Below are 122,589 nucleotides of genomic sequence, written 5' to 3'. Positions count from 1 at the left end.
CTCCTCTTAGATCAACCCTGCACAGGCATAGTGAGGGCAGACTAATTAAGTGCCAGATTTTGGCACTTAAAGGGGTAGAACACTCTGTTACAAGGGAGAAAACAAATATGTAAAACAGTCGTTATGTGGAACAAAGTAATACTGATGAAAATCCAATTCATTTGACTGAAAATCCCGTAACTCAAACTGAATTATGATCATGAAGTCATTCAGATGTGTTTTAAGATGATAAATGGTTATGAATTTGGGTGTTTCCTTTCCAAATACCTGTGACATCTAGTGAAAGCTAAATCCCCTCTCACAGTCAGCACTGTTGCTGGTGTCAGCCTGACCCACATGGCATCACGCTGGTTGGGCAGTGAAACTAGCAAACTTCAGTCTGATTGGGAAATTCTAGAATTTCCTTACTGTGGTTTTCTCCCTTGTGTAGAGGCAGGCTCCCTGTAGCCTCAGGTTTTTAGCTCTTCCCACTTCACTCTGGTCTCAACAGTATCTACCAAGGTCTGATCCAATTCCCATTACAATAGCTGGATTATACTCTTGAACAGCAACAGCTAGATCCATACCTGACACAACTCCTTCAAAGGCAGCATAAGTAGATTTACACCAGGGATAAATTGGTCTCAAGTCTCCAGGTTTGTAGTTTTTCCCTGTGTCATAATGATGCCACAGTATTTCTAGCACCGTGATCCCTAACCCAGTTCTCTCATTTAGCATATTGAGACAGCATGAATATGATCTCATTAAAAGAGCTCCAGCCACCCACATTACATTAATACTGCCAGTTACTGAGAACTTATGTTTTCAATAAAGTGCTTTTCAAAACTTTGGGGGGTTTTCTTTGTGTCATTTTTCAGGTGCATTTCCCGCTCTGTGGAAGTTTATTAGCCCCCTTTTCCCAGGATCAGATTTTGTTACTAGAACAGTCTTGCAAGGTGTTGCATGACCTCAGCTCCCATCAGGCCCTTTGTCCTCTATAAAATGTGTCCAATTTGGAGTTCTAAAGCCCTCAGTTTTCTTTCCAAAGTGCAACATAGAGTTCTTTGACAAGACATGTACAGACTGGTACAATATATTATTCCTATATAGGGGTGGTTTTCAACCTGTGGTCTGCAGACCTCTTGGGGGGGCCACAAACTATGTCTAAGGGGGGGGGGGTCTGTGAAAGGTGGTTGTTACCACAGAACAGCAGTTTTCAACTTTTGGTCCATGGACCCTTGGGGGGCTGCAGAGTATATCTAACATTTCCCAATGGGTCTGCATCTCCATTAGAAAATTTTTAAGGGTCCACAAATGAATAAAAGGTTGAAAAATCACTGCTATACAGTCTCCCTTGGACAGCTTCTTCATACATTTAATTAAAGCATCTTGACTTTTCAGTAGTGTTTGCCCTGCACGAGACACAGCCAGTCAGCACACATCGTTTCCTTAATTTTCTGTGACTTCCTTCAAGTAAAGCCGGATGCTTTTCAGTTGATCACAACCTTCAGGAGATGAATTGGAATAGAAAAGCCCCTGCCAGCGTAATTTGACATTCCTTCAAATAAGGACCTGAGTCAGCTGTGGGAATACTCTGATGAGCTAACTTGTGGGCACTACAGTGGCAATTTGTTTGCATGACATTTGCCCTTGAATGTCGAGTAACATCCTCTACATTGGTCATTCCTTTAACTCCATCACTCCTAAGGCTATAACTAATGACATATCAAACCAAATTAATTCCTTTTGTAAATGGGTGCTACATCATATAAGCAAATGGTCTTGCACCCACTTACAGTATATGGCCAGTTACATTTTTATGAATGAAGAACTCCTATTAAGCTTCAGCAACAGCTTAATCTGTTCCAGGGAGAGGGTCATAGGCCTTGTCTACGCTAACGAGGTAAGAAGATCTAAGTTATGCTAGTAAAGTTATGTAAGATACGTAACTTAGACGACATAGCTTAGACAGACTTACAGCGGTGTCCACACCACACCATGGGAGATGCTCTCCCATCATGATGCCTGTCGCGTCTTCACCAGACCCACTAAATCTATGCCTGCTGCATCGATCGCAGCAGCACCAATATAGCCCACAGTGAAGACAAGCCCATAGAAATAAGAGATGGAAATGACTATTAGTTCATCTGATCTAATGCAAGATTGTTCCCCAAACTACCTTTGTAGAATCAGGGGAAATAAAGGTGATTTCAACACTCTCTCTGGGACGTATTTTTAAACTTGAACTCAACCTAAACTCTAAGTTTGTACTCTCAGATTTTGGGGCACACAATTTTGTACACATTTTTGTAAAACTTGGATCTGCATACAGAGACTGGGTCATTTCAAACCACATCTCAGCTTTGTCACATGCATAAAACTAATGAAGACTTGAACTAAATGCCTGTGGGTCAATCTGCTGCTCTGCACAAATGGAAAGTTTACTTTATTTCCCTATACCTATGATTTCACCTGCAAGAATGTTAATGACAGGATTCATTAGCCAAAGACTCCAGCATATTATCCATAGACAGAAGAGCACCATGGAAAGCCAGCGCCATGCAATTTAACATTAGGCACTTTACTTCAGAAAGAACCTCCATTACATTTTCACTATTGTGCATGGGAATTTTGTCCTTTAGCAGCCCAATAAATAGTTTGGCGAGCAACAACGATGGCACTTCATTTCGGAAATGGCCTTTTGTACTGATTAGAAACTGGTAGGTTCAGTTTTCAGCTGCTGGCCGTGCCTGGCTTTCAGGAACACTAGCTTGGAAATCATCTGTGCCATTTCTGGTGAAGGCATAGCTACTCCTTGAGTTTTCGATTGCGTACATCTCATTTAATTTTCATTTGCTTTGAAATGCATCCAAGAACGATCACTGGGGCTGGGCATCTGTGTTCTGCAGTAATTACAGGCATTTCTTTGTGGTTTGTTTAATGTGAGTCTGACTGAGAAATGGAAAATCTGGATATGGTTTGAGGAGTAGTCCCAACACCAAACACATTAGTATTAATCATTAATATTACTAGGAACTTGATATATCTGCAGATCTGTCTTGTCCTGGCTTAACCACAGAAGTAAATCCTGCCCGGCTAACTGTGGTGTTCTCTTTTTTATTTACATTTGCCAAGAAGTGTTTTTAGGACTAATGCCATGCCAAATTGTCATTCTCCATTCAGCTCTAGATAGTGCTGACTTATCTATGTCACAACTCGCAAAAGAAGGATGCAAAGCAGAATTTCAGAATACGATAGAAAATGCCTCACAGGCAGATATACCCACAAGGAGAATTTCATCACCTTCTCCCGAGCAGGAAGAGAAACCCAGTGTAAAGTCATCACATGCTTTTTTAGTAACCTAGTAATCCCCAACAAAATTAACTCAGCCATTCCCAATCTCTGGTGAAGAGAATGTTGCAAGGGACACAGTCACACACACACACACACACCCCTTTAGGGAATTACTACATAGCCAAACATTTTGGTCACACTTGTATAAAAGCTTACAGAAAACTTTAAAATACATCTTGTTCAAAACCAAGTTTAATCTTTTCTAGGAGATGCCTCCTCTCACAGATCAACTAAGATCGCTATCTATTTAGAATATTAACAACAGCAAGGAAGTTGTTCACAAGGAATATCAGCAAAGAAATGTTATAGCTCGCAAGAGATCTCTCTATAATTACACTATAGTTAAATGAGATGTATATTAAAAAATTGGATACATAAACACTAAACAAGAAAGGAGGAAAGCTACCTGCAGTGCGCATAATGATTTGAAGATTTGTGGTATCAGCCTTAAATCACATTTAATTTTAACCCTTAAGAACAGATTCACAACTCAACTTGAGCATTGAAAAACAGGCAGAGCCTACTGACCAGTTAAGCTGGGTTTAGTTACTTTGCATCTCCAAAGAAGGAGAAAGTATCTGAAGCATACTGGTGAATCTGGCTCTTAGTCTGCAATGGACTTACTGATTTGGGTTGTGTTAATGAGACTGGCCCTATCTAAAGGGGGCTGGGGAAGCCCAGTCATTGGGACCCAATGTCTGTGTTTTAAGGGTTCTTCCTGTGCTCCATCCAGCCTCATTTCCCCTGGCAGTGCTGCCTTGCTATGCACTGGAGTCACTGCAGCTGTGCCACAGGTAGCATTTCAAGCCCAACGCAGCCTGCAACTACAGAATCCAAAGAGCAGAGACAGCTGAGCAAACTAATAATCCATAAATAAGAATTCTCAACACATGGGTCCAACTTCCCTCATGCTACTGACTTATTACAACCCATAGAATTGTTGCTTGCAAATTACTGTAGAGGAAGGGTGGAGACTGGTTATGTTACCTCTGATATCACAATGTCTCACTAAGTGTTTCCTGAGCGGTTGACTTAATAGTGTTTGTGGCATATAATCGTAACTATTAGGTTATTCATCATAATTCTTTTGTCTAACTGCAACCTAATTTATTCAAATATTGTACATGCACAAAATTTCAGTTAATTTTAACTATATGAACAGTTCCAAGAGTCTGTTATTCCATTATTAAGGTCATCTTGGACAAAGAAGACTGATATACATAGTAAATTTCAGGACCCAAGTTTTAGTTAAAGTCATATCAATTCATTGATTTACTTGTAATCCTCAGAAATTTAGTTCTGTACACAAAGCGTGTGTGTGTAAGTTTCAAAAATACTGCCTCTTCCCCACCCTGCTTCAAGTGCAAAATTGAACTTCAGTCTTAACTATGAAGTCGTGACCAGTGCCTCCGTAATACTGAATAAAAAGCACTTGCATCAAATACCCATGTTTAGGGCCCTACCAAATTCACGACCATGAAAAAATGTCATGGACCATGAAATCCAGTCTCCCCCCATGAAATCCAGTCTTGTGTGTTTTAACCCTCTACTACACAGATTTCACGTGGGAGACCAGAGTTTCTCAAATTGGGGGTCCTGACCCAAAAGGGAGTTGCAGGGGTGTCACAAGGTTATTTTAGGGGGGGTCATAGTATTGCCACCCTCACTTCTGCGCTGCCTTCAGAGCTGGGTGGCCAGTGACCAACAGCTGTTGGCCCGGTGCCCAACTCTGAAGGCATCATCCCACCCCTAGCAGCAGCATAGACGTAATGTGGCAATACCATACCATGCCACCCTTACTTCTGCACTCCTGCCTTCAGAGCTGGGTGGCCGGAAAGTGGCAGCTGCTGACTGAGGGCCCAGCTCTGCAGGCAGGAGTGCAGAATTAAGGGCGGCAATACCATACTGTCATAAATATAAAGGGAAGGGTAAACACCTTTAAAATCCCTCCTGGCCAGAGGAAAAACCCTTTCACCTGTAAAGGGGTAAGAAGCTAGGATAACCTCGCTGGCACCTGACCAAAATGACCAATGAGGAGACAAGATACTTTCAAAGCTGGAGGGGGGAGAAACAAGGTGTCTGTGTGATGCTTTTGCCGGGGACAGAACAGGAATGGAGTCTTAGAACTTAGTAAGTAATCTAGCTAGATATGCGTTAGATTATGATTTCTTTAAATGGCTGAGAAAATAAGCTGTGCTGAATAGAATGGATATTCCTGTCTTTGTGTCTCTTTGTAACTTAAGGTTTTGCCTAGAGGGATTCTCTATGTTTTGAATCTAATTACTCTGTAAGGTATTTACCATCCTGATTTTACAGAGGTGATTCTTTTTTACTTTTTCTTCTATTAAAATTCTTATGGTAAGAAACTGAATGCTTCTTTTCATTGTTCTTAAGATCCAAGGGTTTGGGTCTGTGCTCACCTATGCAAATTGGTGAGGATTTTTATCAAACCTTCCCCAGGAAGTGGGGTGCAAGTGTTGGGAGGATTTTGGGGGGAAAGACATTTCCAAACGGGCTCTTTCCTAATAAAATAAACCTGGTTTCAGAGTAACAGCTGTGTTAGTCTGTATTCGCAAAAAGAAAAGGAGTACTTGTGGCACCTTAGAGACTAACCAATGTATTTCAGCATAAGCTTTCGTGAGCTACAGCTCACTTCATCGGATGCATACTGTGGAAAGTACAAAAGATCTTTTTATACACACAAACCATGAAAAAATGGGTGTTTACCACTACAAAAGGTTCTCTCCCCCCACCCCACTCTCCTGCTGGTAATAGCTTATCTAAAGTGATCACTCTCCTTACAATGTGTATGATAATCAAGTTGGGCCATTTCCAGCACAAATCCAGGGTTTAACAAGAACGTCTGAGGTGGGGGGGTAGGAAAAAACAAGGGGAAATAGGTTACCTTGCATAATGACTTAGCCACTTCCAGTCTCTATTCAAGCCTAAGTTAATAGTATCCAATTTGCAAATGAATGTCCTATCTCAGAGCCTCTCCTTCTGCCCCTCCACCCCCAAGAACATGATACAGTTCTGTGGTGACCTAGAATCCTATTTTCGACGTCTCTGACTCAAGGAATATTTCCAACACACCTCTGAACAACATACTAATCCACAGAGACCTCCCTACCAACACTACAAAAAGAAGGATTCTAGGTGGACTCCTCCTGAAGGTCGAGACAGCAGACTGGACTTCTACATAGAGTGCTTCCACCGACGTGCACGGGCTGAAATTGTGGAAAAGCAGCATCACTTGCCCCACAACCTCAGCCGTGCAGAACACAATGCCATCCACAGCCTCAGAAACAACTCTGACGTCATAATCAAAAAGGCTGACAAAGGAGGTGCTGTCGTCATCATGAATAGGTCGGAATATGAACAAGAGGCTGCTCGGCAGCTCTCCAACACCACTTTCTACAAGCCATTACCCTCTGATCCCACTGAGAGTTACCAAAAGAAACTACAGCATTTGCTCAAGAAACTCCCTGAAAAAGCATACAACTCCCCAACCGGCACACCCTCCGGGGACTGGGCATGGCATATCTGGAGCGCCTACCTTAGCATTCCCTGCTGAACAGCTGTTCTGGCCCAGTGGTGTTTCTTGTTATGATTCAGCTGTCCAGCCAGGTCAGAGTCCCACACGTACTGGGGTACCAGTAGTCCTACACAACTGTCAACTTCACATGGGACCTTCAGTCCAAGTCTGTACTCATTAGTTCTTCCCCTCCCCACCACCACTACAATACGGGGGGGGGGGGGGGGTTACAGTAGTCCTTATTCCTTGTCAGCAGGAGTTTCTGCTCCTCCTTCCTCAGCAGTCTGGTAGAGGAACTCAGGCCATCCCTCTCTATTGGGTTTCAGTCCAGAGACCCTTGAATAGGCAGACAAGGCCCAACTGCCCAAGGGCTGCCCCCTTAGACCACTTCCTTGCTCTACCTTAGGCTTTGCCTCAGTCTCTTCATGGGCTCCCAGCATGTCAGTTCTGAAACATACCTTCCTGTAGAGAGGCTCCGTCGCTCAGCTAGCCCGCCCAGCTCTCTGACTCCCCCAGGCTTCTCTCACTAAGCAAGAACCAGCAATCTGCTCTCCTTCCGCAGTAGGGCCTAACTGAGCTAGGCTCAGGCCTTTTCACTCCTTCCTCCAGGCTTAACACCTACTGCAGGCTGATTGCGCCCACATGCCCTCATTAACCCCTTCTGACCCAGTGTGGGGTCGGTACACACCCATCACAGATCCCAGGTCTATCTCAGCAGGGTGTTGTGGGGAGTAATTAGTTAATGACTGTGTAGCTCTATGAAGATGCACAGCACTATTTTATTTTTAATTAGTTTGCAAAGTACTTTGAGCTCCTTTGATGAGAGGCTCTAAACAAACACCATATATAATCAGGTTATGAATTAATCATATGAGAGGGTTGGCTGAGGAGGTAAGGTACAGGGAGACACTCTACTGCCTTTCTCTTAGGCACACAGAACATGTATGGTCAGGTAAGACAAAGAGAAAATAGAACAGCACTCTGAATGATACTTCTAAATTATATTGAAACTGAAAATTTAAACATGCTGTAGCAAGCATATGCCTTGGGCATGCTGAAAACCATGACACAGAGGCTTGTGCTGAAATTCTAGGACCTATCATCATCTGGTGTAAATTATCATAGTTCCACAATGCAACTATGACAATTTATACCACTGTAAGGCCTGTTCTGTTTGTTTGGGGGAAGACTCTAGCCCCGTCTCTTCTCTTCCCCAACCTCCACGTTCCTAGGGCGTACAAGGCCATGCATGCAAAGGGAAGACCAGCTATAGGGAGCCCACACAGCAGTAGGCAGATCCAGTAAGGCCTATTTTTATGAGTAATGGTTGCAGGAGGACAGCATCTATATCTCTTTTAGATTAAGCAGCCATCTACGCCCCATCCTGCTCTCCTTTCAAATCAATGGCAAAACCCCATTTGGCAGGTCTGGGCCTGTAGTTCATAAGTGGGGAATAGGGTTGCCAATATTGGTTGGATGTATTCCTGGAGGTTTTGTCACATGACAATCTTTAATTAAAGATTATTTTTAAATTCCTGGAGACTCCAGAACAATCCTGGAGGGTTGGCAACCCTAATGGGGGGCAAGCTAACCAAACTGCATGAAGGTTTCTGTTTATCAGGATTACACAAGGTCAGAATGATGTGGACTGTACAGTGCGTATTCTCTCTGGGAATTCTGCCCACTTTGATCTACAGCACAGCAAGGCCCAAGTCTTTGTAACAGGGTTTTGTTTGGAGTGTTTTGTTTTAATCAGTCCTCCCCCTACCAATGCAAATTGGCTGAAAAGCAAAAGAAATAGGAAGTAGAAGTGTTTAAAAATCAGCAATAAATGCTGATGTAAAAAAGAAGTGCAGCTATAGGAGCGTGAAGTGTGTCTTTTAATTATAAAATTCAGGTATCTTGAAGTAGGTAAATTTAATCATCTAACTGGCATAGTGCTGCCACACCACGATTTATCCAGTGTTGCTGAGGCTGGTCTGAAGGGAGCTCTATTGAGAGAACAAAGTTAGTTGAATGCCCTGTAGTGGACAAGGTACCTCTTCTTGCACTTGTCTTGTAAACAGGGCATGAGTAAATGTTCTCATGCAGAAATGCTGAACTTTCTCCAGGTTTCAGCCAAATTACAGGCATAGAATCATAAAGGATTTTTGGAAGCGATTCCCCAATCTGCATGGTTTCTCTGTCCCAACGGGCACCTTCTAAAAAAAGTCCTTTCACATATGCCCCATCTTCTGGCATTTCCTCCAAGCTGTGTTCCTGTCTTGTCACCTGGAATGATTAAATAATTGGCTTTGGTCTCCTTTTATATCCAGAATATATTTACTCAGTGAAATCATAATATCTGCGGTGCTCAGATAGCTGATTAAGGGCCTGATCCAAAGCCCAATGAAGTCAATGGGACATTTTCTTTGGCTTCAATGGATTTTGGATCAAGCCCTACCTGCTTCTCTGGTGTCCCCGTCCTGCAGTTCTTAAGGAGACCCAATCTATCTTTTGTTCATATTACTGGCAAATATGCTTAAATAAAATCGTATGTATTACCGAGTTTTCCATCATTTTAGTGGCATTTGTATAGTTGTATGCACAGGGGGTGAACTTCACCTTTGTATAGAGGACCAGCATGAGGCCTGTGCACTAATTAAATGCCACTTAAGCCCTCGAAATAGGACTTAAGTGGTGCATAGGTCTTGTGCTGGCTCTCTGCAGAGGCATGAATTTTACTCAGAGAACTTATGATAAGAATGAATGAATTAAACAAAAAGATGCCTTGGTGATCACACAATTAAGATACCAAAGGAAAACTGCCAAAATATAAAAGAAGAAACTAATGGCACTTAACCCGAACAGGGCCCAGGCTAAATACTCCTGCAACAAAAGCAGGGAGGCAAACAGCAAAAAAACCCAAACAGTACGCTCAATCATGTGCATCCTCTGCTACTAACAGGAGTTCCTTCAAACACTGATGGCTACTTTCCTCAGAGGGAAGTGATTGTAATAAATCCCCATTTTTGCACACAAGATATGTGACCGAGACATCTTCTCATTTGTGTTTCCCTTGGTTTGTTTTCAGAGCACTCACCAAGATAGTTTTTTAAGGCCATTTTTCTAGCATGTGGCAAGTCTCAAACACAGGCTTTGATCGTGCACCATTGCAGTCAAGGGGAGCTCTGGCAACTGACTTCAGTATGAATAGTAGGATCAAAATCATGGAGAATCCACAACAATACTTCTAAAGATAATGTATTTTTCCAGGCCTTAGTATTTCACAGTCTGCTCATTATCGTAGATAAGTATATAATGTTCTTTGGACTCATTATTTTCACCTCTTTCTCTGCAATCCCAATAGCCCTGAATCCCTGACTTAAACTATTACCGGTTTATCGCTCCAAGATCCTGTTTTTTCCATTCAGCATTCATTCTTCTCACTAGTTCTCTAATATTTTTCAAACTAGTGTCTCCTAGCTAAGGGATCAATTAAGTAGAAAAATAGCCTCTGGTGCTTCTGGCCTCTGAAAGCTCTATAGGCACTCTGGTCTCTGCAGCCTCAGAATCTATTTCTGATTGTTCATGAAAAGCGTTCCCTCTTTGACAAGGACCCAGTTCCACTGTAGCATTCCACATCAGTTCCCGACTCCCCAGACAACAGTCTCCCACTCCAGCCAGTATGGTCACAGAGTAGATGCTGACGGCAGTAAGAATGGGACCCTCAGGCTGTAAGCTCACCAGGGCTGAGATGTTGGGCCAGGAGCAGCGGCACAGGAGCTAGCAAACAGAACTGGAAATGGGAGTTTGAATAGGTGTTTGTAAGAGGAGTTTGGGGAAGGGAGGGGTGTTGTGTTCTGTTTTTTGTTTTTTTTTGTGGTTTTTTTTTCTTTTTCTTGAAAGGAGCTTAGGCAGGAAGGCTATGACAGCTACTGAGGCAGCAGTAGTAGTGACCCAAGGAATGGAAGGGACAGTGAAGGTGACTGGATGTGGAAGCTGCAGGATGTACATTATCCTGGAGTGGGTACCTGAAAAGTGTTTTGTTTGAATGAAGTGCCAAAGCTGATGGAAGAGACAATCCAAGGTTTGGAGATGCAGGTAAACACTATGGTTGAGTTTAAAAGGGGGATTTGAGCAGATGATGGAGGGAAGGCGAGAAGAGGCTCAAGGGAAAACTCAAGACTCGCAGACAAGTTATTTAAGCGTCAATGTTGATACAAGAAAAAAATGGATATAAACTGGCCATCAACTAGTTTAGGCTTGAAATTAGACGAAGGTTTCTAACCATCAGAGGAATGAAGTTCTGGAACAGTCTTTCAAGGGGAGCAAAAAACCTAACTGGCTTCAAGACTGAGCTTGATAAATTTATGGAGGGGATGGTATGATGAGATTGCCACAATGATATGTGGCCCATCTGCAACTGCTAGTAGCAAAAATCCCCAACGGCTGGGGATGGAGCACTAGATGGGGAGGGTTCTCTGAATTATAACAGAGAATTCTTTCCTAGGTGGTCTTGCCGACGTTCTCAGGGTTCAACCGATCGCCATACTTGGGGTTGGAATTTTCCCCCAGGTCAGATTGGCTGAGACTCTAGGGTTTTTTTGCCATCCTCTAAAGCATGAGTTACATGTGACTTGCTGGTTTAAACTAGAATAAATGGTGGATTCTCTGTAACTTGAAGACTTTATATCATGATTTGAGGACTTCAGTAACTCAGACAGAGGTTATCGGTCTAATGCAGGATGGGGAGGGTGAGGTTGTGACCTGCAATGTGCAGGCAGTCAGACTAGATGATCACAATGGGCCCTTCTGGCCTTAAAGTCTATGAGTCTATGGGATTCCAATTTCTGTTACACTGGTGTAAATCTAAAGTGACTTAGGTTCACACTGACACCCTAACATGTCCCCATTGTCTTGTCTGTAAAGTGTTAGCTTGTTTTTGTTCGTTTCGCATAACACATGTAAATGGTTTGTATAAATGAAATTCCTCCACATATTTTTACCTCAAATTCAAATCCAATATGATCAATTGGGATGGTATATTTTCTAGCATAGTTCTGTGAAACACCTGTTAAGAAGGACTGAGTAAAGTAGAATCCCGATATCCAAAATACGTTGGGAGGCCCTTCGCTGATCCACTCCTAAATATGAAAATATATATATATATGTAGATATATTTATTAGCAAAACCCAAAACATTTATTTCTTTAGATTGTAAAAACTTTTCAACCCTATCTTGGTGCTGAACACAATGTAAAACATTTCTCCCTACTGAAAAGTTTAAAGTAAAAAGCTGAAAATTGTACATTGTCACTACAGAGTAACGGCCAGATTGTGAAGTCCTTATTCACACTTTTGAGCAGTTACTCGCATGGATAATTTCAAGAGGATTGCTCATGAGTAACTGCTTGTGAATGTGTGTAAGAAGTTCACAAACTGGCTCTATCTGGGAATTATTAAGTAACCCAAACTGAAGTAAATCCTCTCATTCAGCTTTCACACATTGGTCCCTGAGATGGATCCACACCAGTTTTAGTATACCTGGAAGAAGGCCAAACGTGTAAGAAGATCAGACACGTAGCTGCCCAGGGGTTTCAGCGATGGATAGGATTTGGCTGCCCACATTGGTGGTACTTTGCCTCCGAGCATGCTGTTGAAAACATCCTCGAGTTCAGACGACATCAACACTTGACCTTTGATAGCTTTGCCTAAATTGACAAGACTGCTCCGAACAACTTCTGTAAGCCTGCAGATAAAGGGGAGATTGCCATTTCATTACTCACTAAACCTCTGGTCCAAAGCCAACTGAATTCTATGCACTGACTGCCATTGACTGAAAGCGCTGGAGAGTATTGAGAAATTTCTCACTGTATATGTAAATACCAAAACTATACTTTGGCTATTAACTTCTAGGAAAAACTTACAATAGACCAGGGAAATTAATTAACCATAGCTTTAAACTTTAGATATGAGTTGAAATATTGTCATATGCTGGGAATATAGGGGACTGAATGACTCAGAGGATTCGTAATAAGATATGTAGTCTTTCACTTCATCATCACTCGTTCACATCTGGTCCACGTTAGCAGTGACTAAAAGGTAACTGTTACTATCAGATAACTGACCATCAGGAAGTCGTTTGCTGCAGCTTTCAAATATTTTGAATCTGCTCTCAAACAGCTTTTGTAAAAGAAGTTTATTATAAAATGCTTGCAATTGTCTAAAGCTTGTGACCTGGTGCTGATCATGAACACAAACATTTTAGCACCTTTCAGTTTTTGTAAAGTCAAAGAAAACAGGCGGCCCCACCTGTTGAATCTGATAAGTTCTTGCCTAAGAACTGTATTCATGGACTCCTCATAAAGCACTGGGTATTTCTTCATTACTGCTTCCAGGTTAAAGTCATTTGGTAATTTGGACAGGATGTCCCGTGCCAAATCTTCAACAGTTTCCTGAAATCAAGAATGTGCAGAGAATGAGGAAGTTTTTCAAATGGCTTTTTTTTTGTTATTGTTGCTTTTTACAAAACAGATTTCCTCAAATATTGCTGTTTCATATGCTTTTGCTTCACTGAATATTTGTATAGCTATTTATAGATAATATACAAAGGCCCTGTTCCCCACATTATTGGGGAGCTCTGAGCAGGCCTTTCAATTTGGTCTCTTTGAGAGGGAGACCACTTTCTTTTCTTAGTGAGCCCTTTACCCATAAAGGTGATTGAATCCACAAGGAGTCACTCAAACCCACTCCTGGCCCAGTAGTCAGAGGTGGAAGTGGCTGACTCCTCTAAGCCATAAGGAATGATGCACTAAGAATGCCTCCCTAAGATGCTTCCTTGACAGGGGATTGTTTGGATCCCCAATCCCCATTACCTGTGGGGACTTGCCACCTCCACCCACTTGTCTAGGCAGAGTCAAAAGCACTCCACTGAAAAGCTGGTTGGTCTCCTGATTATCTTTAGTGATGTCTGCATTCTCATGAAGCCCAAACACTTCTGGATGTGTTGTAATTGGTAAGCTTCTTAAGTAGTCAATGTAAGACTGCAAGGAAAACATGTAGTTACCAAAAATGTGTATTTAATAACATTTTTTATCAATCGGTAAGTACAGCCCAGCTTTAATGGAACATAATGAGAATGTAATACACAGTCGGTCATGTTCAAACACATGAATTCCCAACTAAAAAAATCATTGCTTTGCATAATCCAAGCAGACAAATACAAAAGCTTTGAATATTTCAGAAACTAATTTAGGACCTGATCTTGCAGTCCTCATGTAAGTATTGAGTTTATCTAATTTTCTATACTAGCTAATGAACTCCCCAGCCTTACTCAGATTACGCTGTTGAGATCAGGAGCCAAGTGCAATATTTTAAAATGTCGAAAGAGCTAGACCTGGGCAAACCATGCTGTCGTGATAAAAAGGGCCTGCGGGAGGTGTAGAGTCCCCCTGCATAGTGTCTCTGCAGCCTGACCCTTCCCAGCTTTGCAGCACCACAATGGCCCTGAAATAGAAAACCTGCACAGATGTGGCATCATTTTCATTTATAGGAAACAGAACACTGTAAGATCATCACATCTCTCATCAAGTTGCATCAGAACATTAAGTGCCAGTTCAAAACTGGTGAGTCTGTATTCTGTGCATATAAAGATACATTCTGACACTCTTTATGATCTAACATTTTTTTGTTTCCTGTACACAATAATACACAGCAGTGTACTCTGAGATTTTTATTCTTAAAAGTTCACATATAAACTCAATGACTTATTAGAAGGAATTTCTGTCCTTTATTTCCCTACCTGGTATGGTCCATGTGGTGGTATATAGTAGTCATCCTCAGGTGAAAGTTTATACTTCTCCTGTTCTATATCTTTATTATAGACTATGGAAAGAAGTGACAGGAGAAGACGCCTGTCTTTGTCATCTGTTACTCTCCCACCATAGTTACATTCCCCTGGGAAATTAAACAGAAAACAGGGCTGAAAGAATGCATGGTTATTTATAAAGATGTAATAAAAATGGCTTACATTAAAGAATTTCTCTGGTAAGCTGAAAACCATGACAGGAACTATCTAACCCAGTGTTGCTCATGCTGTGATCTCTTGACCATAAATGGTGTGGGGGACACTTCCAGCTGGTCTGGGAAACTCCTTCTCTCACAATGATGAATCATGTCATGCTTCAAGCAGTGATACTTCCTGCTAACTGAACCCCGTCTTTGGGGCTCGTTTGGCCTTTCCATTTTCCAGAGGCTTTATCTGTCCAGCTAAACTCCAAAACTAAGCACTTCTCTACCTGTATAATTGCTTCCTGTCTTTGGTATAAACTCAACCCTGACTATATGTCTGCGCGATGACAAAACTGTAGAGACATAAACAAGCAAGAAGAAGAACCACTCTGCAGAAGGACCTGGAGAGATTAGAACAGTGGGAGCTGCAGGCAATGAAGAGAGATTTGGTCCTAAGAGAACAGAAACTTTTATACCAGGGAAGAGGAAATAACAGCTTAGGTACAAAGTGGGGGGACATAGCCCAGCAGTCACACCTGTTACATTAAATAAGTTTATTTTCATATCTTCTTTCCATAATACTATCCCAATATTACTTTTCATGTAACTAAATTCTCTATTCACTACAAAGAAGCATGAAATCATGTTTTGGAGGTTGGGAGGGGAGGTGTCCATGAGCAGGCCTTTAGCTGAAGAATGAGCAATGTCTAGGTGACTGTGACTACCAGGAAATATATCAACTATTTACAAGGCACAGGGCAATCCACAATACCTTACAAGTGAGGCGGATTATCACACTCCCTGGCAAATCTCCAGCACTGAATATGTCATGCTCTGATGTATTGCTCAGCCAAGGTGATAGAGATGCCATTGATGCTTTTGTTTGACAAGTATTAAACAAAGCCCAGGAGTTTTTCTGGACCACGAGTAACCTTTCTAGCTATGCAAAGTACAACAATGATCTAGTTATTCAAATCTTATGCCTGGGGGTATATACCTCTTGCCTGGGGATGGAGGGGGGCAAGAAAGAATAACTACGTGGAATCTATCCCATGTATCATGGACCGTCATTGTATTTATGATGTTATCATTCATCACCTGAAGTTATTTTTATCAAATACCCACCAGTACATTACAGAGTGCCACTTCTATACCTGTTAGATAGGTCAGAGCTTCAAATGGGATTTCTTCATACTCATTCAGAAACATCTGGATCTGTCGCATACTGATTCTAAGATCAGATTCATTGAATTCATATGGAATATTCCAACCTGTTCAATTAAAAAAAGACACCTGATTCAGCGGTATATTGTCCTGATAACTGTGCTTAGAAAGTAATGACATTGGTATGAAGTTGTTATTACAGAGTAACAGCCTCCTGCCACTAGATCACCACTCAGTGAAGTTTAGGCATTTGCCTGAGTGTTTACTACCCAACTTGGAGATAGCTATCCTTAACAATATTCTATCCCAGTGCAACATTATATACTTACTTACTGCATTCCAAATAATTAAAGATGTGCCTATAGGTCCTGACATTTTGACACTGCTCACAACTGAAAAGCTGTATTCTAATAGATGTAGGAAACAACTGTACAGTGCTTTAGCTGATCTGAAATCAGTTAGATAGCAAGACCATAGGAATTCTGACTGATTTCAGTGTTTTAACCTTTGTGACTGACTGAACTTAGACTGTTTATCAATAAACAAATAGCCTCCTTCTACCAATCTAACTGCTGTGCATTTAAATAGGTACAGTGGTTGCTACTAAAAAGATAATGTTTAACAAGAATTACTACTTATCACATAGTGGTATCAAAGATATGGAAGTTATTTTATATCCTAAGTACAGGGAAATGGTAACATGTAAGGTTAACTCTTGGCAGATGTTGTCTTTTTAATGGTGATCATTGTGTCATGTATTTTGAATAATTCTGATCTGAATAAAACATAGTCCATATGTTACTATATATCAAACCAAACATGCAAAACTGTACCCGCTTAGTCATCTAGGATAGGTATCTTTCTCTGACAGAAAAGTCAAATATTTGTCTTTTATCATCAGCTGCATGATAAGGTAGGTGAGTAGATTGTATGTATAGAATGATTAATTTTTATGACAAGTTAGCAATGCTGTGTTAAGCATACAATGTGCATGCCAAGTTCAGACTTGGTGTAAATGGGCAGAACTCCATGTAAGTCAATGGAGTATATGACATCTGAGTTTGTCCCTAAATATTTTTAAAACAACTTTTAATTCCACACAGTATTTGCTGGTCATGTAGGACTTATTCACAAAAAAATGAAAAACAAATCAAATTCTTATGTATGTTATGTGCTTGGGAATTTTCTTTGTATGGCCAATTAGCTGCAGCTAAATAAATTCAAATGCTACACTAAATGAACATGTGCACTAGTTTTGCTCGATAAAAAAAAATATGAGTAAAATTCAATTTCTATTAATAAAAAAGGTAAATAATTTAAAATGAAAACTTGAATAGGAGTTGTTTTTGACAAACAGATAAACAACTGTTTTATGCAGAAATGTAATAAAATAATAATTAATAACAACACAGCAATTTATGACAACATAAATACATTCTAGGTTTACTTTGCAAGCTCCCAGTGACTTCAATAGCAGTTTTGTCTCAATAAGAACCTCAGGAGTCAAACCTGTGTGTATTTATAAAGCCCAAAACCTCAAAATAGCTTTTCAATGTTGCTTCACTATATTCTGTGCAATGCTGACACACACAAAAATTCACAGCCATCATCAGATAACATGAGCACCCTCTTCTCACAATGCTGGAGGTAATGCTTCTGGCTGGCGTTCTGGAGGCAAGAGTGAAGTAACATATTGCAAAACTGCTAATGCTTTTTAGGAGATCTGCAAAATGATCCAAATCTTACCCAATGGGCCAAAATTTTTCCTTTCTTGAACCAGGGCATGGAAAAAGCAAAGTCCAAAAAGCAATTTTTGCCACATTTCTTGTTTTTGGCAACTGGTAAAGAATGCAGGATCAGACACTGGGTCATTGAGGTACGATCGTAGGAGATTTGCTCTAACCCCTTTAGGAGGTTCATTGGTCATTTTGATGCCATTCTGGAGAATACTGACAGGAAACTTTTCTGATGGATAACTGGTTAACCATAATCTGAACAGGGTAAAGACAGAAACATATTTGATTAAATATCCTCAGTCTTGAACTGCATCAGTTTTAAACTTTATTAATATGAGTCAGTTGCAATCTAAATATATTTTTAGAAACAGATGTGGATTAGATAAATTGAATATCTACATAGAAAAGATGGTGTCTCGATTTACATATTGCTATTTTCTCAATGATACTTAATTATTCCAATGTGATAATTATTCATGTAACCTTTTTATTCCGTTTTACTAGCAGTCCTAATTTATATTGGAAGTAATCCCACAGAAAATGGAAGAATATTAAAGCTTCTACCTGAATTTTTCATGGGTATTCTCAGGCACTATCATTTCTTCACAGATTTTCTCCAAAGCAGGCATCCAGCTGGTTGCAAGATGGCAGTTTTGTAACACTACCCAAGTTCCATCAATGATAGCCTGACATATCATTTTTGCTGCTATTGGACCCTGGCCCTGGCCAAGTGAAATAGTCTGAATGCTTGTACCTCCCATGCCAAGATCATCAGCAAACTTTAACAAACCTATTATAGAAAATACAATGCACACAAAATCTTTTAGCAAATAGATCCATGTTGCATATGTCATTTTTATAATGAGAAACACCATTAAAGGTACAAATGTTAATCTGCATTCTAATCAGGGCTGGCTCCAGCCTTTTTGCCGCCCCAAGCAGCAGAAGAAAAACCCCAACTTGCCGCCGAACACGGAGGCGGAGTGGTGGTGCGGCCGCCGAATTGCCACCGGCGACTGAAGAGTCACGTCCTCGCCGCCAAATTGCCGCCGAGCGTGAAACGCATTGTAACGGAGCGGATGCCGAATTCCCGCCGCCACCGCCGAGGGCAGATTGCTGCCCCAGAGCCTGATGTCCTGCCACCCCTTTATATTTGCAGCCCCAGGCACCTGCTTGGTTCGCTGATGCCTTGAGCCGGCCTTGATTCTAATAAATTAAAAAAAAAAGAAAGCTAAAAGTAGTTTCAGGTGGTATATGAGACTGAGTCTCCAGGCAGTTGCTGTTTTTTAGATGTAAATTACTCCCAATTTAAAGAGTGGTGTAAAAGGGCCTTAGCATAAATGAGACTCTGGCCTGAAATCTAAATCTTGTTAAACCCCTGAAGATCCAACAGAAATTTATTCATTTCATCACCATTATAATTTTCCCCCACAGTTTCTCCCCCTATTTTGGTATGTTTTTACAAGATAAAGGACGTGTGGAAGGGTAAGAATGTTTGAAATATGAAGCTACTACTACTACAATTAATTTATTGTACTATAAAAGGACTGTTTAAATGAAGGAGCCCACATTTTATCATGCAAAGATTTCAGTTTAAAATCTTTTTTTTAACCTCACCTGCCATAGGATCAGCACCTGGTGATAATACAAAAATCAAAGGTGCACAGCAATTGGAATCATTGTAACTTCCCACAAGGTCAAAAGTGGGTGGTTCTATATAGGTTCTTCCCATATTTTCTGTGATGAAATCCTGCATTGCTGGAATGATTTTATCAGGTCTTAAACACCTTAGAATGATCATACGATCTAGCCCTACTAAAGTCTTCCATACATCGGGAAATACCTCTTCCTGGGGCTTTGCAGAGTCATAAATCATTTTCCACTTTGAAACATTCTCCCTTACATGATCCATCAGTCCATGAAGGTTTTTTAGACTAGATGCACGTACTATCTCAGCCCATGATTTGTCAGTCAACCACTCTGGGGCTGGGTTGAGGTAAGGGTTATCAAGAGCAACACCCCCTGTCAATAGGAACCGCCAAACCTCATCATCTATTTTATCTTCTCCTTTCATTATTCCTATAGTCAGGAGGAGGGAGAATAGTAGTTTATCCTTCTCAAACAGTGAACGGCAGACATTATTGTAGATGCTTACTGTGAAATGTTCAATTATATTCTCAATTCTCTCCTTTAGATCATCACTCTTTTTGCTATTCGCAATGGATTGAATGTACAAGTTAATGAACCAAATTAATGAATACTGGTACATAGGTTCAATGTTTGCCAGATCAGAAATGCAGAAGAAGAGAGTTGCTGAATGAACAGCTACTGGTTTGTAACCCATTCGAGTAGCATCTATCTGCATTTCAGTTACAGAGGCAATTTCCTGCTTTTCTGAGATTTCTTCAGATAGCTCTTTGGATGAAGACAAAACCTTAATTGCTGTTTCATCTTCTAAGATGTTTCCTTCTGATTTGGAAAGAACCTCAAGGATTTTATCTTCTATCTCCTTCAGCTGTTTCTTATTGGCTGCACTTTCTATGATCAGTTTATTTTTCTTTTCTTCCAGCTCAGGCTTTTCCTTTGCAGCTACAATTCCAAGAAGTTGGTCCTGAAGACCTAGTGGTGTAATCATGAAGTTGAGTAGACAAACTTTCACAGCCACTTCAGGAAAATAATGAGGATTCCTTAAGCGAGTTGTCATATAAAACTTGAAGTCTCTTGAGTATTCAATTATATTTTCACCTAACCTCATGTATTCCACACCCTGTTGCTTGAATGTTAGCTTTAGCAATATAGGCTCTATGAAAGCATCTAGTTCTTCACCAATATTTTCAAGCAAGACTGGTGTTCCAAACTGGATAGCATTTTCCAGTGTCCTCACATAGTTCGTATCAGAGAGTTTCATAACTGAAAGCTTGTTAGCTTTCTCCATATTTTTTATCCACTTGTTGGCTTGCCTTTGAGGATCAATCATTAAAGCCCATCTTCTTGAGTTAGAAACAATTACACCATTATCAATCGAAAATGAATCAACTGGCAATCCAGCAATCTGCCAGGCACGGATTTTGACAGGATCCCCTAAAGTATTACTGAGACTAAAATCATTGGAGCATGGTATGTGCTTCTCCCTGCATAGAACCTGCCATTGCTTTTGGCATTCAAGGCGATAGTCTACGGTAAAGGCTCCCAAATAAGCCACTGTTCCTGAAGATAACAAAACATCACCAGTAAGATCTGTGTATCGGATTCCCAACAATCGTGCAGCTTCTGTCCACCTATCTTTCTCACCTCCAAGTCCACTAATCAGCTTTTCAGCCCTTACCAACTTTTGTGAACAGATTTCAATGTTGTTTTCTAATTCTTTCTTCCGGTTATTCATGGTTTCAAACTCATCATTCAAAGCTTGGAGACGGTCCATTACATCCTTAAGTTCTGCACGCTTTGTATTTAGCTTTTTCATTTGAATTTCAAGTAAACCTTCCGCCTCCTTAAGACGCTCACGTTTTGGAGCAACCACTTTAGCTACACGGTCATACACCTCCATGGCTCTAACCCATTTGCATAAGCCTTCACAGGCTGATGACACATTTTTTATGACAGCTGGCTGAAAATCTGGATGCTGAGTAAACCTCTCTCTGATCCTCTTCATTACAGCAGGAGGAATATTATCCTTGTCGTATGTCTTTAAGCTTTCAAGGAATTTCAGATCTCCTAGAAGCTTTCTAGAGATTCCCCAATAGTCTTCTATCATTTTACCTGTATTGCACATAAATCAAATCAGGCTTAAATCATAGGTATTCAAAATTAAAATACTTTAAACAAAGATATGAAAAAACTAATACTAATTATCTTTAGGTTTGTGCCATACAGCTGCAGTTAACAAATTTTAGAAAAATGCTTACATATAAAAATTCAAACAAGGACACAGCATCATTAATCTGTGTCGAACTGAAATTTAGTATGCATGTACATTAACAATACAATAATTTTAATTTTAATCTGCCAAAAGCAAAGGGGAGAGAGAAACAAATGGTTATAAACATTTTTTGTGGTTGACTTTTATTAAATACATCCTATTCTGAGGATTTCCTTCCTAATTTACATAATAAAAGCAACATTTATAACTATTAATTCCTAATTATTAAGGGATAAATTGTGGGTGCACTAGGTAGGCGAGAAGGTGGTAAAAGGCATCTCTTCCCCTCTTCCATCCAGTATATTTATGTGTGACCCAATACTAATCCTATTAATCCCCATGTGCAAAAGGCTGACTAGCATGGCTAGTGATGCTCCACAGGTCCACGGGGAGTGGTTATCTAGGAGTATGGCACAGTCTGGATTCTGACCTCCCCTACATGCTTGGTAGTGTTTGGCAGGTGGTGCTGGAGGGGAGCATGCAGGTGTAAGGTACAATAGTGCAGCATGCTGCACCAGAGCTCTCTGAGGCATCCCTCCTGCATCTGCAAATCTTAGCTCGGTGTGAATGTAAAGCAGAATAGGTGACCGTGTCTTAGCTTGGACACAGATGACACAAACAGTCCCTAAGCTTTCACAATGATATTATTACCGCTGCCACTTGGATCAGGTTTTCTCTCTGGTTTCATTCCTTTCATTACACAGATACTCTCCATAACGAGCTTGACAGGGCCTGGTGGATTCTGCATGGCTTTGACAAGCGAGATGTCTGAGGGGTTCAGGGTATCAAGAGCAGAGAGTGCAGCCTCTAGAGCTGGCATGGCCTCTGCAAGATCCCCTTCACACTCTTCCTGCAAATACATTGAAAGAATTCTTTAATCCTTTGAGTTGCACAGTCTGCTGTAAACTGACTGACATGAGCTGAGAGATGCGAATGTGGCATTAGTGAACCATTTGCAGTTATAATTAACTAGGAACAATGTACATAGCAGTACATTTCAAGCAGAGATAACTATTTTAATAATCTATCCTGACAGTTTAGTGTATTACTCTCTACACAGTCATTTTAACTGCATCTCACCACCATGTTCCTTTTTACAGTTGAAGGCCCAAGGGATATCTCCATTTCACCATTTAAACATCTTCAAAATACTTCTGCTGACTTGTTGCAGGTGCTGAGAAATGGGGGCGGGGCGGGGGGTAAGAGTAACAGATCCATGGGACTTCAGAAGAGTGCTGAGCAGTTCATTGCTTTTACCATGTGCATGTTACTATTGCAGCAGAATGCAGCATATAGCAATAACTTCAGAGATAATCCCAGGTACCAGCAGTTGTATATGTTTTGCGTTTCTGCAACAGTTGAGACAGTGCTGGAGATTCTCACAATCTCTCATGGAGGTCTTTGTGCCACCGACATCTGGTCATGGAGATATTCCCTTTGAGGATGTTTGCTCGTGGCCCATGACTGAGCCTCCTGGGTTACTATCACAATATAAATAATAATAATATTTTCATTCCCCATTAGTATGTATACAGGGTTCTGGATTAATGACTTGCAACTCCTGGCCTATATACAAGAACGTCACACACAAACCGCTGCAGGACAAACAGTTTCCAACAGCATGGTGGGATACTATGTTGGGACACCTCATCGACTAGTATCCAAGACTTAATCTTATCCTTGTAAAGCACACATCTCACTTTTCTCCTACATTCATTAGAGTGAATAGAACATTAGGCTTGCTGGGCAACACTGTAACAAGACCACATTTTTTGTGGGCCTGTCTGCTACACCAAGGGTATGTCTATACCGCAATTAAAAAGCCACGTCTGGCCCAAGCTGACTCGGGATTGTTGCGCTTGGGCTAAGAGACTGTTTAATTGCAGTGTAGATGTTCGTGCTCAGGCTGGAGCCTGGGCTCTATGATCCTGTGAGGTCAGAAAGTCCCAGAGTTCAGGTTGCAGCCCAATCCCAAATATCTACACCACAATTAAACTGCCTCATATTGCAAGCCATGTGAGCCTGAGTCAGTGGGCATGGGCCAGCTGCAGGTGTCTAATTGCAGTGTAGACATAGTGAAGAGACTAAGGGTGAAATTCTAGGGTCTGCAGAAGGCCCCAATGCTTTGGAGCTACTGCAGTCCCAGTGCATGGGAAATGGAGGTCTGAGAAGCTACTCCTGCATGCTGTAGAACTCAGGAACACTAGCACAGAGTGGGGAGTGGGGCTATGGATTGGCTGACAGAGTGACATGGCATAGTAATGTGTCCACAAACTACAAACATCATAAGACCATAAACCCCACATAAAGTGGTGGGCCTGGCATACCATAACCTGCTGCTCCAGCTTAGAGGCTATGGCTCCTGTCTGCAGATAGCAGCCTCAGAGTAACTGCACTATAAGCTCTGGGGAGGAGATTTCTTCCTCCCCCACAAACCTCTATATAAAACCTGTTTACTGGGGCTTATTCCACATAAATAACAATCCCAGAAAGATACCCCCTCCCCGCCCATGTAATTAGGTCCATCTCTTTCTTTACTCAGCTGCATAAGGGGACTAACTTTCTCTTTCAGGAAGATCTGAGATGCACCTTGCATTACGTGTGCAAGATGCACGTTGAAGTCAGGACTGGAAAAAGGAATTCTGGGAGCACTGTAGAATTATTATCTGGCCATCGCTAAATACAGCCAGAATAACATTTGTTAACATTATTAACATCTCAATCATTATCTCTTGTGTTTTTGTTTTTTTAATTGCATTGTTAGGAACTTGGGCCTCACCTGTAAAGTACTGTGCATCTATCTCCTCAACCCCCATTTACTTTGACTGGAGACAGATGCAGTATCTCACAGGGACAGGCCCTTGTAAATTACCTTAATAGCTTGGGAAACAGCTGCAGCATCATTCGCCTCCTTTTCATCTGCAGATACTAGCTCCTTCTTTGCATCTACTTCGATCGTTTCTTTTTCTATCTGGATCATCATTTTCTCTGTTTCTGCAGAGGTTTGAATTAGTTCAGGCTGAAGGGCAGTCAGCTCCTTCTGCATTTCTGCAACCTAGTGATGATATTCCGTGAGAGAAATCCTGGTAATTTGCATGTGTATTTCCTGTCTCAGTGTGATAGGTAGAAAATGGTAAAGATGTTACGACACATAGTGCAATTTAAAAAAGGACTCTCAGCATACAAATCACATTTTAAAAAGTAGCCTTCTTGCCTATTTTACTGAGATCTCCTCCTGTTAAAACTGAAGCAGATTTTTAAAATCTAATGTGTTTTTCATATTTGTAATATCTTTACTTTTTGCAATTCACTCAGCCTGGACACTGAAAATAAACTGATCAGTTTTGCTTTCCTTATAGTCAGCTAGTGGACCCCAATGCTCCCCTCCATTTACATGCATGGATGAGAATGAAATCCAGCATAAACCAGGCAAGGGATACAGAAGTTGGAATAGCAGCAGATTCTTGGGGTGCTCTCCTCCACTAGGGAAGTGCACAGAAGTAGGAAGCCCCTTTGTTTTGCCAGGGTCTGTTCCAGGAGCAGCAGGGAGAAGAGCTGGGAAGCTGTCGAGTTGGGGGCTTGGTGGATTTCCTAGTGCAAATCTCCTCAAAAGGTAATGCTCATTCATGCAACAGTAACTCCCTTCCTGCATCTTCTTCCCCTTTTGAAAGGAGGAATAGGCACAGGCATGCACAGCCAATGTCACGAAAGCTCTTGAAGAAACTATGCTGCCAAAGATTCTTCAACTGGGGCTCTGAGAAAACTATAATGTTTAGGGTTACCATATTTGAACATTCAAAAAAGAGGGCGCTCCATGGGGGGGAGGGTATTTGCTCGCGCCCCTCCTGCCCCGGCCCAACTCTACCCCTTCCCCAAAGTCCCCACTCCAATTCCGCCCCCTCCCTGCCCCGTTGGACCCCTTCCCCAAATCCCTGCCCTGGCCCCGCCTCCTCCCCTGGGTGCACCGTGTTCCCCCCCTCTCCTCTCCCTCCCAGCCACGCGAAACAGCTGTTTTGCAGCGCAAGCATTGGGAGCTAGGGGGAAAAAGCGGGCACTCTCTTGAGTGATCAACATTCACTTTCTTTCTCGAATGATCAACATTCACTCTCTTTCTTGAATGATCAACTCTTCTTTGGGGAAAAATAATAATGGCAAAATCCTGGATGTTTTTAGATGTTTAAAAATTCCTCCTGGACAGCGATTTAAGAACCAAAAAGCCGGACATGTCTGGGAAAATACGGACGTATGGTAACCCTAATAATGTTACTTGAACTTAACCAAACATGTTAGAAAAACTTTGCTAAGTAGCATTGACTCCATTCAATCTTACATTAGGAGATCTACTCTGAAGTTACATGCCACAGTTTCTTAAAATAGCTAAGCAAGAATCTCAGATTTGCTGGTGGCTTTTAAGAAGAAAATTATAAACACAACAGTGAACAGAGAATTAAGCTTGCAACTCTTATTAGCGTTAGCAGAAGCTATGTGCTAAATTAACCATATGTCATGTTAAAAAGTATTCTTCAAGTTTTCAGTCTAAACTTACTTGTGAAGATGCAAATTCAAGTTTTTGCAGACCCACAAGATAACGATTTCTCATCATGTCAACTTCTTGCCTCTTGCTATTTAGTAGAGCCTTAAAGGTGAGAATCAGTTCCAGATAAGATGTTGGTGTTACATAGTTGTGTCTTCGCAGTGTGCTGTAATAGCTGACAGAGAGATCTCTCACACTTTCTTGGAAATATTTGCACATTGACACAACCCTATGGAAAATCTTACATGTTAATATGAATGAAAATGTCTCTTTATATTAATCCTGGCAATTTTGTGTCCTACCAACTGTTTGTTTATTTCTATTAGCATCTAAAACAATGGAGTCAAAGTCTGCTCTTGGTTACTCCAATGTAAATCCAAAATAACTACACAGAAGTCAATGAAATTATATTGGTGTTACTGAGAGCAAAATTTAGCACATTATTTAAAATATACGGAGCTAAATTCTCTTCTCAGAGAGGATTTTCAGAGGTACTGAATATACGTAGTTCACACTAAAGTCAAAGGGAGCTTCAGGTATTGAGCACCAATAAAAATTGGGCCATAAACCCACACAGACCCAAACTGACTATTGTCCTAGGGTGGCTCCCAACTGGGGTACCCACCAGCATCAGGCAGTGGCATCATTGATGTGCTTGCCTCAGTTTCCCCTTCAGTAGTTCCCAGAAATAGTCTAAACAGTCTTTCTGAATATAAATAGCACTTGCAGGGTTAATTTGTTACCAAATAAACCCCTGTGTGTATAAACCATAACAAACCGAGTCCCCAACAGTCTATCAGCGTCCCACCTCATCTCAGTGTCTCCCATCATGCTTACTGCTCAGGTATTGCTCTGGCATCTCTAAGCACATATCACCCCAGCCCTCAGCCCTGTCTGGCCCCAGCTCTCTGGCTCAACAATGTCTGCTGGCTTCCAGGCAATTCCTCCCTCTGCAGATTTTCTAATTTTCCCAGGGGTGCTCGACCCCTGCTTGCCCCAGGCCCCACGCCCACTCCACCCTTTCCCCCAAGCCCCACCACTGTCTCTTCCCACCCTCGTCCCAACCCCGCCCTGCCTCTTCCCACCCTGTTCTTCCCCCTCCCGCAAGCACAGCCTGCCCTCGCTCCGCCCCTCCCCCCAGCTCCTCCTGCATGCCACTGAACAGCTGATCTGCAGTGGGCAGGAGGCACTGGGAGGGAGCGGGGCCCGCTGGCGGGCAGGAGGTACTGGGAGAGGAGTGGGAGGAGCTGATCGGCAGGGCTACGGGTGGGTGCTGAGCACCCACTATTTTTTTCCCATGGGTGCTCCAGCCCTGGGACCCCTCAGGCAGCTCTCACCTGCCCTTTTCCTGACTGAATCCATCTGCACTCTAAGGCAGTTCTGACTCACTAGGTCTATCTCTCCTTGGCTCTTGAGCCCAGGTGTCCCCTTTTAAGCCCCATCTAGGGGTGAACTGACCAGTCTTACAGGGCCAATGTCACCCTGTGAAAACATCAATGGAGTTGCACTCTTGTAACTAAGGGTATGTTGACACTTTGAGCTGAAGCTGATAACCACATCTTCAGCTGAAGTATCACACAGCTGTGATGTTATCCTAATACGATGCTTCAGCTGGAGATGTGGTTATCAGCTTCAGAACTCTCTTGACAAATAAACACATACGCTTTTCGAATTTCATCTTCGAGTTCTACATCCTCCAAAAACTTGTTTGCAACCATTTCCAAAGCATCAGTGGGCCAGGTCTGGAACCAGTCAATGGTGCAGCAGTTTATCAATGAAGGGAACATTCGTAGTCGATTCCGGAATGCATCTCCAATTGGACTCATTGCTGGAAAGAATTCATATTGTTCTTAAATCCACCAACAGTTAAGAGGCAGAAAGATTTACAATAAGACATTGTGTGTTATATACAGACCTAAGACAATGTGTAAATTTTTCTTCACTCTTTCAATAAAGAAGTTGTACATAGCAAGTGGAGTAGCCTCAATTTTCCTGCCTTCCGTCCTCGCTGCAGCCTGCATTTTCTCAACAATGTCAGCCTTCTCATCCGCTGCGAAGATATTAGGCACATCACCTGTATTTAAAAGCATGTTAACATCCTCCACAAATGATTCGTCCTTTATTTGATTGTCACAGAACAAAAAAGACACATTTTTGTTACTGACGCCAGTCTGCATCATGATTCGTTTCACATCCTCCTTCCATTCGTTGTTGCCATAGGACTTTGTGATTTCAATCTGAGAAAGCTCAAAAGCATTCATGAAGGTGGCCAGCTTGGTAGCACTTTGCCGCCCACTCCCACCAATTCCCACCAAAAGCAAATGACCATTGTCCTGTTTCAGTACTCTGCATATCCTTGAGATATGCTCAATGGCAAACTTAAACATGACCAAGGACATTGGTGCCTTGCTGATAGTGTTGTACTCGTCAAGGTAATATTCCATCACGGTTGTCAGTTGCTTTAAGTCTGTGATTTCATCATAGGTTTTTACATCACTGTCTGGTTTAAAGTAGTCTCCAAAGAAGAGGCTGCGGATATTATTATCGGTGATCTTGCCAGTAGGCGACAGATGACTCAGTACCTATGCAAAAGACAAGATTCAGCTGATAATTCAGATTCTGTTTTTTCTCTAAAGAAATACTCATCCATATCCACATAGTAGTAGGTCCTACTGCTGTGGAAATGCTATCTTCCAGCTGTTCCAATGTATTATTTTAGACCAAAAAAACCAAAACAATGTATGCTGAAATGGTGTTTTTCAGATATGCATACCTCAAAATATGGGTATTCTGATTTCACTGTCTAGTATATGGCCAAGTTTCCAAAAAGCCTAATAATACACCCACAGCATGTATGGAACCTTCCAAATACGCATAAATCAAATAAAAGCATGGCTAACTACCTCAGCCCCAATCCTGCCAGTTACTCATTCCAAGTGACCTCCTGCCCCTGGAGAGAGCCCCACTGAAGTCAGGAGTCCACCTGCAAAGAGTAATTTGCAGGATGAGACCCCTAACTTGCATTTGCAAATGCACAATATACAAATAGATGCACCCGCAAATATTGTGGGTGCACCAATGGAGATGGTTCAAATTTTTTTCTAATATTGCTACAGTATATCTGAAATGTTGAATTGGTTTTGTAAATCTGTCAGTCCCATCTACCTGTCCAAACCATTCTCAGTGTATAAGCCAGCGTACCTTATCAACGCTCTGCTTGAAGTTATTTGATGTTGTTTCTTTTACCATATTAAAGAACATCTCCCTGTCGTCACTGTCAATTAAGCGGTCATAGAAAACTCGATAAACTTCATGGATCCAAAGTCTGATCAGCTTATCCCCATCCTGTAAAAGCAGATATAAATGAACAGATCAATATTTAAAGGGCAGGACTTGTTTCATAACAAAGGAGTCAGATCTCCATTTGAGGCCTGATCCACCTCTCACTGAAGTCAATGGGAATCTTTGAGTTGTGAGAGTGCAAGCAAATGGGTCAGCTGGCTTCCTCAATACATAATGACTGTGTCATATCTTTCCTGCCAATACAGTCTTGACCTCTGCTCATAAAGCACTTAACTATTGTTACATCAAGGGTGTTTATCTTTGGGGCACTTTATGATGATTTTTCATATTCTAGAATAATATCAGTGGCAATGAACAAAGGACATGTGACTCATGACATGGGTGCTTAGGAGCAATCCTTCCATATAGCGATAAACAATGGGGGTGAAATCCAGGTCCCACTGAAGGCAGCTTCATCCTGAGTACACTCTCATCTCAAGGAATAAGGATTAACATGCATAACTCCCACCCCTGTAATAACATTAACAAAGGTCCCCATCCCTTAAACACCCCTCCTGCCCCAATAGGCTTGCCCCTTGCATGCCCACTATATCAAAGCTGGCACAGAGATCCTCAGAGGACAGCCTGCAGCTGCCTTCCTCATTTTCTGCACCAGAAGAATTCTCCCCTGGATAAATCAAGGGTTTTTATGGCCACTTTATGCCACTCCAGCCCTTTTATCCAGTGTAAAAGGATGACAATGTTCCCCAACTTGCTTAATAGCTTTGTTTGGCTTTTTTATATTACATAGAAACTTCCATCATCAGTTAATAGCAAGATACATTTTTGGGGGCCAAGCCATTCAACCCCTTTGTGGCATCGGTTCCCTCATCTGTAAAATGGGAATAATAATCCTTTTCTCCCTTCTCCTTTTGTCTTGTCTATTTAGGTAGCAAGTTCAGGGGCAGGAACTGTCTCCTACTATGAATATTACAGGGCCTAACACCTCAGGGCCCTGATCTAGCAGTTACTGTAATACAAGCAAATAAATAAATAATAATAATAATAACAATATCTGAATATGTTTTTCTTCATCAAGAGGGAGGAGGAAAATGCATAGCAAAATATTCAGGCCCAATCCTGCTCTCAGTTAAATGCATGCAAACCCATTAAAATTACAGTGCATGTTAGTGAAGAGAATTTAGCTTTAATACTTTATTTTTTTAACTATCGTTTTTATGAACACAGTTAAACAGCAGCCTACTTGTAAATGGGTGTGTGGACACAGCAGCACTCCTCTAACAACACGGGAGAAATCACGAAGATTAAAGACGTAATGGGATTTTGAAGGCGTTGGAAGAAAATTCTCGACAGCCATTTTATAAATAGTCATTGTAGCTTGGATCATCATCTTGCCAAGCCTTAAAAAATAAATAAATAAAAAGAAGAGAAAGGTGAATTTAATTGTGAGGCACGCAAATGAAAGATTTGAGACAATATGTTCTCTGTAAAATAGTCTCGGGAAACATATCACCATTACCTTGTAAATACAGCTTCAAATCCTTTGCTGAAATGCCAGTCAACAATTGAAGAGAAAATCTTGGTTAAAATGTCATCATCAAAAGCGTTGATGGAAATAATATTCAAGTGTCGTGTGAAACGCCCTGTAATACACAGTGAATGACACAGTCATGTCCAGCACTGCACAACACTCTTTCCACCTTAAACCTATCATTTGTCTAGCAGTGACCATCTTATTAGCAATACAATCAAGCTGTACAATTTGGATCTGGATCTGGTTCCAGGGTTTTCTTTCAGGCACATTTCTACACCTTAATAAAATGACACTATCACTAGATGAGACTGATATGAGATTATAAACTGGGTTATATTTTGCTTCAGTACTGTGCATAGCTCTTAAAAGAATGTCAGTGTTTAACATGAAGGGCCTGCTTCTCATTTAAACTAAGGCTGCTTTTATACTGCTGTCAATCTGGGCTCAGATCGGACTGCATGTAGCAGCACAGCGTACTGATACATCTCTCAAGCAGCGATATTGATCTCCTGAATCAAAGCTTTCATAAAAACAAAACAATACGAAAAAGTAATGCCTTACCTACACTTAAAAGTTTTGCTGCTTTTAAGTATACCAGTACAATGAATGCAGGCCCATCCACCCCAGTGTAGACGCAGTTATATCTGTATAGAAGTGCTTATATTAGTACAACTTATTCCGGTTCTGCAAAGTGAAATAAACTGTAGCAGCATAGAGTACCTTATACCAGTATAACTGCGTTTTCACTAGGGCTTTCAGCAGCGTACTAAAGTCAACAAAAAATTACACTCCTACTGGTGAAACTTTTCACGTGTAGACCAGTCCTCAAACTCTCAGGCCTTGTCTTCTCTAAGAAAAAGGCTGTGACAATCAGGATCCAGACACCACAAGGGGAGACCAAAAGGCTTAAACCCACCAAATGAGATACGTATACAGACCATGGTTATCATAGGTGCTGACTCCGTGGGTGCTCCAGCCCTGGAGCACCCACGGAGAAAAATTAGTGGGTGCTCAGCACACACCAGCAGCAAAGCTCCACCCTCTCTCCCTTGCCCCCCAGTATCTCTCCCCCACTGGTGGCCCCGCTGATCACTCCTCCCCTTCCCTCCCAGTGCCTCCTGCCTGACACAAACAGCTGTTTCGCGGTGTGCAGGTCGGCTCCGGGAGGGAGTGGGAGGAACAGGGATGGGGCACACTCGGGGGAGGGGACAGAAAGAGGCGGGGAAGAGGCAGGGCAGGGACTTGGGGAAGGGGTAGAGTGGGGGCGGGGCCTGGGGCGGATGGGGGCGGCGGGAATCGAGCACCCACCAGGTAGAGGGGAAGTTAGCACCTATGATGGTTATGAATTTATGAATTTATGTAACTGTGCTCATAAACTGTGGTGCAATTTCAGCTCTATCTCCCAGTAGGGCAGGGAGCAGTCAGGCAGGTAGAGACACCTCCCGAACCGGTTGTTTACACAAAACTGGCTTCAAGTAACTCCATTGTCCAGTCCAGGAAAAGAAAATGGTGGACTGTTGGGGTTAATGGAAGGATATGGATGCAACTCTACATAAAAAAGAACATTCCGGCTCCAAACATCAAGTCAGGAAGGCGTATCCCCATTCCGAATTACCATGACTCACCATGGACTGAGGGGGGGGGAGGAAAAAGCCCTTTTCAAAGCAGGCTTGGAACTGAGGGATTTCCTCCCACCTATGGCTAGGGGGTACATTGTTTTAAGGCATTGTTGGGGGAGGGATAGCTCAGTGGCTTGAGCATTGGCTTGCTAAACCCAGGGTTGTGAGTTCAATCCTTGAGGGGGGCCATTTAGGGATCTGGGGCAAAAATTGGGGATTGGTCCTGCTTTGAGCAAGGGGTTGGACTAGATGACCTCCTGAGGTCCCTTCCAATCCTGATATTCTATGATTCTATACCTTGGGGGAGCACCCTGTAAACGCCATGTTCCTCTATGAATAGGTGACTCTTATTAAAAAAGGAATTTTATCTAACAGGAAAGTGCAAAGCCAGAGGCTGTGTCTCTGTTTGGTTTCTGTGTCACTCGTATATGTTTCCTTTCCCCTTACTATTCCATCTTGGAATCTGCAGTTTTTCTATTAAATACACTTTTTGTATATTTTAATCCCAAACAGCTCTCTGGTGTACAAACTCTGTGGAGTGTGTATGCCAAAGTGAGTTGATAACTTGAGGTGGGGGGGAGGGCTAATTTCATGCCTTGAAGTTCAGAGTTGAGGAACCAGAGGGGAACGGTCAGAGTGTCTGCTAATTAAGAACTCAGGGAGGACGTATCTGGGGAGACTCAGGACTTGGAAGGGAAGATGTCACCCGTAAAGAGTAACTGGGTTGGTCAGAGCCGGGATGAGACCTTGTGCTTGTGGGATCTGAACCATAGCCGCACAGAACCAAGACCAGGCAAGGTTACAGGGAAGATGGTGACAGAACCCCTTGCTGGTCTGGGTGGACCCCAAAACATCACAAAGGCATGTTCTTACCTCATGGTAACTAAGGGTATATGTAGCCAAACAGCCAGCCCCCTCCCCCTCAGACCAGCATTGCTGGAAACACAGGAGGAAGCAGGAACAGGGCACTTAACATATATTCCAGCACAGCCTTTGAAGCTGTGAAAGCACAGGTGTGCTGCTACAATGTGCCTCTGGGAGCAGATACAAGGATTAAGCTCACAGCAGGCAGAGGCCCTGTGACAGACATGGCTCTTAGCCCCAACTAAATAGCGTGATGCACACACACCAACATCCTAGGTGGGAAAATATTTACCCTGATAAAAGAAATGCCCAGTAGTCGAAACTTATTGTTTCTCTCCTTTGCAAGTGTAAACTACTCTTGCGAAAGCTGGCGTCACCCAGACAGACCAGCCTCAATTTGGCATAAGAAAGGAGAAAGAGAATAAAGGAGTACAGAGGTATAAGTAGGGGACCTACAGCACCATGATTTTTGAGTGCTTTTCACTATCTATCTGCTGGTCAGATAAGTGACAGCCTCCCAAGGCTTCTGCAGCTAAGAGGGTCCCTACGCCTTGTCCCTTATTCGTCTTTCCGCGGAATTGAGTGACCGATCCTGGCTTGGCACCGCTGGAATCGAGAGATGCAAGGAGGGTAAGAAGCACCCACACCTGATCTCCTATCTTTAGTGTACACATATTTTGAAATAGAGCTCTATATTTTGTTTTCTTTCTTTGGGATTGTGGCTTCAGTTTTGTAACTTGTTTGTGTGTGTAACATCTCTACATTTAAATAAGTAGGCACTAGCAATTTTGTAACCACATGATTAGAATCTAGCTTAATAAATTTTGGTAACCATTTATGCATAAGCCTGACTTGTTTTCTCTGGTTTACTGTAAAGCAGCCAACACAATTAAAGAACCTCAGCTGTTTTGGCTCTAAAGCCTGGCCATTAGGTGAGAGTACTAAGAGCCTAGCGTTGAGTTGTGCCGCCTCCACGGGGCAAACTCTTGGGGCACCTGTCAGTCAATCCTGGCTGCCCGCTGCGAAGGAGCTCTGAGCTCTAGCAGTTAAAGTCACGGGTGTGGAGAGGCTCTTAGTGCTGCCATTGGGGCACCTGTCAGTCAGTATTGACTGCCCGCTGCGAAGGAGCTCTGAGCTCTAGCAGTTAAAGTCACGGGTGGTTAGGACCTTGGGGCATCCGTCAGCCTAGCCCGGGCTGCCCGCCGCGAAGGGACAGTGCGTCCTAGCGGTTAAAGTCATGGATGGTATAAACGGGCATAGCTGGCACCTCACCAAACATCCTTGGCCGTCGGCTAACAGAAATTGGCGTCACGAACAGGATTGTGATATAGGCTGCACTACAGTAACACAATGAAACCAGTCATGATAAACACCACAGAATTCCCTGAGCTAGAGAAAAGTTTGACCCAAGAAGGATGGGGAAATCCCCTGTGGAGCAAAGAACTGCTGGAGAAATATTGGGGAAAACCAGCAGAGATCTGGCAGCATTTCTGTAACTGGAGAACTGCCTGCAAGATGAAGAAAGGGAAAGGAAAAGGTGCTTGTATATGGCTGCTTACTAACATTTGGCAAGCTGCCTGTAAGGATTATCATAGTCTGTCAATAGAATTTAATAGGCTGCAACAGGAAAGGGACACACTGCGCCAGGAATGCCAGAATTTAGATACCAGAGTAAGAACACTGAATAGGGATATGGAACATCTTCAGAAAAGATTACTTCCCTTAATTGAGAAAGAAGGGATAGAACGAAGGGAAAAGCTGGAGACTAAAACACGCAGTATCAACCGGGCTAAAGTTGAGACTGCTCTCTGGCTAGACCCTGAGGAATGGGATGGAGACATTTGGGATTCAGCAGATGAGTCCCCCTCCTCTGAGGAGGAAGGTCCCTCTGTAAAATTAAGACCAGCTATCACACATCACAAATCAGAAGAACATGAGGAAAATTTGAGTGGGGCAGAGCTGGATGAAGAAGGGGATGACAATTATCCATCCACCTCTTCAAAAACAAAGAAGGGAGGTAAAAAGGGAAAAGGGAGTAAAGCTCCAACACACTTTACCAAAATTACCACCCGCCAATATACTCCCATGGAGTTAAAAACAATCCAGGGAGATTTTGCTAAAAAGCCTGAGGAAGGTATAATAGAGTGGCTGGTCCGCCTCTGGGACACTGGGGGTGGATATATACGCCTGACAGCCCAAGAAACTGAGCGCCTTAACTTAGGTGCAGGAATATTCCTGGAACACTCAGAGGGGAACACCCCTAAAACACTTTGGTCTCTGGCTTGTCAATGGGCAAGAGGAATTTACCCAGCAGACCGAGATGAACCCACAGTAATGCACTGGACCAACATAGATGAGGTAAAAACAGCTCTATTATCTGTGGCTGTCATTAGCATGCTTGGCCAAAACCCTCAAGAGTTAGCCTATGAAAGCCCATGGGAGGATCAGGTAGATGTAGATGATCTCAGACCCCTGCTTAAGGGAGTTCCGAGTAACCACAGGGCTATGGCACTGTCCCTTAGATCAGAAGCTGCAGCACATAACAGTATCTTTCGGGCACTGCTAAACCTTCTGGTGTCATACTTTAGAGAATTCGGAGACATCAGAGCACTGACAGGCAAAGCTAAGATGCGTTCCCTTCAGGGAAACAAGGGGGCACCATCTAAAGGACATAAAAACAAGCGAGAGCCAACCCAGGAGGAAAAGGAGCTTAGAGCCAAGTTGTGGAGACAATGTCTGGCTTTAGGTTATCCCAGAGATGTGATAAATGGACTGCCCACAGAGCGGCTAAAATTATTCACCACCTTTAAAAGAGCTGACTGGGAGACAACTAATGCTACTCCCAGTGCACCTCTGCAGCTCTCTCCTCTTTCCCCACCTGCAGACACCCGGTATACTCCATTGCTGCAGCAACTACAAGAGTTACCAGAGCAGGGAAACTAGCTTGCGGGGGTCAATCTCCTCTCCTAATAAACCAGCTTAAATCCAAAGAGGAGAAAACAACAGCAAAAGACCCCCGGATACATGTAACTGTAAATGACAAACACATTATTCCTTTCTTAATGGACACAGGGGCTCAAAGGTCCATGATTAAGCGAGAAAGTTTTCAGGGCTCGCCACCTACTGGCGGAAAACAGGTACTTGTTACAGGGGTAAATGGCAGTACCATAACTTACCCATTAGTTAAGATAAAACTGGATATCCCCTTGCAACCCCACCATCAGCCCCGAAAATATGAGGTGATTTTGGGCAATGCCAACATACTGGGCATGGACGTTTTAAGAGGAAAGAAGGGAAGGATTAATGGGGAAAGATGGGCTTTTGGAGTCAGTTCTGTTCCTCATGCCACCCACCTGGAAGAGGAAAGCCCTCCCCACTATTCTGTAAACTTACTTAGCAGCGCGCCTGCTCTCCCGCCCTCAACAGTAACAAACACAAAGCAGTATAATGCCCCAGCTGAGGCCATAAGCCCTGTTACTGACCTGATCAAAGATTTGGAACAGCGAGGAATTTTAATTCGTACCCACTCTCGCTTTAATTCTCCTGTGTGGCCCATCAAGAAACCAAATGGCAAATGGAGACTCACTATAGACTATAGGAAGTTAAACAGTAACACTGGACCATTAACTGCAGCAGTCCCTAGCATAACAGATATTGTAAACACCATACAAACCTGGGATAAACCCTGGCTAGCAGTATTAGATGTAAAGGACATGTTCTTCATGGTCCCTTTGCAACCAGCTGACCAGGAAAGATTTGCTTTTACTTGGAAAGGTGTACAATACACTTTTACCCGAATGCCACAAGGGTTTAAACACTCACCCACTATTTGCCATGGGGCACTGGCAAAGGTCCTAGATGACCTTATCCTGCCACCCAATGTACAAACTGTGCAATACATTGATGACATCTTAATAGGTGGGAAAACCTCAGAAGAGGTACAGGAGGCTATGAATCAAATCAAAGGAGCACTAGAAGCCCTTAATTTAGAGTTACCAGCTGAGAAATGCCAAGGTCCCTCCCAAGAGATAAAATTCTTAGGTACTGTATGGATGGGGAGGTAGGAGGTCTGTGCCTAATGACACTGTGCAAGAGCTAAATCAGGCACCCTCCCCTGAAAGTAAAGATCAATTGAGACAGATTTTGGGAACCCTCGGGTTTTGGAGAAAACATGTACCTGGCTTTGCCATTATAGCCAGACCATTGTACAATTTGTTAAAGAAAAGTGCTGCCTGGGAATGGGCTCCTGCCCATGAGGAAGCTCTCAGGCAACTGGTAGGGGAGATACACACCTATCAGGCTCTGGGTCCCATACATCCTGAAGCCCCATTCCATTTGTACCTAACTGTGGGAGCCACTGGAATGTCTTATGCTCTCTGGCAAGAAAGTGACACTGCTCCCAGACGACCAATTCAGTTTGGTTCCAAGTCATGGCAAGGGTCACAGGCTAACTACACGCCTTATGAGAAGGTGCTTCTGGCAGCTTACACAGCCTTGAGAGAAACTGAGGAATTAACTCAGGATAAGGACATCACAATTCACACTCCTCTTCCAATCATTAAACCTATATTGGAAGGGAAAGAGTTACCACCTGGTGTAGCACAAAAGATGACTATCCAAAGATGGGCACTTTACATACACCACAGGGTAGGGAGTGCAGACACTGCACAAAACCCCACTATGATTCAGGAATCCCTATGGAAAGTAGGAATGCCTGATGAATACCGCCTGCCTCCACAGCAGTCTCCCATTAAGGATGCTGCCCCATTTGATCCTTCTAAGCCTGAGGGAGTATGGTTCACTGATGGCAGTGCCAGGCTGGTCAAAGGAAAATGGAAGGGAAAAGCTGCAGCAGTGCCTGCAGACACCTCTGCAGCACCCCTAACTGCTGAAATTGATGGGTCAGCACAACTTGCAGAATTGGCTGCAATTAAACTGGCCTGTGAAGCAGGAGCCACCGCAGTATATACGGACTCCTATGCGGTATGGGCAGGTGCCACTCAGTGGATCACTAACTGGAAAAATAACCACTGGGAAATAGGAGGTAAACCAGTCTGGGGACTGGAATACTGGAAGTGGTTATATCAGCATGCCCTGCAACAACCCCTGTCTATAGGACATGTCTCAGCTCATCAGAGGAATAATACCCCAGCTGCACAGTTAAACAATTTAGCTGATGCAGCTGCCCAGCTCTTTACCACACAAGTAGAATGGGAACGCTTATATTCATGGTTACATGATAATTTAGGACACACAGGAAGTGATGAGTTAGTGCGGCAAGCACATATCAGGGGGTGGCCTATCACCCACAGACAGGCTAGAGACCTGGTACAAGCCTGCGCTATTTGTGCTGAGACTAGAAAACATATAGCAGAAGGACAAAGGTTTGCCAGGCTAAGAGATGGAAAAACACTATGGGCAACCTGGCAGGTCGACTATGTCGGACCACTGCCCACTACAAGGCAGAGGTGGAAATACATCTTGACTGGGGTAGAAATTGTTTCAGGGATTGGTTTTGCATATCCAACCCGATTGGCAACAGGGTTGTCCACAGTTATGGGACTAAACCGCTTAACAGCAATTGTCCCAATGCCTCAAGAAATCCAATCAGATAATGGTTCGCATTTTAAGAATAAACTTGTAAGGGAATGGATCCTTAACCATGGAGTCCAATGGACCTTCCACCTTCCATATCGACCTCAATCTAATGGCATGGTCGAGCGCTGGAATGGGTTTCTAAAGAATCACTTGAAGCCTACTGATGGCACATGGGGAGACAGACTGGACGAAGTGGTGCAGAGATTAAACAACAGACAGACTCCTACAGGAAGTCCAATCAGCAGGGGATTCTTCCCTACAGGGAAAGCTATCTCCCCTGCCAGAACACCACTGCACAGTTCCAAGTATGCTCCCGGAGATACTGTTGTGATTAAACACCCAGCCCTGGGAACCTTTACCTGCATTTTGCACGCCTATAAAGAGAAAGGTGTATGGAGTGCCTTAAATGCTGATAAAAGGCTAATAACCATTACAGAGGCTTGGATCGCATCCAAGACCGGCTGACCATGTGATTTATTGCAGGAATGGTCCCATGGTTCCGAGCAACCTGCCAGCTAAACTGTCAGCAAAATGGATCATGCAGCAGACCTGTTTGATCACTAGAGACTACTATGGACTGTTGATATATTTGCCATTACTTATAATAGCAGGTGTAATTTTTGCTTTTGGTTTTAAAATAAGTTTTTTTAGCTACAACACGACCCACCAGAGATATGTTCCTGCAAGCCCTCATGATCCTTCTGTTGGCTCCAGTCACCTTGGCAATACCAGAACATCCTCTTCGGGGAGCAATCCAAACCATCGCCTCAGCTGCTGGTGCTACAAATTGCTGGATGTGCACCTTGCTAGATTCAACCAATGGACTGGGAATTGAATTTGTACCACTACATGCAGTGGCTGAGAATGGACAAACCTCATGGATGCAATGGTTAGCTCAACACTTGGGATTCTCCCTCTCCCCGTTTTTACATTCGGTTGTGAATACTGTTTTAACCATTTTAATTATTGTAATTGTTTTTTGTGTAACTTTATGTATTATGAAGCGTTTGATTCACACTGCTCTTTCCTCCACGCAAATCAGATACCTAGAGCTAAAAAGGGATCCTAACCAATTCCGCGAACCCTCATCCTCTAATTTGGTTGTTGGGTATTTCTAGATTTCCTCAAGGAGGGCAAGAGGTGCTGGCATCACCGCCACCTTGCAATCTGGGATGTAGTGTGGTGCATCAGGGGGTGGAATGTAGCCAGACAGCCAGCCCCCCCCCCCCCCCCCTCAGACCAGCATTGCTGGAAACACAGGAGGAAGCAGGAACAGGGCACTTAACATATATTCCAGCACAGCCTTTGAAGCTGTGAAAGCACAGGTGTGCTGCTACAATGTGCCTCTGGGAGCAGATACAAGGATTAAGCTCACAGCAGGCAGAGGCCCTGTGACAGACATGGCTCTTAGCCCCAACTAAATAGCGTGATGCACACACACCAACATCCTAGGTGGGAAAATATTTACCCTGATAAAAGAAATGCCCAGTAGTCGAAACTTATTGTTTCTCTCCTTTGCAAGTGTAAACTACTCTTGCGAAAGCTGGCGTCACCCAGACAGACCAGCCTCAATTTGGCATAAGAAAGGAGAAAGAGAATAAAGGAGTACAGAGGTATAAGTAGGGGACCTACAGCACCATGATTTTTGAGTGCTTTTCACTATCTATCTGCTGGTCAGATAAGTGACAGCCTCCCAAGGCTTCTGCAGCTAAGAGGGTCCCTACGCCTTGTCCCTTATTCGTCTTTCCGCGGAATTGAGTGACCGATCCTGGCTTGGCACCGCTGGAATCGAGAGATGCAAGGAGGGTAAGAAGCACCCACACCTGATCTCCTATCTTTAGTGTACAAATATTTTGAAATAGAGCTCTATATTTTGTTTTCTTTCTTTGGGATTGTGGCTTCAGTTTTGTAACTTGTTTGTGTGTGTAACATCTCTACATTTAAATAAGTAGGCACTAGCAATTTTGTAACCACATGATTAGAATCTAGCTTAATAAATTTTTGGTAACCATTTATGCATAAGCCTGACTTGTTTTCTCTGGTTTACTGTAAAGCAGCCAACACAATTAAAGAACCTCAGCCGTTTTGGCTCTAAAGCCTGGCCATTAGGTGAGAGTACTAAGAGCCTAGCGTTGAGTTGTGCCGCCTCCACGGGGCAAACTCTTGGGGCACCTGTCAGTCAATCCTGGCTGCCCGCTGCGAAGGAGCTCTGAGCTCTAGCAGTTAAAGTCACGGGTGTGGAGAGGCTCTTAGTGTTGCCATTGGGGCACCTGTCAGTCAGTATTGACTGCCCGCTGCGAAGGAGCTCTGAGCTCTAGCAGTTAAAGTCACGGGTGGTTAGGACCTTGGGGCATCCGTCAGCCTAGCCCGGGCTGCCTGCCGCGAAGGGACAGTGCGTCCTAGCGGTTAAAGTCACGGATGGTATAAACGGGCATAGCTGGCACCTCACCAAACATCCTTGGCCGTCGGCTAACAGTATACCTACACTTTGATCTGGGGACGTGATTCCCACCTCGAGTAAACATACTTGCGCTAGCTCTGATAGAGTTAGTGTGCTAAAAATAGAAGTATAGCAGTAGGAGTGGCGGTAGGGACTAGCTTCCCTCAGTGCACACCCAACATCTCTAATGGGCACACACTCAAAGCGGTTAGCCCTGTCACTGCTTGCACTGTCATGGCTACATTCTATTTCTAGTGGACTAGCTCAGTGAGGGGCTAGCACAAGTATGTCTACCCGAGCTGGGAATCATACCCCCAACTTGAACTGTGGACATACTCTGAGATGAGCTAAAATTCTGGAGAATGCAAGACAATCTGTAGTTTTCACACAAGTTAGCAAGTTAAGATAAACCTTAGATTCACCCTAGTTTTTACCTTGACTTGCTAACGTGCAAAAACTACATACTGCCTTGTCTACACTAGGATTTTACTGTGTTAGTCAGCATGTGTTATCTAACGTGATAAGAACATACCTGTTCCTAAGTGTTTGGTATTATTTTCAGCCTTTGCATCTTCTGTTGATTATTAAACCCACCCTGAGGAAACGGACGTGGACTTAAACTTGAGTCATCATCAATCATCACCACCATCATCATCATCACTCTTCCCATACCATCAGGTGAGGCAGAAGTCAATCAACGCCAGTCATCCTTATCCTGGGCACATTTTTACAGATACTTTATATTCAGATGTAATAATAAATGTGAGTATGTGGGCTTTATTTGGAATGACCCAGCTGGTGAATCTGCCCACTGGCTTACAATCTGTATACAAACCCAGCACTTGCCTACACAAAGATTTAGTCTGTGAAAAGCTAAAATGTGAATCTACCCCATGCTAGCCTGCCAAAGACTAACCATGTAGACAGTTCATTAATATGCTTTGATCTAATCCCATTTCAAAGAGGACTAGATCAAAGCACATTGACAAACTGTTAATGTACATCATCAGTGCAGGGTAGATTCACACCCCAGCTTGCCACAAACTAATTATTCATATAGACAGGCTCATAGTCTTCTATTTGAATAACATTAGGCAAGCCAGGCTTCCCTCTATAACCTCAGTCAACTAGACAATGCATTGTCACAGTGATGTATTTCTGTCTTTTATTTATTTATATATTATATTATATTATATTTCCTACCTGTAATATCATTCCTTCCTCCACCAGGAGGGCCCATTGCTGAAACAAGTAAGACATCTACGATATCAAGCCTGGATGTATCCTTCTTGTCATACCAGTGACCATGATCAATCCACTGTCTAAGAAGCTCAATAGGTGGCTGGGCTCCGTACACCTCCTTCGCAGGCATGTTTAGGTCATCTAGAAAGAATGTTCATGTCTTAAGAAACAAATCAAAGCACAGATACCTATTGTTTCTCTAAACAAGGAAAAGGTTACCTTTCGTTGTTATTATTTCTCTTTGATGCAACAACTGCATCTAATGTAATTATACCTGCAGGGATAATTTTTTTTAAGTTAAAGATATTGTTTTAATTTAGTTTGGCTGATGGGCTGTTTTTTTTGTTTTTTGTTTTGTGTTTATTTAAGATCACAAATTGCAACATAAGGTACCAAACTACACAGACCTAAAGTAAGTGAGTGAACCATCTTAAAGACAAGCACCACTTCAATGCAGTGGCGCTGGACTACTTTTTACACTGGGGGGTGCTGAAAGCCAGAGGTCCCCAAACTTTTCACCTCACACCCTCCCTGTCTGTGCTCCCTCTCCCCAGAGCTGGGGCCAGGAACGGGGTATGGCTCCAGGAGGTGTGTGGGGGGAGGGGGCTGAGGCTGGAACCACAGCTGTGGGAGGGAGCAGAGTCCAGGGTGTGGGGCCAGCAGCCAGGTCCCTGCATGCAAGACCAGGAGCAGAGCCCTGGACGCGGAACCTGCATCTGGGACCCCGGGTGCGGGACCAGGAGCGGATTCCTGGGCACGGGTCCAGCAGCATCGGGACCCTGGGTGCAGGGCCAGCAGCTGGGACCTCATGCAAAATGTGGGGGTGCTGCAGCACCCCCCACACCCTTAGTTCCCATGCCTGTGCTTCAATGTATATAAATTTTCCAGCAGGGGACAGTCCTAATCCTTTCACAGATGCCTTAAACAAAAAACAAAAAAACCCAGCAAGTAGTGCGGAATTGTGTAAGTATCAGAACAATGAAGCACTTAGTTCTCCTGAAGTCTGAATTTACATGAAGAAATAAGAACACACAAGTTATCTTACCTACAAATATTACATTTTTTTTCCCCACGGGAGGTCCAAATAGTCCTTTTCTTCTTCTGTCCAGCTTTGACATAATAATATCCTGGGTTTGGTTAGCTGAAGTTCTTGCAGAGAAGTTGATGCAGTTAGGGATGTATTTAAGCTTTGGAAGTTGCAGCAGAAAGCTGTTGGTAATAGCGGATTTTCCTGTGCCAGTGGGGCCCACAAACAGCAAGGGGATGTTATGTTCCACATATGTTTTTAGAAAAAAATTTTGCCTGGCTGTTTCCATTGTTGGAATTATAAGCTCGGACACCTATTATATGGAAAAGTAAAATACCGTGTGGAAAACAAATATCTAACACTGTAATCAATACTGAGGTTTGAAATCAACTTACTGCAGTGAGTTTATTGCCCAAAAAAGGAGTTTTTAAAAATTACTTCTACATGTAAATAAAGGTTATTACAAGTTTCTTGTAGAGAGTGTAAATGGTAAGTAAGGAGCTGCTTTTGTTCTGTGTTTGTACAGCACCTAGCACAATGGATCCTGCTCCATGACTAGGACTCCTAAGCACTGTGACAATTCAAAGCAAAAATGGGAACATTGGATAATTCCTAATTTGGGGCTCAATTCTGCCCTTTACTGTGCAAAGGGAAGGGGTAAAATGTCACAGGGAGTCTCTTCTCCTCCCACGTCAGAGGGGCAGCTATGCACTGTGTACTTAAAATGTTATTTTTAAATGATGAAATAAAGATTTGTTCTTCTTCTTTCCACTTATGTCACGTAGATGCTAGCTGTACTGATATCTAGCATGTCAATGAGGAATAGTGGTAATGAGGCAATGGGTAACAACATTTTGAACTTCTTAAAGTGCTCTACAACTATTAATGAATTTAACCCCACATCACACCTGCAAGGCAGGTGTAACAGTGTGGCTCACCCCGTAAGGGCTGGAGGGCTGGGGTTAGCCAACCCTGATTATACGAGTCACTCTATAAAGAGCAGCAGGAGGCTGCAGTGAAAGAGGAAATGCCCAGGAATTAGAGACTGCTAGGAGAGTGAGCAGGTTCTAGCAGAGAGGACTGAGACTCTAACCAGGCAGGGCCTGGGAGTGGCCTGCCAAAGCAGAAAAGATGCCAGGCAGGAAGGCCTAGGAGGAGGAAGAGAACCTTTGCCTTGTGTGGGCTTTTGGATGGAAAGAGGGGAAAGTGAGGCAGACTGCCTGTAGTATGACCTTAGGCCATGAGGGGGATGTGGGAGGCAGCCAGCCCTGTTATAATTGGGAAGTATCATTAGCCCCACTTTGCAGAAGGGGAAACCAAGGCACAGAGAGATTAAGTTCAAAGCTTGCCATCAAAATGGGGATGCCTCTGTTCTGGCTAAGTGACTTGCCCAAGGTCATACGAGTATTCTGTAGCAAAGCCAGGAATTGAGTCCAGATCTTTCACCACAAGATCATCCTTATGCTCCATATGTACCTTTTGTACTGAGATTTAAATATAGGTCTGACATCAGAACCACGGTTTAAGCGGGGGAGAGCCCATACAGCATAAGACATTGCACAGTAAACAGAAAGAAGTCACATATAAATTAATCAGAGCTACCAAATGTAACTGACTTGTAGCTCTGTCATTTCACAACACTGTTTTCATCACTGAGTTCTTTTCTATAATGAAAAAAAATTAATGTTGACCTTTGCACCAGCAGGGATATTTTGCTCCTCCCTAGTGATGTAATCAGTCCATATGTTCCATTGCCCACTGGCTTGCTTGTGAAAATAGAAGTCATACACACTCCCTGTTAAACAAAACACAGAATATAGGAAAACTGACTGAATAGACAATCAAAATAATGTCATGTCACTTTAGCATCTAAAGTATTTCCCCCTAGTCTTTTCTAGTACAAGGGTAGAAATGATCAAATGAAAGAATTTTCCTGATTTGTCAGTTCTTCACATGGCCTGTGTGGCGATGAATGCCTCCTAAATAACACTGAATATCCTCCTCTCCCATTGAACCTCACTGTCAGGAAGTTACTACCTGCAACAGATTTCACTGTTTAGGTCAATCTGGGCACATGCTCCTCTTGTTTAGAGCAACAAAAAAGAGCTCCCCACTGTGCATCCCTCAGGCCTGGCTGCAGGATCTCTGCAGCAAAGGACAAGTGCCAGACACCCCAGTCTGCCCGGTAGTGCCAGACAGGATTTGGCAGGGTTTGTAAAGCAAGACTAAGGGATACAAATACAGTTGCATAGAAACACCTTTTTCTGGAAAGATATTGTTTTTGGTGAGCTTCACGCTTTTGGGGCGCGGGTTCTCATCATCCATTCCCATTAGCAAGTTGCGGAAAAACAGATCAAATTTCTTTCTGCTGTCTGCACTGATGGTCCCACCAATTGTCCAAACCAATGCGAAAAGGAAAAGCCCTTGTAGCCATAAGATGATCTGCTGACTAGACATGGTTTCACCTTCTTCTTCACCCGATTTCCTTATTTCATCTAAAAATACATTCAAATCTTGGTTAAATTATCAAAAATTGCAATTCAAAATCTGCTTTCATAAAAAAAAAAAAAAATCATTCTAAGCCAGATCCTCAGCACTGGCTTCAATGGAGCTACGTCAATTTTCACCAGGTGAGACTCTGGCCCTGTTTTGATGGTGCAATATATTGTTTTCAATTAAAAATGAATGAGTGGGAAATATTTAAAGGAGTTCTAAATATTTCATTAGGATGCTAGTAAACAGCAGGCTAAACATCTGGGGCCATGCCCACAGGGCCTTACTCAGGCCTGTAAAGTACTTTGAGATCCTGAGATGAGAGGTGCTATACAAGGCGCAAAGGACTGTTGTTATTACTAGGTCAGTGAAAAAGATCTATGGCCTATGATCCAAACCCCAGAGCACTTGCTTCATTCTAAATGAAGTCTTCTAGCATTCATTTGTCTCTAGTGGCCTGGATTTTCTATTGTTATGACATATCAGGAGAAAAATAAGAGGCTGAAGCATTAAAAAATACTGACCGAGCAGACAGGTATAGAGTTTCATCATGCTATAGGCCAGATGGATAGCAGATGTCTGTACTATGATTTTGCAATGAAGGCGAACAAATTCCAAGCAAGGCTGGACTAGCCACATAAACATGTCATCAATCTGCAAGCGGAACAGGAAACAGTTTTAAAACAGTGTAAGAGTTGCATTATTTTCCTTACTTACAAAGTCCTGTATCAAAGGTTTATTTGACTTAGCTGTTCAATAAAAGTGGATCCTTAAGGCACCAATAATTCTGCCTGGTGGAGGGGGAGATTGGGGAGTGGCCTTGACAAGGTACTATGGGAGTTGCCACAGAGCCATGGAACCTGCCTGACAGTGGAAAGAAGCTGCTTCTGCCACAGGAAAATAAATGGTTTGGAATAGGAAGTTTGTTCTCCTCTTATTAATCCAGACAGCAGAAGGACCTTTACATCTTGGGGAGCTGTTACTCCACCCAGGCACAGGGACTAAATATGGGAAGACTGCATTTCACTGAGGTTTACAGGATAATCTGAGAGAGTAAATCCAAGGTCTAGTAAACAGACAGCAGAAAGAAGAAAGACCAGGGTTCCATCAGACCATTAAGGGCACTGAGGTTAGTGCATAGCCACCTCATTCCATTGTGAAATGCCTTCAAGAGCTCCCCAGTATGTAGGGAGAGTGTGATCACTGCCGTAAATGAAGCATCATCGCTTTCCCTCTACGGCAAGCCAGTTCTGCTGACTTATGCAGCGCAGGGTGCAGGAAGTCATGGCCCAACCTCTCCTCTGCTTCTATCCTGGCCTTTATTTCAGATAGTTTATAAAGGGAGAGAGATTGCTTCTTAACCAACAGCAGGCAGCATTCCCCCATCCCTAAGCATTTTTCTGAATTTGGTCCCAACTCCTGTTTGTTCTTCCTATGAACAGTGAAGAAGGGGGCTGGCAGATCACAGAAATCTATGGCTTCATCCAGCTCTAGGCCTAACACAGAAAAGTTTGTTTTGGCCTTTTAATGCCTGATCCTCCTCCCACTGAACTCTATGTTTAATGCTTAGATAATCTTCAGACTTAATGCATAGATAACCTTCAGAACCTATTCCTGCAAACCCTCAGTCTAATTTGTAAGTGCACGACATGAACATGAGCACCACTGATTCATCTGAGTTGTCTTACTCAGTAAGAACTACTCTAGTGAGTAAAGGGTTTGCAAAAGCAGACCCTAAAAGTGATAAGAATGTTATTAATATATGCGTTTCTCATGCTAGGATCTGATTGCCCCAAACAGGTGAAGGTGCATTTTTAATGCATATTTCCCGCCCCTCTTCCCCTGGACCTGGCTCACATAATCTCCACCTATCATGCACTAGGACTCTGTTAGTGAAGTCTCACACATCACTAAACCCCATGTAATACTGGATATAATTTTCAAATGTGCCTGAAAGACTTAGGAGCCCCTTTAGATTCAGGGTATGTCTTCATTGCGATCAGAGGTGTGACTGCAGCACATGTAGACATACCCAAACTAGCTTTGTTCTATGGCAGCGAAGCCATGGCAGTACAGGTGGCAGCATAGAATGTACACGCCCATCTGGGATGCTAGGCATGTACTTGGCCAGCTAGGCTGTGCTGCCTCCCATGCTAACTATACCATGGTATAGTTATTCAAGCTAGCTAGAGCAAAGCTAGTGTGGTTATGTCTACATGTGCTGCAGTCTGATTGCAATGTAGACATACCCTTTGTGTCCTGATTCATTGAGGCGCTTTTGAAAAGATTACCCAATGTGCCTACCTGGAAGCCCATAGGACATACTAGGATGCAGTGGGCAGATTACCTTTAAAGTAAAAGTTATAAGGGTGATACATAAAAAAAAGGCTCGCACCAGTTCTCTGTGCTCCTGTTGCAGATTTGGGGGCAGTGTGTCCATGTAGGAATCCTTCAGAGGCTTCCAACCTAGTTGATTAGGATCCATATAGATCATGCCACACCTGGAAAAATAAGTAGTTATAGTGCAGTAAGGTATCTGAAATGCACCAGGTACATTGCCTGAGGTAGTTCAGACTTTGGGTGGGTTACTGTTACCTGCTGACAGTTGCTGGAGATGCCTCCTCCAAGTCAGCTGGCTCGAAGATTAAACTCATTTTGGAACTCATCTGAATTATTTCCCCGCTCATTAAACACAGCTGGAAAGCAAACATGGCATAAACGTGGTTTAATCGTATCATAGCTGAACATTCACTTATAGCAGTGCTTGTCATAAAATCACTGAACAGCCATCCCATTTAGTGTCAGTTCTTATTCATTCATTCATTCATGTTCCCATAGTGTGTGATATTTATAGAATTCTGTCTTAGAGAGTTCTCCATTTGTTATTTCCAAGTCTTGCAGACTTGGGAGAAAAAAAGAGAAAACGAAGCATTAGCCAGCTCTTTATATATTCCACAATAAAAAGCAATCCTTTTCTTTTGGCAGTTTAAGATAATTATTATTTTGTGAATAAACAAATCTCCAGTTAAAATTTCCAGTTAGAAAGATGAATTCATGTATTTCAATTTACTTAAAAGGGTCAGATCACTAACTGCAATAACCAACCAACCGCAATTAATTATGTGCATTCACACGCTAAAGTAACAGGCAAAAATGATGGCTACCTTTTTATTATCATCTAGCACAGTGTTCATGTTCTCTATCCAAACTGCATCCACTGGTCCATCAAATATAATCCACTTCCTGTCATCTGTGGTTGAAGATGCTTGTTGTCTGAAGGTGTTTGCAAGGACTCCATCTGTCCACTCATGGCTCACAGGGTCAAAACACCCATACAGCTGTCCCATTGTAATAGCTTTGGGATTAATAATTCTGTACTCAACAGCAAACTCATCCATGGAATTTGCTAGGTAGGAATTAAAAATAAATTATATTGATTAGCTAGATCAGTGGTTCCCAAACTTGTTTCGCTGCTTGTTCAGGGAAAGCCCCCGGCGGGCCAGACCAGTTTGTTTACCTGCCGCGTCTGCAGGTCTGGCCAATCGTGGCTCCCAGTGGCCGCGGTTTGCTGCTCCAGGCCAATGGGAGCTGCTGGAAGCAACGCGGGCCGAGGGATGTACTGACCGCCACTTCCAGCAGCACCCATTGGCCTGGCGCAGCGAACCGCGGCCACTGAGAGCCGCGATCGGCCGAACCTGTGGACGGGGCAGGTAAACAAACTGGCCCAGCCCGCCAGGGGCTTTCCCTGCACAAGCAGCGGAACAAGTTTGGGAACCACTGAGCTAGATAGAAGGCAAAAGTTCTTTAAAAATATTTTTCACTAATGAAGTTTAGAGGTGAAACATTCCTGATAGAATCCCAGTGTAGCCACCCAATAGACCTTACATGTGGAAGCTACCTAGCAGTAAGTAATGACCTCCTTTACTTACACATAGAGTTTATTGCTGCACAAGGCAGGTCCAGAGAGTTGTGTGCAAAAGCACAAGGTAAAAAATGAGGAACAGGACAGAAGCACAATGGAAACTGATTGTGCATTCATGAGAGAGCTTCACAGAATCTCTCCCAGGGAATAGATTTGTTGGTGCCATTTTTGCTCAGTCACTTTCCAGAGAAGTACCATACATGAAGAGATTTGTTTGATGTGACTATTGATGCTACTTTTGCATGACTACTGTGCACAAATATACTTGCTTAACAAAATGTGTAATTTACTTTTTTGCGTATTCATGTGATCCGTTTAAAAGAAGAATATTTCTGACAACAGAGGTTTTCCAATCTTAGTCCTGCATATCCAAATTCTCTTCTATTCTGCAACCCATTAACAGCAGAATTAGCAACCTGAATTTATCTTTGTACAGAAAGTTCATTGGTCATAGAATTAATTTTTTATGAGAAGTCTTTGGCAGGCTTTTTATTTTTACCTGTGTACAAATCACCAAGGGCTGCGGCTAGCACTTTGTAAGCACAGGTCTTTCCACCCAAAGCATCTCCAACAATCATATATCCATGGCGCACCATCATCATTTCATAAATCTGTATTGGTGACATGAGTTTAATACTTAAATATATTAAAGAACTGAATGTAACATGTGTGAAACTACATGTCTCTCTTGCACTCCTACATTGTGTGAAAGAGCAGATCAGCCAATCTAGACACAAACACTGACATTACTGCCCTTAAGAATCCCAAGGCCAAATTCAGAGGTGAGTCTAAGACAGCATAATTTACACTTTCTGCCTCCTCAGAGTGTAAATTACACCAACTCAGGCCTTGTTTTCATTAGAAATTTGCACTGGTTTAATTAAATTTGTTTTTAAACAGATTTAAATTAGTGCAAATCCCTTGTAGACATTCTTATTTCAGTTTAAGAGTACCTTTTTTCAGTTCAGCTTAATCCAATTCTGAACTGACCCAACCTACACCAAAATAAGTCTGGTTTAAACCAGAACAAGAGCATCCTCTTAACTGTTTGTACCTGTTTAACTAACTTGGTTTCAAAGCAGGAAAAGCAACTAATAAAAGGGTGCAAGTTAAAGCAGTGGGAAAAATAAAGGCACAACACATGTGAGTGCTGGTAATAACAATACCGAGATCTCAAAACACTTTACAAAGACAGCCAGTATCATTATTACCATTTTACAGATGGGGAAACTGAGGCATAGAGCGATAAACTGACTTGCTCATGGTCACCCAACAGGCCAGTAGTACAGCCAGGAACAGAACATAGGTCTTATGAGTCTTAGTCCCCTGCTCTCAGTGCTAAGGCACATTGCCTCCCTTAGTAAGACTGAACTTCATTTGCTGACTCCAGTCCTATGACCTGAGACATGGGTACAAATATGAGTACTCTTGCCACATGGAAGGGGACAATATCTACTGACCAACTTGTACTTACTCTTATAGAGGGTGGAATTTTTTTCTGGCATATGAATGTCTGTACCTTTTGTGGTTTTCACTTTGTATAGATAAGCTTTCTGTAATGCTCTGCTAGCTACTAATTTAGGCCCTGATTCAGCCAGATACTTCAATAGTTTATACATAAATTATCTTTTTTCAGATGTGATGAATATTTTTTTTAAATACCTGAATAATTTTTCCAATAAACCAAGGAACTGGTTGAAGATTCATTTTTTTAATATTGTCACTCAGTGCCTGCACAAACAGCTCATAGTCTGGTTTAGGAAGAACCACTCCAGGAAACAGGTCAGATATGATACCCTGTTAATGAAAAAAACAGGATACTATTAAAAGCAGACTAACAAAAGCAGAACTTCTAAGTGTTAAGAAATACATAGAAAATGGTAGGAAATAGGACTTTAAGGGGGAATGTATTCAGCTGGACTGAGTCCTAATTTACAGGCACTAATTCGGCCCCCATTTTTGGACCTGCAAAATTTACTGCAGGTGCAAAGCTCAGTAGTTGTGCCTTTAATTGACTCACTTGTACTCACAATCAGATAGAGGTGAAAGCACTCTGTTTTGCACTCACAAATGAATGAATGTCACAAATGATACAGGCATGAATTGCTCTTGCAAAATGAAGGTGAAACTGCTGAAAATCTGCCTTTAAATACGGGGGGGATAGCTCAGTGGTTTGAGCATTGGCCTGCTAAACCCAGGGTTGTGAGTTCAATCCTTGAGGGGGCCGTTTAGGGATCTGGAGCAAAAATTGGGGATTGGTCCTGCTTCAAGCAGGGGGTTGGACTAGATGACCTCCTGAGGTCCCTTCCAACCCTAACCTATGAATCTTGGGGGAGGGGAGAGATTAAATGACTAATGGGGAGATATGTGTTCTCTTATTTCACAGCAGTGACTTTTTTCAAAAGTCCAGATCTTAGGTCTTTATAATTAATACGGATGGCTTTGAAGCCTGATACATTGATTTTCCTCCTTCTATGGAAGCATAACATTAGCAATAACATCATGGTTTTCATGGTTTTCACTCTGACTTCCAAACAAAGTATTTTCTATTGCTTGCAGTTTAACTTTCCCCACCTCCTTCACATTACAAAGCTAAGTCCTGGCCTACACTTAAAAGTTAGGTCGATGTAGCTACATTGGTCAGTGGTGTGAAAAAGCCATACCCCTGAGTGCCACAGCCATGCTGACTTAACCCCCAGCGTAGATGCAACTATATCTACGGAAGAATGCTTCCGTCGACATAGCTACTGTACCTAAGGAAGGTGGTGTTCCTACAGCGATGAAAAAAACCGTTCCATTGGTGTAGACTGTGTCTACACTATAGGGTTATGCTGACATAGCTACAGAAACGTAGCAATGCCAATATAGTCTCCGTAGTGTAGACACATCCTTATATACAAAATTAGCAAAGAATGGTTTTCATTGGCATGAGTAAATGGAGTTACAAGAGATCATGTCAATGGCATGTAACATATCACAAGGTAACTCAAAAGGTAACTCCTATCATTGCTATAAGTTCATTTTTCAAAACAATACTAAGAGTCAAATTGTGCCCACAATTCAATTGGTGTAACCCCGCTGACTTCAGTAGTAATGATGAAAGAATTTGGGCAAAACTGTTTTAAATTAAAGCAATGATCTGTTTTCTTAGTTTATCATGGCAGTCCCATCTATATGTCTGTCCATCTGTCTAGATTCTTATAACCTAGTATTTGAATGCATCTACCTGTTATCTTACCTGAAAGAGAGGAACATCCTGTGCCAAGAATTTGGCTAAGTTAACATCCAGCAAAGCTCGAAGTAACAACACACTTTCATTTTCTTCTGGGTACTTTAGTTTTAAGTTCCCTGCTGCTGTCAGGACAGATTTAACAGCACGCATTCCATAGTCATAGTGATGCTGAGATGATAACTGCTCAGAGCAAAGACGGTACGTGGCAACAATTTTCTGGGCAAGACTGTGGATGTTAAAATATGGTGTGTGAAATGCAAATATAATGCCAAGTATTTGCCCAGATCTTTGAAGTAAATGGAGTGATGTCAGTTTACACCTGAGGACATGCCCCAAAATGTATAGAAATCTAAATGATAGATTTCTCCATTGTTTTGGGTTTTGTAAAACAGTAACAGCTACAATGCTGTTTCCCTGTTCATGTGCCTCAAACATACATAAAACTTCATTCACACAGAGTGACAATTCACCTCTGTGCCAAGTTCCAGAAGAAGGTCTATGCCAGAGGTGGTCAAACCTTTTGGCCCTGGGGCCACATTGGATACAGAAATTGTACCCCACCCCAGAGCTCCCCCTGCTCCTTGCCCCCTGACCATGCCGCCCTGGAGCACCAGGTCTGGCGGTGCTATGGAGCTGTAGCCACGCTGCCTAGGCACCGGGGGAACTGTGACCATGAGGGAAGTAGGGAGGGAGGGCAACAGAAGGGGAGAGGCCAGGGCAGAGGCTAGCCTCCACCCCTCTTACTTGCTGCTGGGGAGTTGGGCGGGCTCCTCCAGAAGCCTGTCCTGCCCCTACTCCCTGGCAGGAGCTCAGGGGCCAGAGGGAATGGCCAAGGGCCGTAGTTTGCCCCCGCTGGTCTATGCACTACTTATGGAGGCTTAAGTAAGCCTTAAGTATAGTGTCACCTTGTGCTGGCCCTCCACCTAGGGGTACATTTCACCTATGGTAGCCAAGGTACATATCAAAGATTTGCAACATGTAATAGTTAACTTCTTGTGTGGTTCTGTTGTTTTACAAACTTGAATCGACGTTGCATGGTTAATATCCTGCAGGTCCTTTGAGATGGATTATCAGGAAATACCCATTAAGGAGTTCGTTTTCAAAGCAATGCATACGGATTTAATCATGTGATTTTAATTGAGCAGAACAGTTGCCTGGATAAATATTTACACAACACTTGGAAAATTTAGTCCAAATTATGAGTAGAAACAACATCACACACACATACTCCCCATCCTCCGTCCCACACCCAGAGTGGTTAGCCTCCTGAGGAATTTCAGAGCCAGCTGTAAGTAGAAAATTGAGTATGACTCACCTTCTAGAGTCAAGAAATCCCATTGAATAAAGTGAAATTTCACCAATCAAAGCATAATCTGGAACCATCATGGCAACTGTTCGGAATAATGCCTATGGAAGAAAAAATTAACAGCTAAAAAAACACAGACCCAAGAATAGAGAATAAAGCAATAACTTGAATTAGTTTTACAGGTGTAGTGTTCCTCTGTAAATTCACAGACTTTTGTCTTCCATGCATATGGCTTTAGGAATCAAATTGAGGTCGGGGGAGTCCATTATTATCGTTATTCTTGATTATTTGTATTATGGTATTGCCAAGAGGCTTCAACCAAGATCAGGTCTCCATTTTGCTAGGCACCATACAGACACAACAAGTGACATTCACTACTCTGAAAATTTCACGATCTAAATAGATAAGACAAAGGAAGTATTATTACCCCATTTTACATATGGGCAAACTGACACATGGAGAGATTGTATGCTGTGTAGTTGTATTGTGAGATTATATTACTTGACCAAGGTCACGCAGGGCATCTATGGCAAAGCTGGGAATTGAACTCAGATCCTCTGAGTCCCAGTCCAGTGCCACAACTATTTTCCTTACTGATACAGGAACATTTGTTATACTTTGAGGCTGAGATTTGCAAAGCTGTTTAGGAGATTTTAATTACAATTAATTTTAATGGGAATTGGGCATCCAAATCCCGCAGGTAGTCTGAAGACTGCAACCTGAATTGTCATTGTACTCCACAATAAAAGGTTTTAAGCAGGCAGTTTATCTGTGACAGGTGGAATATGACCCGCAGTGGATTCTCCAGTTTTAACTAAATATTTCAAATATTAAAATGAACTTCACAACTTTTTTATTCCCAAAACCCAAATCAAAAGCTCCTGTAACCTCTGCCATCATTTGCACCTATAACAGACCTTTGCTGTTCATGTATTAGAGATGCCTGTGACAATAGGCTGTGGGTATAATAGCCCAGGGAAGGCTTAGCCTTCCCTGCCACTGCCCCGCTGCTCGACACCTGGGCTGCGGTGGCTGCGAGGCCCCCACTGCCTGCTGCTGCTGCCTTCCTGCCTATCTCCTCTACCCCACCCTGCCTCCAAAGGTCCCTGCTGCTTGCCGTGTCCCTCCTCCTCGGGGATGGGGGAGTGAGGAGGGATGCGCAGAGCTAGCGGCAGGTGAGGGAGCAAGGAGGCTCGGCTGGGCACTGGGGCCGATGGCTGGACCTTCAGGGGCGGGAGGGTCCGGCACTTGGGGGCCAGTGGCTCAGCCAGAGGAGGGCCTTCACGGGTTGGGGGGCTGGCGGCTTGACTGGGGGGGTAGTTCGGGGGGCGGTGGCTCGGCCTGGCGCTGGGGCTGGCCCGGAGCCTGGGGGGGCCAGTGGCTTGAACCAGCACTGGCCGGGGTGGGGGGCGGTGACTCGGCTGGGGGACCCATCAGGGGAAGCGGGGGCTGGAGTTTCAGCCTGGCGCTGCGGCCGGCCCAGCCCTCGGGGGGGGCTAGCAGCTCAGCCTGGCACTTGCGGGGGAGGGGGCATTTGGTTTGGGGGGGCCGGCAGCTCGGCCCGGTGTGGCTGGGGTGGGTGGGCTGGGCCTCCTCTGGTCGAGGGGGGCCCCACAAGGCTTCTCCTGTTACGGGGGGAGGGGTTTGGGGCTCTGGCGTGTGGAAGGGGTGGGGCCGGTGGGCTAGCCTCCCCAAAGCTGGGGTTCACCCATCACCCATGCCTGCGACACATATTGGGAACAATATGCAGTATCTTTGGGGACTATATTGTATTAAGTTTATTAATGCTTTATGTATCGTTGTAGGCCAGGGACTGTGTGCAACTCCAAGGAGGGAGAATTACTAGGGGGTGTTTACTATAGTCCCTAGTTTAGGCAGTCCCAGAGGAGAGGCAAGGAACTGAGAAAGAACTTGGGATATAAAAGGCTGAGTTTAAAGACTCAGGGTCTTTCTTTTGATTCAGCAAACAGACAGGACCATGGATCCTAGGGAGCCCCCAACACTTGCTGAAGTGTTGGAAGGCTTTTGGCTTAGCAGCGCTCCATAGGACTGGTGGGCGATGTTTGGTGTGTTTAGCAAGCATGGAAGACCTTTTATTGTTTTTTATATGTTTCCTCTGTATGCACTTTATCCTGAATAATGCACTCTGCTGAGAAAAAACTGTGTGGTGACGTGTTACTGCTGGCATACATTGTTCATAGCTCTTGGAGAGAAAGCAAAGCACGGGTGCTGGCCTTTAGACAGACTAGCTTGCTGGGGATATCACAGTGAATTCTAGGGAGCTACAACCTAAAAGGAGACGGGAGTAGCACACAGGTCCCTACCCAGAGAGAGGTGAAGACCAGAGGCGTTAAACCTCAGAGGCATTCCTGAAGTGGACCATGGACGGGGGTTAAAGGTGTGGTTACCCCGAAACTGTGACAATGCCATCACATATTACAAGAGAAGCACAGACCCCTAAACTCTGGTCTTGGCTGATAAAAGCAAAAGGAAATTACCTTCAATTTAAACACAAATGCAATGATTTGTAATGTGTAAGTGTATAGATGTGGGACCAAATTCTGCACTGACCTACACCCTGTGCAATACTATTGATTTCAACAGGATTACTGGAATAGTAAATCAGCACAGAATAAGGCCCATATTATTTTAATGATTAAGGATCTTAAACAGTGTTATTTATTGAAGTCAATTAGATTCCATGTGGGAGTACCTATACAGTGGATGAACTTAATATATTTTTTCCATTTTGATATATTCTAGCAGTTTCACAGAGATTCTCTTTACACACAATGGGGATTGTCACTGGAGCCGACAGAAATTATCAGAACAGCAACAATGCCCCTGGTTTGCCCAAGAATAGCTGTTTATACTAAGTGTGAGTCTCTAAAGCCTGATCTTGCAAACGCTGATTAATATGAGCATTCCTTACTCATATCAGTACTCCCATTGACTACCACAAGACTACTCACAAGAGTAGGGATTTAAAGGACAGGACCTGATTCCAGGCTCACTTATGCCAGTGTAATTCAGGAGTAACTTAATGGACGTCAATAGCATTGACTAGTGTAAAACTGCTGTAAATGTTTTTTACACAATCAAATTCAGGCCTATTGTCTATTCATTTTGTGCTAAACACTAAACACATGATTAAAGCTTAATCACTAATGAACCAGAACGAGAACACCTAAATGGAATTATGCCCTTATATTACATGGCTGCTTTTGTACTATTCATACTACATTAGAATCAAAACTGTAAATTGTGTTTCATTCCTACTAGAAATCAGAACTCCAGAGTTACCTTTAGATTATCAGGAAGTTCTGCCCGTCCAGCATACCCAGGATTCATAGTGATGAAGACAGCGCAGGTTGGATTAAGAGAGATCTCTGTGCCTTCAAAGAGGAATGTTTTCAGATTTCGCACAACAGCCTGCTGTATACTGAGTATCTGTTGTGCAACTACAGACAACACTTCAACCTAATAATAAAGAAACAGATTAGAAAACATCCCATACATGGAGCCAATATAAAAGAAGCATTTCTGGCTGAAAGAAGGTTTTTTTAAAAATATAGCTTAATGGCTTTATGTTGAAGTCCTAGAGATGGAAATTGTCTTGAAGAACCAGGATAAAAGAATTTTAGAAAATTAAAATGCTGGCTTTCAACTTCGCTGGGGTACAGGCTAACAAAACCTAATGTAATGGAACAATGAATGTGATAGAATACACTATAAAGAATATACAGAATACTATAATATACAGAACAGACAGATTATGGATGGAATTTTCAAAAGTATTTAGCATTAGCCTAATTTTGCTTCCAGTGAAGTCAGTGGTGAAAGTCACAGGAGAGTTAGGCCAATGGCAAGTGCATTTAAAAATCCCATGTATTGGAAGAAGAGAAGCTACAGAGAGACTATGTGTCAATAGCTCTTAAAACTAAAAATGTAGGACCCAGATTTTCACAGCTAATAATACCTCGTTTTATCCAGTATCAGTAGATGTAAAAGTGCTTTACAAGGAGGTGAGTATCATTATCCCCATTTTACAGATGCGAAAACTGAGGCACAGAGCGATGAAGTGACTTGCCCAAGGTCACCCAACAGGCTAGTGGCAGAGCCAGGGTTTGAACCCATTCCAGAGCTCCAATGCTCTATCTACCCAGACCACACTGCCCCTGTCAAAATTTGTGCATGCATTATGGCAGCTGTGTATTTGGCAGCTGTGCATGTAATTATGAAAACCTGGGCCTAGGTTACAAGGTGTGCTAAAAGTAAGAAATTAATGGTAATACATATTCATATCTACTTTTAAAGCTATTCTTTGCATTTTAACAACATTTTTGTTGTTTTAAATACTTTGATTAAAAAGTTACCTCAATTCTGTTGAACTCATCAAAGCAGGCCCAAGCTCCAGATTGTGCCAGTCCCTTAAAGAATTTACCCATGGCTTTGTAATCAAGACCATCGGAGCAATTAAAGACAACACACTATATTAAAAAAAACAACAACAACAACCCACAACAGCATTCAGTGTTAAAATTTGTTACAAAAATGTTGGCATCTATAAACAGAAGGGGATTATTATTGCCATGGTAACTGGTAATTTAAAAGACTATATATACCTAAATATCTAGTTAATGGATCTAGTCATGATTTTAACATGTTGGTAGTGAAGTACCTGTTGAGTATTTACTCACTACAAGGATTCAGATTAGTTTTATGTGACATAACACACTACTGTATATTGGATGTGTGGAGACATCTCAAAGATTTTGCAAGCCTAGGAAATACAAAACAATACTTGTTTATCACTTGGCTTAGGTGAAAAAGTATATTAACTTAAATTAAACATCACAATTCAGTATTTTTCTAAGCAGCTTGTCAAAAAAGAAAATCTCTGGGAAAGGAATAGTTCCTAAAAAGCAAATCCTGTTTCCTTCTTCTGGATGTGTAAGTTTCCAAACACAACTAAAATATCATGTTTCTACTATACAGTTGAGATCCATACAAAGAGAACCTGCCCCCACACTGAGTCATTGACCAAGCTCTGTGAAAGCTTCCTACACAGGAACATGGAAAGGGGATTTTAGGTGGGCCAGAATGCAGCATGGCAGTCAGCAGTGGGGCAGGCCTATTAATTACTCCGGTACCCTGAAGGAGCAGCTGCAGTTTAGGTACATACTGGCTACTGCAGACTGGAGCTGGGGATTCCATTACTCATCCCCATACCTACTGGAAACATTTCATGGAATGCGCACAGCGTGTTCACTCAGGCTGTGTGCTTTTTGCCAGGATTTTGTCCTAATTATGAGCTTTTCATTAGCAATCTCCATGAATGGATAATAGGTTAAGGGCACCAACACTTTTGTGAGAAAGAACTCCAGAGAAGACCTGCATCTCCAAACACAAAACAATGTGATGTAACAATGCACTGCAACATTTCATTAATTTTGGTACCTGCTTAGCCAGTGCTTTTGCTAAATCTTTTGTTGTTTCGGTTTTGCCAGTCCCCGCAGGTCCTTCTGGAGCACCACCAAGATTTAGTTTCAAAGCCCCCATTAATGTTCTACATAACAAAAAAGAAATAACATATGAATCATAGGCCAGCTCCTCAGCAGCTGTAAGTTAGCACAGACCCATAGGCAGAGCAATGATTTACACTTGCTAAGAGATCTGGCCCTGCGTTGTTATCAGGAATTCATTTTTTAATTGGTTGGCCATCTCCAGCCATCAAACTGGCATCTCCTCAGCATGGACTCCTAGAGTTGGAAGCCATTTCAAATATCCAGAATAAAGGCCCAAATTCAGACATGGTGTAAGTAGGTGCAATATCATTTACTTCATTGTCTGACCTTGGTTTACTATATGTGCTTGTTGTACCTGAGCACATGCATTCAGCACCTATGTCCTCATGTGCGGGGTTCAAGTGTCATGAACAAGTCAGGTCAGTTATAAGCATAAGCCCAAGGCAGAACAGTTAGTAGATGCTACACCTTTTGATAGATAGGCTGGAACCGTATCTATTCAGAGCCATGATGTCAAGTGCAGCAGCTAGAAAACTGGAGTTGGCTTGATGGGAACCTTGATAAAGAAAATTAATCTTGGAAGTGCTTAAAGAGGATGGAGATTGTTCCTAAAAACCTGAGAATCACCTATCTTCCTTCTATGGGGAATAGCTTGGCAGTCTTCATACGAACATGTTGCTGCCCCTTAAAGAGTAGGTCCATCAAGCACCTTATCTTAAAAGTTATGAATCCATGAAGGCCCCCTGAAGTCTTCTCTACACTAGGAAAACAACATGTTGTGAACTGTGTTTTTTTAAATGTTGCTAAGCATGGTTTGTCCTGTTCCATACTTGCAACTAAATAGTGTTCGGCACCAGTCCAGACATACCCAGTCAGCCATGGGTAATTTCCCTCATGTCAGCCGGGCCTATGAGTGACACATGCAGCCATGTTTATAGCTACTACATCAGCCACATGGGTCTATTCTGCTCTGCCACAAGACCCATAGACTTTAAGGTCAGAAGGGACCATCATGATCATCTAGTCTGACCTCCTGCACTTACAGGACACACAACCTCACCCACCCACTCTTGAAATAGACTCCTAACCTCTGGCTGAGTTACTGAAGTCCTCAAGTCATGGTTTAAAGACTTCAAGTTACAGAGAATTCACCATTTTCACTAGTTTAAACCTGCAAGGGACCCATGACCTATACTACAGAGGAAGGCAAAAAACCCCCAGGGTCTCAGCCAATCTGACCCGGGGAAAATTCCTTCCCGACCCCAAATATGGTGATCAGTTAGACCCAGAGCATGTGGGCAAGACCCACTGGGCAGATACCTGGGAAAGAATTCTCTGTGGTAACTCAAAGCCTTCCCCATCTAGTGTCCCATCTCCAACAGTTGGGGATATTTGCTATTGTCAGTCACAGATGGGCCACATGCCATCGTAGGCATTCCCATCATGTCATCAACTTATCAAGCTCAGTCTTGAAGCTAGTTAGGTTTTTTGCCCCCACTGCTCCCTTTGGAAGGCTGTTCCAGAACTTTCTGATGGTTAGAAACATTCACCTAATTTCGTGCCTAAACTAGTTGATGGCCAGTTTATAACCATTTGTTCTTGTGTCCCCATTGGCACTTAACTTAAATAACTCCTCTCTCTCCCTGGTGTTCACCCTTCTGATGTATTTATAGAGAGCAATCATATCTCCCCTTAACCTTTGTTTGGTTAGGCTAAACAAGCCAAGCTCTTTGAGTCTCTTCTCATAAGGTAAGTTTTCCATTCCTCGGATCATCCTATTAGCCCTTCTCTGCACCTGTTCCAGTTTGAATTCAACTTTCTTAAACATGGGAGATGAGAATTGCACACAGTATGCCTGATGAGGTTTCACCCGTGCCTTGTATAATGGTACTAATACTTCCCTGTCCCTACTGGAAATACCTCACCTGATGCATCCTAGGTCTGCATTAGCCTTTTTCATAGCCACACGACACTGATGGCTCATAGTCTTGTGATCAACCAATATATGCAGGTCTTTCTCCTCCTCTATCTCTTCCAACTGATAAATCCACATTTTATAGCAAAAATTCTTGTTGTTAGTCCCTAAATGCATGACCTTGCACTTTGCACTACTAAATTGCATCCTATTTCTATTACTCCAGTTTTCAAGGTCCTCCAGATCTTCCTTGTACAATATTCCTGTCCTCCTTCATATTGACAATACCTCACAACTTTATATCATTTGCAAATTTCATTAGCACATTCCAACTTTTTGTGCCAAGGTCATGAATAAAAATGTTAAATCCCTGAGGAACTCCATTAATAACTCCCCTCCAGCCTGACAGTTCACCTTTCAGTATGAACCATTGTAGTCTCCCCTTTAACCAAATCCTTATCCACCTTTCAAATCTCATCTTAATCCCCGTTTTCTCCAATTTAAATAATAATTTCCCATGTGGAACTGTATCAAATGCTTTACTGAAATCCAGGTAGATTAGATCTACTGCATTTCCTTTGTCTAATACAGTGGTTCCCAAACTTGTTCAGCCACTTGTGCAGGGAAAGCCCCTGGCAGGCTGGGCCGGTTTGTTTGCCTGCCGCGTCCGCAAGTTTGGCCGATCGCGGCTCCCACTGGCCCCGGTTTGCTGCTCCAGGCCAATGGGAGCTGCTGGAAGCGGCGCGGGCCGAAGGACATACTGGCCACCGCTTCCAGCAGCTCCCATTGGCCTGGAGCAGCGAACCACGGACAGTGAGAGCCGCTATCGGCCAAACCTGAAGATGCGGCAGGTAAACAATCTGGTCCGGCCCGCCAGGGGCTTTCCCTGCACATGCGGCGGAACAAGTTTGGGAACCACTGGTCTAAAAAATCAGTTAGCTTCTCAAAGAAGGGGATCAGGTTGGTCTGGCACGATCTACCTTTTGTAAAACCATGTGGTATTTTATCCCAATTACCATTCACCTCTATGTCCTTAACTACTTTCTCTTTCAAAATTTGTTCCAAGACCTTGCAAACAATTGAGGTGAAACTAACAGGCCTGTACTTCCCTGGATCACTTTCCCCCCTTTTTTTAAAAAATAGGAACTATATTAGCAATAGGTTTCAGAGTAACAGCCGTGTTAGTCTGTATTCGCAAAAAGAAAAGGAGTACTTGTGGCACCTTAGAGACTAACCAATTTATTTGAGCATAAGCTTTCGTGAGCTACAGCTCACTTCATCGGATGCATACTGTGGAAAGTGTAGAAGATCTTTTTATATACACACAAAGCATGAAAAAATACCTCCTCCCACCCCACTCTCCTGCTGGTAATAGCTTATCTAAAGTGATCACTCTCCTTACAATGTGTATGATAATCAAGTTGGGCCATTTCCAGCACAAATCCAGGTTTTCTCATTAGCAATAGGAACTAAATTAAACAGGAACTAAATACGCAACCCCTGAGTTTACAGATTCATTAAAAATCCTTGCTATTGTGCTTGCATTTTCATGTGCCAGTTCCATTAATACTCTTGGATGGAGATTATCTGGGCCCCCGGATTTAGTCTCATTAAGATGTTTGAGTTTGACTTCCACTTCAGATGAGGTAAATTCAAACTTCATATCCTCTACCCCTAAGCTGATCTACACTTAAAAATTAGAGGGATCTAGCTATATCACTCAGGGCTGTGGAAGATTACATGCCCTGAGCTCTGTAGTAAGGTCGACCTAACTCCTGGTGTAGACTCTGGCCTCTCAGAGCGGTGGATTAACTACATGAATGGGAAAACCCCTTCCAACACTACAGAAAATGTCCACACTGTGGCACTACACCCAAACATAAAAAACAGGGAAGGGGAAAAGAAAACTAATGACTAAGGCTCTTTTCATTAGCCACTGTTACAATATGTATTAAATACAAGCCAGCTGGAAAGTGAATGCTACAGTCATAGAGAATATGAATTTTACCTATAGCATCGATCAGTCAGTGGAGTTATAACCAGACGTAGAGAATTGCCAAGGTACTCATAGCCATATTTGGCTTCTGTCGTAATCATTCGCACCATTACATCTCCTTCTTCCCAGTAGTATCTCAACTGAGAAATCCACTGGAAATCATTCTGATCTGTGATTTTGTCCTCAACCAATTTTGCAACCACATCACGAGCTGCAGGAACAGAAATAGCTCATAAAATACCTAATAAACAGTAAGCTAACATTTACAGCTATACCTCAGCTTTCATTTTTTGAAAGAAAACTGCATCCATTTTGCTTAATGAACCATCTTAATTCAATTGGGCAAAATTCTAGACCCCAGTGCCCAGCATGAGTAGCCAGGCCAGGTGCTGGGGAGCTGTGCAGGGGTGGAGGAGTACAATCACTCTATAAAGGCCATTTAAGACCAGTGTCTGAAGAAACCTATATAGGACACTTACATCTTCCATACCCAGAAAATATGCAAGGATCTGTGCAGTGACAGGTCTCTTTCACCCCTCCCCCAGTTCACCCATGCCTTTCTGCCCCCTGTAAATCAGAATGCTTGCTCACAGCACAGGGCTCTGTACCTGCTGATGTACACCTGTACCTGTACCTGATGTACACCTGCTCCACAGCTCCCCATTCTCCAGCCCCCATTCTTTGCTCAACAGAATGCCACTGTGGCCCTCTATGGGCCACAAAGGAGGAGGCTAGATTTGCCCCTGGATAGAAAGCTCTTCACTTGTTGGCATGTTATCCACAAATTCAGAGTCAACTATATTTGAAAATAAAGGATCTTGTAAACGCCACTCAATCTGCACTTGGAACTCCTACTGGCATCACATATTATTGCATATATACTATCATTAGGTTTCCTTACATTTCTGGGTCTCTGCTAGCAACTATACTGCTGAAAAGCAAAATTGTGTGTCACACAGGCTACTTGCAGAGCAATGTCAGGAACTGTAAACTGGTTTTTATCTAGGTTTGCCTAGGGTTAACAATCAGAAGCACTATTTTTTAATGACAGAATCTTAGAAATGTACAACTGGAAGGGACATTGAGAGGTCAGTTAGTCCAGCCCCTTGCATTAAGGCTGGACTAAATAAACCTAGACTATCCCTGACAGGTGTTTGTCTAATCTGTTTTTAGAAACCTCCAGTGATGGGGATTCCACAACCTCCTTTGGAAGCCTATTCCACTGCTTAATTATCCATATAGTTAGAAATTTTTTCCTAACCTAAATTTCCCTTGCTGCATATTACTCTGACTACTTCCTGTCCTACCTTCAGTGGAATGGAGAAAAATTGATCACCATCCTCTTTATAACAGCCCTTAACATATTAGAAGACTGTTATGAGTTCCCTCCTCAGTCTTCTTTTCCCAAGACTAAAGATACCCAGTTTTTTTTAACCTTCCCTTATAAGTCAGGTTTTCTAAACCTTTATTCATTTTTGTTGATCTCCTCTAGACTCTCTCCAATTTGTCCATAACTTTCTAAAAGTGGGGCACCCAAAACTGGACATAATACTCCAGCTGAGGCCTTACCAGTGCCAAGCAAAGCAGGACAATTACCTCCTGTGACTTACATTTTACACTCCTGTTAATACACCCCAGAATGACACTCACCGTTTTTACAACTGCATCACATTGTTGACTCAGCTTTAATTTGTGATCCACTATAACCCTGATCCTTTACTGCAGTATTACTGCCTAGCCAGTTATCCCCTATTTTGTAATTGTTCATTTAATTTTTGCTTCCTAGGTGTTTTTTCTGAATTTCATCTTGTTAATTTTGGATCGATTCTCCAATTTGCCAAGGTCATTTTGAAGTCTAATCCTGTCTTCCAAAGGGATTGCAGCTCCTCCTAGATTGGTGTCATCCACAAATTTTATAAGCATACTCTCCTCTCCATTATCCAAGTCATTAATAAAAATATTAAATAGTACCAGACCCAGGACTGACCCCTGCGGAACTCCATTAGATACATCTCTCCATACATCCCCCCAGGTTGACAGAAAACCATTGATAACTACCCTTTGAATATGCTCTTTCAACCAGTTGTATACTCACTTTATAGTAATTTCATCTAGACCACGTTTCCCTAGTTTGCTTCTGAAAATGTCATGTGGACCTGTGTCAAAGGCCTTACTAAAATCAAGATATTTTATATCTACAGCTTTCCTTGCTATCCAGTAGGCTAGTAACCCTGTCAAAGAAGGAAATTAGGTTGCTTTGGGATGATTTGTTCTTGATAAATCCATGCTGGCTATTCCTTCTAAACCTATAATCCTCTCAGTGCTTGCAAATTGATTGTTTAATAATTTGTTCCAGTATCTGTCCAGATATTGACAGATAGACGGGTCTATAATTCCCTGGGTCCTCTTTATTCCCCTTTTTAAAGACAGGTACTATGTGTGCCCTTCACTAGTCCTCTGGGACCTCACTCATTCTCTGAGTTCTCAAAAATAATTGCTCACAGTTCCAAGATTGCCTCAGTTAGTTTCTTATGTGACCAAGTGTGAATTTCATCAGGCCGTGTCAACTTGAATACATCTAAATTATCTAAATACTCTTTAATCTGGACTTTCCCTATTTTGGCTTGTGTTCCTTCCCCCTTGTTGTTATATTAATTGTTATGCATCTAGCCATAATTAACCATTTTAGTGAGACTGAAGCAAAATAGGCATTAAACGCCTCCCCCTTCTTGATGTTGTCTGTTATTAGTTCTCCTTCCTCCACTAAGTAGAGAACCTATGCTTTCTCTCATCTTTCTCTTGATCCTAATGTATTTATAGAACCTCTTCTTATTCTCTTTTATGTCCCTTGCTAGATGTAATTCATTTGGTGCCTCAGCTTTCTGATTTTGTCCCTACATGCTTGTGTTATTCTGTGATGAAATCAGGTGGGCATGAGTGTTGTAAAGCCTCACCAAAAGCAGTGGCCGAGGTTACATTCAAGATGGTAGGGTCAAAATCCTGACTAAAGGCTGATTCCTGCTGTGACCTATAAGCCAGGCAAGTCCGGAATTTTGTCCTAAAAGTATGGAGATGTTATAAACTGGCAGAGTTCCATTAACTTTGGTGTTTAAATAGTAATTTAAAGAATCTGATTCTTGTTGCTCTCCATTTCCTTGTATGTTGTAATAACACAATAAACAAGTTTAGTAGGTCAAAGTTACATAGAGCTGAGTAATTGAAGAGAACTTCAGCAGAAGTTGCAAGCATCCAAGAATAAAGGTGCTTAGTTTTTTCCAACACAATGTAGTCTTAACATTATTTGTTAATTTAAAAAGGGAAGTGATTGCTCTTTTCCTGAAGGAGATGGTCTAGCAACATAAATAGAAATTTAATGGGGTTAAAAGAATATTTTTATGGAAGGACATGTAGCACAGAATTAGGCTTTTTCAGTTACAGTTGTAATATCACATTTAGCAATACTATATTTCTCAACAGCTGTGCTGCATTTCTTTCTTGGAATCCAGTTCAAATTTATCCTTGGTTAAACAGAAAAAAGAAGGATTAGTACCAGTGTTTAGGCCAGAATCTCAAAATGGAAAAAAAAAAACCCATAAAAAACTGGACAGGCACCATACTGTAGAGTTGACTGAACAGTGAAATAGCAACTGATGATTAACAGCTAACCCAAACCACACCTTACTGTTGAACCATGCATGTCATCACCAGGGATCCTAGTCTTCTGTGATTAAAAAACCCAAAATTCTCCAACAAAAAAACATAAAAATCCAAGTTTTTCCATAAATAAAATGAAACGCTGAACTTTAGTTTCCCTAGCAGCCACAATATAAAACTAAAGATTCTCTGTAAAAATGCAAAATCCACATTTTTCCATGGCAAATGGATTTCTAGGATCCCTGGTTATCACTATAATACTTGTTTATACATCTCTATCAATGTATTTGTAACTGTAACATTTCACTGGGACCAGCCTTACCCTTTCAGGGTCCCCTGGGCCAGAGCTCTACTTAGTACAGAAGTGAGGCTAGGAGCCATCAGGGAGCCAGTTGCAGCTCCCTTATTCTGCTCTACCTAAGGAGATGCTCTGACGTATGCTGGTGAAGGATGGGTGTAGCAGAGTTCTACTCCAGCATACCCTCTCCCAGTCCCCACAGTGCCACCTCCTTTTCCCTACACCAGAGGTAGGAGGGCAACTAGTACAGAAGGCAGCTATGCTGCTCCTGCCAGTTTGACACCCGTGGAGAATTCCCACATGCAAAGGGAATTCTCAACGGGCCACCTCCGGACAGAATACAACCACTCTGCCCCACTTGAGTAGTGCACGGTAGCACACTGGACTGGAAAATCCAGCCCACTGTTCCCCCTGAAGCTGAGTTGCCTCCCCCATCAGTTCTGCTGTTGGAAGGGGAAGGGAGATTGGTATAAGAGACAGGGACACCATTTAGCGGGGGCAGGGAAGGGCTCTAGCCCCCCGCCCCAAGTTTCGTAGGGGAGGCCTACTCACCCTAGCCCCAGACAGAGCTCTTAACTGCAACAGCTTGAGTGTGATATGTGATGAGTTCGGAAGCTGGGAGCAGCATAGCCTTTGGGGCAGGGAGTTTGTTTATAAACAGAGGCAAGGTCAGGGGTTCTCAAACTGGTGGTTGAGACCCCACAGGGGGTCGCGAGGTTATTACATGGGGGGTCGTGAGGTGTCAGCCTTCACCCTAAAGCCCGCTTTGCATCCAGCATTTATAATGGTGTTAAATATATAAAAATGTGTTTTTAATTTATATGGGGGGGGTCACACTCAGAAATTTGCTACGTGAAAGGGGTCACCAGTACAAAAGTTTGAGAACTATTGGGCAAGGTGACTAAGATAACAAAAGGCTTATCATTAAAGTAAATTAAGGATCATTAGATGATCCTGAAAGCACTGCCAGGCACTTCAGTTAAAAGACAGGACACAAAGGGTAGAAATAAAAGGTGAGAATGGAGAGAGGTAAATAGTGGTTTCCCTCAGGGGTCTGTACTGGGACCAGTCCTATTCAACATATTCATATATGATCTGGAAAAAGGGGTACTCAGTGATGTGGTAAAATTTGCAGATAATACAAAATTACTCAAGTTAGTTAAGTCCAAAGCAGACTGTGAAGAATTACAAAGAGATCTCACAAAACTGGGTGAGTGGGCAACAAAATGGCAGAAGAAATTTAATGTTGATAAATGCAAAGTAATGCACTTGGCAAAATATAATCCAACTACACATATAAATGATGGGGTCTAAATTAGCTGAACCCATCAGTAAAGAGATCTTGGAGTCATTGTGGATAGTTCTCTGAAAACATCTGCTCAATGTGCAATTGCAATTTAAAAAATCTAACAAAATATTGGAAATCATTAGGAAAGGGACAGATAGTAAGAAAAAAATATCATGTTAGCTCTATATAAATCCACGGTACACCAACATATTGAATAGAGTGTGAAGATTTGGTCACCCCATCTCAAAAAAGATATATTGGATTTGGAAACTGTACAGAGAAGGGCAACATAAATGATTAGGGGTATAGAAACACCTTCTGTATGAGGAGAGACTAAAAAGACTGGGACTTTTCAGCTTGGAAAAGAGATGACTAAACGGCAGGGCCGGCTCCAGCGTTTTTGCTGCCCCAAGCGGCAAAAAAAACCCACAAAACTTGCCGCGGAACAGGGAGATGGAATCCTGCCCGCCGAACATGGAGGCGGAGTGATGGTGCAGCTGCCGAATTGTTGCCGGCGACCGAAGAAGAGTCGCGTTCCCACCGCTGAATTGCCGCCAAGCGCGAGGCCCTATTGCCGCCCCAGAGCCCCGAATCGCCGCAATGTGACAGAGCGGCCGCCAAATTCCCACCACCGCCGAGGGCCTATTGCCGCCCCAGAGCCCGACATCCTGCCGCCCTTCACATTTGTCGCCTTAGGCACCTCCTTGGTTCGCTGGTGCCTGGAGCCAGCCCTACTAAGGGGTGATAGAGGGCTATAAAATCATGAATGGTGTGGAAAAATTGAATAGGGAAATGTTATTTACTCCTTCACATAACGCAAGAACCAGGGGTCACCAAAGAAAATTAATAGGCAGCAGATTTAAAACAAGCAAAAAAAAGTATTTCTTCACAGTCAACATGTGGAACTCTTTGCCAGGGGATGTTGTGAAGGCCAAAACTATAACAGGGTTCCAATAAGATCTAGATAAGTTCATGGAGGATAGGTCCAGCAATGACTATTAGCCAGGGTGGGTAGGGATCCAACACCATGTTCTGCATGTCCCTCGCCTCTGTTTTCCAGAAGCTGGGAGCGGGCAACAGGGCAACTAGATAATTACCTGTTCTGTTCATTCCCCCCGGGGCACCTGGCATTGACCACTGTTGGAAGACAGGATACTGGGCTAGATGGACCATTGGTCTTACCCAGTATGACCATTTTGATGTTCTTATATAGAACCCAGATGTATCTGCTCACTGCTGTTTCCCACTAGACCTCACTCTCCTCCCAGAACTGGGATAGAACCCAGCCGTCCTGATGGGGTCTCTCTCTCTACAGAGTTAGTAATAAAGTAAGAATATACATTAACATTCTAAACCTAACCAGTGTCCCTTAGGTGACTTGCCACAAGATGTCAGCACATGTTATTAGAGCTGAGTGGGTCTAATATTTATTTAATTTTCTTTCTCTTATAAAGGAATTAGATACAGGGCTCCTCTCAGCTAATTGCTAAATTATCTGCCAAAAAAACTAGAGTTTTCAAGTGTCTAAGTAGCCCCAGGAATCATGGTTAAAGTTGCGCCCTCCCCCCTAAACCTGAAATGGCGCCCCAGCTAAGAGGCATTGAAATTAGGCATCCCACAAAGTTTGCTCTGAATTGCTCAGGCTACATGCTCAAATCATTAGTTATCTTGCTCATGCCTAAAGCCGGCATTTACAACTAGCTTTTGTCTCATGTGAATTAGCAACTGAAAATAATTAATATAATCCTTTAACTAATTCTCCAGGGCGTAACTTTAGCTTGGGGAAGCACCCCAGCTACCTGTTGCAGATAATTTGCTTCAGTTAATGGTAGCAGTTCTGCCTGGAATGTAAGGAGAGAAGTAATAATCACGCATTTACCATGCACATCAATGACAGTGAGAGCCCCAAGAGTCAGACGGGCACCAGTGGACAGCTTTCCTCTCACTAACTGAACAATTTCTCCAATTTGTTGGTTGCTCTTCTCCAAGAATTCCTGTTACGGAACGAAATGTGAGTATTAATGGTAAGCTGTAGCAAATAGCTCCTAAACTCCCAGAACAGTCATTAGAACAAACTCTTTCAACCAAATGAGGCAGTTCAGTAATGGCACTATGCAAACATTTAAGAGTCTCCTTCATATACTGCCATTTTATTTCATCATAACTACTCAGAAGGGTTTTGTAGTCTGAAATGGAAGCCATTTATTTCTCCCTAAATCAAATGCCAAGTCTCTGTACCAGGAGATATGCATGCTCTCTCTATTGTCTAAAGCTGGATGAAATTTCTTGTAATAAAAAGGTTTCAGAGGGTTAGCCATGTTAGTCTGTATCAGTAAAAACAACAAGGAGTCCTAACAAATTTATTTGGGCATAAGCTTTCGTGGGCTATAACCCACTTCAAGGACTCCTCGTTGTTTTTACTTGTAATAAATAGTTATTCAGCAAATGTAATATTTTCCTGAATTTACTCTTTATTTCAAATTATTTTGCCCAACAGTTTCTACTAATAATTTTGGTCCATGGATCACTGATGATATTTTTTTTGCAAGCATTTTAAATTCAGCCTGTTTTGACTGGGCATATGGGTTCAGATCCTCAGCTGCAGTAAATCAGCATAGCTTAATTGAAGCCAAGGTAGTTTCTGTGTCTTGAGTGGATGAGTACAAGCATCAGAATCTGGTCTCTGCTGCAGTAACTATTTAAAAATTTTCTGTTTTCATGAAAATCCCTACCAGTAGACTCATTTGCTAGAGTAGCTCCAGAACGTGATCAAAGAAGGGGCATACAGTTGAAGCAAATTTCTTTAAAATTTCATGTAAATAATCACAGGAAAAAAAGGTTGCAGTATTCATCCAACTCTACTAGGGTCCAATCAAAAGTCCATTGAAGTCAACAGGAGGTCTTTCCGTTATTTAGTGTACTTTGGGTCAGTCCCGAATGGGGTAATACATAAGACCATGGTGATGATGGATGAATTGAAAATACTTATGGGAAGAATAACATTCAACTACCAAACCTAGCTGATGCACCTTTATCCTACCGAGAAGCTAGCAGCCACAAAAGCTGTGTAATCACCTGATCCTGCAAACAGCTACTCATGTGTGTAGTTCTCACATGACTAGGCACGTAAACATACTAGGGGATAAGCATACATAGAGGAGTAACTATTTATAAGTTCTGGTCATAGTTTGCAACTTTTGTTTGATTCTTCTGTTCACACTTGCAAAGCTCTATGAATAAGAGTCTGCAACTTGCTTCAATGGAGTTACTTCTGATTTGCACCAGTATAAATGAAATCAAAATCAGTGTCCATAATGATAGAGAAATAGCTGCTGCTGAGACATAAGACAAATATACAGCATGACTGAATGCAAAGTAAAAAGAGAAAACAAAGCAGACAAACAACAAAAGTGAATAAGAAAAGTGGAAATTGCCAAGCGCTCTGAGTTAAAGGATATTCTGCCACGATTTAACTTAAGTAGAAAAGTCAGAATTTATGCTTTCAAAAATGCAGTCACTTTGTTAGAGTTCTTCTTAATATCATAATTTAATCTTTGATTAATTGAAAGAATTTACAAGAAAACCTTACAAGTAAAGTTCCTGATCGCATAGCTTCGGACACTTCCTTTGTCCAGTAGATGGATGAAACACAAATAACCACCTGTCCAGGCCACTGAAGTACCCACTTATTTCGGGGAACCTTTTAAAAAAAAATAATCACACTTGAGATAGAGAAAATGATGTGTATGCACTAGGCTTTGTCAATAACAAAATCTATTTTCCCTAATGCTTTTAAATCTGATTTATAAAATAAATGGCACTCAACACTGAGAACTTCATTAATTTTCCTTCAAGGAAATTAGATATGGGACTTTTAATGGATGCTGCTGAATTGGCACAACAGGATTCTACTTAGTTTAAAACCTAACATGGTGGTAAAGGAGAGTTTGAGCCCTGTACATGTGCAGGTTACTTTATGTTAATTACTTTATGCTGTAACTTATTGATACAGAAGCAAGAGATGAATAATTACTTGAACATATCCTCCAATGCCATCTTGAATAACTTGTCTTATGCTGGCCAGCATCATTTCCTCTACTTGCAAAAGCCATTTCTCTACCATGCCCTTAAAACAAGAACAAGAGAGGAGAGTGAAAATACACCAAATAAAATTTGTGATTAAATGGCATTTAAAGAGCAAATTTCACACTGGAGTAAACCTTCGAATATATTAGGCTTAAAGCATAAAGGCTGACTCATGCCTTTTTCTGCTCTGGTGGTAAGGAAGAAAACGGGTGGACAGCCTCCAAATAGAGGCACAAGCACTGGTGTACACAATGAAGGCATGCCTGCAGCAAAACAGTGCATACAGAAAAATAAGCCATGTGAACTGCCTGAGCCGTGCATCTGAAGGGGCAGCGTGGTGTCCATACATCCAGGTAGTGTAAATGCAGCTCTGGGAGGTAAATGCAACATGGCCATAACACCAGTGAACACATTGCTCCTGAAAGATGTGGTTAAAAGGTTGCTAAATAGAATATCCCCTATCTTTCACCCTGTACTTTTTACCCCTGTTCATGACTGCTACGTAGCAATTCAGCTCCATACAATTTAGTGGGGCATGGCCAAGGAGAGGCAGAGGAATCAGCCACTCATTATGGCAAGTTTCTACAAAACATACAGGTTCACAAATGGTAAGGCCAGAAGAGACCTTTAGATCATCTAGTCCTACCTCCTGGATAACACAGGTCAGGGAATTTCATCCATCTAATTCATTTTATAACAGCGTGCCTTATTACATAGTTTATAGTGCAAGTTACTGTTGGTCTTAGCAACAACAGTAACTCCTCTCAGTCTGTCACCTCCCTGCATCCCCAAAGGGGCTGTGGCCACACTGGGATTGAGGATAGTCGCTAATGACAAGGCAGCTGTTTGAGCCATGCTGCTATTGTTGTGGGGCAGGAACAGCGATGATGAGGGATAGTCTGAGATTCACAAGGCCTTCCCTGTGTTTTCATGCCATTCTCCACGCTGGCCACGCCTCCCTCCTGTGTCACACAGCCTTTGGCCACCCCTAGCCCCCCAGGGACAATGCAGCACAGCAGCAGTGTTCTCTGTACTCTGGCCTCATGTGTGCCTTCTTGCCAGGAGGAAGGCAGAGTGTTTCTTCAACTTGTTACATGCTGCTACCTCCACTGTGCCACCTTTTGACCATAAGGCTAGGCTGCAATCCTATACTGGTACCTTTAATATTTTCATTCATTCCTTGTTTCCATTGTGATGTGGTATCTTAGTTATGTTCTAAGTGCCAATTTTTAAAGGTATTTAGATGCCTGAAGTTGCAGATAGGCACCTACAGAATTTTCAACTCCGCCCAAGTGCCTAACTCCTTTTTAAAACTCCCAGCAGGCACCTATCTGCATTTTTAGACAACTAAATGCCTTTAAAAATCGGGTCTTGGTATTTTAAAGCTCATTTCCCCAAAAGCACAACCTTTACCGCCAACTATTCATGTAATGTCATAACAGGAAAAAAATTACTTTTGCTTTCACTGGGTAGATTTTCTGTATGAAAGGAACCATTTCTTTCTCTGAACTGATCATTCCTGTGATTTCGAGATCTTCTGTAAACTCTAATGTAGAGATTCCCTCAAAACATTTCTTTAAATGTGGCTGTACTCGAAGGGGATCTTTGGTTTCTGATAAAATCTCAAGCAGCTCATCATTAGACAGGAAAAAGAACCTATTGAAAAGAAAATGCACATGCACTTTTCAGACATGAAACCATCATCTGAGAAGCTGGATTTGATCTAACTCTTAAAGTAAGAAAGACTTATCACAAAAGGGAAGTTACCTGCTCTGATTTGGGGAATGCACTATTCTCAAGAACTTCTGGGTTCATGTGAGTCTTTGATATTTGGACTTATGGAGCAGATTTAAAAGTTATAAAACTATTACACCTTTTTACATGCCAGTTGTCACATTCATCCCCTTATGCAAAACAGAGGGGAGAAAGAAATCTAATCAGGTTTGGGGGACAGCCATGCACACTGTAAAGTTAGCCACACAGCCTGTTCTCCACCATCACCTAGTCATCTTTAGACCCTCTGGGACAATTACATGGGACTTCACCTCTGTGCAGCTGAGTAGGGCATGCCCGATAGAATGATGGCGGGGGGGTTGCAATCAACTGCTGAAGATGGCATGTTCTCCTGAAAATACACTGTAATTGATGTATTTTCCACTGCAGGTTCCTGCTGTACTAAGACACCTTGGCCTCCCCACCCACTCAAATCTTGGGCCAAGCATAGCTCAGCTGGAACAGGGAATCTGGGCTACATGTCTAGAAAGGGAAATAGGTTGTCATTTTTTGCTGCACAGAACTGTGTTCTGTGACAACTACAAGTCACGCAACTCAATAAAAATTATTTCAAAGAGAGCATTAGAATCTCTTTATGGTTCTTGCTGCTCTAAGTTGAACCTGTTAATCGATTTACCGTGAGAAAAATAATCTTTTCTTCTCCAAATAAGTATTCAGCCCCTTCTGGATATCATCTAAGAGAACATTTGCTTCTTGAAGCCTCTCCAACATCCTGGATTGCTCAGTTGCTACAAGTACCCTGGTGTCTTTCACCTTTATAAAAAGAAACACAGTGTAGAAACAGCTAAAAAGTTCACATTTGGTTTGTCAGTTTGTTTCATTTTATTTTTATTTGGTGATAACGAAGGCTACAGAATATGTTACAGAGCATGGAAACTGCTTTGGTTGTTGAATGTCTTCAAATGAGGAAAATATATATGCAGTATTTGACAGTTATTGCTGTTTAAGACCACTGCTTTGTCGAGATTAAACAATACCAACAATATTGTAACCTGTGAAAAATTTATAGGATCACATCCACAGGTATTACTATCTTTTCAAACATATACTGATTTGGAGAGCAAATCACTATTTGTATGGACATTCAGCTATGTCTTGGGCTTTCAGCAGTCACAGATTCATAGACATTAAGTTCAGAAGAGACCATCATGACCATCTAGTCTGACCTCCTGCACATTGCAAGCCACAGAACCCCACCCACTCCTGAAATAGACCCCTAACCTCCAGCTGAGTTACTGAAGTCCTCAAATCATGGATTAAAGACTTAAAGTTACAGAAAATTTACCATTTACAGTATAAGTGACACGTGCCCCACGCTGCAGAGGAAGGCGAAAAATTCCCAGCTGATGGGCCACATGCTATCATAGGCAGTCCCATCATACCATCCCCTCCATAAACTTATCAAGATCAGTCTTGAAGCCAGTTAGGTTTTTTTGCCTGCACTGTTTACCTTGTTTCAGAACTTCACTCCTCTGATGGTTAGAAACCTTTGTCTAATTTCAAGCCTAATGATGGCCAGTTTATAGTAATTTGTTCATTCACAAATAGGAGTGCAAGTCCTATGAAATGCACCTTTAGCACCCTACGTTTATCCTCTTCTGTGCTTGTCCTCAGAGTTGTGTTTGCTCTCTGCTATTACTCCTTTTAATGTGAAAGGATCAGCGGTAATTTATTATGTGGTGTCTAGATTCTACAGAAATCTCAAAAGGGTAGGTAATCTTACCTACCATTTTTGCTAAAAGACTAGGCATTAACAGTGTTTTGGGCTCTGTGTTCCATGTTCCAGTGACTGAAATCTGAATCTCTGACTCTGGATAAGCAGACAAATTATCTTACTTAAAACTAATTTGATGAAATATAAACAAACATAAATTGCACTTTATTAAATGCAAATACTTACTGTTTGTGTCATGATGTCTTTCCAGCAAGCGTCTACTATTCCAAACTTTCTGCCCTCTTCTGGCATTTGAGCTATAATGTCTTCTGAACTAAAAATTGGTTCCAGGTAAAGCCATGTTGCCTGGCATTTTAACCAGCTATCTAAAATATCTTGCATTGAAACAAGCTTCTCTTCCCATGCCTGTAAACAGAACATTTAACATGTATGGTCTGCAAACAATTGTTTTAAATTGTACATTGAGTAGCAGAATAAACAGAGGGTAAAATATCGGATTATTTTAATGCAATATTTTCTCTGTTACAGTTCTTCATTATCAGTATATATGAGATTGAACACAAACCAACTTAAGAACTTTTCCTGTAATATTATACTCTTGCATGAAAGAACTACTTACAAAAAAAAAATCATGGGCTGGCTGATCATGCATCTTTCACTCATGTGTTTATTCCTTACTCACATGAGCAGTCCCATTGGCACTACTTGTGTGAAGAAGGACTACTCATGTAAGTAAGGTCACAAGATTGGACTTTTTGTCTGTTTGACTGTAAGTTAGTTCATTTCAGGAGATAAACACCACCGTTTCAAACCTCTGGATGAAAGTATTGTTCTTCGTCATGAGTGACTGCCTCTAGACGTGCTCAGAGATACTCTCTATAAATGGATTCTTTTTCGTTTGTACAACATACCTCTATTTTTACCCTTACTAGGCAGCCAAGTTAAAGTTCAGTTAACTCCTTTAAGTAACAAATACGTACATTTACAAAAAGAACTCAACAGCCACATCAAAGGAGGCATATGAGTTTTCCAGGGCAATCTTTAGAATACTGTATTTCCAATAAAAGATGGTCCAGTAATAGATACTACTTCACCCATACTTGTCTCTCTCATACCCTGGGACCAGCATGGCTATGATAACATCGCAAACTATAATGAAATTGTAATTTAAGGACTAATATCCCTTTGATTGCTGCAAAAATAATCAGTCTCTTGTATCAGATAAAACCCCCTGAAATAATTTTGACAATGAAATGACACAAGCCATGTGGGCAGAGTAGCACATTATTTTACACACTCAAAATGAGTCTTTATGAAAACCAATGACGTAGTTTAAAAAGAATGGAGAAACACAGAGATCTTCTGAATTTTGCTCCACACCCACAATAAATATCTGAATATTCATTAACTTTGACCCAGTATTACACTGCTGACAGCCAAATTGTTCACTGAAGTCAATGGGTGCATTGCCTGTGGCTACGTCCACACTAGAAACTTCAAAGCGCTGCCGCGGGAGAGCTCCTGCAGCAGTGCTTTGAAGTGTGAGTGTGGTCACACGTGAGTGCTGGGAGAGAGGTCTCCCAGCGCTCAGAGTCTGTCCACACTAGCGCTTTAAAGCGCTCACATTTCCTTTAAAGTGCTCAAATTCACCCCCCGAGCCAGCAAGTTAAAGCTTTATAAAATGTAAAAAGAAAAGGAGTACTTGTGGCACCTTAGCGCCGCAACCTGAAGCAAATACTCACCAACAACCACATACCACACAACAGAACCACTAACCCAGGAACTTATCCTTGCAACAAAGCCCGTTGCCAATTGTGCCCACATATCTATTCAGGGGACACCATCACAGGGCCTAATAACATCAGCCACACTATCAGAGGCTCGTTCACCTGCACATCCACCAATGTGATATATGCCATCATGTGCCAGCAATGCCCCTCTGCCATATACATTGGTCAAACTGGACAGTCTCTACGTAAAAGAATAAATGGACACATATCAGATGTCAAGAATTATAACATTCATAAACCAGTCGGAGAACACTTCAATCTCTCTGGTCACGCAATCACAGACATGAAGGTCGCTATCTTAAAACAAAAAAACTTCAAATCCAGACTCCAGCGAGAAACTGCTGAATTGGAATTCATTTGCAAATTGGATACTATTAATTTAGGCTTAAATAGAGACTGGGAGTGGCTAAGTCATTATGCAAGGTAGCCTGTTTCCTCTTGTTTTTTCCTACCCCCCCCCCCCAGATGTTCTGGTTTAACTTGGATTTAAACTTGAAGAGTGGTCAGTTTGGATGAGCTATTACCAGCAGGAGAGTGAGTTTGTGTGTGTATGGGGGTGGGGGGGATGTGAGAAAACCTGGATTTGTGCAGGAAATAGCCCAACTTGATTGTCATGCACATTGTGTAAAGAGTTGTCACTTTGGATGGGCTATCACCAGCAGGAGAGTGAATTTGTGTGTGGGGGGGTGGAGGGTGAGAAAACCTGGATTTGTGCTGGAAATGGCCCACCTGATGATCACTTTAGATAAGCTATTACCAGCAGGACAGTGGGGTGGGAGTAGGTATTGTTTCATATTCTCTGTGTATATATAAAGCCTGCTGCAGTTTCCACGATATGCATCTGAGGAAGTGAGCTGTAGCTCATGAAAGCTTATGCTCTAATAAATTGGTTAGTCTCTAAGGTGCCACAAGTACTCCTTTTCTTTTTGCGAATACAGACTAACACGGCTGTTACTCTGAAACCTATAAAATGTAAGTGTAGACAAGCCCTCAGTAAGAAGAGGAGGACTGGGCCCTCTTTCCTTGCCAAACCCTCTCACAGATCCCTTTGTAAAGGGTATGCCAGGAATGTATTAATGGAAGAGGTGTGGCCAGATTGTATTGTGTTTCAGCAATCTCCAGCTGCCATACAGCCCCTTGGGGACTGTTACAGGTAGCTATAAATTAAAGTAGCATTTGCTCCCTCTGCCCTCAGCTCTTGCTAGGATCACGGCCAATGTCCTAAGGAATGGATGGAATTAAAGGTTTAGAAGTGTTGACAAGTCATGAGAATTAGGTTAGAACAGCCTTCAAATTACCATCAAATATTGATGGGAAAAGTCTGTTTTCTGTGGAAGCTTCCTTTAGGGAAATCATTATATTTAACTCCTCTTTTCATCAATGAATTACTTGTAGGAGGGATTTGTTTCATCAGCTTACCATAAAATCATATCTGTATGGAGTGGTGGACCAACAGGTAGAATAACTTTGAAAATCTTATGGTAATGCCAAAAGATTACAAATATATTATTTCTCACAAATGACAGAGCTGCATCTCATTACACAATTTAGCAGAATTTGTTTAAAGCAACTGACCTATTCCTAAAATATAAAACAACTCAAAAAACATGCATATAGTGACTGGCTTGTTATTACTGTTTCCTTCAGCATATTGGCAAGCTTTGCATATGCTTCTTTGGAAACCAGTAGCTCATCGTTCTTTGAAAATACAGTATGAATATTTGAGTTCTTTAGAAACAGCTCAAGCTTATATTTTAACATCTTCTCATGCCAAAATACCACAAACCACTTGAGAAAAGCATATTATGAGAGACGTATTAACTCAGTCAAACCAGCTTCTCCTTACCCGGCATTCAGTTTCTATCGGTTTGATGAATGGAGAGCCACACATAGTCTGCGTTTTAACTATGTGATCATCAAGCAAAAGTTGGACATCATCAACTGCTGACAGGATACTCGTATTCTGTAAATATATCAGACTTTGTTAAGGCAAATGACAGTTGTTCTGATTCATTGATCTTAAAACTATTTTACTCCCAAAAATTTAGCCTGTAATTCCCCGTCTTTGTAAGGTGTGGATGGAAGCAAATGAGCACCTGTAACATACCAGAAGAGATGGACTGTATCTCTGCTGTATGCCCCTATTTCCAAAATGTCCACAGAGACGCTACCTTAGTTGGGAAAGAAGGATGGTCCAGTGGTTGGGGTGCTAGCCTGGGACTCAAAGAGAGTCGGATTCAGTTCCCTGCTCTACCACAGACTTCCTTTGCATCCTTGAGCAAGTCACTTAATCTCTCTTTGCCTAAGTTCCCCATCTGTAAAATAGGGATAACACCACTTCCCTACCTCCTAAGGATGCTGTGAGGATAAATATGTCAAAGATTATGAAATGCTCAGATACTATGACATTGGAAGCCATATAAGTACCTAAAATAGATAGTTTGGTAACTTCACATGGTCTGTTGGGCCTGATTCTCCTCCTCTCAGTTAGTTATACCACTGTAAATCAGGAATAATTCCACTATTTTGCTGAATCAGTGTGAGGCAGACTCAGACCCATTCTACTTAACAACACATTTGTTAGTTTGATGTATACTCACAGTGTCCCTGTACTTCACAAAACTGAAGCTTATGTTGGTCCATTCCGATTTCATTTTGTCCATGGATTTCTCTAATGAATATTCTTTACTGGCTGCTGCTCCAATAGGCTCCAGTCTAGATTAAAATGAAATTTGGTTTAGCTACATTGCAAAAAACCCTCAACACTCTAAAGAGAAAAAGGAAAAGATTGTGAATAAATAAATATCATTTAGAGCACTGATACTCAGACTGAAACTCATGAGCCACAAGTGGCTCATTAATGTGTCTCCTGTGGCTCTTTGCAGCACATGATATTAAAACACTTTGTCATTTAATTATTAACTAATCTGAGTTATTAACCAATCAGGATGCTTTTACTATGTTATTAAACAATTGTAGTTGATAAAATAATACTTGGTCAATCATTTTGCTGTGAATGAAACAATGAATTCACACTACTGTGGCTCTTTGGGGTAATACTGATCGCTAACTTGACTCCTGAACCACTGAGGTCTGAGTTTCAGAGTAAGATGAAGATCTGTAAAGCAGCAGTGGCTTCTGTTTTTTTGTATGGCTCTGAAACCTGGGCCACCACAGAGATGCAAATGCACCGGATGGATGCTTTCGAGATGAAAGAGCAATGACGTATTGAAGGCATATGATGGTTTCATCGCATTACGAATGAGGATGTCAGGCACCGGACCAACCAGCCTCTAGTGTCTTCCCAAGTGACTCAATATTGGCTCAGATAGCTTGGCTATCTGCTCCATATGCCATATGTGTTTGATCCAACACAAGCTGGAGGGGAAGACATTGTGGACGGCTTTGCCAAAATGCTGGAGGGATGTCATGGCTTCTGATGTCACCTGCCTCAGCCTTAACATAGAGCAGGAAACTGGGCTCTCTGGAAACTGGGGCTACAAAGTGTGTACTCTACACTCCACAAGCAGGAGAATGAATGAATGAATGAGAGTAATCTTCCAATGCAGGAAGGAAAAAGGCAATTAGGTGAGAAAACATGTGAGAAAAATTACAGACTTGCACATACCATTGAAGTGTCCATGTATTACAGCCCAGTATTTGCATACAAAAGTGGTCAGTTAAATGCATGTTTCACATATATTTCTTAATTCATAATAAAAAAAAATATTTATTATGGTAGTGCCTAAAGACCAGGATCCCATTGTGCTAGGTGCTATACAAACACAGAAGAAAAACACAGCCCATGCCCAAAAGAGCCTACAATCTAAGTTAAGTTAAGCATATACCCAATTTTGGTAACTAGAAAACAGGCCAATAATTCCTGAAAGATGGACACTGGGTATCGAGGTACCTGACTTCAGAGATACAGAATGTAATAAAAATAGTACCAAAAATATGTTTTAAAACTGTCTAAAATAGTTTTACTGTAACATATGTGGCAAAGACAAATACATGACAGTGTGGTGAATGTTTTATTGTCTCTTCTTAGGAATTACCTGCATAATTCACTGATAACCTAGACATTTTCTGGCCATTCCAGAATCACCGCTCCATCTGCTATTCCCCCACAGTGCATATGCATATATTTCAAGGATTTTTTTTTATATTTTCAAACTAATCAAGTTATTGCTGATAATCACTATGATATAATGCTGCTGCTTGGTTGTAAATTAAAGCTTTGTAGAGATTTGAGGGGGGGAGGATTGTGAATTGAATTTAAGTAATTTAGAAACACAAGTCCCATTGTTTTTCAGTGGGGCTTGTGCTCTTTAGGCTCTTTTGAAAATGCCATCCTTAGTAGATAAAGTTCAGCAGTGAAAATTTGAAAGGCCTTAAAAACTCTAAAAATAATAAAATAAAATAATAATAATAATAATAATAATAATAACAATCCAATAAGCCTCAATACACTAGAATTTGATATCTGATTATGAAAGCATATAAAATATACTAATTGATTTTAAGGAATTAGATTTAGTATATATTTCTTACTTTTCAATATACTTTGATAATCCATATTCCAACATGTTTAGAAGGCAAGTACTTTCATCAGGTCTTATTTCATATCCTACTATTTCACTGATCTGAAAATAAGTGAAAAAATAAGCACAATCATCACATAAATTTGTAAGCAGCGTTTATCAAGTAGCTAGTAAGATATAAAAGTTAAAGAAAAACCAACATAATTTCCCCCAGTTCTGTAGTTTTACCCGCAGGCCAAACTCCCACTTTGTCATAGGGAGTTTTGCCTGCACCTTTAAGGATTTCAATATTGGACCATCATGTGGTAAATTTTGAGTGGATTTCCTTATCGTGGTAGAATGTTTTCATTGTTTAAAATGTATTTCTGTGGCACCTGCTCCCAATGTCTGTCCTTCATTCCGCGATTGCAGGCAATAGACAGGATGGGAAGATGCTGCTTAAACTTGTCAAGTTTAAATTTCACATTTTCTGCTAAGCGTCTAGGTCCAGGCAGGTCTGCAAAAGTCTTAGTTAGTTTATACATTGTCCTCCACATATTTCCAATTTCCTCAGTAATTTCTTCAGAATTCAAGTCCTGGAGAGATCCTGCATGTATAATTAGAAAAGGCCAGCAAGAAGATCTCAGCAAGTTATCACTAAAAAGATTCATTTATAGGTATTTGTTACCATTCTCCTTTAAGGAAAATGTGCGAACAAGATAAATTCCCAAATCTACCTTAAAATAACCCCAGGTCCAAGCCCACAATTATACTTAGCACTTATATACAGTGCTTTACCTCTTCAAAATGTTTTACACACAGCCACTAATTAATCTTTGCAACAGCTGCACCAACTCAGTAAGTAAGTAATAGCATTCTCATTTTATAGATAGGGACACGGAGATGCAGAGCAATTAAATGACTTGCCCTAGACCAGTGGTTCTCAAACTTTTTTTTCCCACGGACCACTTGAAAATTGCTGAGGGTCTGTCTTGGTGGACCACTTAATGACCTTTCCAGATGTTTCTACTGTTAGCTAACTATTGTAAAGCACCTTGGATAAAAGCGCTATATAAAAAAAGACTTAAACATTTTTTGTTCTACAAATAAAAGCACACAACTCATATTTTAATATCAGTAGCCTTACCTTTCTAATGCGATGGATGTGCCCTCTCTCCCCCACAGCGGCAGCTCCAGAGCTGGGGTTGGGAAGGAGCAGGGGTCTCTCCCTCTCCCCACAGCCGCAGCAGAAGCCACAGAGCTGAGGCTGGGAAGGAGGGCCATCTTTCCCCGGCAGCCACAGCCCTGGAGCTGGGGAAAATCGCCTCTTTCTCTGGCCACCGCAGCCCTGCACATCCCAAATTCTCCCCACCCCCTCTTTTCACCCCACTGCTCCCTCCCACCTACTCCCTATTCCCCCCCCAAGACCACAACCTCACATGACATGTGCATCTTTTCCAGGGTCAAGGCACCTAATCAGTGGAGCCCACTAATTAGGTGGGTGGCCCTTCATTCTCTTGTGTGCAGCTACCCAGGCGTGCATCTTAAAGGGAACTATCCGTGGACTACCTGAATGGAGCTTCCGGACCACTGGTGGTCCGTGGACCACAGTTTGAGAACCTCTGCCCTAGACCACACAGCAAATCAGTATGACAAACAGATTCAATATCAGGAACTTAGGGCTTTGGTCCCAGTTGCTTCTCAAAAGATCGCTGGCTATAATTCTACAGAATTCTACAGAAGTTCAGCCAACTCAAACTTGGTAAATTTCATCATATAAACTTTTTGTGAGAAATATTTCATCCAGCTCTTGTCCTCACCATTCATCCATTCCTCAGACTTAGTATGGAAATTGTAAGCTGTTACCCAAAGTTGCTCAAAGGGTTGTTTATTTACAATTATAGTTTGTAGTAGAGGAAACTGGCTCTTCTCCCGCTCAAGTAACTCCTCTTCTTTATTAATAGCCTTTAAGAAAAAAAATATTTCCATTAAGAAGTCCAATTATTATGTAAGAATCCTATTATGAAACATTGGGTAACATTTTTAATTGGGCTTAAGAGTCAGATATTTAAAGGTATTTAGACACCTAAAGGGAGTTAGGCACCAAGGGACTTTTGAAAATCCCATTAGGCACCTATCAGCCTCTTTAGGTGCCTAAATACCTTTGAAAAATCTGACCCTAATGACTTTAAATCTCATTTTAAAAAATGTCATAGACTTTTAGGAGCCCAAATATCATTGACATTCAATGAGACACAGGAGCCTAACTCCCATTTTCAGAAGTGACATGCATACTTAGGATCCTATGTCACTTAAGTATATTGGTAAATTTTATCCATTATGATTATTATTTTCATTAATTTGCATTACAATAGCACTCAAAGTCTCCAAGCAAGACCAGGTGGTAGGTGCTGTACATGTACACAGTAAGAGACCATAAACTTGCCCCAAAGAGCTTACAATCAACATAAAAAAGAGAGAGAAAGGCTGGCAGAAAATAAGTACTGTTATCCCCATTTCATAGATGGGGAGCTGAAGCACAAGGAGATTAAATGACTTACCCAAGGTCACATAGAAAGTCTGTGGCAGAGCAGGAAACTGAACCTAGAACTTTTGAGTCCCAGCCCTGTGCTTTAGAGGCCATGTTCAGAGATAAGAGCCATCTCTGTACATGTTTCTCCCTCTATTCTTAGACATTGAGGAAGCCCTGCCTCCACATGGACCCAGATTTGTCAGCAGAGAGGATGATGCAGGTATAGAAAAATTTTAAAATTCAAATTTTTGAGAAAAAAACCCACAAGAAATGAATTTCTAATTAAATTTTTTGTCAAGAGTATCCAGTTTTTCAAACCAACTCTAATAAACAGCAATAGTAATGGAAATGGCAGGATATTGCCAATAGATGTCTGAGAACTTGGGGAAATTATTCAAAGCCAACTCCAAGATATGTGCCTATGACCATGAAAAAACAGGATATGAACCTAAGCATCTATCTTACCTAACACACATTACAAACAAACTTTTCACTTAAGCTAGGTGATAATTACTTGCCTCAAATTCCACTAGTGCATTATCCAGATTCTTATCCAGCTCATTAAATTTCTCAACATTATTCTTCATTTCTTCGATGGTCATGACATCCCGTTTCTTGTAACTTTCTACTTCTTTGAAATAACTTTCAAGTAATGCCTCAAACTGGGCACACCTAATTAGAGTCAAAGATAGCTCAGTAATATTACATTTTTCAGGCTTTTGGTTATTTTTTAAATTACAAAGGGCATCATCAAGTGAAATCTAACCTCAAAATTTAGGATTTGTAAGTAAAGATGCCCCTGCAAACATATACTAATTAATTAATCCTTACAACAGCCCTATGAGGTTCCCATTTCACAGATGAGGAAACTGAGACACAAAGGTTAATTAATTTGCCTATATCCATGCAGTAAATTAGTGCTAGAGACAGGATTAGAACTCAGGACTCATTTTAAAATTTAGTCCCATGCTCAGTCGACTAGTCCTTGCTGCCTTTTACTAACCACATATAGATGTATGAAAGGTACAAACAACAAGGAGAGAACATAACATTTTTATCATAGTATATGGGGGTGTAATTAGGAATAATGGGATGAAATTATGAAAATCATAGCATCATCCTTCCTTCCATCCATTAGACTTATTCCGGGACAGGGAAAAAATCTAGCCCATCCTGCTTAGTGATATTTTTCTGAAACATGGTTTAAAACCCCACAGTACTAGAAGACAGATTTTCCACCCACGAGCAGTTCCATTGACTTGACAGTACCTCCCTTTTTGTTGGTCCCAAGCCTTTTCATTTCTCTTGCTTAATTAAGTTTAAACTCCTAGTTCAAGGGAATGTCCTATTTTAATAGCATACCTTTTAACCAGAGAAACCTCTGCATGATCTCTCCTGCTAAACAACTGGGCTCTGCTATTTTCAAAGATTATCTCAATCTGTTCCGGCCAGTGAAAAACAGTACTATTCAGCTTTATGTCCTCAGCTACAATTAAAAAAAACATTTTGGAAATTATCCTTCGAGCAGTGTACCAAGTAGTCATTATGAAGAGTAAGCAGAACTGTTCAGACTACATTTAGGAAAAAGTGACACATCTTTAAAAAAGTGGCATCCATTTTTTTGTGAGTGGAATGTTGCAAGCACAAATAATCTGGGGTGTCATTTAGCATTTCAAATTGTTTTCACTTGTAATTTTGTGGGAGTAAAACTGCAGACCAAGTTGGTCTCAAAATCAGACCTAGCATGATCCTCATGTAAAATTATTATAGTTGGTTGGCAAACTGTGAGTCTGTTTCTACCTTCATTTATGCCAGTGCTACCCCAATTTGCTCTTCTACATTTCAAAAGAGACGGATGATTTGAAAAGGATAAAATTCAAATACGGCAAAACAAAAACAAAGCCAGTATCATGAAAACGTGAGCTGGTGCTACTCAGTTTTTATTCAACCCTCCACTGGAAAATTTTCCTGAGTAAGGATTATGTTAAAGATAAGTAAGGACCTCAGATATGGCCTATTAAAAGATGTGGCCTGGGAAGTTCAAGGGTACTTAAATAGATACCTTCAAACAGCCCAGATGTGGATTTGGCTGTTTAACTTTGTTTCCTTAAATAGTTTAGTGGTAGGACAAAATACTGACATCAGCTCAGAAATATTGCATTATCTGCATGAAACCTTGACTACGTGGGAGAAACTGACCAGCATAGCTATTCCAAATAACAGTTCTGCTATAGCTATTTGGTATAATTTAGCTAAGTGGAATAAACTAAATCAGAGAAAGATATTCTTATCCCAGAATAAGAGTGTCCTAAATGTCCAGGCATAGACAAGCCCTTAGATGAGCACTGATTTTCATTTCTAAACTATTTTTAGTTACCCTCAAAACCCTTGCAGCAATTTATTAAACTGACAGAAATATCTTTAATAAATAACCAGGCTACTTGATTTTGCCAATACAGTGGTGAAGAATGTTAGTTGAATCATTGCACATATTATAAAAATTCTCTGAAAGAGTTCTCAGTTCATAGATCTCTCAGCGAGAGATCATAGAGAAGGAAGAATGTGTGGGCAGAGGAGGGGAGAGGGGAATCTTCCTGCATTTACACATCTTTTCCCTCTAGAGAATCCTTTTGTCTTGCCATTTGCCTTTTTTGGAACCTTTCAGTAGCAATATACATATATACATATATATTTGTGTGTGTATACAGACACATACATATACACATTTTTGCCAGGGACACTTTTATATACCATATTTTTAAACATACAAGGCAGATCAGCATAGTCCATCAAGAATTCCAGCCTGTAGGCTGCTTCAGAGATCTCACGTCTCAGCTTAAAAACAGTAACTTCACTGGCTTTTTTTAAGTATGCTGTAAGCTCTACCAGCTCTTCAGTGTTCAAAGGCACCTCACTGACTTTGTCTGCAATTATGTTGTATTGATTGCAAATACTACAACAAAAAAGAAAGCAGACACATAATTATGATTATTATTAATGAAGAGTGGTGCAGGATCTCATTAATGCAGATTGCATGTCAAAGGATACTAATGCCCCTTTACAAACAAGATATTCTCATTAATACACATAACAGACATGCATTAATTAAGGGCATTCCAACATCCTACCACTCTTTCAAGGACTGATAAATCCGTACAGTAGAATGCTTGTTAAATTGGCATTAATTGGCATTAACACACTATGTTAACTGCTCCCTCCCACACAATTAGAATGTTCTGTTTCAAGAGCTGAACTCTTACATACAGAGGCATCCTTAAGTGCAGAAATCAGAAGCTCACTTATTCTCCTGACATCTACAGAACTAAGCATCCTGCATGAAATTTAGGCAAAAAGATAAGATTTACCCAGAGATCCTCAAACTACCACCCAAAAAATGAACATGGACAAAAATGGGAAACATACAGAAGCAAAAAAGACACCCATTACATATCATTTCCCAACAATGTGTTTTCTTGTTTCAGGTTTGGACTAAGCACTTTTGTTATCCATACATGCACAGTACTCAAGACACTTCAAGTTCAACCCAATTCCAAGAGTAACCATCCATATTTACTCACAAGAAAAGGGATTTCTTTCAAGTGAAGCACAATTATACCAAAAAAAGAAAAGGAGGACTTGTGGCACCTTAGATACTAAAAAATTTATTTGAGAACTACAGCTCACTTCATTGGATGCATGCAGTAGATTAAAGCTAAATTCATAGTAAAGTAAACTTTTTACTGGCTAAAACTAGAGTTCAGGGCCCAGGTCTTTCTTGCAAAAGACATCTCGATATGCAGAACAGGGAACTGTGGTCCTTACCCTGCTTTATTTGGGCATTAGTTCTTGCAGGGGAAATATAGAACCCTTAACTTAACTTCTAGCAAGTCAGTAAAAAAGGAAATAATTGTCAAATATTTTCATTGTGACTTTCAGATCTATCCAGGTAGAACCTAACTCAGGAACTTTTTTTTAAAAAAATATTTATTTAAAGAACATTTCAGGTCAACTTTACATGCACAACATGGAGTCCTTGCAAACCAGTGAAATGCTGTGTTAATTTACAGAAGCCTGTAGATATACCTGTAAAAATCCAGCAGATGAATAAAATTTATCTCAGGAATCTACACAGGCACTGATATACCGCATCAATGCACAAATCTAGTGATAGCCATGCATTCTCACATATATGTACCTCTTATTTAACTCCCTGTTTTCATCCACTTCAAATTGAATCAGCTTATTTTTAAGATTTTGGGCCCGATTGCAAAGCTCCTCATTCAGATTTAAAGCATCCAGACAGAACATGGCGAGAGGGACGGTGACATGCATGGAGGCTATTTCTTTTTTCAGTTTTGTTAAATTGTCAATCTTCTACAACAGGGAAAAGAATAATCCTATTAGTTTCCTTAGACTCTACAGATAGGAAATGCTACATGAGGGCAAAGAATTATCTGTCAGCCACCAGGTGGATAATATATTTTAAACAGAAATAACAATCCATGTTTACCCATTTAGGGCTCAAATCACTCCCAACCCCAGAACCCAGCGGGAGGTCCCCAATAATGAAAAGTCCACATGGGTGTCATGGCACAAGTTACCTGCAAAAACTGCACTCAGCCAGGGCTCCAGCCCAGCAGGAGCAGCATAGAAAGCGTGTGGGCTTGGCTAAGGAGAGGGGAGCAGAGGGACAAAGAGAGGATGTGCTGATCCAGTACACATTCTGGACAGCCTCCGCTAGTAGGACTCTGCATGGAACATAGCTTTGCCCTCCCCAGCATAACCTGGCACAGCTGCCCTAGAGGCAAGGGTGGATGTAAATTGTCCCCACTCCTCTGTACCTACAAGGGTGTATCAAGCCCTTAGACTAGAAAGCATGGGGTGGAAAACTTGTTGTGATCTGTGTCTGTGAACTGCCATGTAAATGTTGACTGTTGTATGAGTGATTAGTAATAATAATACTATTAGATGTTACCTTAGTGAAATCATCTAGAGAATGGCTTTCCTTCAAAAAATCAGTAATGTCTTGTTCTGCATTGTTGTTCAAAAGATCACTGTATTTCTTGTACACATTTAAGTACCTTAAACACAGAAGATTGTAAATCAAACACAAGATCCCCAAATTAGGCTTCATGGCAATGGGAAGTAAACATGCAAAAATGACACTGATGCTGCCTTAACATGCTGGTGGATCTAGATAAGCATCAAAGTTAAAAGCAAAAACTTACTTCTGTGGACCAACCATGTTGCTATCAAATATCCTGGCAGTTTTGTTCACATATTCTGAAACCAAAGATTCATCCACTTTCACTGTACGAAGAGTGGCGTCATCTTTTTTTAATTCTGGAAAGAGTTGCATTTCTACCTAGAAGGAACCCCACAACACAAATACAGCATACTACAGGAAAAGCAAGGGCATTTCACACCATGGCTAGAAGTGCAGAATTCTACCTATCTAGTGATCTGGCAGAAACAGCATCCTGCACTACACTGGCCCTGCTTCAGCAAAGCAATTAAACACGCACTTTAGGAATATGCTTTGATGCTTTGCTGAAACAGGACCATAGTCAGGAGTAAGCTCAGAATAAGTGGGCCACTGGACTTCAAATATCACAAATTTAGGCACTTGAGCAGGCATTCAGTGGCATCCAGTATGTTTTTAGGCATTGGCATTTACATTCCTAAATACTGATTTGAGCACTCAAATGCAAGATTCTGATGCTCTGTTAGAGCCTGTGTTTAAAAATTGGGCCGACTTTATGAACATTTTACTTAGGAACATTAAAGAATCCCAGAGGACACTTTTATATAATAGAATGGAATAAATGGGAAAACATAATCAGAACATTTGCACTTTTCCAATTGTCATGAAAAACAAAGTGTTCCCACTTAGAATAGTTGTAGAAAAATCTGTTATTGTAAGAAAATTAGCAGAGAGCAGAGGTAATAATTATTTGTACTGTTGGAATAGCTTTCACTTGACAACACATATTCCTTGTTTCTGAACAGTATGTGAGATCACACCAAAGCAATAAAGCAGCTTGGATGTGAGCAGGAATCCTTTCTATGTTCTCTACTATAATCACTAAAGCTTAGCCAGCTACCCATACGTAACTCTGTTTGTCTTCTGTATCGGAGTTTTTATACCACACTCATCACTTTATTAGCTGAAGGTTGACTTATAGGTTTCATTCTGCATGCAGCATTCTCTGCACAATACAGCCCATCTCCCTTCTTTTACCCTATACCTTCAGAAGTCCCTCCGAACTCCGCAGGATCTCCATGAAACAGTAGTAGATTAAATTCCAACAATCTTTCCAAAGTGGCTGAAACACAATTTTGGGTTCCTCCACATTGAGTTTCATTATTAGTATTTGAGGGACAAAGAACTGCATTTCTTGATATGGTTCTCCAAAGTCATTCCCATCCTCAAGGGAAAAAAGCACAAAAACAATAAATGCTGAACTAATTAAGTATAACATGCACAACTCAAAAGTCATTCAAAAATGACTTAAAATCCCATACATAAACTGAGATCTTTTTAATACACTGCACCACCAGTATCTTCATCCTGATCTAGAGCCTGATCTCTCAAGGTACTGACCCGCACAGTCCTCACTGATTCAATGGAAGTAGAGCCCTGATCACCTCACAGAATCAAACCCCTAATGAGTGATGATCATTTTTAATTATTTAGCTTTTAATTATTTTGTTTGCATCCCAATTGTTTGCACAGCACCTGGCACAATGTCTGGGGGCCTCATCTAGGAGCTACTGCAGTACAAATCATAAATCATCGTCATCCAAATGCAAACCTTAGTACAAGGCGGGTGCAGCTCCACACTTTGTCAATATGCTTCTGTGGCTGTTTGCCATAATCCAGCCAAATCTGTGCTATTTACAAATATTTTACGTAGCTGATTATAGCAGATCCTGGGTGATACTTAACTACTGACACAACCATGTTACTGAAGGGAAGAAATGATAGGCACTCATATGCTGGAGTCATAGCACCACATATATTAATAAGTAGTTATTGCCTGTACACACATATGATTTTATGGGACAGAATCAGCAAAGCACTGAAGCACTTTTGACTTCAATTGGACTACTTACATGTTTAAAGTCAAACATGTGCTAAAGTACTTTGCTAGATCAGAGCCTATCTAAACAGCAAAACTACAGCAATGCACATCAATAGCTGAAAACTTTTAGAACTTGCTAATTATGGTCCTGATCCTGCAAACTCTTACACAAGTGAATTGTTCTTGATCACACAAGAAGTCCTACTGAATACCAGCATGGCTTTACAGAATCAGGCCATAAGTTTGGAAGGCAGGAGGAATCCTGGGCATTTACCCCTGAAAAGGTATTTGATTTGAGGAATGTATAGATTCCTATTTCTACATCACAATGAAAAGAAACAACAGCAACCCATTTCATTCCATATACCTTGTATATCATAAAAAATGCCAGGAGGTCTTCCAAAGAGTTAATAACCATCTCGCGTAGCTGTAATGACATGAGATTTGCAACAGAAGCAAAATACTCTTCAATTTGCTTAGGGGAATCATAGTCACTCTGGGGTGCCAAATGAAGCCACATCTCCTTCTGATCAATAAAGAGGGATGCACAAGTTGGGATCCACCTACAATAAAACAAAAAGCACAGAACATTTAAAAACCCTATAGACTTAATGTGCTGTATGTAATGAAACCTGCACTAAGCAGTCACCCAAGGAACCAGCAAAACTCAGCTGTCTAGAAGAGACTGGTCTTTAATTGAAGGTCAAACAAAGCTGGACCAAAAACCTTGAAGATATTGATTGCTTGAGTTGGGGATGCCTACTTTGGTGGCGGTGTGTGTGTGTGGGGGGGGGGGTGTTCCACAGTGCTAGTCTATCAACACAAAACCAGATAAGTAGAGTTTGGTCTAGCATGACAATTTTCAGTGTGATACAGTTTTCAATCCCCTCAGCTGGATTTTTATAAATATGATATTATTTTTAGAGTTAAATTTTAGAATTTAAACTCATAAAAACCACAATGGCAAATTCATGGCAGCCCTGTGTGAAATGGCTTTTGACACCAATTCCACTGGCCTATGCTTGGAGCCTCAGTGGAGGTGGGGGAGCTGATACAGGTGTCTGTGACATGACACATCCCAAGGGATGGGAGGACTTTTTGGGGCGACTGCAGTGGAATAGGAACAGAGGAGTCAGTCTGAAAGGGAGATGAATAGGGAGCTAAGGAATGAAAGAGACAGAACCAAGGGGAAGGAAGACAGATAGAAAGGGAAGAGAATGTGAGAAAGAAGAGGCAGGATAAGGCTCTGTCTTCAGCTGAATTTGCTCCAGTGTTTGACAAGAGGTATCAAGACTCAGGTCCCTCTACCTCTTCCCTTGGGTCTTGATTCAAATTTCAGGGGCTTGCACATGAAGTTAAAGTTAGGCACCCGCTCAAGTGCTGTGCTGGATCTGGAGCTTTACCAGTGCTGAACATGGTGGTCCTGTGGGCGTGGTCCGGGTCATCCAAGTTTAACACTTGTTTTTAATAAGCTGCCCAGACCCTCTATGATTTTTAATAATTTAAAATGAATTTAAAAACCTCAAACACTGGAGGCTCTGGGACCTGTGGAGTACCACGTCGATGAGCCTGAGCTGCTCAATATCTTTCCTGTGAACTTTTTGAAAAGTACAGGACTCAAGCAGGATTTGTAGAGAACTGAAGATAGAAATAAGCAGTTTTCAAATAAAGACATTTCTATCCTATTCACATCTAGCTCTGCGTTCAAACTCCTCTTTAAGCAGAATTAAACCAAACATCCATTCTTGCTTTCAGTCCAAGCCCTGCTGATTTCAAATGCTTCACATAGGGGAGGCCAAATGGCTTAGGCTAATGCTACCAGTTTCAGAAAAAAGTTCTGAAGCTCAGAGGAGACATCTGAAGATCCCAAGGCCTCCAAGATTTATTTCTTTAATTCATTCTGAATGGATTGAAGTAAATAAGATTATTAGCCTGCTTTTAAAAAAAACAGCACATTCCTAGATGAAAAGCTCTAGAAAAGACTGATGTAGCCAACAAATCCTGTGAGGATGGATGCCCCACATTCCTAAAGCTTGGAAACTTTCATCAGTCAGATGGTGTCCTTTCTCTAGGTTAGTTTGTGAAAGCTTACAGTACTACAGGTTTAAAACATAACAGGCTTAGGAAGAGAACCTTGCCACACAATCAATGTCACTTGCCTGAAAGATAAATGCCTTGGCTCTGTCTCAACATTTTCCATATAGCAAATGCCACAGGACGTAGGGCCTGATCCAAAACCCGCTGAAGCCCATGGGAGGAATTCCACTGATGACACAGGCTTTGGATCAGACCTTTAGGGACTAACTGTGAACCACTGAAGTCAATGGGAATTAAGCCATTCATTGATGCATTTCACTGAGATCAGGATTGGGCCATTATGTAGCAACTGGGGATCATTATTCTGCAACTAAATTCTGTATCATGGACTTTGCATCTGAAATCTGGTCCCTCTGAAGCCAATGGGGGCAGGATTTCAACTGTCTTAAAAATTAAATATTTTATATATTATACTCTGATAACAGCACATGAGTTTTACAAGAAAAAATTCTGCAGTGCTCCCTCCTTGACTACACAGTTTGGCCTATCAAGTTTAGCTTAGGATGATCAACCAGAACAGCAACAGTTTGTAAACACTGCTAATATCAAAACTAATACAAATATGATAATGTACAAGGCTTCATTCTGGATTTTAGGGTCAATTTTTCAAATGTGGGCACAGTTGCAAGTATGCACGCACAGAATCATAGAATATCAGGGTTGGAAGGGACCTCAGGAGGTCACCTAGTCCAACCCCCCCGCTCAAAGCAGGATCAATCCTCAAATAAATCATCTCAGCCAGGGCTTTTTCAAGCCTGACCTTAAAAACCTCTAATGAAGGAGATTCCACCACCTCCCTAGGTAACCCATTCCAGTGCTTCACCACCCTCCTAGTGAAAAAGTTGTTCCTAATATCCAATCTAAACCTCCCCCACTGAAACTTGAGAACTCCTTGTTCTGTCATCTGCTACCACTGAGAACAGTCAAGATCCATCCTCTTTGGAACCCCCTTTCAGGTAGTTGAAAGCAGCTATCAAATCCCCCCTCATTCTTCTCTTCTGCAGACTAAATAATCCCAGTTCCTTCAGCCTCTCCTCAAAAGTTATGTGCTCCAGCCCCCTAATCATTTTTGTTGCCCTCTGCTGGACTCCTTCCAATTTTTCCACATCCTTCTTGTACTGTGGGGCCCAAAACTGGACACAGTACTCCAGATGAGGCATCACCAATGCCGAATAGAGGGGAATGATCACATCCCTCGATCTGCTGGCAATGCTCCTACTTATACAGCCCAAAATGCTGTTAGCCTTCTTGGCAACAAGGGCACACTGTTGACTCATATCCAGCTTCTCATTCACGGTAACCCCTAGGTCCTTTTCTGCAGAACTGCTGCCGAGCCATTCGGTCCCTAGTCTGTAGCGGTGCATGGGATTCTTCCGTCCTAAGTGCAGGACTCTGCACTTGTCCTTGTTGAACCTCATCAGACTTCTTTTGGCCCAATCCTTTAAATTGTCTAGGTCCCTCTGTATCCTACCCCTACCCTCCAGTGTATTTACCACTCCTCCCTGTTTAGTGTCATCTGCAAACCTGATGAGGGTACAATCCACGCCATCCTCCAGATCATTAATAAAGATATTGAACAAAACCGGCCCCAGGACCAACCCTCAGGGCACTCCACTTGATACCGGCTGCCAACTAGACATGGAGCCATTGATCATTGAGCATACCTTTTGGATAAGTAAAAACCCAGTAAATTGTGCATCGAACTATTCTTTTGTGCATGCAGCTAGTGATAATAATATAATAATATTATTATTGATAATATAATAATATAATCTGCCACATAATGCAGTCCTTACTCTAGCAAAATTACCATAGTTTTCCTGGGGTGTTTCATTAAAAAAAAAATCACAATTTTGTTTTCATGAAGACAGAAGGATATGGGTCAGCGGTAATACTTAGCACTTATATAATTGCACATGCAAACATTGAGTTTTGTAGGAACAAATGAAGATGCACATTTTTGTGCGTTCCCCCACTGCAGTTACCTGTACATATCCACTCTAAGACTATTCTATTCATCTAGTGTTCTTATATACAGTACTGACTTGTTCTGAAGAATGTCATGTGCTTCCATACAATGTCTTCGAACTAAATCTTCAAATTCACTGGGCAGCAGTGGCAGGTCACCTGACAGCATTTCTTTTGTACGAACAAACCTTAGGTCACTAAACCTTTGGAAAATAAAACATAACTCAGATAGCTGTGATTAATTTAATTGAAAGTAAAATTAATGGGATATAATCAGGAGGCTCTTATGAGGAGTTAAAAACGTGAATACTCTTTTTCACTGATACAACTTGTTTCTTTCATAAGTTGCCCTACATGTTTCTGATTCATTTTTACTATCAGCAAACTTTCAGGGCTGAGTGAATTTCATTTTGTATTTGCCTTTTTCATATCACAATAGCTTTTTCCTAAAACGATTTGGTTCATTTCTTTGTCAGATTCATTATTCCACTCAGCCAAAGATGAACATGCAGAGTGACAGAGTTTCTTCTCTTACTATGCTCACTAACAGAAGTAGATATAAGTGTTCATATTGGCTAAACTGCAGGAAGAAAAATTCAAAATCTGGTCAGCTTTTACACACTGAGGTTCAGTGCCTAATATGATACATGTCCCAGCTTGCAATGTTCAGTAAGTCACAAATTAACAGGTTAGATTCCTGACCACAGAATGCAATGTTACTTAAATACAAATAACAAAGCTGAAATAGCGTACAAATCTGACATAACCCCACACGGGCGCCCATGATTTTCAAAAGTGGCTAGTGATTTTGCATCACCAACCTGAGACATCTTAAAGGGGTCTGATTTTCAGAAGAGCAGAGTGCCCACTCTCTGCAAATCAGGCCCTGTTCAGGTGTCAAGTTGAGAACCCAAAATGGAAGCACCAAAAATCAGTAGACACTTGAAAATCTTGACTAGGAGTTCTAAGTTGAGGGTGGAGTGTTTTACCATAGGGACTGATCGAGCTAGCATGCTAAAAAGAGAAGTGTAGTTGCAGCAACCCCAGCAGCACGAAGGATTAACCATCCAAGCATGTACCTTGGGTCTCAAATGGTGTCCTACTATGAGAAGAAACAATAAGTTTCTTGCTGATTCAGTGTTTCTTGCTTTTAATGTAATGTCTTGTGTCCAGATGACACAGCAATGCAAGAACTAAAAAATCATTAAAATAAATCATGATACAAATAATTACTCTAACCAATAGACAGTAAGCAAGACATCTTACTCGGTAAACCAGAGGTGTTGTAATATAAGCATCATTGGATTCACTATGAACAGATGGTTTTCGTTCCAGCTTTTTATTTCTTGGTAAATGCTATGCCATGGGACTGGTGCACGAATCACTCTCTGAGGAAAAGCACGTGGGATATTTCCAATAAAGAGTCTTTCTCTCTCAGCTGGATCCATCAAGATGTAATCAACTACAACAAATCATATAAATGATTATAAGACTGAATGCATTGCTAAAAACCACACATATACATTACTGCACACTGGTGCCAGACCAAACATCTGTCATTACACAATATAATTTTGTTACTCTTACGTGTATTTAAAATTAAATTAACATAACACGGTAATAAAATTTTATCTGAGACCATTATTAACTAACTATGTCAGCAAACTAAGAGAAGAGCGATGGTCCTCTGGTGGGTAAGGCCCTAGGCCTGGGACTCAGATGATCTGGATTCTGTTCTTAGCTCTTCCACAGACTACCTCTTGACAGTTTGTGAATCCATCTCCACAGGCATCCTTCTGGGATGTGCTTTGTAAGGGGGCACCGTGGTCTGTGTACATTGTGCATTCCGTACCTACTAAAGAGGGGTGATAGGCCTTGAGGGCCTACACAATAGCCAGACACTCCAGTTCCACAGCTGAATACTTGGTTTCCCGCTCATTTATCTTGCGACCTCTACAGGCCACCAGTCTACACCTACCAAACTTGTCAATTTGTTCACAAGCAAGTCCAACAGCAACCTTTGAGGCATCACAGGATACTGTGAATGGATGAGATGGATCTGGGAATTTAAGCACAGCATGGATTAGAAGTCCTTCCTTCAGTGACTCAAAGACTTATTGGCATTCCTCCATCCAGAAAAAGTTGTTGTCACATAGCTGATGTAATGCTGCTGCCTGAGCTGTGAATTTTTTTACAAATCTCCCGTAGAATCTGCAGAGGCCTACAAACTGCTGTATCTCCTCCAGGTTTGCAGGAACTTTCCAGTCCTTTATAAGGTTCAGTTTCTGAGGTTGGGGCTCCAACCCATTCTCACTGACTACATGTCCTAGGAAGGTGATGTGATTCCTTGCAAACTGATATTTATTTCCCACACGTTTAAATCCTGACTCCTTAAAAAGCTTGAGAATCCTTTCCACTCCTCCCAGATGTTCATCCCATGTTTTATGGAAACAAATGAAGTCATCTAAATATTGAGGATGTGTTCAGTTCTCAGAATGTGGGTTAGTTGATTTAATACCCTTTGACACATCCCTGGTGCATTCAGGATCCTGAAAAGCACTTTGAGGAATTGAAACAGCATCTTTTTCACAGCAACCTCATATACCAAGAGAATCTGACATGGGGGCTGCCTCACAGAAGATCTCCTTGGCTTAAACACAATCTGATATTGCCCGCAATAGTATCTCCCAAGTTCTTCATTATTCCTAGAGAACCACTAGCATATCATCAGATCAGCTGTTCTAATCAGTTTCTTTCATTCCCTTCCACAGCTGCTTCTGTCAAGACAACGCCTAGCTCTTTGCCTGACTGGGCTACTTCACAGGTCTTGATCTCTGTCCCTGTGAGAGGCTTTGAGACACCAGCTACGTCACTGTCTTCATCAACTTCTTTTTCACTAGCTGCACTTCCTGGTCAGTCAGATTAATTGCTCTTGGTGCTCTTGCATTTGGTGCAGCTGGAAACCAAAGTCTGCTAAACAACAATCATGACTGGCAATGGGTAGCTTCAAACGCTCCTACACTGAAGCAGTGGGTATTATTGCATGATGACCTGACTTCACCACAACTCTGTTTGGCGTCTCTGTCCTGTGACTATAGGCATGGTAGAGACATCTCTAAGGCCTCAAGAGTTGCTCCACATTCAGCAGGGACATCTGAATATTGTCCAGGGACAAGTGTGTTCTATTAACACCCCAAAAGTTCCCATGATGCCCTCAGGTTAAATCTACTCCCAATATAACAGTCCTAGAAATACTGGTGACCACAACAAAAGTCTACTTAGTATGCAGACCCAAGTTCAGCGTGAGCTGGGTTTCTCCTGTTTGCAGTGGCTGGTGATTAACAGACACCAATTCAACTCCTGAAATATAAATTTTCTTCCATTTCAGCACCGGCTGTTCACCACGGATCAGATTTATTACAGACCCTGAGTCCAACAGCATTGTGATTTTCCAGCCGGTGATGTCTCCAGATATATAGTAACAGGTATCTGGGCAACTCTTCAGATGGACCATTCTAATAGTTGCTGGTCCTACTGCATCCTTAACTTTTTGTTTCCCTTCTTGTGGCTTCCCTCTGCTTAGGCAATTCCATCTCCTGTGGCCTTTGCTTTCACAATGCCTGCAAATGTCACCTGGCCTGAAACCAGTTGGGAAACAGTCTGTCTCTTCTGACCCATGGGACACCTGTGAATAGCTTGCATTTGGATGTCCTCCAATTTTTTAGCCATTTAGCTATCAATCATTTCTTGAAGTGCTGCATCTAGTATAAAGATGTCCCCACTAGGCTGGAAATTAACATCTGATACCTTCAAGGAAACACCAATTGCAAGGAAACACCAATTTCTTCTTCCAGATTTTGAACTCTGTATATAATCTGGTCCATAGGTTTATCCAGTATGTTATCCTCCTTCACTGACAGGTTATGAAATTTCCCTGTTCAACCATTTATAAACTGACTTTTCACATATGATCCTCCCATAGCTTGCCACTGGGCATATGCCCTTCTGCAATGCCAGTTCCAGATGAGGTGCAGTAGGTTCCACTTCACTCGAGCCATCTCCCAGATGCAGAAAAAGCCCTATCAAACAGTCTTCTTAGTGCACACATATAACTATGTAGGGGTTCCCCTTCCAGCGTCCTCCTGGTTTGCCATTCCTTGCTATATTTCAAAAAAGGGCCAATCCCCCTTCGCAGTGGTTGTATAACTGATTGTATGAATGTCTATAAGATCTGCACTGGAAAGCTGCCAAAGTATTTTACCAGCACCACCATCCAAAAACACTGCTAGGTACTATGCTGCTCCCTCCTCAGTCCACTCATTCACAGAGAGCGACATCTCAAAGTCTGTCAAGTACTCACAGATTCCAGTCTGCTCTGCATGATCAGTAAATTTCTTCTTTTGCCATCTTGAAGCCACCATTTGTAATACTTGCTTAGAGAATCAGAGATTTATTGAGACAATGCAAGTACCAACTCCAGTCACACAGACAGGACTGAACTTCGTGCTAACCCCCTCACCTCCGGCCAGATCAACAACATCATAATATACACAACGACACTAAGATACAGTGCCCATCGGCTGTTGAAATGGAGTCTACACTAATCGTTACAGATCACTGAATCCTCCTGCAATCCAGCATCGAAGTCTGATTATCACATCAATTTTAGACTTCAGTGGAGTTACTTCTGAGGTTATGTCAACAGTTAAACAGTTACAATGGCGCAGCTGCAATGCTGAAGCTGTGCTGCTGTAGCACTTCGGTGCAGACACTCACCACAGCCATGGGAGGGGTTCCCCTGTCACTGTAGTGAATCCACCTCCCTAAGAGGCAGTCGCTAGATCGACAGGAGAACTGGGTTAGGTCAGCTGAACTACGTTGCTCAATGGTGTGGATTCTTCACACCCCTGAGTGCCATAGCAGAGTCAACTTCACTTTTTAGTATAGACCTGGCTTGATTTACAACCATATAAATTTACAACTCGGTTCAAAAGCTTTCAAATTAGATCTTCATTCTCCCAGTTCCCCTGAACAGGGAGCAGTTTGGCTGCACTCTGTAACTCAAGCTGCATCTATACTACCACTTATGTCGGTATAACTTATGTTGCTCAGAGGTGTGAATAAGCCACTCCGCTGAGTGACATAAGTTACACTGACCTAAGCATCGATGTGGACAGCGCTATGATGGCGGGAGAGCTTCTCCCATAGACATCGCTGGTGCCACTCATTGGGAGTGAATTACTGAAGTTGATGGGAGAGCTCTCTCCCATCATCTTAGAGTGGCTACAATAGAGAACTTACAGAGCTGCACCAATGCAGCCGTGCCACTGTAAGCTCTCTAATGTAGCCATAGCCTCAAATACTTTCTTTCAGTTCCCCTACTGCAGCCCTTGGCATCCATGTCCTGAGGCTCAGATAAATCAAAGTGATTAAGTTGCCCCATTTCCCCTTTTAAAATGGATTTTCTCCCTAGAAAGACATCTTTCAATTACTAGGTGCTCCATACTGGGGAACACCCATCATGCCAATATTCCAAACTGCGGAGTCATTTCTGCTGCACCATATGCAGACCAGCTATGCCGCTCGCACTGCTTGATCTATTAGTTAGTAAAGCAGGTTCTCACAGCTCTTCCGTGAGGGAGCAAAGAAAGGGATAAGTACTTATTTCGATTTATCTAAGTTCTGAGTGCACATGACAATCTGGTTTCGATTCCTACACAGATATAAGGGGCAACCTCCTTCCCAACCAGCCTCTTAGTAGCTCATAAGAAGGTGTGTGCATGCCTATCTCATAAAAGGTATTTCAGCCCTGGCACAACACCAGCATTTCTGTGCCAGAACTAGATCTGTGACAGGGGAGCAAATGCTCTACTGTCAGTTCGGCTCCCAGACCTGTTTGAAGGGAGTAAGCGACTGGGTCAGTACCTTTAGGAGTACAGAAAACGTGTGAAGTCTTGTCCACATGGGAGATTTTTCCAGTTATACTGGTTTAATTGTACCAGTATCCTCTTATTCTGGAATAAGACTGACTTTTTTTTTTTTTGGTTTAGCTTTAACCACCACCAAAGTCATATAAACTAAACCAGAGAAAGGCATTGTTATTCCTGAATAAATTTGTCCACTCCAGGAGTTATACTGGTAAAACTATAGTGGTTTAAAGTTGTATTGCTATAATATTCTCATCTGACAAGCCCTTAAATTGGGATATGCTGGCCATCATAGAGATCGGAAAAGAAACATAAGTAAACATGGTACTTTAGTGACATATATATCTGAAAGATGGGAAGGTCTCTGTCCTGGAGAACTTACAATGTAACTTATTCAAATAACATAGCAATTAACATTAGCAAAATATAGAATGTAAGGAAAGCCCAAGTGGAAATTCCAGTTGAATATTTTGAACTGATCCCCACTCATCAGCTACATTTGGAAAAGAGCAAGAAGGCTGTTGGTTCCTGGGGCTACCAACCAAAGTCCAGCTAGAGAATTATAATGAATCTACTGGGAAAAAAAGAAGAGAAGGGAAGAGAAAGCTACTCTTGAGAGGTCATTGTTTTATCAGAATCATTTCCCTCATACTCAATCTCCTGTAACTGAACATTAGTGAATTTCAATACTTCTGATCTTCTGTATTAGCTCTTTCATTTTCTTATCCTATTTGTTGAACATGCCCAAACATAAAAGCACCTTAACCCTATAATTATTTCCTATTTCAGTTCCATATGTTCCATTCTCATTAATCCTGTAATGATTTAAATGAAAACCTTTAACTCATGACATTTATGGATCCTGGTGTAACAGCACTGGAATTCAGTGGAGCCATGTAAGAGATGAATTTGTCTCAATGAATGATATTGTCAGGTTATGCAGAACTATGCTTTCCTAATATGATTTGAGCCTGCATTAGGAATGGGAAACTACATGTGAAGGGTATGCCCAGAGACTACTTGGCTACCGAATTTGACTCTATACTAATTGAAGTCTTATGATGCTTAGTAAATAAGGATACTTGATGAAACTAGAGTTAAATTTTCATGGATTGTATCTTCACGGAAATCTAGAGTGATTCCACAGACCTCACAGGAGTAAGCCATGTGGAGCTGAGAGAAAAATGAGGCCCTTTTTTTTTGGACTGCAAAATCACTGCATCTGCCAAAACTACTGAGAGGTTTGCCCCCTTACCAATGTTTTTCATGAGACTGATGTGGTAGTCATCCTGAATCTCTTCTGTTAAACTATGAAGCACTTTCTCCAGATTTGGGTTGGTAAGAAAATGATTTGGAATATGCTTTAAAATCATGTCTTTCATTTCTTTACTCTGGGGTACCAGCATGTCTTTCCGTATTCCATTATGTATGTAATAACAATATCTCTGTAAAAATAAAAATATCCTTATTATATTGACTTTTAAGACAGACTACTGACTATGATGAAATACTTTCCAGGTTTGTTTGTTTTTTAATCTCCTCAACCTTTTTTGCAAGGGTAGGGCACTTGGACTATCATGTGCCTTAGTTATTTCAAACTTGAGTTCCTTTTAAACCAGTACAAATTTCTGATGTAATTTTTTAAAGTAGTTCCATCTGCTTAGATATATTGCCCTGGGCTGGACCAACTAAAATTTAGTAAAATGCTGCTATCTGAAGTGCGAGCCAACAATATGAGAGGTTATGGATTTGGTTAGATGCACTTAGATGCAACCCACTGGCTTGGAGAACACAGATTGAGGTGTGAAAAACTATTCAAAGAAAAAGGAAACAATTGGGAAGGACATGGAGGCAGATTTAGGGTTAAAGAAACATTTAAACACGGTTTGTGGTATATAGTTTTTATACATGCTTTGTCTGGTACATAGAAATTTTCTTCTTTTCCCAATTTAAGCCCAATTTAAGTGGGCATAACTGTACATATTCATACTCCTGATTATGATTATCATCACTTTTCTCAATTTAAAAAAGTTAATACCTCTGTATCGCTTTCCGAAGGTGACTGTTCTTGCTTATGTATCTCCTCCTCATGTTGAAGCATGACAACAAACTGTTCTTCTGGAGTCAATGGTTGGGTGTCTGAATAATGTATGATGCCTAATTCTGGACTATGTCTATCTGAATATAATGAATGTGAATCTAAACTGTACAGTTGGGTTGGTGTGGTTCTGAAACAAAAGGGCACCAGTTTAGTATACTTACAACCAGAGATGCATTCTCACAACATTCTGGCCAAATTCATGCCCTGTTTTAAAGTGGCATTATGCTGAGGATGAACATGGCCTTTTCTACAGTACTTCAACTATTCATGAAGATGTAGTACAGCCATACACCAAATTGCTTCATTGTAAACAATATACATGCTGCCTTATTCCCTAACATTGTAATATGAAAACTAGCCAATATATTACAGATATGGGCAATATATCTTACAGTATATATACACAAACCCCCAGTCTGAACTAGTCCAAATTTGGTAACCTTCTGGGGATGCTGCAAAAGACAACTGTTTGATAGGGCATTCAGAGAGGGATGGCTGATTATTTTAATGCTGCAGACTTTTAAATTGCATTGTTAATATGTGGTGGGGCACCTAGTGTCTTGGCTAGGCATCTTTTTAGTTATTTTTATATCAAAATAAACAAAACATAAAAATATGTACGGATAATTGTAATGACAAAAGTGGGTAATGTTATTATAGGCAAACTGGTAGCACCTATTATTAAGTTTGACTGACATTTTACATCAGATCCATTTTCAGCTGCGTATAATTTTGCCAAACTTTAACCATTTAGGCTGAAATTTTCCATGCCAGGTGTCTACCTGAGGTTGAATACCTATGGATAATTACAGTCAAAGTGGTTCAGCCATTTCCAAGAATGAGACTAGAGAAAAATATGTTCTGTGGGTTTTTTAACTCATGTTACAATCTGGCAATCTTTTCTTTGAGCAGCTCTAGTGTCCCATGCGTGGGGCAGGGGTTTGAAATGTGGTACAGGGTGGCCTTTGTGTCAGAAATGTCCCCTTTTTGCTGTCCCCATTAAAATCTGCCTAAATTTAGCCAAGTTATAAGCCACTCAAAAATTGCAGTTCACACATCCGCAGTAGACTTCTTAGATTTTAGAAGATAACTTCCCCAAAGACTCCATCCGCCTTGGGCATGTTCCAGCTGGGGGCTGAGTAGAACTTTCCTTGCAATTGCAGCTCTGGGCTCCTGATGGCCATGATGGTCCAGGCACCTGAACTGAGAACAGGGAGTCTATCTCTCTTTTCTCTCAATGACCTCCCCAACCTCCACACACACTTGCAGGAGCCTGTACTGAATGCAGAGGGAAGATCTGTGGGGGGAGGGGAGAGAGACGATGGATAGAGTAGACTGGGTATAGGGGTCCCAGATGAGGAAGACTGAGACTTGGCCTGGAGGCTAGCAGCAGGGGAGTGGAGAGGAAAACTGGAACTGAATGGGCAAGAAGACTGGGACAAGGAGCCAGGGAAGGAGATTGTGATTGGGAGTCTGTAGGGACAGGGAACATAGGCAAAGGGTGGGGAGAAACGGGAACCAACTGGAGCCCAGGACATGGGAGACAGATCAGATGGGGAGTCAGGGGAAGGTGGGAACAGGTAATGTCTGGGCATAGAGATGAATTGGGAGAAAAGAAACCAGTATTTTCCCACTATCCAAAAGTACTGTATCTCTAAAAAAACTGATAGTGTAATTAAAGCATATTTCTAGTTGTCTTGTGACCTCTGCCTGTGAATATATCATCTATCTATGCACACCCCAGGGAAATGATTAATTATCACAATTCATTAAATGTGCCATCTTATATGCTAGAAGTGAAATTCATCCCTCTGCAGAGGACCAGCAAAAAGTGCCACTTAAGCTTTCTGCTGGCCCTCTCTGCTCAGGCAGGAATTTCACAAACAGATTTTATAAAAAACATAAAAGTTTATTATAACTACATTCAAACTAAGAGAAAAATTAAAGCACCAGGATACCGTAAGTATGTCAAACTGCAGAGCTCTAATTCTGAGACTGATTTCACCACTCCATGTCTTTATGATCAACTATGGTACATTACCTATCAGATTCACATTTACTTATTTGTGTAAGTTTGAGCCTCTTCTCAGAAGGTGCAAATTCTTTTGAAGCTATAAGTATCAGTCAAGAAAATAATTTGTAATAAGGTTATTTCAAGTTATTGCAAAGCAGAGATACATATATTAACTACAACAGACAATGAAATAACAGAAAAATATAATCTGCACATAGAGGGCTAGGGTCCTGATTCAGCAACTTCCTTAAACACATGCTGAAGTACCTTGCTGAACTGAGGTTTAGGAAAGCATTCAGCGTGTGCTTAACCTTAGGCATGTGCTTAAGTTCCATTGACGTGAATGTTTAAGTGTTTTCCTCAATAGGAATGCTTTCGTGAAATAGGACCTATATTTCTAACTTTTACATATAGGTAGTGCAATGTAATACCTAAAGGTAGTGCGATAAAATATGAAGTTCTACCAAATTCACTATATATGACTAATTTATGGACAAGAGGCTGTTATGAGAGGCTATTCAGACATATAAATAATCAATCACCATATAATGCCTTTTCTTCAAGGAAACATACCCTGATTATGACAGCCTTCCATTTCACATACTTTTATTCATTTGAGATGCATGTGAATTCAAGAAAACAGGTGAAGAAACAATGGTAAGAGGCTTAGTGAACCAAAACAGAGCCTACTTAAGTAGTGTGCAAGAGAAAAAGTGGATACTGAAACTCTTTTGTCAAATTCCCAAACATTTGCCAAGATGAAAAGAAAGGAAGCAACGGGCCTGGATTAACAGACAACAGCTTTAGACAAATAAAGTACCGTAAGTAATGGGAAGTTAGCATACTACATTATAGCAATCTCTCACCAATAGCAGTGGTTTATGATGAGATGCCAGAATCCTCAGAAGAAAGTTCACAAATTAAAAAGTGGATTTTAAATTGTTGTGACCTTGTGTTTGCATACCATAGAAGGCTCTTCACTCGGAAGGAGATCTTAGGTGAATAAAAGGATTCTGTTGCCCCTGCACATTATGAAAGAATCAGTCTGCTGTTGTTACTGACTACTGTTGATGACTTGCTGGAAAATAAGAATTCTGGTCTGTGAAAAATTTTGAAGTTTTGAAATTTGGTTTCAGTCCACACTGAAATGAAAACAAGACATTCAGAATTTTTTGTGATAAAACATTATACCACCCTGCCTCAGAATAACCAATAGCCTGGTGATTAGGATACAGGACATAGAGGTTCAAGGCCCAGTCTCTGAACGTGAGATCTCTGGCATCCGAGATAAGTGCCCTAACCATGGAGCCATTAGCTAATCTGGCATGGGTCTCTTTCTTGCTCAAGTTCTATGAGCTAAACCTCTGGTCATTTTATATCCAACTTCACCCAAGAAAGATTAATAGAAGAGAAGGTCAGGATTACAGTGACTGCAGATTTGTACTGCTAATTAAATATGCAGAGATCAAATGAACCATTAGACAACGTGCTAATATATGCAAGTATGGATACGTGGTGAGACTGCCCTCTGCTTCACTGAACCCAACGTTGCTCTCGCCATTGCAGGGGGAACCATTTTATGCAGATCTTTCAGTTTTAGATCACGTGCAGTAAGTGTGTAGTTATTAGCTATGGAATCACTCGGGCTTCGGTAATAACGCTGTTCTTTAAATGGAACGGCCAAAGTCCATGACACTCTTTGCATCAAAGGAGGATAATAGCTGTTCTTAAGGACAAGCTGAAATTGAAAAATAGTAATATCATTAAGTCATTGGGCTATCTAAGTAGTGTCTTCCTGTAGCTAGCACAAGAATAAGTGCTATTTCTTAGCCTGAAGTCAGCCTAAAACTCTTGGCTCTACCACATCACCGACACCAGTTCACATTTGCACTGACTGCTATTTTAAAAAATCGGTATGTTTATATAACGCTCATGAAAAGTTCCAGATTGACAAGCCTGAAGAATGAAGGTATAGACAAGCAACAGTGCAGGCAGCAGCACTACAAGCTTCTCCACACTGCCCTGCCAGTGAGCCTCATCCTTGAGCAGCAAAAAACAAGGGCACATCACTCTCCACAACCACATGATCCTCGGTCAGTCTGCTGAACCAGCCACCCAGGGAGTTGGTCAGTGTCAGTTCCAGTGGTGTTTCCTGTGATGTGGAAGTTTTGTCGCTGAGAAACACTAAACAAATTTCATGCAGGCCACTGAACTGCCGTCAACTTTTGGTAGTTACCATCCTAAGCTGTAGTAACCACCGCCGTAGAGGTGAAAGTGGGTGAGCAAACCACTGAACCATTTGGTCCCTCCTTTTAAAACAGTCGGATTCAATTGTATCCTGGTGCAACTTCAGTGGACTTAGTGAAATGAACCTATTTTGATTTTGATTTTTTACAACATGCTGAAGATCATATGCAATACACAAATGAGCAGTAAACTAAAAACAAATCGTTTATTTTTAAAGTCAACATTCATATCAGACGATTGGTCAATTTTTTTTGATGGAATAATTTTCCATTTGAAAATGTAGTTGTCAAAATCAAAGCGTTTTCCATGAATATACAAAATATCAATGAAAATATCAATGCAAACATGTTGAAACTATTCAAAAGGGAGAATTTTGTTTCTACTTTATCATTTTGTTTCATTCCGACTTTGTTTCATTTCAACCTTTAATTTTTTGAATTTTAACTTTTATTTTAATATCTATAATCTTTAATATTATATACTAATGTTTTGCATTATCAAAAATGTTTCAAGAAGGCTCTTTTGATATATCTGAATCAAAATATTTCAGAATTTCCCTTCTACAAAATATTTTGAGATTCCAACTTGTCCTGATTCACGATGAAAACAAATTTTGGAATATTGCAATTTCCTGTGAGGGAGAAATTCCATTTTCAGACCAGCACTAGTTATGATGTTTATACTCTGGAATCATTTTACTGGTAAAAGTCACACAAACCTGAGATGAAAATACCATAACCAATATTTTTCTTTAGTTTCTCCAGTTTAAAGAATAACCCATGTAAAAAATACATTTAGTTGATTTTCATCATCAAGTATATATTTTATTTACTCATTGGTTTGATTTATAGCCAGCATAGTGATGCTTTTACATGTATTCCAACTTTGTCTTGATGTATAATATATTCTAACAATGGCAATTTAGAATGAACAACTGATTTGTTATATGACTGTATATGGTAATATTCTTGAAATACGAATGGTGTTCTTAACTTATTTCAGTCATTATTGGAACTTCATTGAATAATTGGAAAATGTGTCTGAAATGTAGACTGTTGTGGAAAAAAATAAATAATGTTGGGCTTTCGGCAGCAGAAAAAAGCTTCTACAGCTTGTGTCCCCTGAAGAATTGACTACTGGCCTTCTAAGCTACTGTATCAGACACGGAAGCTGTGCTTTACTTACAGGAAGAAACAGTCCCCTTGCTGGCAGCCAGGAAATGCCACATTAGACATCAAAAAGAAAAGGAGGATTTGTGGCACCTTAGAGACTAAACAATTTATTTGAGCATAAGCTTTCGTGAGCTACAGCTCACTTCATCGGAGTGATGAAGTGAGCTGTAGCTCACAAAAGCTTATGCTCAAATAAATCTCTAAGGTGCCACAAGTACTCCTTTTCTTTTTGCGGATACAGTCTAAGACGGCTGCTACTCTGAAACCTGTCATTAGACATCATGTAGTTGTATCTATCTGCCCCCTTCTGAGGACACAATCTGTCACTTCACACAGCCTGACTAGCATATATGGCAAACAAGCCAATCTGGTTCACGGGAATGACAGTTGGGGACAGAGGTGATTTTTATTTTTCCCGGTGAGTGCTCCACCCCCGCTCTGCCCTGAGGCCCTACCCTCGCTCTGCGTCTCCCCAGCCCCTCCCTTGACATTCCATCCTCTCCACCTCTTCCCGCTCCTGCTCCAGCACGTCTCCCAAGGCCCAGCCCTCAGCCCACCTCTTCCCGCCCCCACTCTGGCCCCTCCCCAAAGCCCCCCAGCAACTCGCTGCTTTGCGCCCTCTCCTGAGCACCTCCGCCAGCTGCCAAACAGCTGATTGGCGGTCTCCACTGAACAGCTGTGGCTGGTGAGAGCTGAGCACCCCCTATTTTTTTTCCCATGGGTGCTTGAACCCTAGAGCACCCAAGGAGTTGGCGCTTATGGTTGGGGAGACACTGTCTCTTCCTCTCATAACATCCTCCTGATCCTGTATCACTCTTAGAGCCTGATCCTGCATACACTTACACACATGTCTTTAATGGGGCCTTATCAATCAATACATGTATCAACAAATTATTTAATAGGCTTTATCTTAGGCCATCTCCGTTTCATTTCTTCTCTTTTTTTCCTACATTTTTGTAACTTTGAATTTTTCCTCATCCTCCCCAATTCTCTATCCCTTCAAGCCCTCTTCAAGCAGTGCTATAAAGGGATCTACTCTGTTAATCAGCTGAGAGAAGAGGAAATGTTTGCAACACTTATGCCTAAATGCTTGTGTAACACCAACAGGCCGGGTTGGCGGGTGGGATCAAACTTGGGATCTCTAGAGCTTAGTGCATAAGCCTCTACTGCATGAGCTAAAAGCCATATGACCCTTAGCTAAGGCTGTAGAGCAGATCATTAATCTCTCTCTCTAAGTGGTCTCAGTGCCACCAGATGGGACAGAGCACCACACCTAGATTGTTCCCTCTGTTAAACTTATGTCCTGTAGTCCCAATTTTAATGGGAAGGCTCATATATATAAAGGCTGTGGGATGGGATCAGGTAGTAGATTCCTTACAAAATATTTTCACACCTAGAGAGAGGAAATGCTCATGCCTATACAGTATGAATGTTCTTCAGATCACGGTTTCTATAGCTCCCATTTTACATGCATATTCCACTTCTCACATTTCATCCCGCTTAACCTTTCCTCACCTAATAAAATAATGCAATGAAAACATAGCTATTTGCTTTTTCACCTCCCTTTGCATGACATCATTACTAGCATCAAGTTTTTAATAATTTAAAATAGCTTTTTTTAATAGGTTCTTGACATCCTGCCTTCTATTCCCTCTCTTTTCTTTCCATTCCCTTGGGAGCTGCAATTAAACATGACTGCTCAGCTGGCCATCACCATATGACCTCTGGAAAGGCAGATTATTAAGACATGAAGTAACTTCCTTCCATTTGTGTTACTGATGCAACATTTTTTCTTCCCCAGTCTATCATGAGCTTCAGTAAAAAATGATAATGATACAGTTGGCCAATTTACAATAGATGATAAAACCACATTACAACTCCTGTTGTGGGTTTTTCTTATGATCGATGTGGTTAATCTTATCAGTAAGGAAACAGGCATTCCTACTGCTGTTAAAGTGCACTCATACTCCCTAAAATCTCTTTTGAAAGTTCACAGGCTGTATTCTATTCAGTTTCTTATACCTCGCCCATCACCATGGTAGCTGAGAGCTTTTCAAAAGAGTTTTCAGTAATGTAACTAGCATAGGTAACTAGGCTCTTGTATAATTATATAATATTTGGAAAGGGGGAGAGTTAGATGAATCTAAAACCTGATTAGCAGCCTAGCCTGCCCTTTTACCTCATCATCAGCTTAAAACCTGAAAATATCCAATGCCTGCAGGCATTCCAGTACTCTACTTAAAAGTTTTATTTGGGAGAAAAGATGACACATACCTGATACAGTTCTGAGGGTTCTGTTTTGGTTGAAGCCGGCAGAGGTGGCAACTCTGGTATCCCTTTGGAATAACTCATATTATACACAGAATTATTTTGGGACTAGAGAGAATAAAAATATGTTTTACAAAAAGATTTTGAACTGCACCATTTGACAAAGGACTTTATTCATGGAGGATGGAGTCACCTGAAGAATAGTATGTTGCAACTGTTCTAACGTAAGAGAAAACGGATATTCTTACTCAGAGCAAATCAGGTTTTCTGGCAGCACTGTCATCTTTGACCTCTTCACAGCCTTAGCAGAAATATGTCTATTTCAAAGAAAAACCTGACTTTGGAAGCATCTTTCACTGGTGGATAAAAACTCTGGAGCAAAAGCTGATATTCCAAAATTTAGGTTTAATTAAAAACAACAACAACAAAGTGCTCATGTTAGAAAAAATATTAAAGTGTTTATCAAAGTCTGCCTCAAGACACAGATGGCTCACACAGTTAGGTGTAGCCAACAGGACCACAAGGAAATGACATGGCCAGCATGACTTCCAACCTCTATTGACTTCCCTGTGCATTAGATACCCATTTTGTAGCTAGGTGAACTGCAAGCAGCATTTCACTGTAAGATCAAACAAGACTCAGACCCACACCCTTCAGGATCCTGGTCAAGCACCTGAACCAGTCAGCCACCACACCTGTTTTGCTTTGAATGTTTGCTCTAGCAGGTTTGGAACCAACTAAATATTGCAGCATTGTAACAGTGAATGTATACCAGAAAGTGAAACTGACTAATGCTTGTCTAAGTTGAGTGAAATGCAAAAGGTAAATACAGGGCTTTTACTGGGCGAAGGAAATTAGAGTTCAAAAATTATTTCAATTTCAATTCAGGGAATCAAGAACTTTACAACTCCATAGGACACTGTGCTGCCAGGATACAGAAGAACAGAAAACAGAGTAGAGGGATGGGCTCTTCACATGTGCACTAAAACCCATAGGATTTCAGTGTTGGTTGAATGCATCCGATGAAGTGAGCTGTAGCTCACAAAAGCTTATGCTCAAATAAATTTGTTAGTCTCTAAGGTGCCACAAGTACTCCTTTTCTTTTTGCGAACACAGACTAACACGGCTGCTACTCTGAAATGTGGATTTCAGAACATTTAGCAAGTCACAGAAACATTTCCTCAGCAGCCCCCTTGAGGGGCTGATGTGCTGAGACAGCTTTCTGGCATTCCATGTGGAATTTTCTCAATACATTTCCCCCTCTTATAATTTCTTCTCTGTGTGCAGGGTTCAGGAGGTGCCCAAGGAAATTATATAAAACGAAACTAGCAGCAAAGAATGGTGTACTCGCAGGCTCTAAAATTTTACATTGTTTTATTTTTGAATGCAAGTTTTTTTGTACATAATTCTACATTTGTAAGTTCAACTTTCATGATAAAGAGATTGCACTATAGTACTTGTATTTGGCAAATTGAAAAATACTTTTTTGTTTTGTTTTTTTACTGTGCAAATACTTGTAATCAAAAATAAATATAAAGTGAGCACTTTACACTTTGTATTCTGTGTTGTAATTGAAATCAATATATTTGAAAATGTAGAAAACATCCAAAAATATTGAAATAAATGTTATTCTATTATTGTTTAACAATGCGATTAATAGTGATTAATTTTTTTAACCACTTGACAGCCCAAATATATATATATATATATATATATATAAACCCAGGTAACATTCCATATGGAGCTAGGAAGAACATTAAAGGATTACAGAAAGCTATAGTACCATACTGCAACAACTATTGTTTGGATTCTTCCAACTCTATATCCCTTAAAAGAGCCATAAAACCCAACTACAGCAGATGGGTAAGTGATACCAGAAACATGTAACATTCAAGTGCACTGTATTTGAAGGCCAGTGCATTAAATCACCATCAAAAGGGCACGTATTATCAGTTATAATTACACTTCCAGAATGTATTATTATTTCTATAGGATGTTTCTTTGATACATTTTGTAGCAAGAGGCTATTGACTCTTGATCCATGTGGCTATAGCAGAGAGACAGTCCCAACTGTATACAGCCAATCAAATTCCTTCTTTTTTGACACCCAGTGAAGAGCTCATTTATAAATCGGATTTATAAAAGAAGGAAGCTGATTGACCTCCATAAACTATTCTCCAGCACACAAATATACAAGATAAATCATAGTTTTGGGCCATACTCCATGGTCCTTAATCAAGCAAAACTCCACTGAAGTCATCAGGAATTTCACTTGATTAAAGACTGCAGAATTTATTGGCGTTTTTTGTTTGTTTGTTTGTTTGTTTTTAAAGTGAACAAACAATAGAGTTTATTAGGAGTTTGTTCTTCCTTAAAGTTCCAGGAGTTGGTAGGAAAGTGAATATTCCTGCTAAGGCAGCTCTTGACATGCTATAAAAGCCATTCCAAAAATTAATATCCTTTTAACAGCGTGCTTGAGCTATATTACCTTTTCAGAGGGAATACTTTACAGAGGCTAACGTGTGATTAATATTTAACCACATGGAGCTTCTTTTAACACTCTGATCTGTAACCAGCAGTAAGGATCGTGAAGAATCCTTAATGATAAAGTGCCAATTGTGTTCAAGGTTTTCAAATTTCATTGTGAATACTTCACAGAGCCCCAACAATAAATCACTCACTTACCCTCAGGAGCCTTGGAGTCTGTGTTGGCTTCATTGTAAACTTTGGTCAAATTGTTTCTTGTTTGTTAAAATGTACAGATTAGGTCAATATTTTTCTTAAAATAAATGAGCTCGTATTAGCTACCTGCATACAGAAAATTAGGGAAATAGTTTCAGGACAGAGTTTCCATTCAGGAGACTAGAGAAAGTGTTAAAATAGATGCCTGCCTTCCAGACAACCCAACAGCTGGAAGGAAACAGCTCTCTTCAAACTCCTTCCACCTGTCTCTTCCTCAAGTTGTCTTCTCCCTCTCCCATGCTGCCCACACTAAGATCTCTTCTCCCTGCTACACAAGCTCTCTTCCTTTTCTACCCCACTTCAAGCTCACTTTTTCCCTGCACCTCATCTCAAACTCTCTTCTATCCCCCTCCAGCTGTCCCAAGCTTTCTTCCACTCACCTCCTTCCTTAAGCTCTCTAGCTTCCACTGCTCCCACCCCCAGGTCTCTTCTCTGCTTCCTTCCATGCCAAGCTCCTTTCTCCCCCCCCCCCCACCTACCCCATATTCTTTCCCCTTCCCTTCCACGCTGCCTCCCACCTACTCCTTTTCGAATGCCACAAATGTGTGGGTTTAAGTAAACAATTTCACACACATTTATTGCTGTGAAAAGTGAACAAACATCAAAGTGTGAAGGAGACAGAGAGACAGACAATGCCCACTAAGCCTCTTCCTAATTTAGTTTTTTTCGGGGGGGGCAGCGGGAGGGGGAAGGGAGAGGAACGGGGCAGAGGAGATTTGGTACCTGGTTTGCTTCTTATCCACCTTCCTGCCTGGCTGCAGCTCCTAATGCAAGTGAACTTCTCTGACACTCTGCCTTTCACTTCTCAGCCTGGTAGCCAAGGTGACAGCATTTTTGTTGCTAGGAGACATAAGAATGACTCCTTTTCCCCCTCCCTGCTTTCCCCCTCCTCCACAATGGCTGAAGAAAAACTCCTCCCAGTGTAATCTTATGTACTGCTGTAGCCAGGAAGGAATGGTTCAGGAATCAGTGTCACTGCTATCAGCTTGTTTGCTATTATATTGTTGAAAATTACAGGGATGTTTTGGGACAGATTACGGTTACCTGGGGTAGGGCTGGGGGAGCCACCTATCCAGCAGATTTCAGAGTAACAGCCGTGTTAGTCTGTATTCGTAAAAAGAAAAGGAGTACTTGTGGCACCTTAGAGACTAACCAATTTATTAGAGCATAAGCTTTCGTGAGCTACAGCTCACTTCCTCAGATCCAGCAGAGGAGAGGCAAATCAAAAACCTCAGATCTGAAAGGGAAAAAACATAGGGATTCAAATCCCTGAATCCAAACTTCTCCAGGCACTTTTTATTCTGGTTCCAAACCAAAATCCATGGGATCCCAGAAATTTGGGTTCAGATGTGGGTGCTTGAACCCCTGTGCTGCCCCAGCAAATTCATCCTGCTCCCCTCAGACCCACCTCCCATCCACTTATCTTTCACCATCTTCAGAGAGAGAATCCTGGTATTCTGACTCTCCTCACCATCCAAGTTATTCAGAAGCTCCAGGGTGGTCACTACCCTACACTGAGCCTGGTACCTCTCCTCTCCCAACCCCTCAAGAGGGCTCTGGCAGCCACATGCCTCCCAATGGGTCTTCTGAAAATGATAAAAGACAAAAATACAACATCACCTCTGGATGAAACTTTTTCACAAAGCATTCCCTCTATATGCGACCTCTTAGTCCTCATCCTGAAAGGAAACCTGCACACCTTCAAAAGATGAGCCTGGAAGTTTAAATTCATAACTTTGCTAGTAAATATCATGGACTGAATAGAGTCACTGGATTTATTACAAGCATCTACAACCCCTCCCTCCCCCGTGACTGGAGAGATGTTAACAGGCCACTTCACCTTGAATGATCCCTTGAAATATGTGTTAACTACTATGTTAAACAAACTGTTCCACTTTATATTTGGCTGTGACACTGACATTTCCCAGACCTGAAAAAGAGCTCTGTGTAAGCTCAAAAGCTTGTCTCGCTCACCTACAGAAGTTGGTCCAATAAATGATATTAGCTGCTGACCCACCTTGTCTCTCTAATATTCTGGAGAACCAACATGGCTCCAACAGCACTGCATACCCTTTAATAATGTCAGATATGAATATTTTTAGTAGTCTTAGCAAAACACTCTTACCTTTCTCTCTCTCACTCCTGTCTTTGAGTATTTCTTTTTTGCTGTGCATCTTTGAGTCCAGAGCCTAATATAGGCAGTGGAGCAAATTATGAGCTGATTTAGGCCCCCATCCTTCAATTTAATAAATGGACAGATCCTTACACCTGTACAGTCTGTCTGAAGTCAATAGGTCTCTTCAAGGGCACAGGGTTCCATTGAGTCTGTTAAAGCGGCTCATTCATAAAGCTTCATTTTATTTTAACAAGACTGTTGCAGAATCTATACAGAATATGCAAGGGAACTTGAAAGGATTTTCCGCCCCCCAATATAGTGTGCATATTAAAAGGGCAGTATACGGTCATGTATTTTTTTTAAAAAAGTTTTCATCTATGTTACTAACCACCTTTGATTGCTAAAGCCCCAATCCTCTGTGAAACTCCTTGAAGTATCAGGGTGCAAAATGAATTTTAAAAATCTAATTTACTTTTCACGAGCTGGGATAGTTAAACTAGATAGGTCAGTTTCACTCTCGTGATCAATCAGTTTCACTGTCAGGTTCCCATGCCCTAACACAACTCTGCGATGTTTCGGTTACAAACACTATGGAAGAATTTTTAAATCTAATAAAAAAAATTCTATTTTCATTGACAATTTTTTTAAAAAATAGTGAAACCAATTATTTTCAGTTTTGCAACAGTCTCAATGATGACTAAAAAGTGCTAATCAGAAACTTGAATATTTTGCACATTTCTGAACATACTTAGCACTAAAACGTCCATAGAGCGTAAGGAACTAACAAAGGAAAATTCGGGCATTCAGATCCTGCATCTGCCACCAGCGTAATGAACCCATAAACACCCAGCAACTTCCATTTCACTATACTTCATACTAAACCACTCAGAAATTCACAGCAGCATTGGGAAAACCCTCAGCTACTCCTACTCTGAAGGCAGAAAATTTTGTAGCTCTAGAAGTTGCAGGATTAACAATATGTAGTTCAGCAGTTCCAAGAGCATCCAGTAGTAGGCAGGTTTCAGAGTAACAGCCGTGTTAGTCTGTCTTCGCAAAAAGAAAAGGAGTACTTGTGGCACCTTAGAGACTAACCAATTTATTTGAGCATGAGCTTTCGTGAGCTACAGCTCACTTCATCGGATACATACCGTGGAAACTGCAGAAGACATTATATACACACAGAGACCATGAAACAATACCTCCTCCCACCCCACTGTCCTGCTGGTAATAGCTTATCTAAAGTGATCATCAAGTTGGGCCATTTCCAGCACAAATCCAGGTTTTCTCACCCTCCACCCCCCCCCCCCACACACACACACAAACTCACTCTCCTGCTGGTAATAGCCCATCCAAAGTGACCACTCTTTTCACAATGTGTATGACAATCAAGGTGGGCCATTTCCTGCACAAATCCAGGTTCTCTCACTCCCTCACCCCCCTCCAAAAACCACACACACAAACTCACTCTCCTGCTGGTAATAGCTTATCCAAAGTGACCACTCTCCCTACAATGTGCATGATAATCAAGTTGGGCCATTTCCAGCACAAATCCAGGTTTTCTCACCCCCCACCCCCATACACACACAAACTCACTCTCCTGCTGGTAATAGCTCATCCAAAGTGACCACTCTCCCTACAATGTGCATGGTAATCAAGGTGGGCCATTTCCAGCACAAATCCAGGCTTTCTCACCCCCCTCCCTCCCCCGGAAACACACACACACACCCAAACTCACTCTCCTGCCGGCAATAGCTCATCCAAACTGACCACTCTCCAAGTTTAAATCCAAGTTTAACCAGAACATCTGGGGCGGGGGGGTAGGAAAAAACAAGGGGAAATAGGCTACCTTGCATAATGACTTAGCCACTCCCAGTCTCTATTTAAGCCTAAATTAATAGTATCCAATTTGCAAATGAATTCCAATTCAGCAGTTTCTCGCTGGAGTCTGGATTTGAAGTTTTTTTGTTGTAAGATAGCGACCTTCATGTCTGTGATTGCGTGACCAGAGAGATTGAAGTGTTCTCCGACTGGTTTATGAATGTTATAATTCTTGACATCTGATTTGTGTCCATTTATTCTTTTACGTAGAGACTGTCCAGTTTGACCAATGTACATGGCAGAGGGGCATTGCTGGCACATGATGGCATAGATCACATTGGTGGATGTGCAGGTGAACGAGCCTCTGATAGTGTGGCTGATGTTATTAGGCCCTGTGATGGTGTCCCCTGAATAGATATGTGGGCACAGTTGGCAACGGGCTTTGTTGCAAGGATAGGTTCCTGGGTTAGTGGTTCTGTTGTGTGGTATTGGTTGTTGGTGAGTATTTGCTTCAGGTTGCGGGGCTGTCTGTAGGCAAGGACTGGCCTGTCTCCCAAGATTTGTGAGAGTGTTGGGTCATCCTTCAGGATAGGTTGTAGATCCTTAATAATGCGTTGGAGGGGTTTTAGTTGGGGGCTGAAGGTGACGGCTAGTGGCATTCTGTTATTTTCTTTGTTAGGCCTGTCCTGTAGTAGGTGACTTCTGGGATCTCTTCTGGCTCTATCAATCTGTTTCTTCACTTCCACAGGTGGGTATTGTAGTTGTAAGAAAGCTTGACAGAGATCTTGTAGGTGTTTGTCTCTGTCTGAGGGGTTGGAGCAAATGCGGTTGTATCGCAGAGCTTGGCTGTAGACGATGGATCGTGTGGTGTGGTCAGGGTGAAAGCTGGAGGCATGTAGGTAGGAATAGCGGTCAGTAGGTTTCCGGTATAGGGTGGTGTTTATGTGACCATTGTTTATTAGCACTGTAGTGTCCAGGAAGTGGATCTCTTGTGTGGACTGGACCAGGCTGAGGTTGATGGTGGGATGGAAATTGTTGAAATCATGGTGGAATTCCTCAAGGGCAGTGATCCATCCTTATTCTAGCCCATTCATTACAATATCATACCAAGTTCCTTACCAAAATTCTTCCCACTCTATATCTTGTTTTGCCAACTTGCACAACTTTATTAGGAGTCTCATGATGTTTGGTGTTCTACTTAAAGGCCAAGTTCCGGGAGTAAAGAGGGATTACATGAGCAGCTTAGCCTTTATTTATGATTTTTAAATAACTTTATATCTCTAATTTTTGAAAAAAAATTGAAAATATTACCAGAGTGTACTGAAAGGCTCACAAATCAAATAGCAAATAAAATAAACCCCAGTTTTAAAAAAAAACCTCATGATGTTCAAGACAATTGTATGATTTTTTTTAAAGGATCTGACATGGTTTTTGAATGTCTGGACTTGGCAATACTGTACACTTCTGTTATGGAGTGTGCTGTCTGTCATTGTCTAGCAGGCTGCTACCATCCACCCCAGAGTTTTCTTTATTTCAGGAGTGAAGCTGTATCCCACATTAGGGATCTTTCCCCACTGTTGGGGACACTTGGCACTACACTAGGTAACTCGGGAGGGTGGAAGACCACGAGTGTTGATGAAGCCCTCCTGCTCTAGGCCAGGATAAACCAAGGCCCCTTTGCTTCTTGAACCCTCTGTGATCCTGCATAACACTGAGGAAGCTAGCACACAAACAGACAGGTTTGCACACGGCTCGTCAGCCAAGGCCAGCTTCGGCCTGGGAAACAGATAGATAAGGCAGAAATGTTTAGCAAAAACTGGTAACAAACAGGACCAAATAAGGCAAGGCTCAGGCAATGCTACTGAGGAAAAACACAACTGGCTGCTTTAGCTGATTGGCTACAGTATTGTATGGGGCAACAGGTAATTGGTTGCATAAGCTTGTGTAGTGAAGTAGGAAAAGGTATAAAATGTATACTGGAATCTGCTGCATTGGGGCAGGATTTGAGACAGCTCAGTCTCCCTGCGCCCTATTTGGAGCTCCAAATAAATCTCTCTGCTTCTCCACCCCGTTGTGGTCATTGGCGCGATGCATACCGGGCAACAAACCCAGCTGTTGCTTGCCTCGGGCACTCTGTGCCGGCAACAATTCTTGGCGTCCCTGGGTGGGCCTCAAGGCTGCTATTTAGCCTTGCCCAGACCCCTCCCGGCGGTCGAGGATTGCGGCGACAACCGACACCCAGCACACACCGGTGAGTTCATTGGGAGGCCTCAGGGCAGACGCGATTTGCTCGACCCCGGAGGGCACAACGGTGCAACGCGCCCCTATAGTGGAGAAGCAACTGCAGGCGTCGGTGAGGAACCGGTCCTGTGGAAAAAGTAGGAACAGTCCAGTGGGCTGGACTTTCTCTGTTAAGATCTGGGGACACCCAGAGTCGTTTGGGACAGGGACAGGGACAGAGTACTACAGGCAGGGCACGGTGTACGCCCCTAGAATGCATTCTAGCAAACAGGAAAGCGTTTGGATCAGATCCAATGACTAAAAGCAAATTGAAAAGGTTTTGTACAGTAGACTGGCCTCAATATCGGCTAGAGGACCAGGAACAGTGGCCACCGGGAGGATCAATCAATTATAATACGATCCTCCAATTAGTTTTGTTTTGTGAGCGAACGGGTAAATGGAATGAACATCTGTATGCACAAGCGTTTATGGCTTTAAGAAATAGAACAGACATTCTACAGAGCTGTAATTTGACTCCGACAGGACCGGTAGTAGCTAATGATAGCCCCCAGACCCCGCCCCCCATTGTTGTAATGGCAGATTCGGTGTCCCCTTCGGCCCCCACACCCCCACCTTATAAGGGTAGGATGCCTCAGGTTACAGAGATTGCCCCCTCGGTGGGACTCTATCCTTTGCTTACCAAGACTGTTGTGGCTCACCCAGGGGCAGACAGACATCAGGCTACCACCATGCAAGTTTACACCCATGTGCCATTCAATCCAATAGACCTAGCAGCTTTTAAAACACAAGCTGGGGAATTCTCCACGAACCCAAGCCAGTTTATTTCAGTCTTTGAGGGGTACTTCAGTAGTCACAAGCCGGATTGGGATGACTGTAATATCCTCCTGAGAACCCTGTTGTCTGAGGTGGAGCGGAATCAG

General features: G+C 41.7%; 1 protein-coding gene across 1 annotated transcript; it reads right to left on the bottom strand.

Annotated features, from left to right (window-relative positions):
* Window positions 1-8,738: 8,738 nt before the first annotated feature.
* On the bottom strand, window positions 8,739-116,281 carry DNAH3 (dynein axonemal heavy chain 3). Its single transcript, XM_073362223.2, has 62 exons — window positions 116,218-116,281; window positions 115,438-115,560; window positions 112,759-112,860; window positions 108,578-108,803; window positions 107,093-107,162; window positions 104,989-105,178; window positions 104,206-104,395; window positions 98,290-98,485; window positions 97,101-97,226; window positions 93,326-93,521; window positions 92,122-92,301; window positions 91,102-91,238; window positions 90,849-90,954; window positions 90,069-90,247; window positions 88,642-88,826; window positions 87,236-87,359; window positions 86,392-86,545; window positions 85,161-85,305; window positions 83,736-83,947; window positions 83,372-83,463; window positions 81,418-81,532; window positions 80,664-80,780; window positions 77,253-77,432; window positions 75,969-76,105; window positions 75,013-75,214; window positions 73,506-73,598; window positions 73,062-73,172; window positions 71,352-71,466; window positions 64,245-64,443; window positions 60,254-60,362; window positions 59,170-59,283; window positions 58,097-58,273; window positions 54,803-54,894; window positions 53,494-53,713; window positions 51,918-52,052; window positions 50,755-50,866; window positions 49,498-49,739; window positions 48,929-49,029; window positions 48,729-48,834; window positions 46,858-46,987; window positions 46,099-46,335; window positions 45,532-45,635; window positions 43,859-44,153; window positions 42,775-42,954; window positions 31,036-31,159; window positions 30,760-30,916; window positions 29,415-29,558; window positions 28,129-28,795; window positions 27,876-28,041; window positions 26,226-26,442; window positions 24,552-24,734; window positions 22,331-22,529; window positions 19,378-21,519; window positions 18,325-18,550; window positions 17,771-18,015; window positions 16,015-16,131; window positions 14,652-14,806; window positions 13,726-13,893; window positions 13,163-13,305; window positions 12,395-12,599; window positions 11,857-11,994; window positions 8,739-9,139 (listed from the first exon to the last, which is right to left on the bottom strand). The coding sequence occupies exons 2-62, from the start codon at window positions 115,468-115,470 to the stop codon at window positions 8,786-8,788; spliced, it is 12,216 nt and encodes a 4,071-aa protein (XP_073218324.2). The 5' UTR covers window positions 115,471-115,560; window positions 116,218-116,281; the 3' UTR covers window positions 8,739-8,785.
* Between the last annotated feature and the right edge of the window lie 6,308 nt (window positions 116,282-122,589).

This window comes from Lepidochelys kempii, chromosome 10 (assembly GCF_965140285.1).
Source record: "Lepidochelys kempii isolate rLepKem1 chromosome 10, rLepKem1.hap1, whole genome shotgun sequence".
Taxonomy (NCBI): Eukaryota; Metazoa; Chordata; order Testudines; family Cheloniidae; genus Lepidochelys; species Lepidochelys kempii.
This window is presented reverse-complemented; position numbering and strand designations above follow the sequence as displayed.

What these genes read in the sequence shown, in the direction of transcription:
- DNAH3 (XM_073362223.2), bottom strand. Translation starts at nt 115,470, where the DNA reads ATGAAGCCAACACAGACTCCAAGGCTCCTGAGG. An exon ending in CTGACTGATCGATGCTATAG is followed by an intron (nt 60,363 to 64,244) that starts GTAAAATTCATA and finishes TTTGTTATGTAG; the next exon opens with AACATTAATGGGGGCTTTGA. An exon ending in TGCTAGATGATAATAAAAAG is followed by an intron (nt 49,030 to 49,497) that starts GTAGCCATCATT and finishes TTTGCTTTCCAG; the next exon opens with CTGTGTTTAATGAGCGGGGA.